The sequence below is a fragment of the Apium graveolens genome, chromosome 7, assembly GCF_009905375.1.
Source record: "Apium graveolens cultivar Ventura chromosome 7, ASM990537v1, whole genome shotgun sequence".
Lineage (NCBI taxonomy): Eukaryota > Viridiplantae > Streptophyta > Magnoliopsida > Apiales > Apiaceae > Apium > Apium graveolens.
In genome coordinates this window covers 2,431,491-2,575,669 of record NC_133653.1, presented here as the reverse complement: position 1 = coordinate 2,575,669, position 144,179 = coordinate 2,431,491, and the positions used below count along the sequence as shown (strand labels likewise).

General features: G+C 33.9%; 9 protein-coding genes and 1 pseudogene across 11 annotated transcripts; 5 read left to right on the top strand and 5 right to left on the bottom strand.

Annotated features, from left to right (window-relative positions):
• Positions 1 to 41,305: 41,305 nt before the first annotated feature.
• LOC141671660 (F-box protein At3g07870-like) lies at positions 41,306 to 42,406 on the top strand. Its single transcript, XM_074477950.1, has one exon. It carries the CDS (start codon positions 41,306 to 41,308, stop codon positions 42,404 to 42,406), a length of 1,101 nt encoding a protein of 366 aa, XP_074334051.1.
• A 1,464-nt stretch (positions 42,407 to 43,870) lies between these two features.
• On the bottom strand, positions 43,871 to 50,407 carry LOC141671844 (BRCA1-associated RING domain protein 1). The gene is made up of 12 exons (XM_074478228.1): positions 50,177 to 50,407; positions 49,875 to 49,928; positions 49,677 to 49,747; positions 48,688 to 48,783; positions 48,055 to 48,578; positions 47,766 to 47,866; positions 47,356 to 47,542; positions 47,139 to 47,248; positions 46,826 to 46,916; positions 45,547 to 45,712; positions 45,171 to 45,289; positions 43,871 to 44,585 (listed from the first exon to the last, which is right to left on the bottom strand). The coding sequence occupies exons 1-12, from the start codon at positions 50,263 to 50,265 to the stop codon at positions 44,250 to 44,252; spliced, it is 1,944 nt and encodes a 647-aa protein (XP_074334329.1). The 5' UTR covers positions 50,266 to 50,407; the 3' UTR covers positions 43,871 to 44,249.
• A 5,900-nt stretch (positions 50,408 to 56,307) lies between these two features.
• On the bottom strand, positions 56,308 to 59,525 carry LOC141671843 (putative disease resistance RPP13-like protein 3). Its single transcript, XM_074478227.1, has one exon. The coding sequence runs from the start codon at positions 59,073 to 59,075 to the stop codon at positions 56,442 to 56,444; it is 2,634 nt and encodes an 877-aa protein (XP_074334328.1). The 5' UTR covers positions 59,076 to 59,525; the 3' UTR covers positions 56,308 to 56,441.
• A 4,116-nt stretch (positions 59,526 to 63,641) lies between these two features.
• LOC141672220 (glutathione S-transferase T1-like) lies at positions 63,642 to 67,539 on the bottom strand. 2 transcript variants are annotated; one of them, XM_074478764.1, is made up of 7 exons: positions 67,381 to 67,539; positions 67,213 to 67,286; positions 66,130 to 66,190; positions 65,774 to 65,827; positions 65,249 to 65,328; positions 64,866 to 65,071; positions 63,642 to 64,098 (listed from the first exon to the last, which is right to left on the bottom strand). In XM_074478764.1, exons 1-7 carry the CDS (start codon positions 67,443 to 67,445, stop codon positions 63,892 to 63,894), a joined length of 747 nt encoding a protein of 248 aa, XP_074334865.1. In that variant the 5' UTR covers positions 67,446 to 67,539; the 3' UTR covers positions 63,642 to 63,891. The 2 variants fall into 2 exon arrangements, with proteins under 2 accessions (XP_074334865.1, XP_074334866.1); XM_074478765.1 differs by lacking the exon at positions 65,774 to 65,827.
• Positions 67,540 to 70,061: 2,522 nt separating this feature from the next.
• On the top strand, positions 70,062 to 72,214 carry LOC141671772 (uncharacterized). Of its 2 annotated transcripts, XR_012555240.1 has the most exons (5): positions 70,062 to 70,221; positions 70,576 to 70,648; positions 71,191 to 71,304; positions 71,479 to 71,569; positions 71,722 to 72,214. XR_012555240.1 is itself a non-coding variant. In XM_074478114.1 (4 exons), the coding sequence occupies exons 1-4, from the start codon at positions 70,102 to 70,104 to the stop codon at positions 71,481 to 71,483; spliced, it is 312 nt and encodes a 103-aa protein (XP_074334215.1). In that variant the 5' UTR covers positions 70,062 to 70,101; the 3' UTR covers positions 71,484 to 72,214. The 2 variants fall into 2 exon arrangements, 1 of the variants encoding a protein (XP_074334215.1); XM_074478114.1 differs by having other exon boundaries at positions 71,479 to 72,214.
• Positions 72,215 to 72,704: 490 nt separating this feature from the next.
• On the top strand, positions 72,705 to 74,914 carry LOC141671771 (senescence/dehydration-associated protein At4g35985, chloroplastic-like). Its single transcript, XM_074478113.1, has 5 exons — positions 72,705 to 73,366; positions 73,647 to 73,777; positions 73,873 to 74,039; positions 74,132 to 74,216; positions 74,552 to 74,914. The coding sequence occupies exons 1-5, from the start codon at positions 72,770 to 72,772 to the stop codon at positions 74,703 to 74,705; spliced, it is 1,134 nt and encodes a 377-aa protein (XP_074334214.1). The 5' UTR covers positions 72,705 to 72,769; the 3' UTR covers positions 74,706 to 74,914.
• Positions 74,915 to 75,851: 937 nt separating this feature from the next.
• Positions 75,852 to 76,706, top strand: LOC141671658 (uncharacterized). The gene has a single exon (XM_074477948.1). It carries the CDS (start codon positions 75,852 to 75,854, stop codon positions 76,704 to 76,706), a length of 855 nt encoding a protein of 284 aa, XP_074334049.1.
• Positions 76,707 to 111,424: 34,718 nt separating this feature from the next.
• On the top strand, positions 111,425 to 113,315 carry LOC141670576 (protein DETOXIFICATION 49-like). The gene has a single exon (XM_074476509.1). The coding sequence runs from the start codon at positions 111,642 to 111,644 to the stop codon at positions 113,178 to 113,180; it is 1,539 nt and encodes a 512-aa protein (XP_074332610.1). The 5' UTR covers positions 111,425 to 111,641; the 3' UTR covers positions 113,181 to 113,315.
• A 17,150-nt stretch (positions 113,316 to 130,465) lies between these two features.
• LOC141671448 (BAG family molecular chaperone regulator 2-like) lies at positions 130,466 to 132,336 on the bottom strand. The gene is made up of 4 exons (XM_074477701.1): positions 131,857 to 132,336; positions 131,515 to 131,771; positions 131,275 to 131,421; positions 130,466 to 131,055 (listed from the first exon to the last, which is right to left on the bottom strand). Exons 1-4 carry the CDS (start codon positions 132,089 to 132,091, stop codon positions 130,738 to 130,740), a joined length of 957 nt encoding a protein of 318 aa, XP_074333802.1. The 5' UTR covers positions 132,092 to 132,336; the 3' UTR covers positions 130,466 to 130,737.
• Positions 132,337 to 136,802: 4,466 nt separating this feature from the next.
• Positions 136,803 to 140,321, bottom strand: LOC141671449 (uncharacterized; annotated as a pseudogene).
• Between the last annotated feature and the right edge of the window lie 3,858 nt (positions 140,322 to 144,179).

Genomic DNA, 144,179 nt, shown 5'->3' with positions numbered 1-144,179 from the left:
CATTCTGTTTTTTCCTCCATTGTTGCTCTGAAATTTAGCTTGGTAGGCACCTTCCACTGATCCTTCTTTCCTCATGAGTCTCCTTTGTTCCTGTGCCTTCAGTGCATTTAACAATTCTGCCAAGGTAATGCTTGACAAATCTTTGGAGTTTTCCAGCGATGAAATCGTAATTTCAAATTTCTCAGGAAGTGTAACAAGTAATTTTTGAACAATTCTAGAATCTGGAAAATCAGTTCCAAGGAGTTTAACTTTGTTAGCAATTCCAAGAAGTCTATCAGAATATACCTTAATTGTTCCGGTTTCTTTCATTCTTTGCATCTCAAATTCTTTGACTAGATTCAGCACCTGCATTCCTTTGATTCTTTCATCTCCTTCGTACTCGCTTTTGAGGAAATTCCAGATTTCAAATGCAGTCTTCATGGTCATAATTCTTGTGAATATATCTGATGAGACAGCGGCAAACATGGTAGCTTTTGCCTTTGCCTTTTTGGTCTTCCTTTCCTTATGATGTCTAATCTGAGCCATGGTTGGATTATTTGGTAAGGCAGGAAGTTCGTAATCCTCTTCAACCGGTTCCCATAGATCATTTGCCTCAAGGTAAGCTTCCATTCTCGCTGCCCAAATATGGAAGTTTTCACCATCGAAAGCAGGAGGTGCGATGCTGGTGAATGTATGATCCGAATCCATTTTGAATCAAAAATTTTTGGTTTTTATGTTTGTGTGTGTCTGTTTGTGTGTTGTGTTTTTGGAGGTGTGTTTGAGTGTTTTTGTGTTTCTGTTTGTATTTTTGTGGTGTGTGTTTGTGTTTAGGATGTGTGTCTGAGGTTTTTCTTACATCTCACAAGTCCCTTAAGACTAGAGCTCTGATACCATTATGTTGGATATGGAATAAAATTACAGGCTAATTTGTAAGAGAAGTAAGATGTAGAAAGCTGGAGATAATAATTTTATTGATAACTAAGGCCTTACTTATACTGCATAGCAGCAACATTATTGCAGCAAATTGTGCTAACAGTCACAATGAAATATGGTAATAACTTGATGCCTACTAATTAGCATAAAGAGATATTCATGTTCCTTAATTATATCAGGAAGAAATCAGCTCCTGATTATCAGCTTCAAGAGTCATTTCAGCTAACAATTACAGACCAGGGCCAAGGGTATAATGTCATGAAACAGATCTTTCTAAAACCTTGATCCTTGTGATTGCAAGAACCTGCGATTCCATTAACGTCAATAATAACATATGATGGTGAACTTTGATTTTCCATTATAATTCATGGGATCACCCAACATTAAAACTTTTTTATTATCAGGGTATGTTAATCAGAGACGCTGCTTATTCAGAATTAATAACAAAAAAATGTAGTCCACAAAATTTAAATGCCCTAATCCAATCTTCACTGACATGTAATTTAAAAGCACCATAATTTTTAAATCACCCGTAATAACCTTTTTTCGTCAAGAACATTTATCACACCATTTTACTATTAGGAGCCAAAGCATTACCAATTGTTTGTCTATCACCATCAAGCTAATAACCTATGTCATCGTCAACTCAAACCTGAGACTACAAGAGCTATAAACTTTTAATCACTCGACATGGCGTTTAAGTTATTTCTAACATATTGCTCATAAGTCAGAGAAAGTACTTAATTCTGGACGTTGCCATATCTCATATATTGACTGAATTTTTATACCAGATAAATATAACATTATTTTTAATATATGAGCTGGATAAATAGAATACAATATTTTTTTTGGTGCTATATATAATAGTTGGGAAAGCTCCTTTATATCCTTATATATAATAAGTGTAAAAGATTTCTTATCCAAAATTTTGAATAGTATAAATAAAGCCTTGACCAATAGTATATCTTATTTTATCTTATTTCAATATCATTATAGGGGCGAACGAATTATTTCTATTTAAGTTTTGAAAAAAATATCATGAATAACATAGATACAGAAGTAATTCCGTGTATTACATTAAACCAAGTACTATATAAACTCAAATACGATTCTGACACTACAACAAATCAGCCATTTACAACGGTTTTTTTGAACTGAAATCGTCGCAATTGAGCCATTTACGACAAAAAAATCGTCATTTTTGGTCGAGTAGTAAGTTCGTTTTTTCGTCACAAGATAAAATTGTGTCGCAAGTTAGAAAGTCGGGCCCACATACTCAATAAAATAATAAATTTACTTACGACGGAATATATCGTCGTAAGATACCAAAATACGACGAAAAATAACTGTTGTAAGTTTTATACTTACGACGGAAAAAACGTCGGATATTACTTTACAGGACCCACTTTTAATAAGATAAAACATAATTTTACGATGGAAAAATGTGTTGTAAGTTAGAAATTTCCGACAGAAAAAACGTCGTATTTTAGAAGGTGGAAAAAATTAAATATGAAAATGGCTACATTACAACAGAATATACGAAGAACAGCCGTCGTAAGTTTATTTTTTAATATTTAAAATAATTACGACGTTTTACTTTTTTCCGTCGTAAGTTGGGCGCACATTTTTTTCCGTCGTAAGTTGGCCATCGTAATTGGCCCATTTTGTTGTAGTGTGACTAATTAACTACCAATTTTTTTAATATTTCGGCGTGAAATGCCTGGAGATTTTTTTTTATTTAGCAAATGTTTTTTAATTTGAAATAGTTAAAAAATCAAATTAAAATTCAAACAAACAAAAAAATTACCGAGTTTCGTTTGATTTTATTTCGACTCTATCTTGAATTTTATAAATCATATTTTAACGATTTTACAGCTCACGCGAAGCCCACAAAAAATGTTTAATTCAGTGATGGCTTAAAAAAATTACAAAAAAATATTATCCAGAATTTGAATGCAAAAAATTATTATGACCATTATTTGTTGCAATATTGCTATAACAAATTATCAAAAACAAAACAATATTGCAACAATATAATAAGTAACAATATATGTGTATATTAAAAAGTTTTAAAAAAAATATTAAAAAATCGTGTATCGCACGACTTATAAGATAGTGTATATAAGTCATCAAGGAAGATGTCAATGATAAGGTAGATAGAAATATACATAATGCAATGAAAATTATGCAATTAACTTTAATTATAAATAGTCAAACTCATGCATTACAAGTTAACTAAATTCGACAAATAAGTAAATTCTAGAGTAATATGACATTTTATACTTAAAAGTTCATACTATGTCAAAATAACTGATGAGTGTTGATTAATAAAAGGTGAAACTAAATTTGTGAAATATGTAATCAAACTTCTTTAAAATTGATCAGGTATGAACATTAATTCTTTTTCTTAAGCCCGTCTCAGCGATACCTGTTTACCGGCCATAATACAAAATTCTGCCTTCGCATATTATTCGAAAACATGCTAATCTTAGAAATATAATTTGTATTTTCTATCGCGGTAATAATGAATTAATGGTGCAAGTAACTTTTTAATAATTTTCTCCTATATTTTATTAATTTATTTTCCTATCAGCCTCATTTCATTTAGTAATACTCAAGAAACTTGTGATGCGATTAATAAAAATGTTCATGTTTAACACACTCAACTATGTTTAAATATAAATTAATCATCTATTATCATCTCGTTTTATAAAGTTACAGTCATGCATAATAAGTTACTTTTTAAAGTGTGACTCCCCTCTGTCATGTGGGAGGTCAGAGGTGAAGGGTTCTGCTTGTGACGTTACAGGTGTCCTCGTGTATTGCTCATGTTCATCTATGTTCGCGGTTGCTTATTATGACTTTTTAGATTGTCATGTTCATTTTTGCTCATGCTACTCGTGTTTAATTAGAAAGTGTGGCGTTTATACGGTGATACTAGTCAGTTGTTGGTCAGTTCAGAAATTATACGGTGATTACATGCACAGTTGTTGTCCATAGTTGGTTATCTGTTAGGAAATTTGCACCGTTAGTGTTTTTATCTGATAGTTAGTATTTGATCCCATTTATTAATATGCTCCTTAAAAAAGAGTTAGGTCTTTAGTTGACGAATGAATGCCTTCTTAATTTTTGCTTCCTGTTCCACAAAATGGTGTAAAGAGGGGCATCAGAGGCAGGGCCGGCCCTGAGAATTGAGGGGCCCTAGATGAATTTAAATTATGGGGCTCTTATAAATTAATAAATCAAGTACAAAAAATATATCGAGAACTCCAAATATACTAATAAGAGGAAAAACAAAACATTATGCAAACTAATCTTATTATATTACTTAAATATAACACGTCGCATTTTTTGATGCAAAAATATCTCAATCAAATTTACATAATCAAGTTTTTCAACTATATATCCTTTTCTATTGATAATATATAACATAACTAAGCCACTTAATCTTTCTTGAGACATAGTTTAACGGAGGTAGGATTTTATCAGCAAATTGTTTTCGACAAATAATTTAAAATAAAAGCAAAATACTTTATCTAAAGCAACTGAATATATTAACCACTTTCTATCATGCTTTTCCCCATTTGGCAAATCTCTAATCTAATGTCTAGAAGAAAAACTCCTATCAGAAATATCCTTAGGAAAAATTACATCTTTAACTCTTTTCGGATCCCTCTCAACCAAAAACTCTATCTTGTTATTTTCAATTCTACTACATGGATCATTAACATCAAAAGAAAAATTATCCCCGACACCCAATTTTTCATTCTCTTCCTCACTTCCACTATCATCCTCAATACCATTAGAATTTTGGTTCTCATTTTCATTCTCATTTTCATCATTCACAAATTGATTTTCAACTACAGTAGCATTATTCACATCACTATTAATACTATGTCCAATATCCATTTCATCAACAACCAATTCTCTACTGTATTTTTTGGAAAATACTTGTCCAGAGAGCCTACCTGAGTATTTTGAAGAGCTTCTCTTCTCCTTTTCTCCTTTATCTTTTTACCTCCACGCTGAATAGCTGAAAATCAACCCCATTTAAATAATATACTATTTATATAAGTTATGCACTAGATAGAAATGTCTCCTGTGTGAAGAAAATTAAAACATCATCCCACTAGCAAATTCAACTACCTATTTGCAAGTATTCAACTTCATGCATAACAAACCTTTAGGCAACATATACATTTTTCAAAAAATACCTTTTTTAACTGTAAAAAACACCTTTTGATATATTTCATTTTGTTTGTTTGTCCAATTTGATCAATCTGATTTTTGAAAAGTTTAATAATATTATAACTAAAGAAATGTAACTGTCACTAGTTACTACTTATACTTATAAGAGATTTCTATAATATTTTTGAATGGTTAGGAGATTTCCCCCAAAACTCTCACACTCTCCCTCCATTTGGTTGGAATAATAGAGCAAATACCGGCTGCTGTCAAAAATCAGTCGGAAATCAATTTTTAACAACCGATTATTACGACCTCATTCAACATTAATTTACTGACTGTTGACATGACCGATTAGGACTTTATTTTGTAATTAGGTGAATAATTATGATCGTGAAATAATACTATGAGATGTTAGGTAGAGTTTTTCTATGATGACGTGGTTTTTCGCAGGTACCTTATTTTACTAGTTTGTGTTTATTGTCTAACCATGAATTCATTTGATAGTTGGAAGTCTGAACTGTTCCCAGAACTTTGATAGTGGTTCAAGAGGCCTAGCCGCAAAATTTCAGATTGTGATGACCCTCTGTTGCCATTTATACGAGTGACTTTAAACTCAACCTTTTTTTTATTGTTTCAAATTTTAGATTCTTAAATGAAAGTTGTGCTAGATATTAATCCTAGCATGAAAAGCAAGTTTTTTGCATTACTAAATGTTTTATGGTGACTGCAGGGGCCTTGAATCAATGAACATTTACAACTTGAAGCAGAGGCAAGAAGATTACTGTTGGATATGGAATAAAATTACAGGCTAATGTGTAAGAGAAGTAAGATGTAGAAAGCTGGAGATAATAATTTTATTGATAACTAAGGCCTTACTTATACTGCATAGCAGCAACATTATTGCAGCAAATTGTGCTAACAGTTACAATGAAATATGGTAATAACTTGATGCCTACTAATTAGCATAAAGAGATATTCATGTTCCTTAATTATATCAGGAAGAAATCAGCTCCTGATTATCAGCTTCAAGAGTCATTTCAGCTAACACTCCTCCTTGGCTCTGGAGCTGCAAACGCCAAGCTTGTGTCTCAATAACTCATATCTATTCTTTGGAAGTGCTTTTGTTGGGATGTCGGCTCTTTGAACTTCTGAACTGCAATGAATTAGTTTCACTTCACCTTCCTTCTGGACTTCTCTAAGAAAATAAAAATTGATCTTGAAATGCTTGGTTTTATCATGAAACACTGGTTTGTCGGCAATTGCAATTGCAGCTTGGTTGTCCACAAATATTGGTGTGCCTTCTTGTTGTTCCATGTGCAGATCCATCATAATCTTTCTCAACCATAAGGCTTGATTTACTGCAGCAGTAGCGGCTACGAATTCTGCCTCAGCCGTGGATTGAGCAGTTATTTCTTGTTTTTTTGAACTCCAAGAGAACATTCCCGAACCAAAGCTAAAACAATAACCTGTGGTGCTTTTCATATCATCTTCACATCCACCTAAATCGCTATCAGCATAACCATGGAGTTTAAAATTCTCAACTTTACTGAACTTTACTCCATAATCAGTTGTACCTTTAACATATCGCAAAATTCTTTTTCCTGCTTGAAAATGAATTTGACTAGCACAATGCATATACCTTGAAAGGATACTTACCGCATTCATGATATCCGTCCTAGTTGTGGTTAGATACATCAAGCATCCAATTAAACTTCTGTAGAGTTCTTCATCAACTTTAGGAGCACCATCTTTTTCGCAAAACTTCTCTTTGTTATTCATTGGGGTTGAAGTAACCTTGCACTCCTCCATGTGAAACTTCATGAGAATTTCTTTGGCATATTTCTTCTGACAAATGAATATCTCATTATTATTTTGCTGCACCTCCATGCCAAGAAAGAAAGTCATTTGTCCAAGATCAGTCATCTCGAACACATTTTTCATTTCATCTTTAAACTTCTCAATCTGGTTCAAGCTACTACCTGTTACAAGTAAATCATCAACGTATAATGACACAATGAGAATTTCACCATCAGCCTTTTTGACATAAAGTGTGGCTTCACTTAGACTTTTTGTAAAGCCTAAGTTTAACATATGAGTATCAATCCTGCTGTACCAGGTCCTTGGCGCTTGTCTACAGCCATACAAAGCTTTTATTAGCCGGTATACCTTATCCTCTTGTCCTTGACAAACAAAACCTTCAGGCTGTTCGACAAAGATTTCCTCCTCCAGAAAACCATTCAAAAATGCTGATTTGACGTCCATTTGATGTAATATCCAGCCATTTTGCGCAACAAGAGCCATCAACATTCTTATAGTTTCCATCCTCGCAACTGGTGCAAAAGTTTCAGAAAAATCTACCCCATATATCTGAGCATACCCTTTGACAACAAGTCTTGCCTTATACTTGTTTACTGTACCATCAGGATTCAACTTGGTTCTATAAATCCACTTGACTCCTATAGCTTTCTTGTGTTTAGGCTTATCTACCAACTCCCATGTCTGATTTTTTTCGATCATTTTGAGCTCCTCCTGCATTGCAACTATCCACTTCTGATCCTTTGCAGCTTCTTCATACCCAGCTGGTTCCAATAAAGCCACATTGCATTTTTCATAAATCTTGGAGAGTGGTCTGGTTCCTCTAACAGGTTCGTCATCCACATCATCATTTTTCTCTTGACTCATATCCTGCTCGTCTTTTTCCCAATTCTATTTTTCAGCCTCAAGGAAATGAACATCTCTGCTAATTATGATTTTGTTGTTTTGTGGTTGGTAGATCCGATAGGCATTTGAGGTGTAGCCTATAAAAATTGCTGATTCTGATTTCTTATCCAATTTGTCTCTCTTAACCTGAGGGATATGAGAGAAACAAATACAACCAAATGTTTTCAAATTATTCAACTTGGGTTTGTATTCATACCACACTTCAAATGGAGTCACCCTTCTTAAAGCTTTTGTTGGCAGTCTGTTCAGTAAGAAGACAGCCGTATTTGCAGCCTCGGCCCAAAATTTCTTTGGCAGCCCTTTGTCATGGAGTAAACACCTCGCCATCTCCATAATTGTCCGATTTTTTCTCTCCACAACACCGTTCTGTTGAGGAGTGTATGGTGCTGTCAACTGATGCTCAATGCCTGCATCTCTACAAAACTTGTTAAATTTTTCAGATGTGTATTCAGTGCCGTTATCAGATTTGATCATCATGATTTTGCACTTGCTTTGATTCTCAACCAAAGTTTTAAAAGCACCAAAAATTTCAGCAACTTCAGATTTCTGTTTCATAAAATAAATCCAGCACATTCTTGAATAATCATCAATAAATGCAAGATAGTACTTACTGCCATTTAATGATAGTGTGCTCATGGGTCCAGCAACATCAGTATGCACCAACTGTAACTTTTCTTTGGCCCTCCAAGCATTATTTTGTTGGAAAGGAAGTCTATTTTTCTTTCCATACCGACAAGCAACACAATTTGGTGGCTCCTTCTCTAACACAGGCAACCCTCTCACCATATCGTTCTTCTCCATAAAAAGTATAGCAGCATGATGGAAGTGCCCTAACCTTTTATGCCATAACATTGTGTCAGCGTCTTCTTTGTTTATAGCAGCTTGCTCTTCTTTCATCAGATCTAAGGCAAAACTTTTGCCTCTCATTTGAACTTTGAAAATATCTTCATCTTTTGAATTTTTAATGACGCAATGGTTATCTTCAAACATCACTTTGTAGCCTTTTTCTATCAACTGAGAAACACTCAAAAGGTTTTGACTGATTTCGGGAACGTACAAGACATTGGAAATAAATTTTGAACCTGTATGAGAGTGGATTTCTACTGTTCCTTTGCCTTTTGCTGCGATATATGCTCCATTTCCAACTCTGACTTTAGAAACAACAGCCTCATCAAGATCTCTAAAGAGTTCACGATCATATGTCATGTGGTTTGTACAACCACTATCTATAAGCCAACTTTCTGCTGAGCTGTTGGTGGAAAAACATGATGCTACAAACAATTGTTCTTCATCTTCGTACTGATTTTCAGCGGCTTTGACTTCTTGCTGAGACTTGCATATTCTTTCCATATGTCCAAGCTGACCACATTTGTGACACTTTACATCTGGTCTCCACCAACACTTGTTTGGAGGATGATTAGTTTTTTTGCAGTAGGAGCAGGGTGGAAAGACTCGAGTGTCATTGTTTTTGTTTCTCTCAAATTCTCCAGGCTTGTTGTTTTTGTTCTGCCACATTCTGTTTTTTCCTCCATTGTTGCTCTGAAATTTAGCTTGGTAGGCACCTTCCACTGATCCTTCTTTCCTCATGAGTCTCCTTTGTTCCTGTGCCTTCAGTGCATTTAACAATTCTGCCAAGGTAATGCTTGACAAATCTTTGGAGTTTTCCAGCGATGAAATCGTAATTTCAAATTTCTCAGGAAGTGTAACAAGTAATTTTTGAACAATTCTAGAATCTGGAAAATCAGTTCCAAGGAGTTTAACTTTGTTAGCAATTCCAAGAAGTCTATCAGAATATACCTTAATTGTTTCGGTTTCTTTCATTCTTTGCATCTCAAATTCTCTGACTAGATTCAGCACCTGCATTCCTTTGATTCTTTCATCTCCTTCGTACTCGCTTTTGAGGAAATTCCAGATTTCAAATGCAGTCTTCATGGTCATAATTCTTGTGAATATATCTGATGAGACAGCGGCAAACAGGGTAGCTTTTGCCTTTGCCTTTTTGGTCTTCCTTTCCTTATGATGTCTAATCTGAGCCATGGTTGGATTATTTGGTAAGGCAGGAAGTTCGTAATCCTCTTCAACCGGTTCCCATAGATCATTTGCCTCAAGGTAAGCTTCCATTCTCGCTGCCCAAATATGGAAGTTTTCACCATCGAAAGCAGGAGGTGCGATGCTGGTGAATGTATGATCCGAATCCATTTTGAATCAAAAATTTTTGGTTTTTGTGTTTGTGTGTGTCTGTTTGTGTGTTGTGTTTTTGGAGGTGTGTTTGAGTGTTTTTGTGTTTCTGTTTGTATTTTTGTGGTGTGTGTTTGTGTTTAGGATGTGTGTCTGAGGTTTTTCTTACATCTCACAAGTCCCTTAAGACTAGAGCTCTGATACCATTATGTTGGATATGGAATAAAATTACAGGCTAATTTGTAAGAGAAGTAAGATGTAGAAAGCTGGAGATAATAATTTTATTGATAACTAAGGCCTTACTTATACTGCATAGCAGCAACATTATTGCAGCAAATTGTGCTAACAGTTACAATGAAATATGGTAATAACTTGATGCCTACTAATTAGCATAAAGAGATATTCATGTTCCTTAATTATATCAGGAAGAAATCAGCTCCTGATTATCAGCTTCAAGAGTCATTTCAGCTAACAATTACAGACCAGGGCCAAGGGTATAATGTCATGAAACAGATCTTTCTAAAACCTTGATCCTTGTGATTGCAAGAACCTGCGATTCCATTAACGTCAATAATAACATATGATGGTGAACTTTGATTTTCCATTATAATTCATGGGATCACCCAACATTAAAACTTTTTTATTATCAGGGTATGTTAATCAGAGACGCTGCTTATTGAGAATTAATAACAAAAAAATGTAGTCCACAAAATTTAAATGCCCTAATCCAATCTTCACTGACATGTAATTTAAAAGCACCATAATTTTTAAATCACCCGTAATAACCTTTTTTCGTCAAGAACATTTATCACACCATTTTACTATTAGGAGCCAAAGCATTACCAATTGTTTGTCTATCACCATCAAGCTAATAACCTATGTCATCGTCAACTCAAACCTGAGACTACAAGATCTATAAACTTTTAATCACTCGACATGGCGTTTAAGTTATTTCTAACATATTGCTCATAAGTCAGAGAAAGTACTTAATTCTGGACGTTGCCATATCTCATATATTGACTGAATTTTTATACAAGATAAATATAACATTATTTTTAATATATGAGCTGGATAAATAGAATACAATATTTTTTTTGGTGCTATATATAATAGTTGGGAAAGCTCCTTTATATCCTTATATATAATAAGTGTAAAAGATTTTTTATCCAAAATTTTGAATAGTATAAATAAAGCCTTGACCAATAGTATATCTTATTTTATCTTATTTCAATATCATTATAGGGGCGAACGAATTATTTCTATTTAAGTTTTGAAAAAAATATCATGAATAACATAGATACAAAAGTAATTCCGTGTATTACATTAAACCAAGTACTATATAAATTCAAATACGATTCTGACACTACAACAAATCAGCCATTTACGACGGTTTTTTTGAACTGAAATCGTCGCAATTGAGCCATTTACGACAAAAAAATCGTCATTTTTGGTCGAGTAGTAAGTTCGTTTTTTCGTCACAAGATAAAATTGTGTCGCAAGTTAGAAAGTCGGGCCCACATACTCAATAAAATAATAAATTTACTTACGACGAAATATATCGTCGTAAGATACCAAAATACGACGAAAAATAACTGTTGTAAGTTTTATACTTACGACGGAAAAAACGTCGGATATTACTTTACAGGACCCACTTTTAATAAGATAAAACATAATTTTACGATGGAAAAATGCGTTGTAAGTTAGAAATTTCCGACAGAAAAAACGTCGTATTTTAGAAGGTGGAAAAAATTAAATATGAAAATGGCTACATTACAACAGAATATACGAAGAACAGCCGTCGTAAGTTTATTTTTTAATATTTAAAATAATTACGACGTTTTACTTTTTTCCGTCGTAAGTTGGGCGCACATTTTTTTCCGTCGTAAGTTGGCCATCGTAATTGGCCCATTTTGTTGTAGTGTGACTAATTAACTACCAATTTTTTTAATATTTCGGCGTGAAATGCATGGAGATTTTTTTTTATTTAGCAAATGTTTTTTAATTTGAAATAGTTAAAAAATCAAATTAAAATTCAAACAAACAAAAAAATTACCGAGTTTCGTTTGATTTTATTTCGACTCTATCTTGAATTTTATAAATCATATTTTAACGATTTTACAGCTCACGCGAAGCCCACAAAAAATGTTTAATTCAGTGATGGCTTAAAAAAATTACAAAAAAATATTATCCAGAATTTGAATGCAAAAAATTATTATGACCATTATTTGTTGCAATATTGCTATAACAAATTATCAAAAACAAAACAATATTGCAACAATATAATAAGTAACAATATATGTGTATATTAAAAAGTTTTAAAAAAAATATTAAAAATTCCGCCTTCTTCGCATATTATTCAAAAACATGCTAATTTTAGAAATATAATTAATATTTTCTATCGCGGTAATAATGAAATAATGGTGCAAATAACTTTTTAATAATTTTCTCCTATATTTTATTAATTTATTTTCCTATCAGCCTCATTTCATTTAGTAATACTCAAGAAACTTGTGATGCGATTAATAAAAATGTTCATGTTTAACATACTCAACTATGTTTAAATATAAATTAATCATCTATTATCATCTCATTTTATAAAGTTACAGTCATGCATAATAAGTTACTTTTTAATCCAATGGGTGTGACTCCCCTCTGTCATGTGGGAGGTCAGAGGTGAAGGGTTCTGCTTGTGACGTTACAGGTGTCCTCGTGTATTGCTCATGTTCATCTATGTTCGCGGTTGCTTATTATGACTTTTTAGATTGTCATGTTCATTTTTGCTCATGCTACTCGTGTTTAATTAGAAAGTGTGGCGTTTATACGGTGATACTAGTCAGTTGTTGGTCAGTTCAGAAATTATACGGTGATTACATGCACAGTTGTTGTCCATAGTTGGTTATCTGTTAGGAAATTTGCACCGTTAGTGTTTTTGTCTGATAGTTAGTATTTGATCCCATTTATTAATATGCTCCTTAAAAAAGAGTTAGGTCTTTAGTTGACGAATGAATGCCTTCTTAATTTTTGCTTCCTGTTCCACAAAATGTTGTAAAGAGGGGCATCAGAGGCAGGCCGGCCCTGAGAATTGAGGGGCCCTAGATGAATTTAAATTATGAGGCCCTTATAAATTAATAAATCAAGTACAAAAAATATATCGAGAGCTCCAAATATACTAATAAGAGGAAAAACAAAACATTATGCAAACTAATCTTATTATATTACTTAAATATAACACGTCGCATTTTTTGATGCAAAAATATCAATTAAATTTACATAATCAAGTTTTTGAACCATATCCTTTTCAATTGATAACATATAACATAACTAAGCCACTTAACCTTTCTTGAGACATAGTTTAACGGAGGTAGGATTTTATCAGCAAATTGTTTTCGGCAAATAATTTAAAATAAAAGCATATACTTTATCTAAAGCAACTGAATATATTAACCACTTTCTATCATGCTTTTCCCCATTTGGCAAATCTCTAATCTAATGTCTAGAAGAAAAACTCCTATCAGAAATATCCTTAGGAAAAATTACATCTTTAACTCTTTTCGGATCCCTCTCAACCAAAAACTCTATCTTGTTATTTTCAATTCTACTACATGGATCATTAACATCAAAAGAAAAATTATCCCCGGCACCCAATTTTTCATTCTCTTCCTCACCTCCACTATCATCCTCAATACCATTAGAATTTTGGTTCTCATTTTCATTCTCATTTTCATCATTCACAAATTGATTTTCAACTACAGTAGCATTATTCACATCACTACTAATACTATGTCCAATATCCATTTCATCAACAACCAATTCTCTACTGTATTTTTTGGAAAATACTTGTCCAGAGAGCCTACCTGAGCCTTTTGAAGAGCTTCTCTTCTTCTTTTCTCCTTTATGTTTTTACCTCCACGCTTGTATTTTCTTATCGGAGCCATTGATCTATTTTCCTGAGATTTGTGAATATGAAATGAGTCAAATACTCCAATATTAATACAATCTGTTGTTATAAACAAGAAACTCAAAGGAAAATTTACATCTTTACTTATCAATCCAGCCTTTAGTCGTAGAAGCTTGATTGAATGAATCTAATAGTATGAATTAAACGTCAATTTTTACATATTTTTTATGAATTATCATATTTGCATTGGCTGAAATTTTGTACATACAGAGATCAATCATTAATAATGATTGAAATGTCAATTAAAAAAATGAAACATAATATATTAGTGTAAACATATTGACATAGGGCAGAAAATTCAAATTATAAATTTGTTTTAAAATCTTTTGAAACACTATTATTGTTAAATATATTTAATTTTTACAAAAAATTAAAAATACAAGTTCATTGAGATCTGCCTCCCAACCGACCGAATAAATGTGATACATCAATTTTTTTTTATCGTAGGTAACCCGCAGCCGCTACCCTTCGAGTGCGCACTGGGTAAACCCTACGGGTTAATGTAATAGCCTGCAAACCACGTGAACCAAGGTAAACCGCATTTAAGCGACAGACTCTGGCTCAGGAGGCATAATCATAAATTCTCCTCCCGTGGGATTCGAACCTGTAGCACTAAGTAACACAAGTGACAAAAAAAAATCGTGATACATCAATTACAAATCACCTAAAGTAAATAGAATAAATTCTTAACGAAATAATGACAAAAAATAACATTTTTTGGTACTAAGTGATAAGAATACCTATTTTCAATATTCTGGCCATTTTTACCAATAAAATACCCATTCTCAGATTGGATATCTCAAAAAAAATCTTATTTTTTTTTTGTAAAAAACATTTTAAAAAAAAAATTAGTTGAAATACCTAGTCTGAGAATGGGTATTCGGGCATATACCCAATCTGAGAAAGCGCGTATTTCAACTTTAAAAAAATAAAAAAAATTGGTTGAAATACCCAATCTGAGAATGGGTAATCGGGCATATACCCAATCTGAGAATGGGTAATCGGGCATATACCCAATATGAAAAAGCGTATTCCAAATACCCAATCAGAGAACGGGTATTCCGTCGGTATTTTTGGCCGCATTTCTCAAATTTGGTATTTTGATCACCAATTTCAAAAAAAATTGGTATTTTTGACCATCATCCATTCTTAACTAAACTCAGTATGTAGATTCTTGTATACTGATTTCATATTATCATAATGAATGTTGATGATAATATATACATATTTTTAATAGTTTCCTCATATATCTGAATTTTCATTTACCAGAAATATATATGTATTTTAGAAAATATTGGCAAATTAATATGCCTTAGCTCTCTTCTCTGTGGCCATGAATCCTTAGAAGTCTCTTCTCTCTTCTCTATTTTAATAGCCACCACATAACTCTTAACCTATTTTTATTAATAAAACATCTACTTTCACATGTTTTCATTCAAATTTTTGTTATTGAAAAATTTCAAATATGAATATTATATAACTTAGTGGCCAAATCTATATATAATGTGACACGAAAATCTATAGAAAGAATGTTGAAAATAACATTTTTTTGGTGCAAAATGCTGAAAATACCCATTTGGTAGTGTTGTGCTGAAAATACCCGTCTGGATACCCACTTACCATTTGGGTATCCTGTTTTGTACTAGATACCTAGTTTTTTTTGAGATACGCATTTGCCAAATGCGTATTCCAATGATAATACCCAAATCAGAAATGCGTATCTTTAGTAATTTTTTTTACATACCCAATTCTCAAATGCGTATTACACTTACCCAATTTCAAATACGTAACCAAAACGGTATTTTCAGCATATTTTTTGAAAATGGGTATTTTGAACAAATTGAACCCCAAAAATGGGTATTTTTAACCATTGTCCAAATCTGTACTTTAATTGCTAATAATCACATTATTTATATTATATTTAGGAGCTAAATAGAAGACTATTGAAAATGCTCTTAGCTTGTCACCGAGAGAAATGAGAATAAGCACTACATTAAGTGCTACATGTCACACTAGCCCGGGATCTATATAAATAAATTATTATGGTCTTTTTAGTATGTGCATATGGGTTTGTTCTAAACACCAACTAGTATACATTTTTTATGAGTTGTCATATTTTTATTGGCAAAAAGTTTTGTACATACAGAGGGTCAATCATTAATAATGATCCAAAATGTCAATTAAAAAAGGACACCTATTACATTAGTGTATGCACATTGGCACACAGAGAATTTGAATTATAAATAAGTTTTAAAATCTTTTGAAACCCCATTATTATTAAATATAATAAATTTTTACAAAAATTTTAAAATACAAGTTCATTGAAATCTGCCTCCAAAATGACTGAAAAAACAGTATTATATCACATAACCTAAAACGATAAAACTTTACCCATAGAGCTATAAAAAGCATAGTGTATTACAAAAATAATTATGGCAAAATTATATGTTAATTTTATATATCCCTTGTTTTATCAACTTTTAAGATTATGAAAACATAGTCAACATTTTCTTGATTTCAAATTCATGTATTTTTATTTATTAATTTTAATTTTTTTATAAATAAATTAAACAAGCCTTGTAATCGTGAAAAAACATGCCTTATATATGATATGGGATGACAACTATGAGATACTAAGTTTTTGGAAAAGTTTTCGAGCATTACAGACGATACTAAGTTTTCCAACGCTCATCGGACAATTACTAAACAAACTGATCATCTACTTGATCGGAACGACCATGTTCTTGATTTGAACAAAATAATTATTATGGATTTCTGGGTTATCAGCCTTCCTAAGTTGAAAGAGCTGGCAAAGGATTCTGCATGAACTCTAATGCTGAATTTCATCATAGTTCACTCCACTATCTTATATCTATGAGTTTTCATATTAAATAAATATGATGCTATTTTCTTATTTTTCAAAATTCTTAGGTGGATAAAGATATTTTATCTTTTATAGTACAGGATAGATATGCAACTTCCCTGAATAGCTCGAAATCAACCCCATTTAAATAATATACTATTCATATATGTCATGCACTAGATAGAAATGTCTCCTGTGTGAAGAAAATTAAAACATCATCCCACTAACAAATTTAATAACTACCTATTTGCAAATAGTAATCAACTTCATGGATAACAAACCTTTAGGCAACATATACATTTTTCAAAAAACACCTTTTTTAACTGTAAAAAACACCTTTTGATATATTTCATTTTGTTTGTTTGTCCAATTTGATCAATTTGATTTTTGAAATGTTTAATAATATTATAACTAAAGAAATGTACCTGTCACTAGTTACTACTTATAGTTATAAGAGACTTCGGTAATATTATCCGCTACAAAATGAGTTGTATTTAATATTGATCAACTCAGTTTTATAGAAAAAATAGCTAAATCCTACTTATGATGTTTTGTTAGCAGCTGATCAAGAAGAAAGGTTCACAGCATTTAGCTGTGATACTTATCTTGATTTTAGGAGCAAGCAGCTAGATTAGAGGAGCAGCATTGGCATGAAATAAATTAAAAAAGATAATTCAAATTAATACCGTTTTTACAGAAAAAAAATAAATGTCGTTTTTCTTTCTAAAATTTGAACGGTTGGGAGTCGTCTCCTCTCTCTCCCTATCCCCCTCCCCCAACACTCTCCCTCCATTTTGGTCGGAATAATAGAGCAAATACTGATCTGCCGTCAAAAATCAGTCAGTATTCAGTCTTTAACAATCGATTATTATGATCGCAGTCAACATTAATTTACTGACTGTTGACATGACCGATTAGGACTTTATTTTGTAATTAGGTGAATAATTACGATCGTGAAATAATATTATGGGATGTTAGGCAGAGTTTTTCTATGATGACGTGGTTTTTCGCAGGTACCTTATTTACTAGTTCGTGTTTATTGTCTAACCATGAATTCATTTGATAGTTGGAAGTCTGAACTGTTCTCAGAACTTTGATAGTGGTTCAAGTGGCCTGGCCGCAAAATTTCAGATTGTGATTACCTTTTTGCCATTTTTGAGTGACCTTTAAACTTAACCATTTTGGATTGTTTCAAATTTTTGTTAAATATATGATCCTTTGGGGCCTTCCTCTAACACCTTAAGGTTTTAGATGAACTTGTTATTCAACATGGTATAACTAAGGTTCGATTCCCAACCACCCCCAACATTCTCACAATTTAATGTGGACACTAAAGGCAATTGATACCCAAAGATGGGTGCCGAGGGGGAGTGTTAAATATATGAAAGTACAAGAATGTAATGAACATCGCGCTCGACATGATACATATTCAAACCACTAGGTTTTGCAATTTAACGAGATATATTTACCCGTTCACATCGTATTTTTGTAACTTGATGGATTCCTAATTTGTTTTTTTTTAAAAAAATAATATTTAACAACAAATGAAAGTTCGTGCTAGATATTAATGCTTGCAAGAAAAGCAAGATAGTTTTAATCTAACTTCATGAAGGGCCTTGAATCAATGAACATGCACAACTTCAAGCAGAGGAAAAAAGATTGAGAAATTATCAAAAATATTAATTTTGTTAAGTTTTTTTTTTGCGATATTACTATTTTTTGATTTTTTTTACAAAATTACGGAATAAACCAAAATCAAACAGATATGCAACTAGTTAGATATGCAACTAGTTGAATGGAATTGCATGTAGTTGCAGAAACTCGTCAAAGGTTACATGGAGTTGATTACAGTTGTCAAAAATCGTATTTTTGCAAAAATATTTTGAAAAATAGTATTTTTTTCAAATTAAAAGATATTATTACAAATTCTCTTAAAAAAATGACCGTATTTTTGCAAAAACATTTATGGAATTGGTTATTTTTCAAAAAAGCACAAAAAGAAATTACGTTACACACTAGGGACCAAGGGCAAATTGTCATGAAATAGATCTCAACAAGGAAACCAAATATATAATAGAAAAGAGGAAAGCAAATGATAGAAACCTAAAATTTTTAAGGAGACTGATGTGTGTATGGAGAACGAAGATTGAAAAGTATTCATATGGAAAATAGGGTTGGCAAATTAAGGGGGTGTATTTATTTCAGATTTTAAAGGATTGTTAATAATCTACGGATTTTAAAAGATTTTCGTTGATTTCAATTCTTTGTGGATTTTGATGGAGTTGATCCAAAATCTTGTAGAGTCTTGCAGATTTTGTGGAGTTTTTTAGAAATCCATCAAAATCTCATGTATTTTGAAGAGATTTCAAGATATTAAAAATGTACTAGCAAATCCATCAAAATCCACAACTTTTTTAAATAAAAGATAATCCATGGACTTTTGAATACCATCAGATTTTGATGGATTTTTTAAAATCCAAATTGAATACCACCAAATTTTGATTGACTTTTTAAAATCTAAATTGAATACACTCAGATTTTAAAAGACTTTTTCCAATCCTTGTTGAATACCTTCAGATTTTAAAGGATTATTTAAAATTCAAATTGAATACCCCATGATTTCTAAAATCCATAAAAATCTTTCAAAATCCCAATTGAATACACCTCCTATTTGGAATCCTATTCTGAATTGAACTCATAATTAGAAACATAAAAAATTATAGTCCACAAAATTTCAAAGTCGTAATCCAAATCTTCATCGGCATGTAGCTTAAAAAAGGATAAGATTTAAATCACGTGTACAAACCATTTTACTACAGACGAGCCACAGACATTAGCAATTGTCTAAACTCGGTTAGGATATTCGGATCATAATTTATTTATTTTTTTAATTTGTGAGATTTGAAAAATATCTTTTTATTAAATATAGTAATTTCAATAAAATGTAATGTACTTTTATAAAAAATATAATTAAATAATTATATTATCATAAACATAAAATTGTTAAGTATCAATTTTGATTAATTCATGTCATATTCGGTTCAGATAATATATTATTCGGTTTGATCTTTTCCAAGTTATAATCGGATTAAGTATTTTAGATCATTTTCTGTTATATTTTCGGTTCGGTTAATTTCAGATCAGTTTTAATTGGTTTTCGGATAATTTCGAATTACATGATTCGGATCGGATCTAGTTTTTATGAATTTTGGTTTGATTTTTCATTTTGTCAAGTCCGCGTGAAAGTCATAAAGGAGATGTGCATGATAAGGTAGATAGAAATATCTATGATGTGAAGAAAATTATGCAATTAACTTTACTTTTCAAATCAATCAATTATTTTTCCCTTCTAATTATAAATAGTCAAAGTCTTGCATAACAAGTTGTTAATTCCATAAATAAGTAAATTTTAGAATAAGATAGACATTTATACTTAAAATTCATACTATTTAAAATGCTAAAATAGCTTTTGATAATTAATAGAAGGTGAAACTAAATTTGCGAAATATGTAATCATCAGATTCTTCGAAAATGATCGGTGACCATTAATTTTCTTCTTTTGCCCTGGTGATACCTATTTACCCACCACAGTTTTTTTAATAGTCAACTAGTAGTTTGACTAGTACTTCCACTACGCCATAGATGGCCTATCGCAATTGTTTGATTATAAGTGCTACAAATTTATGTTACCTTAGCTACGTTAATCTTAGTCTACCGCAACATTGCACAATTGATGTTACCGTAGTCTTTTCAACGTGTTAAGTTTTACACATTTGTAACAGATGGGAACATGTGTTACCTTAGGTTATTTATGAATAAAATATTTTCATTTTACAATAAATAAATAAATATATTTATTTGACTTTAAAATTAAGTAATTTAGAATTAGCCAAAAAAATTAAGTAATTTAGATTATACCATCAATTTGTTATTAAAAAAGTATATTTGTGGTCAAATAAATCAATAATTATATATTTTTTATTTTAAACTAGTTGTTGGTCTTAATATATTAAAATTTTATATTTAATGCAAAAAAGTAAATTATAAATAACTTTATTATATGATGCTAAAATTAATTAATTTTGAAAAATTAAAAACAATATAGTACCTAGTAAGTAATATTATTTTTAAGTATTTTTTTAAAAATTTGGATATAATTTATATTAAATAATTTTTTTATAAAAAGTTGAAATACAAAGGAAACCAAGCAATAGTTTCTAAAATGGCTAGGCGGGCAAATTTTTGGAGAAGCGGCATTCTTTTTGCACAGGCGGGGTGATACAAATTTTTTGCACAGGCGGGGTCAATTACTCTATCACTCTAAATATTTCTTATTTTTCTCCTTCACGACTTTGCTTCTGGGCTTTGCTCTCTCACTCGGCTCATTCTTTCTTTCTCTATCCCTCGTTATTTAAGAAAAATGAGAGTCGATTTCATTCAATTATGAACTAAACTTTCACATATTTGTGAAAATGGGGGATCCTTAATCAATTTGTTCTTCAATCATACCTAGGGTTTCATGTTTGAATTGGGGTTTTTTGTTTTTTAGACTTTTTTTGTTAATTTCTCTTTTTAATTGGTTTTATTTGTTTGTTCTAGGGCTAATTTGGTTTGGTATGGGATCTAATTGAATAGCTCATCTTGCACTTCCACAATAAGGTACTCCCTCTATTCGATTGTTATATATTGATGCATATCTATGTATATATGTTTTATGATTTATGTATCTATGTATTGATGAGACTAATTACTTGACCTTAGTCAAGGGTTTAGTTAGTAATAAATTGAAGATACCATTTATCCAAACAAGACCTTATGCTTATAACAGATTCAGTTAGAGAGAATGCCAGCTGTGATATAGTTTACTTCTTGTATAAATACCTAGAGAACTTCTTTTCACTGTAACAAGATAGATACATTTCTTTTGGTGTAATGTTGCAATATACTCTGTCTTCTTCTATCTTTAGCATACATACATGTTTGCACATATCGATTCAATAGAAGTTAATATGGTATCAGAGCACTTCGATCTCAATAGTACAATCGCTTCCGCAATAACGACGATCTCTGCGTTTCTCAATTGAATCGATAGATTTGGGGATTTTGGCAAAATTAGGTTTTTTTTCTTGAGTTTTATGATGAATTTAGTGATTACTTGCAACAAATCGCTCAGAGTTGTAAGTTTTTGTTTCCTGATTTCATTTCCTGATTGTTTTTTGATCGATATCTGGTGGTTATTCTCGTACTTGTGATCACTATCACTATCAAGTTTTTGCTCTTCAATTGATCGTCTATTCAATTGCGATCAATTATTATGGCTAGAAGTTATGCAGATGTTGCTGCAAGTAGTGGTAGTACAAGTAGAGCAAATAAAGATACTGTTGATGATACTGATGTTGTTGATGATATGAGCACTCATCAGAACATACTTAACAATTCACATCCACTTTACTTACAAAATATTGATCATCCTGGATTAATCTTGATCTCAAAGAAATTAACTGGTAGTGAAAACTATGGTCCATGGAAACGATCGTTATCGATTGCGTTATCAGCAAAAAATAAGTTTGGCATAGTTAATGGTACAGTCACTAGACCTGAAGAGTCATCTAGTCTTAGGTCACAATGGGATCGGGTGAATGATATGGTCATTAGCTGGATATTGAACATTGTTTCTGATGAGATTAGCAATGGCATGGATTTTGTACACACTGCGCAAGAGGTGTGGGATGAATTGAATGATCAGTTTTCGAGTATTAACGGTCATAGAGTCTATCAAGTATTGAAGGATCTTCATGCTTTAGAACAAGGAGATAAATCAGTAGAAATATATTATCACAAGATGAAGAACCTTTGGGATGAATACACTGCTCTGGAACCTGTGATTGGATGTAAAGTTGGTTGTAAGTGTGAATCTCACAAGTTTCAAGAAGAGAGGGAGCAAAGAAAGAAACTTCTGCAGTTTCTAATGGGGTTAAATGAAAGCTTTTCCGCCACAAGGGGACAGATATTGATGATGACTCCACTACCTTCTATAGCTCAAGCATTTTCTCTCATTAAGCAAGAAGAGAGACAGAGACAAGGTCCTACTGTTCTTAATTCCTTCATTGCTAATGTCAAGCATGAGCAATCTTCTGGAAGATCTTATAATAATTTCCAAGGTGAGGGATCTGGAAATGTAACTAGTTTTTCAGGGAAAAAATCTAGTTTGAGATGCAATTATTGTCATAAAGAAGGACATACAAAGGAACAATGCTTCAAATTGATTGGATATCCTCCAAAAGGAAGAGGTAGAGGAAAGTTTTCAGGGAGCAATTCTGTTCCAGGTTCAAAAGTTTATTCTCAAGCTATGCAAGCCACTACTGTTCCTGGAAATAATTCTACTGTATCTACTAGTCCTACCGGTTCTCAAATGCAACTTGATCAGTTACAGCAGCAAGTAGCTCAGATGGCTAATTTCATGAGTCTCATGATGGGTAATAATTCCAACAATAAATCATGCTCAACACCAGAGGATCATATTGGTAATACCATGGCAGGTTTGGCTTGTTCTATGATGTCTTATTCTACTTTGCATCAAAGATTTACATGGGTTGTAGATACAGGTGCATCACATCATATGTGTTATGATAAAACATTGTTTTCACACATGTCTCATCTTATACAACCTATTCATGTTGCTTTACCAAACAGTCACATTGTCAAAGTTGATCAAGTGGGGTCTGTTCATCTTACAACAGATATCACTTTAGACAATGTTCTTTATGTTCCTGATTTCAGTTGTAATCTTTTGTCCATTAGCAAGTTAACACATGATTCTGGTATCATAGTACAATTCTCACAGAATCATTGTATTTTTCAGGACCAGCACCAGGTGATACCCCTGGCAACTGGTGCTGAACAAGGAGGTCTTTACTTCCTTACTCAAACCTCAAAACAAAATAATTTTCCTGTTGTCAATAAAGCTGGTAATTCTGCAGCTATTTCACAGTCTGTAAATATCTGTTGTTCAAATTCAGTATCTGTTTCTTCTTCTTGCTCTAAATTGTGGCATCTTAGGTTAGGACATGCCCCTAATTCTGTTCTAGCACACATTTCTGGTATTCCAGTTCTTGCATCATGTAATAAATATTGCCCTCTTTGTCCACTTTCCAAACAAACAATGCTTAGTTTTTCACACAGTCTTTCTCAAGCTGAAACCTTATTTTCTCTGGTTCATATGGATGTTTGGGGGCCATATCATATCAACACTACTCAGGGATGCAAATATTTCCTGACAATTCTTGATGATTGTAGCAGAACCACCTGGACTTTTCTCATCCCTAGTAAACATCATGTTTTTCAAAAATTTCAGTCGTTTGTAACCTATGTCACAAATCACTTCCATACTTCCATTAAATCTATCCGCACTGATAATGGGAGTGAGTTTGTTAACTCCAACTTCTCTTCTTTTCTTGCCAACCATGGTATTCTACATCAAAAATCCTGCACATATACTCCCCAACAAAATGCAAGGGTGGAACGTAAACACAAACACTTGCTTGAACTTGCAAGGGTTCTTAGATTTCAATCTGCTTTACCACACAAATACTGGGGGGAGTGTCTCCTCACAGCTACTTATCTGATCAATCTTTTGCCTACACCTGTTCTTCATAACAAAAGTCCATTTGAAGTTCTATATAATAAAATTCCAGATTATTCATCATTGAAGGCTTTTGGATGTCTTTGTTATGCTTCTTTACATCCTGATGATAAGTTTGGTCCTCGTGCTGTGCAATGTGTGTTTGTTGGGTATCCGTTCTTACAAAAGGGTTATAAGGTTCTCAGGTTAGATACTCATTCTATTATAGTTAGTAGACATGTCAAGTTCTTGGAACATATTTTTCCCTATCACAGTCATAGTAATTCATCTGTTCCTTTTACCACAACCACTCCTTGCAATTCTTATTCATTTCAAAATTGGTTATCTCATGATTTTTCTGCTACCTCATCTTCTGATGAGACTAATGCTATTTGTTCAAGTTCCCTCCCAGATGGTTCTCCTTCTGACTTATCTACTAGTCCATCTCCGACTAGAGTTTCTTCTTCTCCTGATGTTCATCAACCTACTATCTCATCTTCTATTAATCCTCCTGTTCGACAATCCACCAGATCAAAATCTCGGCCTACTTGGTGGGATGATTATCACGTACCTTTACACTCTAAATCTGTTATGTCTACAGTTCAACATACAAAATTGTTGTCTGATTCCCCTATTAAATTGGTAGTTCCTCCTCTTCCTATTCAAGATCCTTTACCACCTATTTTCACCGATTCTCTGGATCCTCTCTCTATGCATATGGCACATCATTCTTATGATACTACTCATCAAGAAATTCAGGCATACTCTCATAATTCAAAGGTGCTTTTTGAGCCAACTCACTATCATCAAGCAATCAAGGATTCCAGATGGGTTGATGCTATCAATAAGGAATTAGATGCTTTGGAATCTAATCATACTTGGAAGTTAATGCCTTTACCTCCTAACAAGACTTGTATTGGTTGTAAGTGGGTCTTTAAAATCAAATACTTACCAGATGGCCAAGTTGAAAGGTTCAAAGCTCGACTTGTAGCTAAGGGATATACGCAGACGGCTGGCATTGATTATCATGATACCTTTGCTCCGGTTGTTAAGCTGGTCACTGTTCGAAGTCTGTTAGTTGTAGCAGTTGCAAAAGGCTGGTTTATCGAGCAACTTGACATTAATAACGCTTTTCTTCATGGTGACTTAACAGAGGAGGTGTATATGCAGCTTCCTTTGGGGTATCATCCTGCTGGTTTTGACTCTACAGCTAATCTAGTTTGTAAGCTCATAAAATCATTGTATGGCCTTAAGCAGGCTTCTCGAGAATGGTTTACCAAACTTACATCTTGTTTACTGGAAGCTGGGTACAAACAGTCCAAGTTAGATCATTCTCTTTTCACTTTCACTTCTGGAAACAGTTTTATAGCAGTTGTGGTGTATGTTGATGACATACTCCTATCTGGGAATGATTTTTCGTTGATCAAATCTCTCAAAGCTTTGCTTCATGAAAGATTTAGTATTAAAGATTTGGGTGCTGTCAAGTTTTACTTGGGTCTTGAAGTTCTCAGGAATAATCAAGGCTTATTTCTTAGTCAACATAAGTTCATTATTGATCTTCTCAAATCTGCAAATATGGAAGATTGTAAGCCATTATCTGTGCCTTTAGATCCTCACATCAAGTTGTATGACAATGATCTTTCAGGGCCTTTACTGTCTACTCCTACTTTTTATAAGGCCATTGTGGGAAAATTACTTTATTTGACTTCTTCTCGGCCTGATATTTGTTTTTCAGTACAGCTCTTGAGTCAATTCCTTCATGCTCCTAGACAAGCTCACTTGGTTGCTGTTGAGCGTGTTTTACGTTACTTGAAACTCACTTCCCAACATGGTTTATTCTTTTCTGCTAAATCTTCTTTAACCTTCAAGGTTTTAGTGATAGTGATTGGGGAGGGGACCCTGGTGATCGTAGATCTGTTGGGGGATATTGTTTTCTACTTGGTGGTACTGCTATTTCTTGGAGATCCAAAAAGCAATCCTTAACTTCTAAAAGCACCTGTGAAGCTGAATACAGGGCTCTATCTGACGCTTCCTGTGAAGTCATTTGGCTTAAGAGTCTGTTAACTGAATTGGGTGTTCGCATTCCTAAATCTATTGCTTTGTATTGTGATAACAAAGCAGCTCTTGACTTGGCTGCCAATCCAGTATATCATGCAAGAACGAAGCACATTGAACTCGACTGTCATTTTATTCGTGAAAAGATTCTCACTGGTTTGATTGAAGTCTTCCAAGTCACTTCACAAGACAATGCTCCTGACATCCTCACCAAAGGTTTGGGTAAAGTTCCACATTGGTCTTGTGCTTCCAAGATGGGTCTGACATTTCTTTCTCCGTCTTCGCTTTGTGGGGGGCTTACTGCAGTTGCTGCTTATTCTGATGTTTGTAATAGAAGTCAAGATTCTGGTGGTGTTTTGATCAGACCTACTACAGTTAAAGGGGGGGCTGATGAGACTAATGACTTGACCTTAGTCAAGGGTTTAGTTAGTAATAAATTGAAGATACCATTTATCCAAACAAGACCTTATGCTTATAACAGATTCAGTTAGAGAGAATGCCAGCTGTGATATAGTTTACTTCTTGTATAAATACCTAGAGAACTTCTTTTCACTGTAACAAGATAGATACATTTCTTTTGGTGTAATGTTGCAATATACTCTGTCTTCTTCTATCTTTAGCATACATACATGTTTGCACATATCGATTCAATAGAAGTTAATATCCCATTTTTATCTCTTTAACTTCTGCTATGTAGGCCAAGGCCAATCTATTTTTACTTGTATTTTGTGTTCTTTGTCCTCTAAGCTTGTATTAACTAATAGTTAAGACGTGTTACTCTCGTATGAATCGGAATGGGATTCTATGAGAGATAAAGTTAGTGAAAAAACCTGAAGGGGTTCTAATGTATGAGAGCAAGAGGAAGACAAAGATGAATGGGTTCTAATGGGATTCTGTTGTAACATGGACCACAATGATTTCTGGGTATATTCGAATTGGATGTTATGCAGATGCGTCGGATGTTTTCCGGGGGATACAAATGGTTGGTGTTAAACCTGATTGGGTTAGTTTGGTTGCGATCTTAAGAGCTTGTTCACAGTTGGGAGCTCTTGAGGTAGGTAAATGGTTTTTGAATAAGACTTGTATTTGTAATGCCTTGATTGAAATGTATGCTAAATGTGGAAGTATAAATGAAGTTTTGCTGCTGTTTAATCGTATGTGTGAGCGTGATGTGATTTCTTGGAGTACTATTATTATGGGATTATCAAATCCCATAATAATACATAAGTACATTGTGTATCAATGAGAAAATTTATATATGTTTCCCTGGTGTATTGATTTTATAAGTGTGTAGGTAAGGTACTATATGTGTACTAAACTCTACGCTCTTATTGTTAGCAGGAGCTAGGAAATCTACTGCGGAAATCAGGCCAACCAGGAAGGCTCTAAGTATGAATATGATCAACCAAAGTAATGTAAGAGTCGCACCTTACCCTTCTACAGCTACCAAAAGAGGCACCTTGCGAGAGTAACTTCTAAACACTGATATTTGTTTTTTAATTATAATAATGGGTTTGTTTTGTGTTTGGTAGGCAAGTAATATGGTGTTGGTTTCTCCTGCAACCAGCGGGTCTAAGAGATCATCTGAGCCGTCCATGGAGTTATCTAACATTAAAACTGAACTTCCTCCTCCTCGTCCTCCTACATCTGCTGTTGGACCTCCACCGCCCTCCTACATCTGCTGTTGGACCTCCACCGCCCAAAGCTGTCAAGGTTGGACTTGCACTCTTTATATAATTTTAACTAATTGTCGTCGTAGACTAGTACATAATTATATTAAATAATGTAAGAGCATCTTAGTGTTGGTAGAACTTAGATATCATTTTAACCACCTCCCTTGATTATGTATCATTATTAAAGTACATTGATTCTGTCAATAAATTATATGTTTTTTAATTGTCTGGCAGCGTGAAGGAAATAATGGGGGGAGGCCGGAGGGGTCTGGCATCAAGTTCTGAGCAGGACGGACCTAAAACACCAGACCCTAAGGCCGGTGTCTCTCTTCTTAAAATATTATTAACCTTCTCCTTGAAGAAAATATCTTCAGATTCTAATGTATTTGTGCATTATAATAAACAGACATTAAGAAGACTAGCTCAAAATAGGGAGGCCGCTAGGAAAAGCAGGTTGCGGAAAAAGGTGAATGATATGCAGACAAAGATATGCTTTGAGCATCTAATCTATCACATATCTATTTATACCGACCATCATACTAACTCCCTCACATGCGTTCACTCCAACAGGCGTACGTGCAACAGCTAGAGTCAATTAGGATGAAGCTTACTCAACTTGAACAAGATTTACAAAGAGCTAGAGCCCAGGTGCCTACTGCGGAAATTTGCTCCCCAATATACTTCATCAATTTTAATAAGTATCAACAACACAAATAGCTGCTGAACTAATTAAACCAAACCATTTTTAATACTAAATACTATTTTAATCAGGGAGCTTTTATGGGTGGCGGTTCTCTTTTAGGAGCAGAACAAGGACTTCCGCTTGGCATGGGAAACCTTAGCTCAGGTATTTCCGTATTAATTAATCTTAAACTTGATTAGTCAAGCTCATTGACATTGTATATACTGTTATTTATAATATGAAGTAGGGTGCAACAACTACTTACATAACTCTTTAAATATTTCTGAATTTACATTTTCAATCATGTTAAAATAGTAAATGTTTATATTTACAACTTTAGATGCGGTCGTATTTGATATAGGAAATTAAGCAACCAGTAATCAGAATAGATTGTTTTGTAATTGATCTGAATGTATACAAGGCCAGAGACAGTTTTCCCGAGCCTATGCTTGCGCGACATGACCTAAAGGTATGATGCTTTTACCTTGTCTTGTTACCTTATTCGTCTATTAGTGTTAGAAAAGACTTTATTAACTGTTCAATTGTATCCTTAATGTAGAATCCTTTCTGTGTGCCACCAAACTACATGGCAAGTCAACTCCATATCAATGAGAAAATCAGAGGGATTCTCATTGACTGGTTGATTGAGGTTAGTATAAAAGTGAACGTTTACAATGTTGAGTATTATGCAGCAAACATTATTAACACTTTGATGGAATGAGCAGGTTCATTGCAAATTTGATTTGAGGCCTGAGACCCTGTATTTGACTGTCAATCTGATCTATAGGTTCTTAGCTATGCAACCTGTGGTAAGGAAAACACTACAGCTTGTTGGAGTCACGGCCTTGCTTCTTGCAAGCAAATATGAAGAACCCTTGGCACCGTTTGTCAAAGATCTCATCCTGATATCTGACAATGCTTACACCAGAAATGAGGTTCTTTAAATGGTAATATCCAAAACATGTTTTCCTTTTCCATTACATAATTTCTGACGTGATCCAAGTGTAATTACTAATCGGATTTGGATATTCTAACTTCCAACTAGAAGGAAAAAATGATGATCAACAAGTTTCACTACGACTTCTCGGTTCCAACTGTGTACTTTTTTTGTAAATATGGTACTTATTCCTCTGTTATCTTGCAGTTCATTACTACATAAGTACATTGTGTATCTGTGTTGGTTATGTCCTAATCTTTTACTGATGACTTGTGTGAAATAATCAGTGTGTTTCTTGTAAATTACTTAAATCATGTCTGTAATCTATCCAAAAAATTTCATATGTCTGTTAGTGTCTAGTTTGTGTTTAGGTTTCGGATTATGGTGTAACAACTATGTGTATATAATGCAGAATTACTTCAGCTCCTGATTCTGTTGTTGGATGGCCTCCGATTCGATCATTTAGGAATAATGGTTTAGTAGTACGCATCAAAATGTGGTGTAACCAAAAGGTAACAATACCACTCATCATCCTTACCCTTCTTCTTTTCTGTCAAATTTGTGTTGTATAACTAATTTGTGCATTGTTATCTTTGGTGTATCCTGCAGTTAGGGACATGCTGGTAAAGGAGGACACTTAACAAAAAGTGGACCAAACACTTGCGTCTGAAGTCGAGGAGAATGTGAAGAGTTTCTAGTGTTACTATTTTATTAAATTTATCTATTTTTTTCTAATGTTTAGTAAAGAACCTGGACTATTTTGTTTAGTTAAAATAATAGTTTTTGTCATTGTTTTAGACATGTGATGGTTTGAATGTTTGAGTTGTTTTGGATGTAATACATTTTGTGGTATGTAATGATATTTTGGGATTGTTCGATTTTGAATAGCAGAATTTCATGTAGTATTGCTTTTTACGTATGAAAAATATGTTAATGGTATATATGTTTAATTTAGAAACAAATCCGGTCAAATTAATATAATACAAATCATTATAAAAAATGGGGCCCACCTGTGGGCCCTGATATGGGCCCCGCAAGTGGGCCCCATCTTTTTTTTTACAAATTCAAAATGCAAAGATAACGTACATAGTGTGATACTATAGACATACATTGATGTTACATTTGATGTCTATTGTAACATAAAAGTCCATGTTGCACCAGGGCAAAGGAAATGTTACCTTAGGGGCCAAAGATAACTCGAAAAAAATATTACTAAAATTTTATGTTACCTTAGGTCTTTTTGGGTGGCTATGGTAACCTGTTGTAACATTTTTTGGGTGTTGCTGTAGGCCATCTATGGCATAGTGTTCTAACTAGTATTTAATCCTATATTAATGTTTCTATTTTTTTAAAATATTAATGAAAGATACATCCGTACGGATGTCAAGATCTATATATATATTTTAGTGATATGACAAAAATTTTAGAAAAAAATAAATATATTTGATTTATTTTTTTACAGTCAACTAGTAATTTGACAAGTACTTCTAACTAGTGTTTAATCCTATATTGATGTTGCGGTTTTTTTTAAATATTAATGAATGATCCAACCATTCGGATGTCAAGATCTGTATATTTTAGTGATATGACAAAAAATTTAGAAAAAAATTAATATATTTGGTTTGCTTTTTTAATAGTCAACTAGTAGTTTGACCAATACTTCTAATTACTGTTTAATTCCATATTGATGTTTCGATTTTTTTAAAAATATTAATGAATGATCCAACCGTATGGATGTCAAGATCTGTATATTTTGGTGATATGACAAAAATTTTAGAAAAAAATAAATATAGTTGGTTTGCATTTGTAATAGTTAACTAGTAGTTTGACCGGTACTTCTAATTAGTGTTTAATCCCATATTGATGTTTCGATATTTTAAAATTATTAATGAATGATCCAACCGTACGGATGTCAAGATCTATATATTTTAGTGATATGACAAAAAATTTAGAAAAAAGTTAAATATATTTGGTTAACAGTCAACCAGTAGGTTTGACTAGTACTTCTGACTAGTGTTTGGTCCAATATTGATGTTGCGTTTTTTCAAAAATATTAATGAATGATACAACCGTACGGATGTCAGCATCTATATATTTTAGTAACATGATAAAAATCTTAGAAAGAAATAAAATATATTTGTTTGCTTTTTTTAAATATTCTAATTAGTTAATTTTTTCCGTACACCTTTTATTTTTGACAATTTTCAAATCCGTATGGTTGGATTATAACTTAAAATAAATACAAAATATATTGAAACTCAAACTATAATTATTACTTGAACCATAAATAGCTAACTACGATCTCTAATTATTACTCAAAACATATTTCAAAGCACTTTTATAATTTTTCAATTTTTGTTATGCAACGAATAAAAGAAATTTGAAAATGCTCTTACCATAATGATCTTTATTACAAGAACTGAAAGTTAACGTTCATGTAAGTTTTATTCAATTTTTTCCGAAATTTTCCGCCATTTTTAAAAATCGAATTCGACCGAAATCGGTTGAATTTAGTTTTGTCAAAAAAATTTGTTGGCGGGAAAATTCCCCCAATTTTTTTTGGCAAGGCTAAATTCGACTGAGTGCGGTTGAATTTAGAAGCACAGCTAAACTCAGCCGTAGATGGTTGCATATAAATACGGTTGTATTTATTCGGTTGTAATTGTAACTAAATTCGACTGCGTAAATATAATCGTATTTAAATACGACCTCCTGCGATTGCATTTAGCCGTGCCCTTAAATTCAACCGAAAATAGTTGAAATTGACTCCGGTTGTATTTATACAGTTGTATTTAGCCTTATTTTCTTGTAGTGCTAACCTAGTGCGATTTGCCCCTATCCATCAAAACTGGATGTTGTTAAGACCTTTACTATTTGAATGGACATGATTTGCCACTATAAAAGAGTTGTATTTGTATATAATCGCAAGAAAATATAATTATTTATCACTTACTAAAACATTTATGTTAAATAAAATTTCAATTATGCGATATGGAAGAAAATTATTAAAATTATATATCGTTTTATCATCACTATTTCCCGTATTAGCAAATGAAAGTTATTTTGAGGAAGGGCTCTTCCCATACTATAGTTGGTTGGGATTATTTCAGAGCCAACCAACCCTTCTGCAATAAATTATTGCGGACGAGAACTGATAAATCTTATTTTTCGTAGTTGACAGTTTTGATTCGATTAAAATTCAATAATAGGTATATTCGAGACAATTTCGAGCGATTGAGACGATAATGGAAGCAATTTATTGTTTTTCTCCTTCCACAAGTAAATTTACATTATTTTCAATTTTTTAAGATCTTTTAAAGTAATTATATTTGAAAATTTGAATTAAGTAATAGAAAAGAGAAACAAATAAAATAATTTAAAATATTCCAGAAAAAATGTAGGAAAACAAAAATTTTGAAGAAATAAATAATGTAATTTTTTTTACTAAATTTATGTTAATTTTAAATTTTCATGATTTTTTGAAGTAATTTAAATATGAAAATTAGAATTAAGTAATAAAAAAGGAAAAATAAAAAATATTTTTTAGAAAATTCTAGAAAAAATGTAAAAATTAATTCTTTTAGGAAATAAATAGTGTAATTTTTTTACCCAATTTATGTTATTATCAATTTTTTATAATTTTTTTAAATAATTTGTATTTAAAATTTTCGAAAAAGGAGGTTGATGGTGGTGCATTTAATGTTTGCTGAAGGAGGTTGGTGAAAGTGCATTTAATACCTCTTTCACAATGATTCATTACGAAAGGAGTATTAAATTCTCCGACCATCGCGCCAGTAACGCATGAATTATAAAAAATTTCATCTCCTTCCACATTGAATCATTGCGGAAACACTGAATTTTTTTTAAACAATTTTTTTGTGTCATAAAAAAATTGAAATGCATTTTTTTTCTATGAATGAAGTGCTCTTGACCCATTATAAATTTGATACAACTTGTTGATATTATATAAATTTTTGATATCATTTTTTAAAATTTCGTAACGTAAATATTATTTATTTTACCTTCTATTTTGATAAAATAAGTACACCAAAAAATTAAAAAAAAAATAACTTAACAAATATAATATTAGTTTTAGAATAATTTATTTATGACATAAAGTCCGGTTAAAAAAGAATAATACAGAATTATGTAACAAAATATTTTAACACATCACAATCACGAATGAAGTATTTTGAGTATAAATTCTATCATTTTTTTTGAAATGGGGAATTTTATACATTGAAATTTAAAATATATACGTGTATATATATATGTATCACATTTGTAATTTTTAAAAAGTATTTTATAAACTTAGTAAAAGTATATTTCATTAATTATAAAATATTAATATTTTTATTAAATATTACTTGTTTAATTATTACTACAACAACATTATTTCGAGAAACATGTACGAGGGATGATTTTTATTTATAAACTCATGGTATCATGAGTTTACGAATCAAAAAAATTTCCGGATACACGTTTCTCGAAATAATCTAATAGCAATAAATATGAAATAAGTATTATTATATTTAAATTATAATTTTATTATTCAGTGATAAATATTTTTACTAAATTTATAAAATATTTAATTTTATTACAATTGAATTATTTAATATTGACAACATAAAATAAAAATAGCAATCGTTCCTCAAATAATTCCCGAATCATGAGTTGTCATCGTGATATTGGATATTTAATCATAAATGAGGTGGATCCCTAATGTATTAATATAAATCCCTCAAAAAAAAAAATGACTCGTGTCATTTTGGAAAAAAAATTGGAATTTTTTTGGGTACGTAAAATTATTTGAATAAAAAAAATATTAGTGGCATTAAAAAAAACTCAAATTCGGGACAATAGTATATATAGATTCATTGGTAACTATATATGGAAATATAGATTCATCCATTATGAACAGAAAAAAGTGTAAAGTGTAATTTATTATATGAAAAATGCTAATATTCAAAATTCATCCTAAAAAAAATTGTAACCCTAGTTATTTGGTTACATATTACATTCCTAATAAAAATATAAGAGCCGCGTGAGAAGATATTGGACCAGGATTCTACAAACAAGACAAATCTCTATCCTATAAATCTTACGTTTATGAGATTAGTTATTAGTTCTCTGTGTTCATTCTTGTAATTTCGTTTAAGAGAATATGAAAGAAACCAGCATAACTGATCTGTACGAATTTATTCTTCTCAGTATTTTATGTTTTCTACCAGCAAAATTCATTATCAGGTGCAGGTGTGTGTGCAAAGATTGGGCTAATTTAATTTGTCAGCCTTATTTTCCATCGGAATACTTATCAAGAGGAAAAGCTCCTCTTCAGTTGCTGCTCGAAAGAGACAACGATATAGTTCTGGCTCAACTCCATGAATCTTTGCCCCCTGACAATGTGGATCATAAGCGGTGGTACAATTGTGCTTTGGTTTTAGCTCAAAAAACCAATCAATTGAAGTTGTTGATATTTCATCATAGAATAACGTTTTTAGAAGCAGAAATACAAACAATTGGCAGCAACATGTGGAGGAGTATGGGAGAAGTCTATGTATGTGAGGGAATGGCCGTATTATCAAATGGACGGTGTCACTGGCTCAATGACAGGTCTAAGGTGATAATTTCTTTTGACGCGGAAGAGGAAGCGTTTCAGGTGCTTCATATGCCCTTGTGTTTTCAGAACTACAAGCTGTTCAACCTCGGATCATTAGACGGATGTCTATGCGTTATTTTGATTGCTTCTAGCAATGAGTTGGAGTTTTGGGTGATGAATAAGTATGGCGTTCGAGATTCATGGACTAAAAATTGTGTATTCTCTGTTACTGCAAGGCCTGTAATTTATTATTGGAAAGAAAATTCAACCAAGTTTTTGGTGCGCTTAACATGTCTTAAAATCGGAGAACTTCTGATGTTGGTAGGTCGTACTTCGCATATTGATAGGGGTTGGAAGAAATTTTCAAATATGATCAGCTATAATTCGTATTCAGGAAAGTACAGATATGTTGGATTCGCATTGCTCAACGAGTACTTACCAATGATAGGTTATAATGAACTCTCTCTAGTTTTGTGAACTGTTTTTAGCAGTTTTATGCATTGTTTTGATTTTCGTTATATTAATTTAGTTGAGAGCATTGTATGTAAGTTTTTACCTATTTCTTTTGCTAGTTAAAACCTTTTCTTTGACGAGTTCAATCCTTTGACATCTCATAAATATATGAAAGAAAATACCACTACATCAAGGTTCGATCCTTAGACATCTCGTAAATGTCTAGTAGTGTGCAACAACCTAATCAAATCTAGGTAGTAACAACTGAAGCTTCCACATATCTTTAATATTGACATTGACCTAAAATACCATGATAATTACAATTAGGATGTGATGTCTAGGGAAGCTAAAAAGGGGCGATGTCTATTCCTATTTTCTTGTAGTGCTGCAATTGATATAACAGTTAAACATTCTTTCCCATTAAATAACTGCAATCCGTCATCATAAATATTTTCGTTATTCTGAACTCAATGTATAGAAAATGTCTATAAAATCTTTAATTTGTACTTGTTCATAGTTAGTAATTTGCTATCCATTGATAAAGAATGATGAAAGGTACCAGCAACATCACTGATCTGCATGAACATATAATTTTCAAAATTTTACACTTTTTTCCGGCAAAATCCATTATCAGATGCAGTTGCGTGGGCAAAGATTGGGCCAATTTGATTTACCAACCATATTTCCTACAAAAATACTTTTCAAGAGGAAAAGCTCCTCTGCAGGCGGTGCTCGAAAGTAACCACCGGATAGTTCTCAACTTGACAACTAAATAATATTATATATAGATAACTTTCTAATAGTTTTCTCCCATATCTTATTACTAAATTTGCAAATTAGCCTTATATTTCTAGAGTAAATCACTAAAACTAGAAGGTTACATAACCTGCTACTGATCGATTAATTTTCCATTGTTAGAATTATTCTTTTAAAATAGTTAAAATAAAAGCATAACAGGTTTTTAACTCCACGAATTAAATAATTTTAATTAAGGTGACAGTAGAAATTCAGATATCATTAGAAGTGAATATTCAAGATCTAAAGAGAAAACTAGAGCTTAAAGTACGCCTCTTTGCACTTGTTGGCAGCCTACAATACCTCTCAGTTACTAGACCAGACGTTGCCTTTGCTGTTAATCGGCTCTCTCAGTATATGCATACACCAACTGATATTCATTGGGCTGCACTAAACCATGTACTCAGATATCTAAAGGGAACTTCCCCCTATGAATTGATTTTACATCACAATTCTTCGAACAGTCTTCATGCATTATGTGATACTGATTGGGCAGGAGACAGAAACAATTATTTGTCTACTACATGTTACATTGTTTATTTGGGTCGCAATCTCTTGTCATGGAGTTCGAAGAAGCAAACAAGCATTGCTAGATCCTCCACTGAAGCCAAATTTCGAGCTGTATCCTCTACAAGTGCAGAAGTTGTATGGCTCTGTTCTTTACTTCATGAATTGGGTCTGCAAACTTTCACCTAATGTAATTATCGTAATTTTTAGAATTAGATTAATAATAGAATAATAGAATTAAAAGGATTAAAATTTGATAAGGAACAGGATTTAAAATTTAATTAGAGTTTTGGGCCTAAAATTTAATATGGATAACTTGTAGGTTAAGAAATAGGGTTTTGTAATGTTATAAATACACCATATTCGTCTTCCTCGTTTTAATTATTAAAATTCGTAGGCCTTTATTCATAAAATTCAGCAAGTCTTATAAAATTCGTAAAAAATTCATCGTAAGTCGGAATTCAGTGATCCTGGACTTTACGGAATGATATTTTCGTTCTCTACAACTTTCGTGTTTGGTATTTTCAAGATAACATCGTTTAAGGGGTCAAAAAGAGTAATTTCAGTTCTGGTCAGATTTTGAGGTAAGTTTTCGATCGATCTTACTAGCATTTTCAAAATTGTATGTTATGCGTTTATATTTGATTATCAAAATATGGGCTAAGTGATGATATATTTGAAAGTATTATGTGTTAGAGTATATGTATCGTTGTGCATGTGTGGCGTGTCTCGGTCATAATTTAAGATCTTTGATTTATGCCATGGTTTGTGAAAATATCGAATAAGAACTTAGGACCGCAGTCACCGGATTGTAGTGACAGTTTTGTAAAAATTTAGGACCGTTATCACCGGGTTGTAGTGGTCTTGGCATGAATTATTGATTTTGAATTATTATTGTCTATGTGCTATGTGTATTGTAAATATCGAATAAGAATAGGAATGTGTACCGAAAGTGTTTATTTCGTATATCGTATCGTATATATTTCGTATTTTGTTATATGTGTATATGTTATTTGGCCTACTAGTTGGATTGATTGTTTTCTTGCTGGGCTTCGCAGCTCATCCTTTTAATATTTCAAGTTCGACCTAAGAGTTCGAATTGGATAGCATTGAAGTTTTAGGACTTAGGATTTGATTAGATTAACCTTTGGACCGCTTCCGTTAGCTGCGCTTTAGTAATACTCACCATTGTAATAGAATTTTGGATTAATAATTGTATTGGAATTTAATTTTGTATTTAGATTTAATAGTCTGGAAGTGCGGGCTGTTACAGTTGGTATCAGAGCAGGCTGTCCTTCGGAGTGTATTAGGTATGGGACTAGTACATTCCCCAGGTAGGGCTGAGCATTCGGTCGGTTCGGTCGAAAACCGAACCGAACCGAAATAACCGAAAACCGAAAACCGAAATTCTAAATTTTTCTTAATCGAACCGGACCGAAATAGCAATTCGGACCGGTCCAAAACTGAACCGAAATATTCCGGTTTATTCGGTTCGGTTCCTGTAAACCGAATTTTTATAAACCAAAGAAATTTTGTAGAGTATAAAATTTTTAAAAAACCAAAGAAAATTTGCATTACAGATTCGTAAATGAAAAGCAAGCTCTGCAAGTCGCTAATTGGCATATGCCATTTTACAAAATATTAAAAAGTAGCAGTAGCACAGCCACATGTGCTCAGCAACATAGACTCCTAATCAATTATACCGGTTTAGTGTTGGCTGAAGACTTTGTTTCAAAAGGAATCTGAAGAGTAGTTTAATATAGATATGGAAGAAGAATTTAGTCGTTGGTGTTCAAATTGAATCGGACATCGATGGGATGAATGACGATGACGACTGAAGGCTGAAGCTGCTGAAGAGTGAATTAGCAAATTTGGTCATCTAGTCTATTGCTGTCTAATTTTGTTTGATATTTATGTTTTACTAAATTATTATATACTATATAAAATAATATATACATATATATATTTCGGTTATTTCGGTTAAACCGAATTAATAGTCTGAAAAACCGAACCAAACCATTTTAATTTCGGTTTTAACCGAAAAATCAAATTGACCGGAATTTTTTAAAAAAATGAAACCAAACTGAACCGAAATGTCTCGGTTCGGTTCGGTTTTTCGGTTTCGGTTCGGTTTTGCTCAGCCCTATCCCTAGGATTCGATCGTGTGGACCATAGTTTGACCTTTGGTAGATCAAAGGGTAGACGTGTCATGAATTTTAGGATTATTGTGAATTTGGGGACCAAATTCTTTTTAAGGAGGGTAGTATGTAATTACCGTAATTTTTAGAATTAGATTAATAATAGAATAATAGAATTAAAAAGATTAAAATTTGATAAGGAATAGGATTTAAATTTTAATTAGAGTTTTGGGCCTAAAATTTTGATCCAATTCTAATATGGATAACTTGTAGGTTAAGAAATAGGGTTTTGTAATGTTATAAATACACCATATTCGTCTTCCTCGTTTTAATCATTAAAATTCGTAGGCCTTTATTCATAAAATTCAGCAGCCTTGTAAAATTCGTAGAAAATTTATCGTAAGGCGGAATTCAGTGATCCTGGACTTTACGGAAATATATTTTCGTTCTCTACAACTTTCGTGTTTCGTGTTTCAAGATAACATCGTTTAGGGGGCCAAAAAGAGTAATTTCAGTTCTGGTCAGATTTTGAGGTAAGTTTTCGATCGATATTACTAGCATTTTCAAAATTGTATGTTATGCGTTTATATTTGATTATCAAAATATGGGCTAAGTGGTGATATATTTGAAAATATTATGTGTTAGAGTATATGTATCGTTGTGCATGTGTGGCGTGTCTCGATGATAATTTAAGATCTTTGATTTATGCCATGGTTTGTGAAAATATCGAATAAGAACTTAGGATCGCAGTCACCGGATTGTAGTGACAGTTTTGTGAAAATTTAGGACCGCTATCACCGGGTTGTAGTGGTCTTGGCATGAGTTATTGATTTTGAATTATTGTTGTCTATGTGCTGTGTGTATTGTAAATATCGAATAAGAATAAGAATGTGTACCGAAAGTTTTTATTTCGTATATCGTATCGTATATATTTCGTATTTTGTTATATGTGTATATGTTATTTGGCCTACTAGTTGGATTGATTATTTTCTTGTTGGGCTTTGCAGCTCATCCTTTTAATATTTCAGGTTCGGCCTAAGTGTTTGAGTTGGATAGCGTTGAAGTTTGAGAACTTAGGATTTGATTAGATTAACTTTTGAACCGCTTCCGTTAGCTGCGCTTTTGTAATAGTCACCATTGTAATAGAATTTTGGATTAATAATTGTATTGAAATTTAGTTTTGTATTTAGATTTAATAATCCGGAAGTGCGGGTTGTTACACCTAATTTGTAATTTCTTAATTGAATTTAGACTGAATCTGTCCATATATTACCTTAGTTGTATGAGCTTTAATCACTAGCATGTATTTAATCACTAGCATGTAAACCTAATTCAGGCCTATTTAAAGGATCTTGCATTTTTTTAGTGAAATATCAAGTGATCATAATTTTATAAATTAAACATTAACTGAGAAACAATTTTGCTAATTTTGAAAGTTAAATAAGTTGTTCAGAAATTATTTGTCTACTAAAACAAGATATTTAAAAATATTATTTTCACCGCGTAAAATTATATCTCAAATTACTAACAGAAACCAGGTACAAAGCCCTACTCTTTTCCCAATACATGAATTCACAATATATACAACACAATTTAACAAACCAAAAATAATGAATTGTATTATATCATAGTGTTGTCCTAAAAATAGGACACAATTTCTCCAAAAATCTCGAAAATCAAACAATAAATCTAATATTTCTATAATTTTATCTACACAAAACATAAAATTACATGATATCTTTGCACATAGGCTTGTAAGTTACATGATTTTAATTTTTATCTGATGATACATAACATGAATGACCTAAAAGAATAACCAAGTAGGAGATGATATGCCAGAAGTGCTATTTGATCAGAGATGTTCGACTTCTATTTAGAGTAGTACTGTTTGGTATACAATTCCTAGTTAAACCATACTTGGATTTCAAGTTTGACACAAATACTGATAAACTCCAAAAGGTATAAAAGTTAATGTCTCTAAAATCTTTGACTTGTACTTGTTCATACTTGATAATTTGATAAAGAATGATGAAAGGTACCAGCAGCATCACTGATCTGCACGAACATATCATTCTCGAAATTTTATGCTTTCTTCCGGCAAAATCTATTATCAGATGCACTTGCGTGTGCAAAGATTGGGCGAATTTGATTTACCAACCATATTTCCCACATGAATACTTTTCACGAGGAAAAGCTCCTCTGCATATGGTGCTCGAAAGTAACCACAGGATAGTTCTAGTTCAACTTGATGAATCATTGTACACTGCCACTTATCCTTTCAATTTTTCGATACCTTCGAATTCAGTGTTTGATTTAAACATAAGACTAAGGCATCCTCGTGTTCCATCTTCATTCATAGCTGTTTGTGCATGTAATTATACATGTTGGATCGTGGCTCTTGATTTATATCCATATGTTATGTATCATCGCGATAAGAAATATAAAAAATGGCCACAATACCATCTGTACAATCCTGTAACAGGTCAACATATTGTCGTACCAAAACCTAATAAGTGTTATGTAGTGTGGCGTAACTGTGCTTTGATTTTTGTTCGGAAAACCAATCAATTGAAGTTGTTGGAAATTTATGATGATCAACGAGGACGAGCCGGAGCAAATATGCAGACAATTGGGACAAAAACGTGGAGAAAAATTGAAAAAGTTCCTTATCAAGATTACGGGCGTGTGCATCCGGTCTTGCTAAATGGACAGTATCATTGGCTCGACTGCAAGGAGATTCTCATAAATTCTCTTGACGCGGAAGAAGAGGTCTTTCGGGTGATTCACACACCACCATCTTTCAAGAACTGTGAGGTGTCGAATCTTGGAGTATTAGATGGCTGTCTTTGCCTCGCTAAGCTGGAGAACCGAGAGAGCGAGATATGGGTGATGAATGTATATGGCATTCAAGATTCATGGACTAAACTTTTTGTTGTTTCTGTCCCATCTTTAGGGCCCTTTACACGCCTTAAAAACGGAGAATTTCTGATGCTGGGCCAATCGTATGTGTATGGGATTGAATATGCATCCGCTATGGTATGTTATAATCCACGTGCAAGACATTCCAGATATATCACTAGTGACACACCTGACGAAGCATTGAAAAGATTACGAATGTTCAGTTAGGGAACTATTGCAATGTATATTAAGCGCTAAATTCTCAGCATTTAAGTTTACAATTTCAAATAATTTTTAGTATTTTTTCATCTTATAAGCCTCTTGTTTTCGTTTTTAACTTCAGATCACTACAAGAAAAACGTCAATAAACAACGGTTATGCACTGATGTGAAAAATGCAAAAAACCGATGTCTACGTGGGTGTAGTAAAAGGTCCTGTTTTTCATATCGGTTCTGGAACGATGTGAAAGACAGTATAATACATCGTTTCTAAATAATAACCGATGTATTAGATATACTAAGACATTGGTCAATAACTGATGTGTAAAAAAAGAAACGATGTCAATTGTACTTATACAACAACGCTTCTGTACATAGAAACGATGTATTTGACATATTAAGACATCAGCCATTAACTGATATCAGTGTTACATATTTACCCATCATATATGCAGATGCTTATTGTTTATATTGTTCATCATCATTCAGGTAATCATGTTCTATTATCTGGAGCATAAGTGTTTCTTTGATTATCATACCAACCTGTCAACAAGAAAGGAAAATATGATCTTATCTACTCAAAACAAGAAGAGGACTACATGGACAGAGGACCTAAGACATGAGCTTGCGTCCGCCCCTATATGTCCTAAGGCTCCTTCCATGCATTTGACAGAGTAGAGATGCTCTCACACCGGAAAGCTATAAATCAGAGTCCCGGCCCTCCCCTTTTGTCCCCCGAATGTTCTTGAACATGTTTCATCAGCCCATTTTTAGACTAAGACACCATGTTAATATTATGATGATAATAAGTTCTTGAAGGTGGCTAAAGTCATGAATATCTATGACAGCACTGACAGTAAGTTCTGGATACTAGACAATGAAAGTCTCCGATTGTTCTCCACATTCTTTGATTTCAGATTGTCACAGTCTATATAATTTTTGTGTCTGTCCTATGAATCATAGCACAGACACAAAATGCCTTATCTAACAGTTGCAGAAAGCCAGAAAACACTCAACTATATGCACCAACAGGCAACATGAACACTTTGAACTCCGTGCTTCTCAGACAAACAAAATTTGAAGCAAAAGAAACACAAGAATTCAAAATCTTGTCAAATGGAATAAGTTTCTAATAGTTTTATTGCTGCAAAACTTATAATTGGCTATAATACAGTGTCCAGATTAAGGATAATCTAGTCAACATAGTCTCGGAAGTGTGACTATCAATATATCTCCATGCTTTTGATCGTGGATTATAACATATCATCCCTTTCAGTGTGCTCTACAACAATATGTTGACCTGTTATAGGATTGTACATGCAGTAGTATAGGCATGATTTATAATATTGTTGATCTGGGTAGTAGGGAACGCGAGGGTGTAAATAACGAGCCAGTATCCAACTCGTAACAGCACACGTATAAACTGGTGAGTGTAGGGCTCTTGAAATTAGTCCAATGTTCAAATAATAAAAAAGGATAACATTATAATGATAACAAAAGGCAGTAACAGAAGGTTGATGAATTTGTAGAACTGCTATTCTTAAAATGGCTCATATTAAAGATTATCATCATTCATCTGGTCATCAGCAAGACGCCTTTATGCTAGTGAAAAATATAGAACTAAAAAAACACTCTGAAAGTAAATATGATGAATCCGTGAAAATCACATTGTATCTAAATCCACTGTGGAAGAATTTTAAACAGACACACTCAACTTCACTACCCTTGTCGTTCATCTTTCTTTCTTGGCGAAAGACTTGTACTGCTACAAGCCTTTTGGTCTTTCTTGGTGAGATGGAACTTGCCCAGCTGCATGCCTCCGGTGATCCAGAGGTTGTCTAAAGCTTACATTTTTAATAATAGGCCTGCAACTTACATGCTGCAACAGATTCCAAAATCCAAGTATGTTTAAGAACCCGGAAGCCAAATTCAGTTGCCAAATCCTCTGCCGTTCTTAACCTCTGCAACAGGACAGATTCGTTTTTGCCCATGTACTGTAATGGATCAACATTGTATACAACTACAGTTGTCGAAGATCCCTGCACAGGACTACTTAAAGCAGCTAATTGTTCCTTGTTCTTAATTACAAAACCACCAGCTGTTGTAACCAAATTTAAGAGGTCATCCTTGTATGCTGGCAAAAAATCACCACTAAAGTAGAAATTGATGCCACTGAAAAGCGTGGGTGCCTGCATAAAAAACGTCAAACATCAGAACATTATAATGTCACAATGACAATATATCCACTTTGGGAAACAATTTGCCAATTCGCTAATATAATGAATGATGGTAATCAATTCAATCATTCTTACAATCAAAACACTGCATATTTTGAACACAATTTAAAAGAAGCAAAAAATTAAAAACAGAAGCTCAGGGATCTGTTTTCCTGGGATTTGTAAGCTATAGAATTTATATGACACTTCTAATAATATTAGAAGGAAAAAAAATTGTACTCCCTCCGTCCCCCTCAATTCTTTACATTGGGGGACGGGGACTCGGCACGCACTTTAATGCTCTTATTAAATGTATTTGCATAATTATTTTTTAATTTTTTTTCTTCTAAATAAAAATATAATGTACAAACTTTTATACAAAAAAAGAAAATTTTAAAAATAAATTACGGAAGTATACTTTATAGTTGCCTTAAAATGCGTGTCAAACATGTGAAAAAAACTGTAAAGAAATGAGAGGAACGGAGGGAGGATTTAATATATTCACTTACATTTAGTAAGCAACGAAGGAAAGTTTTTATTAAATAAATACTCACTTACATTTTGTGAGCAACGAAGCCTGCCTGATTTGGGACCACCCCAACATCCATGATTGTCTAGGCCAGCCTCATACTTTTCTTCATCTTCTGGTCTGTTCATTTCCTTACAAGCTTTGATCCCTACAAGTAGAGCATAGTTTGTATATATATGATCAATGGATGGTCAAGCACTTGATCTGTATTTTATTATCTCTCTCAAGACAAAAAAAGAAGACATATTCTAACTTTCATGTATATAGAAAACTCCACATGTCATTTTATGTAATGTCATTTCCCACAATTTCTAACAAGGTTAATGTCCACCAAAGTCAATGCCAGTCAATAAATTTCAGTTGCAACTTAAAAAAGTGTGGTAAAATTTTAGGAATATAACTTACAGTCCATTGTAACGACCCATCTTCCATGTAAAATAGCCATGAGAACTTTTAAAGTCCTTGTATAAGCACCATTAGCATCAGTCGAGGCAATCACGTGGGTGACATTTGGATTCCAAGACCTTGAGATAGTGGCACCACAAGTGCTTGCAAACTTTGCTAGATAACACTGCACGTAAAACGTTTATATAGATATTAAGTTCTAGAATAAGTAATAAGCATCCTGCATGAATGATAGTGGGTCATGTATAAGTCGAAACAGAAATATGTTTAGATGTACTAAAGCTTTTTAAGTACTCCCATGTTCTACGTATAATTACTTGGTGTTATTTTCACATGAACGAGACAACGACTAAGTTCATAACTAATTTTCTGCTCATGTGTGTACATCTACATGTTTCAAATCCTAAGAATTGATACGTGTGCTTCATAATAACCAATTTACCATTATTTATAAAAACCTTCCAAACATTCTTATTACAAAAGTTTTCAGTTTCACGCGATTCTATCCAACAAAGGACTACATATTAATTAACAAATCTATACTATACTATTATAAGCAGAACACCCTCTATTTGGTAGTTGTTGGTCAGTTGTTCGGTACAATTGTTTGGTACGGTAAATAACAACCGTCAAATCTAAAGACAAATAGATAGAAACTGTTGGATGTAACAATAAAATAATATTAAACTGCTCTCATAGTTTCACGGTTCGAACAACATCGTATTATATTTGAACTTTTATATTCTTTATTTTTAACAATTTCTACAAGTTCAAGATTCGAGTCCCGTGAACAACATATTATATATTATATTATTTATTTTCAATCAAGTCTCAAATTATCATAAAACATATATTATTATAACTTATTTTATGTTCTTCAATTTATTTATTAACTATTGAAAATCTATATTAATATATTAATAACTTTAAGATAAAATATATTATTAAAATTATTTAAGTGTTAAAAGCAATCCGTACATCGCACGAGTTATAGGCTAGTTAAAGATGACAACTGAAAATACTTATTAAGGTCAAAAGAAGCAGACACGCAGATTTTATTAATTTCATGTGATAATAGTTTTTGTTGAATAGTCATTAGACTTCATACTTGCTATCATTTTTTGAAACTGTAGAATGCTAGGTGAAAAATTTAAAACTAGTCTAAATTTTGGAAGATACTCAGTTCGAACATATAATCACGACTGCTATTCATATTGAAAGAATAATTTATGAGACCTGCCAAAAAAAGGCTATATTATGAGACGAAACAATAACCAACCTTCTCCTCAGTAGACAAAGCAGATCCACAAAGTACCCAATCTTTTGGTCCAGTAAGCGACGATGCCCAGAAATTTACCTGCTTAGGTGCTCTGGATACAAAAGAAACAAAAAACAGACATCAATAGTTGTGTGCAAAAGACTTCTTGTAGAATAGCAATTTATATCAATTATACATTAAAACTGTGAACTGAGATCTGTATTTGCAGTGTCTACCTTCCATAATTGTTTTGACTACCTAAATATACAGCAAAATAAAACAAGTTCTCTAAACAAAAGTAAATAAAAATACAGAAACTAATTTCAAATTGTACATTGGTGCTGCAACGGGTTCGGCTTTATGAATAACTTCCTTTCTAAATTTAGACCTTTCGCTTGGAAACTTGACAGATTTGTGAACTGGACATGTCATTAAAAAGTCATCCTATAAGCACAAAAAACAAAAAAATCAGATAAAGAGGAAATTTTTATGTGATAGTCATTATTGCAGATGACTATATAACAACTATTCAAGTAAATTGAAAGACTTACGAAGTCCCATCTGCAATCTGAGGTTTTTATTGCACAAGGTACATGATAACTTCTCCTGCAGGACTTCATAAAGCAGCCAAGTCCAGCTCCTTTTAACCCACACATACTGCATTTTAGCTTTGAAGCCCTGGCTAATTCTGACTCTAAATTTCTTATATAGTCACCTTCATAGTATACTTGAGGTGTCCTGAAATAGAGATTGATATAGCTAAGACTTGTATAATCATAAGGGAATCACATTTAACTGACACTGCCTTGCTGCCCGGATGACACAACTTTGGACCATATAAATTATATATGATTAACTAAATCAATGAGACGAGCTTAAACAATAAGATACAGCTTTCAGTTGTACTTGAAGTACCATATCAAACTAAGTGAACACAGATTATTTACCAAGGGTAACATACCAATCAATGCACATCTTGTGAACATGAATTCCATTGGAGAAAGGTTTTAAACTCCCAACAACTAATTTCCCATTAGCATAATGTATCATCTCCCCAGTTTCCTAAAGACACCATAAAGGAACTGTTGATCAGTTTAAATGATAGCCAAAGAAATGAATTATAGTTTTCCCACCAAACATATTCCTAAATAACCTATAGAACAGTGTCAGAGTTGAATAGTTACAAACAAGAAAAGCAAAACAGGCAGTAACACTAAAGTGCAATGCAGATCTTAAATCAGAGAGCTTACATCTGTGACCTCTGAAGAATGGCAAAATGCACAAACTCCACCTGTATCTTCAGGATTTGATTTCTTCTGCCTCTTGGCATCCCGGCAGCTCGCTGGATCAGAACTGTTATCATTAATATCACCCAACGAATCTGTGCAAGCAGGTGAAAGTTGTCCCATCTGATTCATGTCTATTTCCTCCACTTTACTCGCTTCATGCTTCACACTTCCATCTTTAACAGGCGACTGAAAATTCGTAACCCTGCCTCCAGCATTAAAGACTGATGCATCAAGACCAGTCAACTCCACGTGTTTGGCTTGAATACCTCCGGAGAGTGCACTTTTGATGGGGTTCTCGTTTAACATTTTCTCCTCTTCAGCAGAACCATTGAGCAAATCATGACTGCACTTCTTAGCTAATAGAGGGAAAAAGGTCCCACTGCTGGAATTCCCATCTGCAGCCACTTGGTTAAGCTCGGTCTTCATGCCATCAACAAAGTTTATCTTGACCGAGCCAGGAGACATATTCAACTTCTTTGCAGCATCTACACAGATACAGTAGTCCAGCATGTATATTATAGAATATTTGACCAAGGAATCACAATTAAATTAAAAATATAGAACAGATTGTGATAGTAGTACAGAACATCTTACCACAAGGAACGGCTTGAAAGAGAGTGTTTACAGAAGTAGCATCCAAGCTTCTGTAGATACTCACTAGACTTTCCATGAAAGGTGCAGACCTCACCTCTGTAAATTTTATCAAATTCATGAATAAGTAAATGTATAGATGTTACATCTTTGGGCTTAATACCTTACAACCATACAAAGTAACTAAATTGACCATCTTTTTCTGTAATACTAATGCATAACAAACATAGACAGTAACTAAACTAAGAATAATCAGTTACATATTGCATCCAGTTTGCAAGTTAAATATCTGAAAACTGAATCTTCTTATTTTTAGTCCTAATAAATTTATAACTGCCATATCGGCAATATTTGTCCAAATTAGTGAAAAAGTAAGTTCATTGATGTTCCATGAATAAAAGGTATTCACTCCCTTAACAACGGTAAAAAAACCTCTCATATAACAATGACAAAAAAGTAAGCAACAGAGATATTGTGTTTATGAAATCTGAGGAACATAATGAAAATCCACATTTTTTAATCACAGACCAGTACATATCAAGTCCATCACAGTCACACCTAAGGTCCCGGAATGAAGCGATGAACAAAGACCATAGCCCTACTTCCATATGTATAGTGCAACTTGTTCACTTTTTTATTCTCTATCCTAATAAATTTATTTTGAGGTAAACAAATCTTGTGATCAAAATGCTTAAACTTTATAAAGTAAACTATTTAACTAACTTCCATAAATAACAATCACAATTTATACAGGTCATGATGCAATTCAATGTCAATCACATACTATTTCTTCATACATCAATCCACATACTTGGATTTACAAAAAGGGCACTCAGATCCAAACTTATAGTAATGTCTTACAATTCTATCTAGAGGTGAACTAATCTACCAATATATAAGTAAACTATTTGATTAACTTCCACAAATCACAATCATCATTTATACAGGTCATGATGCAATTCAACGTCAATCGCATTACTAACTCTTCATACCTTGATCCCCGTATTTGGATTTACATGAAGGGCATTCAGATCCAAACTTAGTAGAAGTCTTAACACAGCAACTGCACATATACATAAACAAACAAAGATCCAGTCTTTTTAGAATCACACCAAACAAGACTATACACAAACAAGTGAATGCACGTAAACCAATTAAAATAACTAAAAAGTTCAGGGGAAGTTACAAACTTGCAAAAGATATGGTCACAGGGTAGCAACACAGGCTGGCTCAGCAACTCAAGGCTGCAAGATTCACAAAATTCAACAATTCAGCATACAAAAGCACATCAACACAAAACAAATATTTACAGCCGAGAGAGAGAGAAGGGAGCGAGAGAGAGAGAGAGAGAAGGGAGAGAGAGAGAGAGAGAGAGAGAGAGAGAAGGGAGGAAGAGAGAGAGAGAGAGAGAGAGAGAGAGAGAGAGAGAGAGAGAGAGAGAGAGAGAGAGAGAGAGAGAGAGAGAGAGAGAGATGGACAAAAGGGGTTATACCAAAGAGGGCATTTGAGCTCAAGAGCGAGTTTCTGAAGGTGAAGGAGCCATGGATTCAGTAGTCTCCAAGATTGACATTCTTCAGCCATTGTTTCTCAAAATAAAGCTCTAAATTTCTTGATTGTTAATAGAGAAAATCACAAAAATGCTAACTTTAATAGTAAATCAGACAATGAGAATAAATGGGGTGTTATAAAGATGAGATTTTTCAGCGGTGAAAGCTTTGAATTTGGCGGGCAGAGAATTTAGGGTTTGTTGAAATCAAGAATTAATTCCCGCCATTCTTGATTGAAATGTTTCAATTGGCGGGTCATGGGCAAACTAATTTAGGGCTTTGGTTTAAAATGGGTATTGATAAATAAGTAAAAATGGCCCACTGGGCTCCTCAGATAGTGTGCTAAAGTCCGAAAATGGGCTTTGATGTGTAAATCAATTACTACTCATTGGGCTCCCCGGCTTTCTTGCAAAATACAATACTGCCTACCCAAAATATTTCTCAAAATAGTTTTTTTTTTTTTTTGAAACAGAAGAATATATTCAATTCAAACGATCAAAAGATAGAGCCTCCAACAAATACGTAGGAGGGGATGTGAAATCAATAGGGAAATGAACTAAACATGGGATTCTAGCTAACTCGTGAGCTACCCTGTTAGCATTTTTCCGGACAAAACTAATTCTAACCTGAGGCAAGCAACTCAGTTTCTATTTGCAATCATCAATAACATCACCAACTTCTAATATATATTCTTTCTCACCTGTGATAGCTGTGACGGCAAGCAACGAATCTGATTCTAACTCAAAATTCGTACTATGAGATTGATACACCTTAATCCAAGACAAAGCCTCACTTATTCCAATGGTTTCTGCTTCAAAAACGGAGTTCACCATGGGCAGACTAACACTCCTTCCTGCAATGAACGAACCAAGATGGTCCCTCAAGACCATTCCAACTATGAAGGTGCTTGCATTCTGAAAGACAGACGCGTCCACATTCACTTTGAGGCCACCTGTATGTGGACAACGCCATCTACTTTCAAATCTCTCAGCATTTCCAGTTGAACGGGGAAGAGATGAAGCCTGAATTTTCTTCGCTTGAATCCACTCTGTATACTTACTAAAACTACTATCCATGGCATACGCAGCAGTTACATGTTTACCATCCCAAACACGTTTATTCCTCCAAAACCACACACCCCATAAGACAATGCAGATCTTTACAATCTCATCAGAAAGAGCAGAGCTAATTTTATCCAAGAGCCAATCATGAGCATTTTCTATAGAACTTCAATCATACCATAGGTTGACATGGCGCCAACAATCTACAGCAAAAGCACAGTCAAAAAAGAGATGGGCCATATGTTCAATATCAGCACAACACATCGGGCAGGTGATAGGGACCCTCACGCCTCTAGAACTTAGTCTCCTTCGAACTGGTATAACATTTCGACAGAAACGCCAAACAAAAATCTTCACTTTAGGAGGTAATCTAAGGTACCACACTTTGTTCCAACCCACAGACTGAGGGATTGATACCTCACCATAATTCAAGTTAAACCAATAATGATAAGCAGATCTAGCACTGTAAACTCCATTTTTTATGCCGTCCAAACAACTCTGTCCCTAGCCTCACGTTGAGGGATATAAAGAGCCAGAATTGCATATGCATCCTCTTTGAGAAAATTATGTCTTACTAATTCTGCATTCCATGTTTTCTCCCCAGGTCGTAACAAACTTGACACTTTCTCCATTCTACCATCATAGATCGAATGTTGCTCAACACAAAAATTGGTTTTTGTCCTGAGCCAAGGATCTTTTGTAGCAATGATGTCATTCCCATTGCCAATAATCCATCTAAAACCTTTAACCAGCTCCTCTTTAGCAGTCCAGATCCCCGACCAAATGAAACTAGCTCCCTGCCCCTTCACAGCTTTAAGAACAGCCGTATGAGAAAAATAGCGAGCTTTAAACAGCCTTGCCACCAAAGTATCAGGCTTTTGCAGAAAATGCCAGATGTGTTTTCCGAGTAAGGCAATATTGAAACCATAAAGATTTCGAAACCCCAAACCCCCTCTACTCTTAGCAAGGCTCATATTGTTCCAAGAGAGCCAATTTATCCCAGTTTGATTGTCAATCATGTTCGACCTCCACCAGTAGTTATTAAAGCACTGTTCTATCTCTCTGCAGAGGGTTTTTGGAATCAAAAAACACAACATACAATACGAGGGAATGGCTTGTGCCACATTCCTGATCAACACCGTCTTACCAGCTTGAGAGACTGGTCTGGATTGCCAAGATCGAATGCGCTTACTTGCTTTCTCTTTCAAATAACTGAAGACTCTCTTTTTTGATCTCCCAACCAACAATGGAAGCCCCAAATACTTGGTATTTGTTAGATCATTATGAACTTCCAGAATGGATGATAACTCCTCCTGCACTTCACGTTTGACATTCGCACTAAAGTATACTCCTAATTTCTGAAAATTCACTATTTGACCTGAGCATCTACCATAATCCATCAATAAATTCTTTATACTCGTGGCCATTTCAATGGTAGCTCTAAAAAATAAGAAGCTGTCATCAGCGAAAAGAAGATGAGAGATTACTGGAGCACCTACACAGACTTGACATCCATTTATTTCTCTATTATTTGAAGCAACATCAATAGCGTTTGAAAGGCCCTCAACACAAAGCAGAAAAAGATAAGGGGAGAAGGGATCCCCTTGTCAAAGTCCCTTCCTAGGGATAATTGGACCAATAATAGAGTCATTAAAACAAAAATTATAAGTCACCGTTTGAACGCACATCATCATCCATTCGATCCAAGTATCACAGAAACCCGTTATTTTCATTCTTTGTCTAAGATAAGACCAACTAACCCTATCATACGCTTTACTAATATCTAGTTTGAGAGCTACCTCTCCCACTGATCCACGTTTTTTCTGGCTCATATGATGAATTAGTTCAAACGCCACCAAAACATTATCTGTTATACTTCTATTCGCCACAAACGCTGATTGATTTTCAGAAATAACCGAAGGCAACACAGACTTTAACCGATTAGCAAGCACCTTAGCCAAGATTTTGTAAAGGACGTTGCATAATGCTATAGATCTGAGATCCTTTAAACTACAAGCATTTTCTTTTTTCGGAATAAGAACAACATTAGTGCAATTCAGCTCACCTGGAAAATTTTTAATACGAAGCCACTCCTTACAGTATTTGAACACCTCCTGCCCCATGATCGACCAAAACTTTTGAAAAAATGCAGGGTTTAGTCCGTCAGGCCCAGACGCCTTATCTGGGTGCATCTGCTTGATGGCCACACTAAATTCCTCAAAAGAGAAGTCCTGCGTTAATGTCTCGTTCTGGGCTGTTGTGACAGTTCTATGGCCATTAAGATTTTGATTACTAGCATTGCTATCAACCTCTGTGAAAAGTGTAGTAAAATATTCCTTAACAACTTCACACATACCGTCCTTATCCTCCACTCGAATTCCTTCATTGTTAATTAAGAAACTGATCTTGTTTGCTTTTTTCCTTGATGTTGCTGCAAAGTGAAACAGTTTGGTGTTCTCATCCCCGTCTTGAAGCCAGTAAAGCTTTGCTCGTTGCTGCCAGTAGGTTGCTTCATCAAGTAGGAGGGCATTCAGTTTTTCTTTTACCTCTAAATACTCTCTCACACTCTGATCATCACTGCATTCCACTAGTCTGTCCAGATTTCTCTTATGTTCTTGAATTTTATCTCTGAATTTGTGGAAAAAAGACCTCCCCCACCGAGCCATGTAAGAGGAAACCTCAAAAAGTTTGGGGAGTAAATGAATAGAAGGTATTGATTTCCAAACCTCCGTGACTTCATTAACAAAATTTGGTTCTCGTAACCATATATTTTCAAAGCGGAACCTGAATGTTTTCCTCGAGATGTCAGCCTTAAAGAACTCAAGTAGCAAAGGTTCATGATCATACACCGGTGTGTGCACAACTTTCAAGTTAAACATAGGAAATTTATTCCACCACCCCACATTCGCAAAGCCTCGATCAAGCTTCTCTCTCACCCAAGAACTGGTTCCTCTACTCTTTTCCCAAGTAAAACGACCCCCAATAAGCAACAACTCAGACAAATGACACTCTTCTATGGTACTACGAAAACCGTCGAGCAGAAATTGAGGATGAGCTGTATTGCCTCGTTTATCTGAAGCTTGTAACATATCGTTGAAGTCACCCCAAATACACCACGACAAGGTAGACAAGTCAGCTAATCTCCGAAGTAGATTCCACGACTCTCTTCTTCTAGTTCGTTCAGGATACCCATAGAAACAAGAAAGCCTCCATGAAGCAGCATTACTTTCTGAGAAAACCACATCAATATGGTGCTGAGAATATCCAAAAATCTCACACTGCAAAGGACATTTCCATAAAACAGCAAGACCCCCGGCACGCCCTACTCTGTCAACTGTAAAACAATGATCAAAACTGAACTGAACTCTAAGTTCTTCAATCTTATTTACAAAAGAAATAGTTTCAATAAGAAATAGAAAACTGGGATTATGATCCTTCAACAGATCATGCAAAACTCGAACTGTGCGAGGGTTCCCAAGCCCTCGACAGTTCCAACTTATACAACTCATTGCAAGTGGCTAGCTTGCTGCGCAAGCGTAGCCAAAAAAGGTTGAGAGGTTTCCACACAATCAGCAGCAGAAAGAGTGGAGTCCTGTTTTATTTTGTCCTGATCTGAAATTGAGTTGAGATTTCATGGGCTTCGCTTCTTTGTCTTTTCCTTTCCTCCAAGTTAAGCCCATAATGCTCTTCTGAATCCAGCCCATCCGTCACATTACTTTTTGAAATTCCCTCCTTGAATTTTAAATTGCCAACTATAGAATTCAGTTTATCCGAATTATTAGTAAAAGTAGTTGTTTTCCCCCTATAATCTCTCCCAGGATAATCTGTAAGCGAGTGATTAGGATTTTTGAATTCCTGATTAACCGCTCTGTGGTTATCCAATCCCGCCTTTTGTCCCCAATCCCCGTCACCATCATCCCTGAGCCACCTACTCCTGGTACCACCTGTCGCCCTACGAGGCTGAGCCCTTAACCATTGTCCCCACTCCTTACTAACCTCATCACTACCAGCTTCAAGTCTCTTCTGGCAAAAACGCTCCGTATGAGAAAGTAAACCACATATAAAGCAGAAATCACCCAGTTTTTCATATTTGCAGCTAACAATGACTTCTGACTTATCCTTTTTACAATTTTTTTTCCTCCTCTTCAAAGGCTTGCGTACATCAACTCTAATCCGCAATCGCATATACTCCCTCCAGATACTCGAGTTGTTTTTTGTATCATAAAGTAAGAATGTGCCAAAGAAGTTCCCCAGTTGTTTACCGACCACTTCAGACATGTAGCCTACCGGTAGGTCATGAATTTGGATCCAAAAATCCAACTCATGAAGTGATACTTTTATAGGATCTTCCCCTGCCTTAATGACATTCAGCACCAGTAGGGCACCGTCAAATGTCCAAGGACCATTTGTATTAACCCAAATCATGTCATCCTTATGATATAATTGAAACAAAAATAGTCATGGTTTCAAATCCTTTATATTGATTCACATCGCAGGCTTCCATAGATCTGCCATCTTTGATTTCATAGCACGAGCGTTGATACTCTTCTCTGTCAAAAACCGCCCCACTAAACATAGTTCAAACCTATTAATCTCCTCCTCAACACCTTCATCGAGAGACAACTCCTCATTCTCTTCATTGGCAATATCGAGTTATGCCACATTCATTTCTATATCCTCCATTGACGGACTAAAGTAAAAAACTCTCACTGTCTATAACAGAAGAAAGGAGAGACAAACTCAACAGCTCTCACATAAGGAGAGAAAGAAAACGTCCAGTATTATTATAACTAAACCAGCTTATACTTATTTTTCTTTTTTCGTAAAGAATATAATTACTATTAAGTTTTATTCTTCAAAATTTATCACTAATTTTGATTTTTTTTAATAGAATATGATGACTATTATTCTTAAAAAATTATGGTGATTAAGAATTATAAATTTTATAAAAAATGAGTAGTTACATTGAATTAAATTTTATCTCCTTTTGTTGAGAACTATAATCTTATCCACTATTAAAAAAACAAAATATCAACAAATCAACCTGAACTGAGGTAAAAGGAAACAAAAGTGAATTTTATAATCCTTACATTATCGTAATTAATCTCATTATAAGTGCTATGAATGAGCTATCCTATACTCCATAGCATCAAATAAAATTAAGATTAAAAGTTAAGTCATCCAATTCAACCCAGGGGCATACACGTTCTGCTAGTTGTACAGGAATGTTCTTCAGTTTTAGACAGCCAACTCTTTGAAATTGTTTGAGAGAAGGGAAAGCTCCGTCCCCAACTTCCAATTCTTCCAATTCTTCCAATTCTTTCAATCTTAAAATTTGAAGACTTGGAAACCCATTCTCACTACATACCATTTTGTTTCCCATGTACACATAAGGACCCAACTCAAGAGCGGTGAGATTCAACAAACTTCCCAGAGTGGGCATTGGATCTTCTGTCAACTCACTGCCGATTAGACTTAAATCCGTTATTGAATCGGGCAGATGACGTAGTTCCGATGGATCCTTTAGAGTGTTCAATAAGGACACGCTCTTGAGACGATTGCAAGACGAGAGTGGTTTCAGTGTTGGAATCTCAACGTTAATCCATAGGGCTAATGTTTGGAGACTTGTTAAATTGGCTACAGACTCCAGCGTGTAACTGTATTCTTCTTCTTCTTCATCATCTTTATCACATATAGAGAGTGTATGGAGGTTGGTAAGATTAACAGTATCAATCTTCATCCATTCTTTATACTCTATACGATCAAGAGTCTGCAACTTTGTTTGGTGGGTACCTATATTCAAACTCCCACTAATTCGAATGTGTAGATGCCTCAACTCATGCAGCTCACAGATCTCTTTCGGAACTGTGTAGTCTGTATTCCTCCGACCGTGCAAGGTTTGTAGCTTTTTAAGCTTGCCTATACTTGCTGGAATTTCTATAGTTATTGGAGAATATAACTCAGGACCCATTAAGCCCAAGTATCTTAAGTGAACTAAATCTCCTATTTCTTCTGGTATTTTCTTTAAGTGTACCCTATCCATATCTAGGATTTTGAGATTTTTGAATTTCGAACACACCAACTTCATTTCTTTTAATTCAAGTTTAGCACCAAAATACCTTACTAGTGTCAATGAACGCAGACGTAAAGCATCAAATCTATGCTCAACTAGTTTCAAGTACTCACCTATTTCATTGTAAATGGCATGACGAGGTTGTCCTTCCAACAAATGAATGAGTTCTGGATGGTGTTTACCTGAGTCCAAAACGACCAACAACTTGTGCTCCTTTGCTTTTTTTATGGCAAGATCACGGACAAGATCATGGACCCGGCAACTCTCAACTTGTCCGCTCCATCGCAATTTATTAACCTGAAGCAAATTACGGTTAATCAGCTCATTCAAACAGTTTTCAGCCATGTCCTCCATGATTACTCCTTCACCTTCTTCGGCTTCTGATATGAATTCCTCTGCAATCCATAGACGCTTCAACTCGTCTGGATCAATCACATGGTCTTCCGGGTACCTTGCAAGGTAGAGAAAACAGTCTTTCATTTGGGGAGACAAGTCATTATAACTCAAACTCAGTATTTCTTCAATCTGGAAAGATCCACCATCCTTCAAGTGTCTCCATATATGCTCCTTCACCTTTGACCAATAATCATAGCTCATATAGTGTAATAACAGGCCGCTCAGTACCACAATTGCAAGTGGCAAACCTCGACATTTACCAACCATCTCCTTTCCTAATTTCTCCATATTTTGGGTTGTTGGTTTTGCTCTCTTACAGAACAATTCCCAGCTCTCATCTTCCGTTAGAAAACGGAGTTGATGGACAAAACTTTTGTCGTCAACCGTCTCTGCAACTGTTTTGTTGCGGGTGGTTATGATGATTCTACTACCGTTTTTCTGGTTTGGAAATGCAATTTTAATCTGGTCCCAAACCTTTATGTCCCATATATCATCAATCAAAACCAAATATCGGCCTCGACTTTGAAGTAACTCTGGCAGGTGCTGCAGCAAATGGTACTCGTCCATGGTTGACAACTTTTGTTCGTACTCAGCTCCCATAAAAGACGTCACTATTCTCTTCAAAACATCTTTTATGTTATATTCGTTGGACACACAAACCTTAGCACGAGTATCAAAATTTCTCAACTCGCTAGAGTTGTACAACTTTGTGGCAAGTGAAGTCTTGCCCAAGCCCCCCATTCCGTGAATTGAAATGACTTTGAGGGAGAGGTCCTCGCTATTAAGCTCCCCCATCAAAGTCTTAAAATCATCCTCGAAACCAACCACTTCCACCTGGTTATTAATGGCGGTTATTCTCAACAATGTTCTCTCTTTCTGCTGCTTGTTTGGTGTGGCTAAGATGTTGTCAATACGGTACTCATTTCGCCTATTCTTGATCACTTCAATCCTTTTCTTGATTGAATCTATCTCCTTGCCGATATCATAAAGTGTAGCTTCTTCTTTGATCAAGCAAAAACAGGCCCGAACACGATCCCAGATACCTTGTTTCGGAGCTGCATATTCTTCTTGGTGAGCACTGAAATCGCTCAGGATTTTTATCGCATCATTGGCGACATCTCTGACGTCCTCCACCCAGTTGCGAATTTGCTCCTCTTCGAGTCTCGATTCTGCAGATCTTACGGAAGAATGGAGGTATCGCAATTCATCTTTGAGCCACCTTAAATTATCTTTCACTTCTAGTAGAATGTTAACTTCTTGTGCAATAAATGCACCAAGCTTTTCAATTGCAAGAGATACGATTGCATCAACCATTCTTCTTTATTAAGCTTTATGATCTGAAGGTAATCGAAGTAACTACAACAAGAACAATACTTATTTATGATTTGTAAGGTCTATTGTGCACAGAATTACAGAAATAAAAGCATGTGTTTGGTGTCCCTACAAAGAGGCTTTAGCAACCTGTCACTTCTCTTTAGCTAAAGATGCCCTCAACACTGAAAGAGTGTCGTGTTTTGTGTGGTAAAATAATATGAGCATGATTAGAAATGCAAAAAAATAGATAACTGAAGAGCAATGTCTAACATATTGTTGTTGAATTTAGGTACACCTGAAAGTGATCGTAATCGAATATTAAGTCCATAAAAAGAAGAGAAATCTCAGAGGGGCCATAAAAGATATAGAATGTAATTATAATTATAATTACAAGTCTTTGTAGCAATATAGAAGAAGAGGGACCATGACAGCAGAGTAACTGGACTGAAGATTGTGTGGTCTATAGTAACTTGAAGCATGTGTATGGTGTCCCTATAAAATAGAGCACTGTCCTTTCACCATAATCGCTACAATGCAATTCTTCTTAAGTGCATAGTAAGTCTCCAGGGAAATCTACCCTATTGAGTTACTATTAGTCAAGCAGATGAAAAGGATGAAATTCAGGTACTTGACAGTAGCGTTTGTTGAAATTAAGGATCCAGAGCCCAACTTCTTCGGGGACACCATTTACTTAAGTGATTATGTCACTAGTCACCCGTCCAAATTTAAAAAAAATGTCATTTTCACTAGACTTTTCGAATTTGATATTTGTGTGCTAAAATTTAGTATTTTAACCATTTAATCTCCAATTTAGATCATATAACTGTAAATAAAACTAAATATAAATAGGGACACTTCACCTCTTTTAGTGAGGGCACTTTATAAAATACACATATTTATATCTTAAAATTTTAATTAAAAAACAGCTAAACTTTGATTCCGTGGGGCACTTGTCCACCCCTACATGAATCTGCCCTTGATTCTCAATCTTGATAAATGAAATTTTTTTCCATTTCCGAGCCTATAAACATTCTGCATATTGGACGCCTAGATACTGCATTTTCCTGATAATGTTCTGTTAGATGAGCTCTTGTCTTAAATTTTTAGCTAAAATAAATAACATAATACTGCATTTTTCTGTAACCAAGAAAGATATGTCTAACATATTAGAAATGTAAAAAACGAATAAACTTAAGGGCAATGTCTAACATATTATTAAGTAGTGCTATTTAAGTTGTAAGGATGAAACACCTGTAATGTGATTTGTGACGCTCTTGAGACGATTGCAACGAGAGTGGTTTGAGTGTTAGTATAAAGAATGGATGAAACTTGCATGTTCCAGTACTTGCTAAAGTGCATTGGTTGATCAGCACTGATCTTATACTGTCTGGAGAATCTGGTCTTGCACCTCCTGCAAAGCTAACGAGGTTGTTTCGGCTTGATTGGATGATCTTGAATTGCCATGAGATGATATCTTCATCGGAGTGAGGATGGAAGTAGGTAGGATGTGGTATTCCAATGTCATTAACATGCCAAGGTTGCCTTTCAATCAGTAGCTTTATTGGGTTTTGCATTTCTTCAAGATTCAAAAATGTACTTCCCCATGGAGAATCATCTCTTCTCCAAAAACTTTACCCAAAACAAAGACATGATCTTTGCCTGAGTTTAAAGCCCATGGTTTCTGCAGTTTAAGCCATTCTACCAGTTCCAACGCCAAGGTGTCCTTAACATAAGATAGTAGATATTTAAGGCACAAAATGAAACATTTTTATCGACAATTGAGTTAAAATTCGAACTACTTCATCTTATATCCTTCATTACATCATATATACATTTTCGGACGGTAATTTATGCTATATACATTATTTAAATTTGCAACGAGATCATTTCGTTGTACATTATCAGCCTATATATGTTCGTAAATCCTAAACTAGAATTATAAAATTTAAACTTTTTTGCAAACTCCCATTGATATCTAAAACAATGAATAAATGAATAATCAGTAAACGAAAAATAGAGAAACTCGTAAAAAAAACCTAAAGAAAAATTTATCAAAGTCCAGAGGCTAATAGGAAACAAGTGAACAAAGAATATCATATCAACAATAATAACAACAAACTCAACATTAGGCTAATAGGAAACAAGTGAACAAAGAATATCATATCAACAATAATAACAACAAACGCAAGATTACATTAATTCGAAATGCACGTAAACACAAACACGAAAATTTAATCCGTAACCAGATAAAACACACGCGCGCGCACAGACTCACACTTATTAAAGCATGCAAACAGAGCAGGGGTGCAGTAAAAGAAAGAACCTTGACAACGAAATCATGAGCAGAATAGGTTTGGCAACTGGCCATCGTATAATCTGATCACAACCCAAACAAACAAAACCACAAATCAGTGAAGGCAGAATAATTAAGGCCTGATTAAGATGAGGAATAATTAAAGCACCTGATCAAGAAAAGGAATGTAAATGGAGCAGTTTAATGTCCAATGACATTTATTGGACAATAATCTTGAGAGAAACAAAATTTGGTAGATGATACATGGCAAAGGATTTTCATCCGTTGCATTTACATTCCTAACGAAAATTGCTTTGTAACAATGTTTCCTATATTTTTTGTTTATGAGCTTAACTTGCATAGTTCCTTGAATTCCAACAAAATGCTTTACCAAAAGAGTAATGCTAGGTTTCTCGAATATTTTTCCCAATTTTTTTTCAAATTTTGATTTGAGATTTATATTTACACACACTTGATCTCATATTATTATTAAAGAAAGTTACCATTTATGCATGACACATCATTATTTAAAAAAAAAATTGGGATCCCGAGCATTTCTCTTACGAAAAAGTTGTTCCCATTCAACTTAAATTTTAATGTCACGTGCTTTTTTTAATAATCGTATATGTCCACTTGAGTTATCTTATTGCCCGTTAGTTTGATTTCCCGTTTATTATTATCGATTTTGTTGGTTGATTCAAATAAAGATAAAAAACTGGGTGAATTTTTTATGAAAAATATGAATCTTATTTATGTAGAAAAAAAATACAAATTTCTACTTTTTTTTAAAAAAATACGAGTTTGCAACTAATTGTAATGCCTATAACCAAATACAAATACAACCTCAATTATTTTCACAAAAACGTAAAAGTAAATTAATTAATTTTGACTACCAACAGCATTTTTACCAATAGTTTTTAAACAAACAGTAAAATTATAAAGAAACTCAATTTTTTGTTAGCATTTTTGATAATTTCTCAAAATAAACCAGACTTAATGAAGGAATCAAATTTAAGTAAATAAAAATTATGCAACGAGAATTAAATACTCCCTTTGTTCCAAAATACAAGTCCATTTGACTTTCTAAGCGTATTTTAAGATGTATAAAAATCATAATTCCACATATTTTTTTCTAATTTTTCTTTTCTTGAATTAAAATTTAATATATATACTTTTATTAGGAAAAAAGAATTTTAAAAATAATTTGTGGAGTTATGCTTTTTATTCACGTTAAAATATGCATAAAACATCAAAAAGATCTGTATCTTATATCTATATAAACGAAAATCTCGGTTGTCTAACTTGGCAATTCCCGTCAATCTTCTACGTATTTTTTTCTTTTTTTCAGCTCCTTTGTTTTTTTATCCCGCAATCCCTCGAATCTCTCTGCTAATAGATTGAACATTTATAGCAAAATACCAAGAGACCATCGTTACATTCAATCATAGTCCTTACACCTCCTGAAACTGATCTCACACACACATACACACAATGCTTTAATTTATAAATTGGTCAATGCTTTAATTTATAAATTGACCAAGTAATGATCAAAACCCAACAACCCATGAAAAATATTCTACCAAGAAACGGAGCAGCCTTCAACATGTTTGCGAAAATGTACCTATGAATCAAGAAAACGGAAATGTGGGCTTTACCGAGAGGTTCATGTTTTAAATTTTTTTAACAAATTGCAAATATGGGTTTTCATGATGCTGGTGGGAATTCACCCTAGGAAAAAAATTGTATCAACTTAGATTTCTTACTCAATTAACCAGATGGAAGATATGAGATTTATTAACATAGAAGATCATAACAAAAAATAGACTGGATCTGGTGTCACAAAAGAGTATATATGATTGCTCTGCTGGGTAATGACCCTTAGTATCACAATTTGAGAAAAAAAGACCCAAAATTTCACAAACGCCCTTTATATCACTCAAAAACGTAATATTTTTTTGTGTTTCTTATCCAGCACAAAAATGCAACTATTTCTTGAGTCCTATGGTGATAATTATCTTTATTATTTTTTGAATTAAATCAAAAAACGCACTTTAATATTGCGTTAATTATGAAACGCATTCTTTTGATGCGTTTGTGCAAAGCCAACGCATTGTTACTTGTGTTAGTATTAATTCAGAAAATTGATTTGCTATCCATGGGAGTTGAACCTCCATCGCTCCGGACACAGAGCTCCAAAATGTACCACCTTACCACTGAGCTAGCTCTAACGTTCTGTATATATTATAAACGCAACTAAATATCACGTTTGTGAGTGATATAAAAGGCCATTTTATAACATCAGTGAGATTTTGGGCCTTTTCTTCCCAAATTGTGAGAATAAGGGCCATAATTCTAATGAATTTGTAAACATCAAACCCCAAGTTTTATTCGGAACAGGAGCATCTGTTCTTGCATACTACTACACTTGACTGTTTATTTCATTCCTTTGCAACAATTGGTAAAACTGAGCTCTAAACAAAGAGATTCACAGACCACATTACAGGTGTTTCAGGTGTTTCGTCCCTACAACTTAGATAGCACTGCATGACTCTGCTTAGTCACTTCGTTTACAACTACTGAGCTGTCTACTGTCAGCACGGCTTTGAGTTCCAAGATAAATGAATGTAATTCGTCGAAATATGGATTAGTTGCATTCCTCGTATCCTCAATCCATTGCAAAATTTTCTTGTATGGACTTAATATTCGGTTACGATCACTTTCAGGTACAAGCTAAATTCAACAACAATATGTTAGACACTGCTCTTCAGTTTTTTAGTATATTGAATTTTGAGTTAATTGCACTTTGCAACCCCCGTCTTTCATTTAAAATCAAAACAGTATACATACTTTGTAAAATACAGTTTGCAACCATTAACTTTCAATATCAACTACAACATGCATCCCTTACAGTTATAAAATTGAAATTGAGATGTTAATATTAATAACTAAAATTTTAAATTAATTAAAATATTTATTTTAATGCATTTTTTACATGAAAAAAATTATAGCTGATTTCTATTAGTAATACTCTAAATTAATCATAATGCTAAATACTTCAAATATATTTATTAAGCAAAATATATATTTATATATATAATCATAAAGTTTCTAAATATATCTATATTTTAAAATTTTAAAAATTATACTAAGTAATAAAATAATTGACATTAATATTATTTTTATAATTTGAAATTCTAAATTTTAGTTTAATTTAAAAAAATTAAAATTATTATTTAAATATTTAGCCGAATTTCAATTTTACCCTTCACAATATAAATATTTTTAACAAAATGGTTAAAGGGATGCATATTGTATTTGATGTCTAAAGTTAGGGGTTGCAAACTGTATTTTTGAAAGTAAGTATATAATTTTGTTATTCAATGAAAGGTAGGGGTTGCAAACTGCAATTAACTCTTGAATTTTTAATAATGCTCCTAAAATTTTAGTCGGGCTTCTCTCGAGAAAGCAATATTAGCAAAGGTTAAAATGAGATTTACCTGTAATTGCATAATTTCACATACTAAGCTGAGATCAGCAATTGATGGTTGGAAGTTTCCCAGCAGAAACTTACCGTCTCCTTTGAGCCAAAAATTTTCAATTTTTGCAAGAGATTTAGACAGAAGCTTTTCATTAACAGCAGCAGCTTCTGGATCCAATTTACCACCAAGTAGAGGTTTAAGTGTCATATTCTGAACATAACCAACTGAAAAAGAAAGTTTGAACCATTAAGTAATAGCCATTATAATTCCGAATGTCATTGATGATCAACAAGTGACGAAGATTAGACTGGATAAGTGTGAATGGGTTTGTACTTGAACAAATGCTGGTTAAGAACAAAAGTAAGATTATTAAAAATGTAGATTAGACTATTATCATTCACCTTCACCCTGTCGTATATTCGAATGATGCCAATCTAACACGGAGTGGATCTTTGCTCTTTTCTGTATATCAGATGGATACCTTGTAGTGAGTTGCAAAGAGTCAGAATTAGGTCAGATAGGAAAGAGTTGAGTTAGACATTTTACCATTCATGTCAATACTCTTCTAAGCAAAATTAGCTAATTCATGCCGAGCCTGTTCAAACTAGGACTTATAGAAGCATAAAACTTCACAGAAGTTATACTTATGACCTAGAAAATGTATAGATCAAGTCTTGATATTACTGATAATTATAACGGCATGCACAAGGAGTCAAGGGGCATAGCCGCATAGGCATGAGGGATACTGCCCCCAGTGGATCTTAATGTATGTAAATGTTTCTAGGGCCTAGGATTTTATCAACATATTATGTAGGTCGTCTCCATGGATTTTCCCCCAATTAATAAAAAAAACTACATTCGCCCCTGATGTGCATCAACCTTACTGAAACTGCAGACAATTAGATAGATTCAATCTCACTACTCACCAGTGATCTGCAACTCCAGGAAATGAACAAGCGAGATAGATAAGAATTGCATGGCTGCACATCATAAACATTCGGGATTTTGTTATGCAAGTTTAATGACTTCTAGATACAACTAACTAGAACCTGGTCAAATAAAAATCTTAACATGTGCAGGCTGAAAAATAAGATTGTCTACTAGTTGGAGGACCAAAAAGTAACAGCTTTTTTCACATTAGGTAGATGAATTTGATACAAGGAAATTAGAAATCTCTTATCTACTAAACAATCAAACACATTAGATGTGAAAAGTTGAGTTAATGATAAACATATGAAAACAAGGTAGAAGTCAATTAGCAACGGCAAGTTACTTGGAGTACCTCTCAAAGAGCTTGTAACTTCCATGAACAATTGCTGGCAATTTTCCCATAGGATTTATTACTGAAAGCAGCATTTTGAAAGATGATAACGTTAACTTTCTAATTACAGTATGTGTTTAAGAGTAATATAGCGCGCGCACACAGGTACCAAAACACACTCTACGAGTCTGCAAGCAATTACATTAAACATAACCTGACTGAAGACTGTGAGTTATATTAGTATTTGTGTTGTAAGATAATGCTAACACTCCAAATACTAGGGGTTCTCTGATCTAGTGATCTACCTAAAAAATGAATATCAAGTCATGTGAACACTTAAATACACCAGTTATGTAATATTATACATGTTAAGTTGCTAACTCTCCCAAAACCTTATAATTTTAGGATAAGAGATTAACATGTATATCCTGCTCAGATGTTAGCAACTTTCCTCATTCAAAGGGCTCATTTAGGACTTGAGGATATCTAGGTGTCGGGGCAATAGTTAGCTTAAGTGTCCAAATATGTCCAAATTAAAATTTTGAGGGATATCAAATTCTCAAGATACGAACACAAGAATCAAGACATGTTGATATTACTGGGTCTGTCATTGGCTCTCAACACAACCCGCAGGTCGGGTATTTTTACCGCAACACCGAATAATGCACAATGACAATCACCTGATGCTAAGCCTTAAAACATGTATCTTGTTTATATTATTGGGCCAACGGTCGTGCAAAAGCTCTTGCCATACAATCCCACATTCTGTCAAATACTAGGAACCAGAAACAATGAAAAATCAATCAATCGTCTTGGTCCATGATATTGTAGCTTAGTGGGCAACGAATCTTCTTTAATTACAATTCCTCAAGAACAAAAATTCTTCCATGTTCAAGCTAACATACTAAAAGTGACTCTTCTTCCCCAATCTCAAAACTATTAGCTCCTCAATACATAGTACTAGACTACTATAGTACATGATAATTAGACGAAACTCTTCAAAATTCATTTCAACACAAGACAATCATTTTAAACAAAATATAAAACCTCCTACACAATACCAAATATAAAGCAAAAAACAATAACAATTCTAAAAAGAAGAACCTTTATATTCAGGAGTAAACTGCTGACCCTGGGCAACAGAAACATTAATCTCCTCAAATTCAATCCCATGAAGCCTAATCAAGAAAATTCAAGAAACAAAGATTAAAAACATAATAGCCCACACACAAACATACATAAAAAGCTATCTAAGAGTGTGTTTATACATACTTGCAGAAGATTATAATAGCACGACAAGGTTGAGAAAGGCGGTTGCTATAGATTTGCAACTTCATCTTCTTCACAATTGTCTTCTTAGACAAATGGGATTACTTTTTTTTATATCTAACTTTCCCAGATTTGTTAGCTTACTCTACACAATCAATTATAACAGTCAACTTTGGCTGGCTAGTATACATATGCATTATGCATGTATAGAATAATAATTCTGTTTTACATTATTTCAGAGTCAAATAATTGGCCTGAATAATCCAGATAAATTAGTGTTTTTTACGAATTACTTTTTGGCTATTTATAATTTCGATTAAGGAATAATCTCGACGGATGTCGTATAATTATTTTCTTGTTTATAAATTGGTAAAATTCTTCGTATCATCAATCCATTACAGAAATTTATTATGTGGACTAAAAATGCTACTAAAATGCAAGTTGTACTTCTTTCTGAAAAGTAATACTCCCTCGGTCCCTTCCAATTGTTTACATTTCTGAGTAAGTGTCCGATACGCATTTTGAGGTGCATAAAAAGTATAGTTATGTAACTTATTTTTACAATTTTCTTTTTCTGAATAAATGTTGAATGTTTTAATTTTTATTCAGAAAAACAAAATTGTAAAAAAATATTACAGAACTATATTTTATATGCACCTTAAAATACGTGTCGGGCACTCTCTAAAAAATGTAAACAATTGAAAGGGACGGAGGGAGTATAAATAAGGGTAAAAACTGGATTTACCTCTAGTTGCATAAGTTTCACATACTAAGCTGAGTTCTGAAATGGTTAGTTGGCAGTTTTTAAGCAAAAACTTATCATCCCCATTGTGCCAAAAAGTTTCGAACTTTGCAAGAGATTTAGACATAACTTTTTCACTTGCAGCGGTAGTTTCAGATTCCAAATGGATAAATTTGTAATAAGCCTTAAATTTCACCCTTAGCATGGTAAGGGTAAAAATTCTTTAATGAGACCAAAATCACTTTCAGGCTGCTGCAAAGACTGCATTAGGTAATGCAAGTGGCACTCTCGAAGATGTTAAGGCGGATTTTTTTATTTCAAAATAAAAAATCTGGATTTTATAATGAATTTTGTTTGATACCAGGAAAACTTTCTCGTATATCACATAAAGGATTGCATATCATAAAATAAATATCCCGACTTAAACAACATTTAATTGAATATTATCAGAATCAGAAATGTGACAGTCAGGACAACCCATCAGTATTTACACTCAGCAAATCCGGATCCGGATCCAGGCACATCAGGATTTATCAGCCTCAACAAATAAGGATCTGTTAGCTTAGAAATTAGTATTTATTTCAGCAAATAAAAGTTAGAAATTCCTGATCAGCAGTTACTGATTTTCATGTTATACAGATTCAATATTCAGATTAAAATAATATAATAAGTCAGTAAATATTTTAATTAAACAAGCAGTAAAATTCCTCGCTCAGGTCGCCTCGCGTACGCGAGATGCCGAGACATTCGCCTAAATCGCACTTCGACCCAACCCGAATCGAGTCTTCTCGTGTCGTGGCGTGGCGTCGCGTCACATCGACATTGACACTCCCACGGAGGTAGAGTCACATTCCACATTCACCCTCCCATTGTAGAGGTTTTACACTTTGTCATCTTTATATCTGTACGGCTCGTATTAATACAAGAGGGATCTGTCTTATTTATAAGTGAGTGAATATCCCATAATATGATGACAACTTATTATTCGGAAATCGTTACTGAGTGATGTTAAGGATAACAAAATTGGTCCAGAATAATTTATAAAATAATATATGATTAATTATGATTTGTGAGTATATATTAATGCACGGTGGGTCCATTATTTATAAAAAATATTTTCACTCAAATCTTAACACTGATCATTTGATATTTATTTTGGGACATTATTTCTCTTGTTTTTATTCGTAAATAAACAAATTGTAATTTATGCATTAAAAAAACTACAGGGAAACTCTGAACTCCAGAATTTATATTAAAAACTAAATTTTGATTGAAATATTTATTACAAATAAATATTTAGAAAGAAAATCTAAAACTTATCTAGAAAATTTTTATAACTTATCTGTGCAATTTATTACTCGCTTAACTGTATATATATACACTTTTTTATCAATTAATTTATTACACTTTAAACTAGTACTCATTACTCAATACAAAATACCAAAAAAAACAAGTTCAAATTTATATCCAAAATTTGTCCTCCAATGACATGACGTGCATAACATTTATCGTATTTTAATATGTGAACGTACTCCCTCTATTTTTTATTATATGATATTTGATTTTCTGACACACATATTTAGGAGGTTTGACCATATAGTTAAAATAATTTTTTATGAAAAATTCTTTTTGTGAATAAAATTTTTGATCTCATATTTTTATTTTAAAAAAAATCTTAAAAATAATAATTCTAGTTATACAGTTAACCCTCCTAAATATATATATGAAAAAGTAAAACGTCATATATTAAAAACAGTGAGTATATTAATACACGCGCGTCTCATTTTATTAGGAGGACAAGATTAGCATATGTGAACAATTTTGAATTTATGCATGGAGTAACATAATTCAATCAGTAAAAAGATAAAATTGTTCAACCCGAAATAGAGTCCCTCAATCTTCTTTATCTTTATATATATAGTACTACACTAACAATCAATTAATCGATCAATAATATTGTTTCTGAACCCTAAAAATCTCCGATGGCCGACAACAATTTTCCGATTGAAAGGCGCGAAGAATCTGCAGGTCCGGTGCAATCTCCGGTAGCATCATCTTGTTCGTCTCGAATGAGAAGGACTTTTGTTAACGATACTGATAATGTGAGTGCAAGTCTGTTTTTTGTACTTAATTTCAAATTTACTAGTGACAATTTCATATGTTCATGTGAACGTGCTAAGAAAGTGTGATCGATGAGTTGTAAAATTTTTATTAGTAGAGATTTTTGTGCATGTAGTAAACTAGAAGAATCTTTCATCCAATGCAGCACCTAACCCTCGTTAGGACGTACTTTTTCTGAAAATAAAATAAGTAACTTATAACGAAACCAATATTATTGATATTCTACGAAATTCACGACTTATTTAGACTTCTTGATATATCTTGTGATCTTGTCTTGTATATTATCTTCCACTTGTTTACATTAACTCTTCTCCTCTGTTTTTTGTCCATTGCAGACTCAGAACGTACGAAAAACTTGGCCAAATAGCGGTTCACTTTTACGATGGATGCTCTATGAGAGAATGAATGGTAAGCACCTTGTTTTTTTTCAGCAGCGATTAATGTGGTGGATATAGTACTGAGTTTCTCTTCATACATACACCGGTTTTAGTAATTAGTTAGCAACGCGAGTAGATGTTAAGGAAATGCAGACATGAATGCTCTGATTAACTCTGATTAGGAAATGCAAACACCGGTTTTAGTTAGCAACGCGAGCAGATGTTAAGGAAATGCAAACACGAATGCTATGATTAACTTGGCCAAATTGCAGACATGAATGCTCTGATTAGGAAATGCAAACACCGGTTTTAGTTAGCAACGCGAGTAGATGTTAAGTCAAATTTCGTTCTAATTATGACACTTGTGCTCCAAGTTCAATTATCAGCCCTATGTTTAGATGACAAGAATTTATATTAACATTTTGGAACTAATTATTTAAATGCACTTCTTTAATCATAGAATATACATTGCATTTTATAGCTTTCCTTCTAATGCAAACTCTAAAACATGGTGTAAATCAATTATGTTGGGAAAATATAGTAATGTTGTTGGTCTTCCATGAATCTGCACAGGTCGTTCGCGAGACCCTGATGCTGCAGCTGAAAAACTATGGAGGAAGCGTGAAAAGCGGCTTATACGAGCTCAGTTGGAGTCTAATAAGAATGCTCCCGCAAACCTTGCTAAGAGTTAGATTTCCAGAACTGCACTTTGCACTATCTGTGAACTTTTTCAATTTGTAATAAACTATTGTCTCTGGGATTTTTTCCATGATTTGAGCTGACATAGTGATTGACATAATTTGAACCTTGAATATATGTTTTGATTAGGTTGATGTTAACAGTTTTAAGTTGATATAACAGTGTAGTTGATGGTTTTGGCTTTGTTGATGACTCATGTCAATGGTTAAACAAATCCTATTCTCGCGGAGGATTGATCTGGTGATTTTGTTATGTATGTGCATACTTTGATTCGCGGTTTCATTGCTGTTTTGAGCTTTCTTGATTTTGATCTTTGTTATTCATGCAGAGAGGTTGTTTGCCTACATTCTGCGACGTTGCATCCTAAACATCTTACATAAATTTCTGGTAATGTGATTATAACAGGTCTCTGAACATGGCAAAAAAGGCTCCACAAGCCTTGCTTATAGACAAAATCTTGATTATTGGAAGATGATTTGTGTGATTAAGTTGATGGAACCGATGGGCGGGCCTCATTTTTTGACAATTCTTGGTATAATGAAAAAGTAATTGAGACCCATTGTGCTCTCAACATATTCTGAAAGAAGCCCAAAAATGAGCTTTGAAATGTAAAGCAATTACAGCCCATTTTGGCATCTTACAAGTTTCCAAATAGTCTAAGAATATTGTTTTTTTATTAGTTGATGTTTACTGAAGTCGAGAGCTATCTGGTTGTGTGTCACCTGAAGCCTCTGCATTAGTCCGATCACCATTATTTTGGATGCTCTTGGTATCGGTTATATCAATCAGAAGAGAAAAGGCGCGCCTCCACTTGTGTGCACACAGTGACTTTGGAGGTCCTAACATAAGTCAAATCCTCCTCTGCAAGAACAGAGTTAAATTTGTCAGTTGTCACCATGCAGGTATGATCATCTTACATTTTCTTCTTTCTGATTGCTCCTAATCTGTTTGGTTAAGAGAAGGTATGTTGAAATGTGGAATTAGCATATCAGAAGGCAGTATGCTATAGAATTTTACAACTAGTATCTTACGACATATATTACCTTAACTTCTATTACTTTACGGTTATAGCTAGTATTTTACAGCATATATAACTTTAACTTCGATTCTTAAAATTGTGATTATTGTCTCCGACATCTTAAGAAAATAGACGAGTATTCATATGCTAATTCGTAAAACATTATCTTGACAATCTTGTACAAGGGTAAGATTCCGGGGAATTTTAGTTTTAGCTATATTCTTTCATTTTTTGCTTGACAATATATTTCCACCGAAAGTTAAAATACCCAAACAAGAACCTATTGATGAAGAATAGCATAAAGGTGCATAAAGGTGGGAATCAATGCTATCAAAACTTCCTGGCATCCATTTCACTTTATGTTGCACTCTATACCTCTTGCAATTCATTGATATTTGATATTAACAATCATAACTTATAACAATAAGCCAGAGAATGAATTGTTTTAAGTCCAAGAAACCTTCCAATTCTTTATCTCCTAGTAAAACATCTTCACCTGCTGTTCTTAATCCATCAATGCAAAACACCCCTGAATTCAAAAATGTTATGCACCAAGTTCTATTGCGTATACCGGGCTGTAAAGTTTACCTTATGGATGAAGGAGAAGCTTTAGAGCTCTCAGAGGGTGACTTCACATTGTTTCGTGTTTCAGATGGTAACTTGTCAATTGCTACTACTATTAAAGTTGGTAATGATGTTCAATGGCCTTTGACTAAAGATGAACCAGTAGTGAAGCTTGATGCTCTCCACTACCTGTTCTCTTTGCCTATGAAAAATAGTAATCCTTTGAGCTATGGAGTCACTTTTTTGGAAGAGAATGGTGGGAATTTAAAATTGTTAGATACGATTTTGACTGAACATTCTTGCTTCTCGATCTCAAAATTATCTTCTAGTCGAAACAAAGACGTTGACTGGAAAGAATTTGCTCCAAGAATAAACGACTACAACAGTGTTTTGGCCAAGGCAATTGCTGGAGGAACTGGTCACATTGTCAGGGGAATATTTACCCTCAGCAATGCTTATACTAACCAGGTTTTTAATCTTTCATTGAAAAAAACGATTACTGAAGTAATTAATCATTTAATATCATGTATAATTTTTCTGATAACTTCTTTTAAGTATTAAAGTTTAGCATATCTATTCGTAACTTCATAGTTCATCCTATACAAATTGAACTGGTGATGCAGAGAACTTATGATATGGAGTGGTGTTTCTTGAAGAGAGACTTAAAACATGTTTGCTTATCTCAATAACAATTTTGTGATGCATTTTCAGTTTAATGGAATTTATATTTTGTTGGACTGATTAACAGGTGCAAAAGGGAGGGGAAATGATCCAAACACGAGCGCTGGAGGGTACAAATGGTGGCACGATCATTGACAGTAAAGGCAACAAAAGTAACGCAGCTACCAAAAAGAGCAATGTTAATAAAAGCATCAAACGGTACTCTCTGACAATTATCTTCGCAGCAGACTCTATTGACAAGTTGGAAAAATTTCTTACTGATCAAAGCTACCTTGTAATTTTTATGTATGTAGTGTAAGAAAATTATCAAAGATGACGGAGAAAATGAGCAAAGCTTTACTAGATGGTGTCGGGCTCGCTACTGGATCTGTAATGGGACCAGTGATGCGGTCTCAAGCAGGGAAGGGATTCTTTAACATGGTTCCCGGAGAAGTCCTCTTGGCTTCCCTTGATGCAGTCAGTAAGTAATCTAATACTGTGTGTTTATGCAAGCAATCATAACATGTTCATATGCAAGATGAGAAATGTATTTTATTTGAATTGTTGATGCAGATAAAGTGTTAGATGCACTTGAAGTTGCTGAAAAACAGACCTTGTCCGCCACTTCTGGTGCTGCAACTAGGATGGTTAGTAACAGGTAAACACCTTCATCAAACCAGTCCAATAATTTTTCCCATAATGGTAGCTTCAAAAACCCATTTAGGGTCGAAGAGTGGATCACGGGCGCCCATCTTTGAGGCACCTCATAAATTGTGAGAAATGTTGGGGGTGGCAGACAGTCACTTCCAAGATCTTATATCATTCAAACAGTAGCTTTAGCTTAATTTTCTTTCTTTAACAGTGTCACATATGTAAATGTGATGGACCTTTTTGCATCTAATTGTACGTGCTCATTGACATAGCTTTCGTATAATGATAAATACATTGGTTTTTTATATCGCATTCCTGCTAAATAGTCGGAAACTTGCACAGGTTTGGAGAAAGTGCAGGGGAGGCTACAGAAGATGTGCTGGCTACAGCCGGACATTGTGCAGGCACAGCTTGGAACATATTCAAGATAAGAAAGTCCATTAATCCTGCTTCCTCAGTCAGCTCTGGAATTCTCAAAAATGCACGCAGAAAGTAGAAGTGCACACAGCCAAGAAAATTTGCAGTTATGTTTTTTTTAACAATTTCCTTTATGAAATTCTTGCAACTCTTTCCTCGAATGACTGGATGAGGATGGCGAGTGTTTCAGTAACAAAGCTCTATGTATAATTTTACTAGCTTATGTGTGATCCTGCGGTTTTTTTAAAGATTTTCTCTTTCGTTGAGGTACTGAACCTCAAGCCAATAGCTCTGGCAGAATATTATCATCTGATTTGGTGCGTTAGACATCTGTATTTAGACATCTGTTAGATAAACTTGCGATTTAAAAACTAGAATTGTTAAGTTACCATGATCATATCTCATATTTTAATATACCCTCACACGAAAACCCGTTTATTCGGGTGTTGATATATCTGATAGTAACAGTCATGTCAGCACACACATCAGCACCTTATGCCACATCATATGATTTAGGTAACAGATTTTCCCGCTCAGTTAGTTAGATTAGTGTCCTGTATATAAAGCTTTGTAAACAACACATTGTAACTACTTCTTCTTCAATACAATATAGAACTTGATATTCACGGAAACTTACATGGTATCAGAGCTGCTTTAATGGCGCCTTTTCGATCCTGATTAAGTTCGTCCTGCTTAAGATCATCACTGTTTTCATCTTTTTTACTCAAGTATAGGTTCATTTCTATCTGTATATACATATCGAATCGTCAAATCTTGATCGTAATCGTTATCTTCACAATGTTCATCTGAAATATGTGTTGAAATTCTTCGAATTCCTCATTAAAAACAGAAACAAAACAAAAATCCAAGCGAATTAGTATAGATCTTTGTATTGTTTCTCTTTTTTTCACATTGTTGCTTGAGATTTCACATTGTTGCTTGATTCTCGACAGTATTGATACTGTTTCTTCGTTGAATCTTCTGAAATTTGATATTATACTGTGAAACAATCTTTCACATTTTTTCTTTGCCTTGTAAAACTCTTGCGCACACAAACTGTTTGATCAAAGTTCTGAATCACATGTCGCAACAAAACAATCAAGATCTGCCTCAAAATAATCATGATCCCTCTAGTATATACTATATTCATCCATCTGACTCTTTTACCACACGACTTGTTTCTGTCAAATTTAATGGAGCCGGTTTTCACAATTAAAAAGGCTCAATGATGCTTACACTCTCGACAAATAACAAGTTAGGTTTCATAGATGGTTTTATACATGTTCCTGCACCTAATGCAGTTGAGTACAAATTCTGGGAGCGATGTAATGATCTAGTCATCTCTTGGTTGCTGCTTAATCTGGAGGAAAGCATAGTCAAAAGTGTGTTGTTTATGAGAACGGCTAGAGAGATATGGCTTGATCTTGAAGAAAGATTCGGATATGCTTCAATTGCTCAGGTTTATTCATTGGAACAACAATTAGCTGAGATAACTCAGGGTCAAGATTCTGTTTCTGAATTTTTCACAAAGATTAAAACACTATGGGATGGAGTCAATGATGTTAGTCATTTGTCTCATTGTACTTGCAATGCGTGTACATATAATCTGACTCAGAGGCTTCAACAGAAACAACAGGAGCACGGGGTTCTTCAATTCATGATGAAGCTTTCTGATACTTTTGCTGCTGTTAGAGGAAATGTCCTCATGATGCAACATCTTCCCAACATTGCTCAGACTTATAGACTATTTGCACAGGAAGAAAGGCACAAAGAATTGTCTAATATTACTTCTCAAACTGAAGCAATGGCCTTTGTTGCAGACAGAAGAAGGTTTCCTAATCAGAGTCAAGATCAGAGGAACTATTTTAAATCAAATGTCAGTGCTACACAAAATAGGTTCAATAATTCTGGTGTCAATGCTAAGAGGGGGACCAAGCCTAACTACTTCTGCACTCATTGCAAAATCAGTGGTCATAGTGTAGAAAGATGCTTCAAAATCCACGGATATCCTCCAGGTTTTCAAGCAAGACAGGACAAGAAGTTTGCTGCCCTTTCACAAAGTTCTCAGAATGATTTTTAACATGGTCAAAATTCTGCTCTACTTGAACAAAATATTGTGGTCAATCCAACTATTACTTTGGAGCAATATAATCAGTTGATGGATTTGCTTAATCAGAATAAGGGGTCCGCTACTGAGTCTAAACATGCACTTCTGGCAGGTAAATTCCGTCTATTTTCCAATCTTAATAGTAATTGGTTAATAGACAGTGGTGCTACACATCATATTTGTCCATATATAGAAATTTTTTATCACTATGACATCTCTAAAGATCAAGATAATGTCATTACAATACCTGATGGAAGAAAAGTGAAAGTCCTGCATATAGGCACTGTGAAACTGAGTAGTGGAATCACACTTCAAGGAGTTCTCCATGTTCCTGAATTTCGGTTTAAATTGATATCTGTCACACATTTATGTGCTGATCTGAAATGTAAAGTTAACTTTACTGATGATTAATGTTACATCCAGGGCCATATTCTGAACAAATCTCAGATGATGCATCTTGGTAAATTGGTGAATGGCCTTTACAGTACTAATGATTTGCAGAGTTCTCAATCTGATGTTTCTTATAAAGCTGCTAATACTGTCAATCACAAAACTATGGAGGATTCAAAACTATGGCATATTAGACTTGGTCACCTTCCTTTCATCAAAATGAAGCTGTTATTTCCTAATCTTCCACTTCAAGAGTGTGCTGCTGCTACCACTTGTCAAGTATGTCATAATGCCAAACAAACAAGATAATCTTTCTCTTCTAGTTATATCAAGTCTGTAAGTCCTTCCCAGTTACTTCATATTGATATATGGGGTCCATATAAACTTAATTACTTTCTGGTTGTTCTCAGTTCATTACTATAGTAGATGACTTTTCAAGGTTTACATTAGTTCATTTGCTTAAGTACAAGTCTGAAGTACCTGATATTTTGGCATATTTTATTCAGTTTGTAGAGACACAATACAAATCTACTATTCTTTTTGTAAGAAGTGATAATGCTATGGAATTGTGTCAAGGGAATTCAAAAAGGTTGTTTGAATTAAAGGGTAGTTTGCATCAAACCAGTTGTGCTTACACTCCACAACCAAAAGGTGTTGTGGAGAGGAAGCACAGACATCTGCTAGAAATAGCCAGGACTCTGTTTTTGCAATCAAAAGTACCTGACCAGTTTTGGGGTGATTGTGTTTTATGTGCTACATATCTGATCAATAGAATGCCTTTGAAATCAATTTCTGATCAAACACCATACTTTAGGTTACACAAAACTGCCCCTTCATTAGATCATTTGAAGATCTTTGGTTGCTTGTGTTTTGTTTCCACTATTAAAACAAACAGATCAAAACTTGATCCCAGAGCAATTGCTCATGTTTTTCTTGGATATTCTAATACTCAAAAAGGTTATAGGGTTTATGATCTTAAACATAATACTGTCACCGTATCTAGAGATGTAGTGTTCTATGAACATTTTTTTCCTTTTCATCTCACATCTGATCATTCGGTTTCTAAATCCCAATTTCTCAAAGAGATTTTCATTCCAACTATAACTCACCCTGCTTTTTCTGATGATAATATTGTATTTCCAGTGTCAAGAGATTTTAATCATACACATGAACATATTGGTCATGATCAGACCACATTGTCTGATTCTCAATCTAATAATACCGTGTCTGATTCCTCTGTGCATGATTTAAGTAGCTCTAGGGATTTTAGTAACTCTTAATCTAGTAGTTACAATCATGATATTCCTTCCATCAGACAGTCTACTAGAATTAAACATCCTCCTTCATACTTGACAGATTATCAATGTCTGTTATCTCAAACTCAAAAACCTTATGTAACTTCTAACTGGTGTAATATTGTGCCTTCTGATTCACTTCCAAAGACTTGTTTTAGTCTTTTAGCTTCTAATTCTGTCATCACTGAACCTTTTTGTTATCAAGAAGCAGCATCTAATCCTATTTGGAAAGATGCTATGTCCAAAGAACTAAGTGCATTAGAAGCTAACCAAACTTGGGATTTGGTAGATCTTCCGCCTGGAAAGAAGCCAATAGGGTGCAGATGGGTGTACAAAGTCAAACTACATTCTGATGGAACACTAGAAAGGTGTAAAGCTCGCTTAGTTGCAAAAGGGTTCAATCAGAAATTTAGTATAGATTACTTAGAAACTTTTTCACCTGTTGTGAAAATGAGTACAGTGAGATGTATTATAGCATTGGCTGCTACTAGAAAATGGATTCTTCATCAATTGGACGTTAATAACGTTTTTTTACACGGGGATCTTTATGAAGAAGTCTATATGGTTCCCCCCGAAGGATATCCTAACCCATTCAATAAGGTATGTCGATTAAGGAAGTCTCTCTATGGCTTAAAGCAAGCCTCGAGACAATGGTCTGCTAAATTGGCGACAGAGCTGGTTGCACAAGGTTTCACTCAATCGAAACATGATTACAGCTTGTTTATATACAAGAGTGGTGTTGATATAACTATTATGGGAGTTTATGTCAATGACATAATAATCACAGGTAGTAGTTCTATTCACATTTAGCAGATGAAAGATTATTTGAACACTGTTTTTAGTATCAAAGATCTTGGTGCTTTGCATTATTTTCTGGGTATAAAGATTACATATATTCCCAAAGGAATTATACTGAGTCAGAAGAAATTTACTAAAGACTTGCTTAATTTTTGTACCGATGACATATCTTATAGGGCTGTTACTCCATTATCTCTACATCTTAAGCTTACTTCAAGTGAAGGAACCTTGTTGCCAAATCCAGAAAAAGTATAGATCCTTGATTGGAAAGCTTAATTTTCTTACCAATACAAGGCCAGATTTATGTTATTCTGTTTAAGCTTTAAGCCAATTTTTGCATTCTCCTACTACTTTTCATTATGATGCTTTACTTCATACATTGAGGTATGTCAGACATACTGAGGGGCAAGGAATTTTGCTACGAGAATCAGACAATCTGAAGTTACAGACCTATTCAGACTCTGGCTGGGCTTCTTGTCCTGTATCTAGAAGATCAGTACCAGGTTACATCTTGATGTTTGGGAACTCTCCAATTATATGGAAATCCAAGAAACAATCTACTATTTCGCGTTCTTGCTCAGAAGCTGAATACCGTGCAATGGCTTCAGCTGCTTCAGAGGTTACCTGGGTTGTCAATCTTTTACAAGAATTGGGTGTTTCTAATATCAGTTTGGTTACTCTGCACTGTGATAATCAGTCTGCAATTCACATAGCAAAGAATCTGGTGTTTCATGAGCGTACAAAACACATAGAAGTTGATTGTCATTTTACACGAGATAAAGTTCTTGAAGGACTGATTCAGTTAACATATCTTCCCACAAAACATCAAATAGCTGATATATTGACAAAAACAATTCAATCACCACAGTTGCAGTTGCTTTCGTCCAAGTTGGGTTTGGTTCATTCTTCATCCCCTTCCAACTTGAGGGAGGCTATTGATATATTTGATAGGAACAGACATGTCAGCACACATCAACACCTTATGCCACATCATTCACCATGACAGCTGTATAATTTAATTAACAGATTTTCCCGCTCAGTTAGTTAGATTAGTATCCTGTATATAAAGCTTTGTAAACAACACATTATAAGTACTTCTTCTTCTTCAATACAATATAGAACTTGATATTCACAGAAACTTACGGGTTTAAAAAGTGAATCACTACGTGTCACTAGATGTTTCCTCCCTTCTTAGGCCTAGCATTCGGTCAATTATTAGGTGGATATCTCGTCCAATTTTTGGGCCAACTCTAGTACATATTTTTCAATTATTCGGTGAGAATCTCGTCCCATTTTTGGGTCCCCTAAAGTACAATATCAATATTTTTAATAATTAATGAGAATATTAGGGGTAGCTGGAAGTCGAACTTGAATCCTGTACCAGCCTGAACTCTGATATCATGTTAAGTTACTGTTATGGGTAAAAAACTATGGTGTATTTAATATTGTATTTAATGCTAGGGTTTGCGAGCTCAAGACTCTATTTGACTGCTCTCGTACTTCGTGACTCAATCTGCTTTCACAAGATACCTACTTACTTTGCTTTATGCCAAGGATCAAGTCAAAAAATGTATTTCTGAATGATGGGGTATGACCCTTATATAGATGTTGGATGTACACGAATTGGACTAGGGTTAGGAGACTTGGTTAGCAAGTCTCCGTCTTTAAATGGACATCAGAGTCCTAAAATGTAGGAAGTAGATTCCTTGTTGGTTTAGGTGCTTTGGAGGCTACTTTTCACATAATTATATCTTTTATTGGACACATTTAATGAGCTGTTAATTCACCCGATTTATTATTTCATAATTAATAAATAACTAGGATTTTGGGCCTCATTAATTGGGTTTTGCCATTGAACCATATTATGTCTAATTAATACAACATTAATTATGACTTTAGGCTTATTTTCAGCCTATATCAGTTACCAGTTCTTCTAAATACTCAAGGTGTTATTTGGATTACCATGATCATATCTAATATGTTAAGAAATATAGAAATTGTCTTAAGTAAAATTGATGTGTACCTTAACAAGTATAGACATTGTCTTCAGTAAAATTTCAAGTTCACAAGATCAAAGGGGATGGTCGGGCAATGGAATCATCGGCAATCAGGAAAATATATATTATTATAATGCCGCACAAATATATAAAATGTAAGTGTATATATTGTTAGAAATATGTTGTGTACTTGATGATAAGCTAAACAAAACATCCTAGTAGATTTAACTTAGTGACTTTTGTAGCACCCGACGAATAATCAATTATAGTCCTGACGGATGATTCAATATAGTCCCGACGAATGACTAATTGATATCCACCGGGTAAGTAGTTTATGTAACAATAAGTAATGTAGCACATTTCTGCAAACAACTTTGTATAGATTCTGTAGTAGCTTATGAATCATGTAGACTGCTAGTAGATGTGCAGAATAGGTTGATTAAATATAAATATAAGATGCCTTGTAATTCCGCACAAATGAAATGGAGTCAAGTGATAAATGGCTACCCGACGGATGATTAACAAAGCTACCCTACGGATGATCAACAAGGCTACCCGACGGATAACAAGCATGTACCCGACGGATGATCAATTCAAATATCTGTTGACAGTGACAACACAGTAACATGCGTCGAGTGTTTGCAAAAGGAATGTGGCAGCCTATTTAGCTGGGTTTTTGAGAACAAAGAAGCATTACCATTTCCATGCTATTATGAATATATTCAAATATGCCGGAATAGAGTAGTGAAGCAGCATGGTATTAGACTTGATAGATTTTATTTTTTAATCTTGTGTTATTACCATGTAATCTTGGTGATATATAAACCAAGAGTAGCAAGTAGAACAACAACAAGACTAAGCAAATACATTCTCAGAGAAACAATTGTAAGCTGAATCATGTAGCATTTCTCTGTAAGTTTAGTTGTTCATATTTGTAAGCAGCTGTGAGCTATTCAAGATTCACAGGGTTCTCTTGATATATATATATATATATATATATACGGTGGATACATTTAAATCCACCAGAAAGTTTTAAAGACTTGTATTTTTATTACTTGTGTTTTGATTTATCTAATTCTTCATTCCGCACTTTGCAAATCAAACACTTATATATTATTAAGATAGAACCATTTTTTATTAATCTTAAAAAGTAGCCAGAATTACATTCAATCCCCCCTTCTGTAATTCATGCTGTATTGTTAGGGATTAACATATATCTTATCCACGACTTGTTGTCTATGGTCTTTTCTCTTTTGTCCACCATATAAACCTTGTTTGATCAGGAAAAGACCATCTGAATAGGGTAAAAGATCTTGGGATCGTCGAGGTATGAGGACTACCAGTGTTCATGAAGACTTCTGAAAAATCTTGAACTTTTGGAATCAAAGCTTAACTTTACAATTCGAGGCGGAGAGGGAGAGAGAGGGAGAGAGAGGGGGGTTTTCGAGTAATCGTTTTCAGCGACCGAGTAATTGCTTAAATCTGAATCACTTCACCTCCGATTTTCGAGTACTCTCCCAAATTGACTGATTTTTAGAACACTGGATACAGATACAATGAATATTGCTCCAATTTTAATTTGTCATTGATTTTTAAATAAATTTAAATTGTTAATTTGAATTTGAATTCTAAATAAAAGATTTATCAATAAAATGGAGAAGGTAATATATTTCAGCTCAATACCAAATTTGATAAGTTGAATTAAATTTATTCTAGAAACCAAAAAGAATATGAATTTGTAAAAAATGTCTCCGATGAAAGAAAGTTGCTCGATTTACCTATATCTGTGTCCAAAATTATCGAATATAAATATAAAAAAAAATCAATTTATGTTGGGTGGTGTCAACCCAAGCACTGAATCGAGAAGATAAGAGATGATTTTCTTGTATATAAAGCCACCAGTTAACTCTATTAGTATGAGGTCTTTTAGGATATGCCCAAAAACAAATTTATGCGAGTCTGACCCAAAATGGACAATATCATACTAATGTGAAGTTTATTTGAGAAATCTGAAAAAGAAGGGATTTGGAAAGTTCCTCGATCTTGTCTATATATAAAGTACTACACTAACAATCGAACCACACTCCCTAAAATCGAACCAAAATCGATATTTTTTATAAATATTGCAAGAAACATGATTAAATAACATATTTGACATACAAGTAATATGATCGGTAGCTTCCAAATCTAAGATCCAACCAGTTGATTTATGACAACTAGCTTGGCAAATAGTAGTCTTAGAAGAACATTTGGAATGGATGCTACCTGATTGAGATATTTCCACTATATGAGAAATGAAAGCAAATTGATTGAAAAAAGTGATCAACTGCTTATATTGATCAGTTGTCAAGATGGAGGTGAAGCAGATTTGTCAGAAGAACCATTTCTAGAGATACTATTTGATTCTGCACCAGTTTGAATTTGAGCCACCACTTTATGGACTTAAATCTCAAAGTAGTAAGTGAAATGAAGGTCATATATCAAAAAAAACTCACTCTAATTATCGGGGACTCAGTCGCACCACTCTAATTGATGATAATGACAGCCCCGTTAGTCAGCTTTTTTGACTTGACGGAAAAATGACAGATTTTAACGGAAGTAACAACCGGAAAGATGTACTACTCGTGTGAAGTTCAATCACCGTTTTCAAACTTTTAAAATTAAATCAAGTGTATTTATTTATATATCAAAATCTTCCAATTTAATTTTAAAAATATATATTACATGATAAGATTTTTAAAAATTCTCAATTTAAATTTATAAATTAGTCGCAGAATTTTTCTAAAAATAATTATGACAAAAAGCCTTCTTCTTATATTTTTAAAAGATTCAAATTTCACATCAAATGAAAAACTTTACTTTTAAATCTTAATCTTATTTAAAATTTATAAAAAACTGAAATTTATTTTAAAATCAATCAGGATATAAATTTAAAATTGACACATTTTCTTTTAATGTTAAAAAAAGTGCATTTAAATTTAGAATATTTTAAATTTTTAATATAATTTATGGACTAGTGAAGTTTTAAAATTTAAGTAAAAATTAAATAAAAATTAACATATAAAAACACTAGTAATTCGACGGCGTTCTTACAAGAATAGGCATTGTTCTTTTAAAATTAAACATTCATTTTTTAATTTTAAATCTCAAGTGTTTTCTTTTAACTTACAAAAAAATCAAAAAAAAAAGTTAAAACTTTATAAAACAAACAAAAAAATTATGTACAAATTTTTAAATTTGACAATTTCAGGACTAACAATAATTAATATCTAACTTTTGTGATTATGTAACTGGAGATCAATAATTTTTTTTAAAAAAAGTAAATTACATAGAATCTTAAAAAATAAAGAATCACATATCATGAATATTATATACTACTCATGCAACAATACAAAATATGATATCCCGTGTTTTCAGAATTATTATTAGTAATATTTGAATATGTTTATGTGATTTTCTGATTTAGAAAGAATAAAATGGTGGATATTTTATTCATATTTGACGAGTTTGTGCTATTAAATGGTATTGTGCTAATTGTTGAGTGTTATATCGATCCTTGTTAATATCTGAAAATATTTCCTTAAATGTATTATTTTCAAAAGTTTATTTGAAAACTGATCATTTTATTGATATCGATAAATTGAGTTCATTTAGTAATATTAGGGATTGGATGGATATTATGTCTGTTATGTGTTGTATGTAATATTAACTGTGTGGGACTCAGTTATGATTGAGGATTATCCAATTCTGGTATTTAATTGTATCGTTTTTACAGTTACTTAGCGGCTAAGTAATCTATTTTCGGATCCAATGTGTAAATGTGATTCTGGTTTATTAAATAAAATATGTGTATGGGTTCTATCAGCTAGATATTTTTTTTAATATTTTAATTAATTATGTGTGATCGTTGGTGTTCGTGTATTAATTGTGAAATTCGTTGTGAAACTGTGCTGTGTCACTTTTGTATTTAAAGGTGATTTTATTCAGGATTTATTTCCATAAATACGTGGGTTATCCCTAAAATTATTTTTATTGTTTTATAATTTTATTAATTATTTTTAGGAGTTTATATAATTTAGGAATTAACATTTTATTGATTATTTGTTGTTAAATGATTTTGTGATTTTATTTAATTATAAAATCAGTAATTAATTCTAGAATTCTTCAAAAAAAAAATCCGAAATTTATATTTTATTAAGTTTGAAATATTCCGAGAATTTTAAAATTATTTTGATAATTTTGTAATAAATTTCACATGCGCGTTATTTCGGTTATTTGTTAAAAACATAAATAAATTGTGTTTCAAAAATTATTTTAGAATTTAGAAAATCATATTTTATTAACTTTTAATTATTTGTGATATGTTATAAAATATTTTATTAAGGTTCGAGTTTTAATTATCCGTGAATTGTTCGTTAAATAATTAATGTGCGGGTTAGATAATATTTTGTTGCTGGGTTATAAACGAAAAAAAAACAACAACAAGGGGGTGGTTGTTTTAATCGGGTATGACCCGTCTCCTCCCTGTTCTCCCTCTCTTTCGATCCCTACTCTCTCTCTCTCGATTTTTCTCTCTCGATGAATCCTCTCTGTTCAATAAAATGTTTTAAGATTGGATGGTTACTGGTTGCGTAAGAGGCCAAGGCACCGGTCCAGCATGAGCTATTATACAGAAGTGTAATACGGAAGTGTAATATCTTACAAGGCTTGTTATGCCTTTTCTGGCGCCCTATAGGTACGTATGGCTGCGGAATACGGGTAGTACCTATATTTACGGTATGGCTGCGGGATACCGGTGATGTTTCGTGACTAATCATCAGGAACAACATAGTGCATAATTGGTTCCAATCTAAATAGATATCTAAAATTCTTTATTGTTTTGATAATCATAGCATAAATGATTTATCAACTGATTCTGTTTTGGATTAAAAGTAAATTGTGGTTTTGATTCAGTTTCTTATTTTGAGAATACTTAGTTTGTTGTTAAATATCAAAGGCGGTATTAGTACAGATGATTGGTGTTGACTTCAGTATGGGATGTTGTGAGCATCAAAGTTCGTAGTGATATCTAACTTGATATGATAACAAAATAAGTATTAATTTCAGGAGTTCGGTTTGAGTAAAGGTTATGATTCATTCCATGATCGTTGTTTCATGTTATTGTGGTTTACGATATTTCCGTAAACACTGTTTTACGAGTTTTATTCTCGTCAAGATTCAAAGTATTGCTGAAGCATTTCGCTCAAAAATATCAAAATGGTTTTGAATACAATTAAGGAATCAATTCTGGGGCTCCTCAACTAAAATTTTATGATTCAATAATTATGATTTTAAATGTTCAGCTCTAATGCAGATGTTGGTTTTATATCAAAACGACCTTGTATATGTCATAATGAACTTGCTGAGCATTTTTTCGCTCATACTTGCCTGTTTTTAAATTTAACCTCCAGTGAGGATTAGCGTGCACTGTTTAGCTGCGTAATTTGAGGAAGTAAAGAAGAAGCTCTCGGAAGGTGGTTGGTCCAGGGTTTGCGGACTAGTGTAAGTTTTATTGTATAAAGTTGTTTATATTATATTATATTATAATTGTGTATTTTATAGTTGGGCCTAGTATACTTCTTTTCGAAGTTATACTAGCGGGTTATATTTTGAGATTGAGAATTGTTGTAAAGAAATGTAAAAGAAAGTGAAAAATTTATTGATGGAATTTGGAATTCTTGTTTCTAGAACTGTAACCTTAAAAGATCTTGGATTAGTTTGGGGTCATTTATGATAATTATCTTCCGCTGGCATTTATTTATTGATTTAACAGGTTAATTTGGATTGAAGTTTTATAGTGACGACCAAATCCCCTGACCCCGGATTTGGGGGCGTTACACAAAACACCATAGACATATTTGCAACTCATAATTGATAATTACATGTACAACACCTATCACTATCATATCTTAATGTTTCAAACACAAGATTCATCAATCAAATTCACACTATCATCTTCTTTGAGTATTCAAAACTTGAACTTGTGATTTTGTAATTGTTGAATTAGTAGAAGACGTTTAATTTGATTCCGTTTTGTGTTCTTCATTTTAGGGTTTATAATTTTAAAAATTGGGGAAAGTTTAATTTATAAATACGTATGTGTGTATATGTATATATAATGGTGCGTCAGTTGAGTTACTTATATATTTTAGGCAGGCTTAGTGGATTCACGTAGCATTTCACGTCTTGCCAGGTTGTTCATTTTTTAACATCAAAACCTTTTTCGTCAAGTCAAAGGTTTTAATTAACGGCAGTGTCATTACTGTCAAATAAAGTGGTGCAACTGAATCCACGATAATTAGAATGAGTTTTTTGATATATGCCCCTTACTTAGTAAATTACTTTGAGATTTAAGCCCCACTTTATGTCGTGAAACTCATGAATTCTTGGAAAACTTGTTATTAGGAGGCTTAGTTCTTGTTAGAAAACCAATAAAATGATAACACATTTCCTTAGTATGATTAGTCTTATGGCAGTGAGTACAATCAAGTGTGTGTTTTTTTATTGAAACATGGTATCTGTACTTTCATTAGAGGAAACATTTCTCTTGAATTCAAGTTTGGAAAACCTATAAATCTGATTGTCGAACATATTTTTGCCCATGAGAGCGGCAGATTCAGGAATTACATTATTAAGATAAAAGTAGTTCCCATGTCTCTCATTTTGCTGAAGGAAACTCAGAACTTGAGTAAGTTTTTAAATATGACTCATCATAAATAATTGACCTCTGATATTGGTGAAATTTTCGGTCAACCCATAAAAAACTGTGTAACCTTCATAGCTTTTTGAACTGTGCATTAGGTATTGTAGAGACACTTGGCAGATAACCATATAGTTTCTTGTTCTTAGTTCAATATGCAGAATTTTATAAATTATATTGCACAAATTCATATAACTCTATCATTAACTCAAAGAGACTTGGACCGTGATTCTGAGTGAATCTCACATTTAGATCATGTCATTGCATCTTTGCCACATATCAAAGTGCAAGATAAAGTGACGGCTAATTACGTTAAAATTATCACCATTCAATAACACCAAAACTTGTCATGAATTATTTAAAGGATTCAGATACACATAATTACTTGATTTCAGAATAATTTGATAAATAAGCACAAGAGGGGGATTTGGAAAGTCCCTCAATCTTATCTATATATGTAAAGTAATACACTATCGAACCAGGCTACCCAAAATTGATCACTTGGCAAAAAGAGGGAAAAAAACCCAAATCGATCAATTGATAATATTAATATTTGTATCTGAAACCTCAAAGTTCTCCGATGGGCGACTATAAATGTTAGGAATATATGTGCATTAGTTTGATGATATGTTTAACAAAACACTTAAGTAGAAGTTTAGTGTTTGTAGCCTCAACGGATAAGACCACTTTGGCTATCCGTTGATGGTGCAGCTTTACTTAGAAATAAGTCTAGTGTTGTAGCACATTTCAGTCTCTGTATTTAAGATATAATTCTTAGAAGTTGAGAGAAAATATAAGTCATGTTGACTACTAGAAGATATGCAAATAGGAAGGCCAATTGTAAATATTTCATGCCTTGTAATTTTGTAAAAATTAAGTGGTATCAACGGATGTCTTAAAGACCTTCAATGGATGAGAAACAAAGCTTCAACGGATGTCTCTAAAGCTTCAACGGATGTCTCTAAAGCTTCAACGGATAGAGTTTCAACTGCTAACACATCAACGGATAAAGCCATCAACGGATGAAGGCTTCAACGGATGTTCTGTTAAATAGCAGTTGATAAGTGGTAGTTGTAACAGCAGACAGAGGCACATGGGTTGACAGAGATAACTGAAATGTGGAAGCCTAATTTCAGGAACATCAGAAAAAGCAACCGTTCTACTCTAGTACAAAGAGGCAATAGTCAACAAAGTACTTGAGTGATATGGAGAAGAAACAAGTGGAGAACTCATTTTATTATTGTATTTTTATCTTTGTCTTCACTTGTACACTTGGTGATATATAAACCAAGTAGCAGCTAGTAATTACAAAAGAATTTTTTCCAGTGCTGTTTAGAAAAAACTTGAGAGAAAAATTATCTAGTTTGTACTAGGACGCAGCTGTGATCAACATCTTGAATCACAGATTTTCTGAAATACCATCTCTGGTGGAACAACAATCCACCAGAAAAGTTTTTAAGGTCTGTTGTGTTCTTTACATTAGTGCTTGAATATATATCTGTCTGTATTAGCTTAAAGCAATTCACACACTTGTTTATCTTGAACACAAAGCCTTTAAAACTGCTCAAAACTTGAAAAAGTTTTGAGATTTACATTCAACCCCCCCTTCTGTAAATCTCATTGTTAGTCCACTAGGAATAACAATTGGTATCAGAGCAAGCTCTTGACACACAAAGAGTTTAAAGATCTTGGAAACTAACAAAGATGAGTAAGAAGGATATTGGAGTAAAAATCCCAGTTCTTGACAAAGACAGTTATCACCATTGGAAGGTGAAAATGCACCTTCATCTACTCTCCCAAGATGAAGGTTATGTAAACTGCATTGAGAATGGTCCTCACATTCCCCACAAAGTAGCCACAGTTGCTACGGCCACAATTGCTGTTGGTCAATCCATTCCAAAACCTAGAGCAGAATGGACAATGGAAGACACAGAAGAAGTCCACAAGGATAAGAAGGCTATGAACATTTTGTTTAATGGTCTTGACAAGGATATGTTTGATAATGTGATAAATTGCACAACTGCCAAAGAGGTTTGGGACACAGTTCAGCTACTGTGTGAAGGTACAGAACAAGTAAAAGAAAACAAAATGCAGCTTCTCATTCAACAGTATGAGTATTTTCATTTTGAATAAAATGAATCTTTAAATGACACATTCAATAGATTCCAAAAGATGTTGAATGGACTGAAGCTGTATGGTAGAGTGTACCAGGTGAAGGATTCAAATCTTAAATTTTTAAGATCCTTGCCAAAGGAATGGAAACCCATGACTGTCTCCTTGAGAAACTCTCAAGATTATAAGGACTTTACTCTTGAAAGATTATATGGAATCTTGAAGACTTATGAACTAGAGCTGGAACAGGATGAGGTATTGGAGAAGGGAAGAAAGAAAGGAGGTTCAGTTGCCTTGGTAGCTGAAAATGAGAAAGAATGCAGACAAGAAACTGTGAGATCTACATCAAACTCCAAAGATGGCACAAGCAAATCAGAATCAAGCAAGGGTAAGGAGCAAGTTGCTGAGAATGAAGACAACTCCAGCCAAGATGACTCTGATGGTATTGATGAGCATCTTGCATTTCTGTCCAGGAGATTTGCAAAGATGAAATTTAGGAAAAACACTAGAGTCACTAAACCTCATAAGAACATGGTGGACAAATCCAAGTTCAAGTGTTTCAATTGTGGTATAAGTGGACACTTTGCAAGTGAGTGCAGAAAGCCAACTTCTGAAAAGATGAAATTTGACCAAGTAGATTACAAAAAGAAATATTTTGATCTGCTCAAGCAAAAGGAGAGGGCTTTCATTACTCAAGAAAAAGACTGGGCAGCTAATGGAGAAGAAGAGGATGAAGATGTGGAATATGTCAACTTGGCTCTCATGGCTGATTCTGAGGAAAATGAAGTTAGTTCATCAAGCAACCAGGTAATCACTACTGATTTAACACAGCTTACTAAAGAAGAGTGCAATGATGCTTTTAATGACATGTCTACTGAATTGTATCATTTGCGTGTGTCTCTTAAATCTCTTGCTAAAGAAAATAGTAGGATTAAAGAGAACAATCTGTTTTTAAGTAATAGAAATGCTGTGTTAGAAGATAAGTTGATTGACCTAGAGAAAACTAAGCTACATTGTATATCTGTTGAAAATGAACTAGCTGAATCTGTTAAGAAAGTAGAAATACTTTCCAATCAATTAGAGAGAGAGCAAGAGGTGATTAAAGCCTGGAAGACATCTAGGGATGTTAGTGCTCAAATTTCCAAGGTCCAAGGAATTGAATCATTCTGTGAGACTGCCTGGGATAAAAACAAAAAGAAACTGGAATTAATTGATGGGCTGTCAACGGATGTGGAATCAACGAATGATGAAAGTTATCCATTGAAGGAAGAAAAGGAGCATCCGTTGAAGGTTCCTCAATTAAAACAGGCAGATGTTTCTAAAAGTGAAAATCTAAAGAAACTCAACAAAAAGTTTGGTTCAACTTCCAAGAACTTTGTCAAAGGAGAAGCAAGCACATCCAAAGATTTCAGTAAGGTGAATATAGGACACATGACCTTAGAACAGTTAAAGAATAGGCTCAAAGTGGTTGAGGATAAAAAGGAAACTAAAAGGAAATCTAATAGAAATGGGAAGGTAGGGGTTAACAAACATAACAATTACACACCTGATAAGTATGCTCCTAGAAAAAGCTGTGTACATTGTAGTAGTGTTAATCATCTATCTGCTAATTGCAAATCTATTAAGAAAACTCCCATACCTGTGCCCTCTTACATGCCTAATATGTCTGCATCACCTCTGCATGCTATGCCTGTTATGTCTCAACAGAATCCTTATGCACATTTTGCAAACATGCCATATTTTAACAATCCTTATCTTGCTGCATTTAGTATGCCTCAAATGCCATACAATATGCCAATATGGAATAACATGCTTGCACAATCCATGCCTTATCAAATTCCAAATGTGCTAAATGATTCTGTGACTAACCCTACACCTCAACCAACTACATCTAAGATCAAGGTTGACTCAAAGTTACCTAAGTCTAAAGATGCAGGAGGAATGAAGTCTAGGAGAAAGGCTAACAAGAATGGACCCAAGGAAACTTGGGTACCAAAATCAACTTGATTGATTTTATGGTGTGCAGGAAAAAAGAAGAAATCTATGGTACTTGGACAATGGCTGTTCAAGACTCATGACAGGAGATTTCTCCCTGCTCACTGAGTTTAAGGAGAGAGCTGGCCCTAGCATAACCTTTGGAGATGACAGCAAAGGGTTTACTATGGGATATGGCTTGATTTCAACAGGGAATGTCATCATTGATGAAGTTGCATTAGTTGATGGTCTCAAGCACAACTTACTGAGCATCAGTCAACTATGTGATAGAGGGAATACAATTTCCTTCAATTCAGAAGTCTGTGTTGTCACCAGTAAGAAAGACAACAAAGTGATTCTAACTGGAGTTAGAAAAGGAAATGTGTACCTAGCTGACTTCAACTCTACAGATGCAGAATCTATTACTTGTCTCTTCAGCAAAGCAAGTCCAGTTGAAAGTTGGCTATGGCACAAGAAGCTATCCCATTTGAATTTTAAGACAATGAATGATCTAGTCAAAAAGGACTTAGTCAGAGGAATTCCTCTTGTTGAATTCTCAAGAGATGGTTTGTGTGATGCTTGTCAGAAAGGCAAACAAAGGAAAACATCATTCAAAAAGAAGCTTGAAACAACAATTGATGAACCATTACAGCTGCTACATATGGATTTGTTTGGACCAGTCAATGTATTGTCAATTGCAAGAAAAAGATATTGCTTAGTGATTGTAGATGATTTCTCAAAGTTTTCATGGGTCTATTTTCTTGGATCAAAGGATGAAGCAAGTGAAATCATTATCAATCACATCAGGCAAGTCAATAATCATCCTGACTTGAAGGTTAGGAATATCAGGAGTGACAATGGAACTGAGTTCAAGAATTTGTCAATAAGGCTGTTCTGTGAAGAAAATGGAATCATGCATGAGTTCTCAGCTCCAAGAACACCTCAGCAAAATGGGGTAGTTGAAAGAAAGAACAGATCTTTGATTGAGGCTGCCAGAACAATGCTTGAAGAATCAAAGTTACCAACATATTTCTGGGCTAAAGCTGTTAATTGTGCCTGCTACACTCAGAATATTTCTTTGATCAATCAAACTAAAGGCATGACTCCTTATCAGTTGTTCAAGAGAAGAAAACCAACTCTAAACTTTCTTCATGTCTTTGGATGTAAATGCTTTATACTGAGAAATCAATCTGACCATAAAGGGAAGTTTGATGCAAAGGCTGATGAAGGGATATTTGTTGGTTACTCAGCTGGAAAATCTTATAGGGTCTACAATCTAAGAACCAACATTGTTATGGAATCTGTGCATGTTGTGTTTGATGATAAAAAGATTGATGGACTAACAGATGAGGGACACAATGAGAGACTCAAATTTGACAACATTGAGATATATTGTGATGATAGTGAAGAGGAGATTGATGGAGATGACACTTCAAAAGGGATTCAAAATATGCCCTTGGATAATGCACAAAATTCTGCATCTGTTGATAGAGGCAATGCAGTACCCGTTGAAAGACATAGTGCATCATCTGTTGAAGTACAAAATGAAGCATCCGTTGATCATAGCTCATCAACGGATAATCGATTTACATCATCAGTTGATAGAACTCCAAATTCCCTGCAAAGAACCAACAACTCAGGGGGAGTTTCAACTAATCAACACTCTGTCTCACATCATGACAATACTGAGGCCACCTCATCTAGAGCAAATCTTCCACCTCAAAGGAAATGGACCAAGAATCATCCCTTTGAACTGATCATTGGTGATGCATCATCTAAAGTGCAAACAAGAAAAGCTACTCAAGATGAATGTCTGTATAGTAGTTTTCTATCTCAGGAGGAACCTAAGAAAGTGGAAGAAGCTTTATTGGATCCAGATTGGATATTAGCTATGCAGGAAGAGCTGAACCAATTTGAGAGAAATAAAGTTTGGAAGCTGGTACCCAAACCAAAGAACAAGAGTCCTATTGACACAAAATGGGTATTCAGAAACAAGATGGATGAAAATGGCATTGTCATAAGGAATAAAGCCAGATTGGTTGCTAAAGGCTATTCTCAACAAGAGGGAATAGATTTTGATGAAACATATGCTCCTGTTGCAAGACTTGAAGCCATCAGAATTTTTCTAGCCTATGCAGCCCATGCCAATTTCAAAGTCTATCAAATGGATGTCAAGAGTGCATTTCTAAATGGGAAATTGGAGGAAGAAGTCTATGTAAGTCAACCTCCAGGGTTTGAAGATCCAAATTTTCCAGACTATGTGTATTATCTGTTGAAAGCACTCTATGGACTGAAGCAAGCACCTAGAGCCTGGTATGAAACCCTATCAAAATTCCTTTTGGAGAATCACTTCACTAGAGGTACTGTTGATAAAACTCTCTTCTTTAGGAATATTAATGGCTCTAGTATACTTGTTCAAATTGATGTAGATGACATAATATTTGGTTCTAAAGATAATAAACTTTACAAAAAGTTTGCTAAGCTAATGCAAAGTAAGTATGAAATGAGCCTGATGGGAGAACTAACCTATTTTCTTGGTTTACAAGTTAAACAAGTTAGTGATGGAATTTTCATTAGTCAAACTAAATATATTCATGATCTTCTAAAAAGGTTTGACTTAATGGAATGTTTATCTGCAAGAACTCCCATGGCCACTGCCACCAAACTTGAATTGAATAAGATTGAAAGGTCTGTGGACATTACAAGTTATAGAGGCATGGTTGGTTCACTTTTATATTTAACTGCCAGTAGACCAGATATAATGTTTGCTACATGTCTGTGTGCTAGATTTCAAGCTGATCCTAGGGAGTCTCACTTAATTGCTATCAAGAGGATTTTCAGATATCTCAAGGGTATACCAAATTTAGGTATTTGGTATCCTAGAGAATCTGGCTTTGATCTAATTGGTTATTCAGACGCAGACTATGCAGGTTGCAAAATAGACAGGAAAAGTACAACAGGCTCCTGCCAATTCCTGGGAAACAAGCTTGTATCATGGTTTAGCAAAAAGCAAAATTCAGTCTCTACTTCTACAGCTGAGGCTGAATACATTGCTGCTGGAAGTTGCTGCTCTCAAGTGTTATGGATGAGGAATCAACTCCTTGATTATGGACTTCATGTTGATAGAATTCCTATCTTTTGTGACAACACAAGTGCCATAGCCATAACAGAGAATCCTGTGCAACACTCAAGGACCAAGCACATTGATATCAAGTACCACTTCATCAGAGAGCATGTCATGAATGGTACAGTGGAACTACATTTTGTTCTAGTGAACAACAAATTGCAGACATATTTACCAAGCCACTTGATGAGTCAACATTCACAAGTTTGGTAAGTGAGCTAGGTATGCTTAATTACTCATAAAATTTATGTCCTAATTGCAATTTGATTTGAAGCCTGAAATGTATTAGTTGCTAGAACAAATTTGACTTTTTAACACAGATTATTCCATCAACGGGTATTTCCTATCCGTTGAAAGTCAAAATTGTTCCATCAACGGATGTTCATTATCCGTTGAAAGACATATACATTTCTGGAATTTTTATCCGCCAACGGATAAAACTGTAGTACTTTTCAACGGATGACAATTTACTTTATCCGTTGAAATGTCACATCAGTCGATTCAGGTGTCTTACAGCCGTTGATTCAATTTTCTTAACCGTTGATACTCATACATACAGCTGTATGTATTTGTTTTAAAGGTAGTTTTTAGAATACTTACAGTTTAATCTTAAACGGCTGAAACTCACTTACATATATTTATTGTTTAATCTTTTATTTATGCTTTTTAATTTGAGAAAGTATATAAGCCCTTTTGATTTTTCATTTTTACTTTACGCTTTCTTGAAACTTCAAAGCTTTTACCATTTACTCTCTGCAAAACCTTCAAGTTATTCTCTGCAATTTCTACTTACAACAATGGCACCAGTAGTAAAAATTATGTCTCAATCTGGGTTCATCTATGAGAAGAACAATTTTATAGCTTTGGTAGCAAAGAATGAAGCCCACTCAGATTATCACAAAATGATGGACTTCATCAAAAACTGTAAACTTAGTTATGCAATGCTGGAAGCCCCAACGATTTACTGTGAAGTAGTTGAGGAGATTTGGACAACTGCTGAGTTCAACTCCATAGATATGACCATCTCTTTCACTCTCAAAGGTAAAAATCACTGTGTTAACTGTGATGATTTACTAGCATGTTTTAAATTACCTGAGAACAATGCCATGACACCACACACTGATAATGATGTATCCAGCATGTTAGATTCCATAGGTTATTCTCTTAACTCTGCTAGTTTAGGGAGTATTAAAAGAAAAGGCCTTAGGAAAGAATGGAGTTTTCTTGGGGATGCCTTTATCAAGGTTTTCTCTGGGAAAATTAGTAATTTTGATGCCATAACTTCATCTCTTGTTAATATGCTCTATATGCTTGTTTCTGATAGGTATTTTAACTTTAGCAATTATGTTATGCTAGAATTGGGTACTAGATTAGGTAACAAAGCTAATAGACCTAATAACATCTATTATGCTAGATTATTTATGTTATTGGCTAACCATGTTGCTGAAGGTTTGGTCATAACCAATGAGAATAATAAACTCAAGTGTTGGGCACAAGAGAAAAGAGTTCTTGCAGATTTATTGAGAATGGATCTCAACAGCAGTGTACCATTGGTATATTTACCAATCATGGATGCACCTCAGGTAAGTGAGATAATTGTTTCTACAACTCCTACTTCTTCCAACCCCTCTATTTCTTTATCTTCTAGTGTGCCCATGGAATCTGTGACAATGCCCCAACAGATTCCTACCAAGGTCACCAAAACTAAACTTTCAAAATCAAAGACAAAGAAAACCACCTCTGTTGTTTCTCAAAAGACAACAGTTGTAACACCTACCCTTAACCCTGAGGGGAGTGAACAGGGTGTGAGTGGTGAGGGGAGGGGTGAACATCAAAGAAACCCCCAGGATAAGGAAGGAGAGATAAGTGTTTCCCAAGCTAGCCAAGCCACAGTTTCTCAAAAAGCTGTGGTGGTTGAAAAGGTTACTAGCACATCTCTAGCTGCATTCTCCCAAAAGGATGTAACTATTGAAAATAGTTCCCAACCAGGAACACAGAACAAACGAGGGAGGGACACAGAAGCCAAACACTCACCAACAAAAGCTTTTATTAGAAGAAAGAGGGCTAGAACCCAATCTTCAACACAGGGTGCACACAATGCACATATACATCCATCTGTATCTATGCCTTCTCAAACTCAGTTTGATGTGGCTCCAACAAATGTGGAGTCACAGCCCCATTCTCTCACAATTAACACACATCAATCACCACACACTTCATCACCATCTCTGGATGTGGATATGTTATTCCCATCAATTCCTGATTCTTCCTCTTTACAACTCAGGGAGGAGCCCCACTCAAATACAGGTGATCATCATCTTTTAGATGATTTGTTGGATCACCCGCAAATTCTTTCAGATGTAATTGAAGGATCTGTGTCACCAAAACTCAAATTAATCCACACAGATTCAACAGTTATATCACTTTCAATTTCTACTTCTTTTCCTTCTTCAACGGATATCACTCATCCGTTGACAAGTGGTTGTTCTTCAACGGATAAGCTTAACAGCAGTTATCCGTTGATACCATCAGTGTCACCTTCAACGGCTATTCCATATCCGTTGATAGTCTCTACACACACAACTGAAACAATTCCAAGTGTAGAAGACATGATTACTGTACAATCACTTTTAGGACTGAGGGAAGGGAGTGACAATTTGAGTGAGAGGCTGGGTTGCACCCAGGCAAAAGGAGAGATTGAGAGCTCAAATATGCATGCTATTTCTTCCAGCATGGCAAAAGTAAGTGAGAGGAGTACCACCTTAGTAGGTGAAGGTGAGGAAGTGAGGAGTGTGAGCCAGGGGGAGCCCCTGATGAAAGAATATAGAGAAAAAGAGAGAAAGGCAGGTACAGCAGATATAAGGGTGGATCCAGCCATTGCTAGTGAGTCAATGATTGTGGATGATGCTGAAAAGGAAAGACAATTTCAGCAACATTACAAAGCTGTAATTGATAATATTTCCTTGGATGCTGACACTTTTACTCATCCTGTGTCAGCCTATCAGTTGTTGGCTGCTCAGGGCAATGAGGAGGCAGAAAAGACACTACATCTAGTACATACAATAGAATCTCTTCAAAGGGATAAAGCTGCTATTAACAAGATGCCTTATATAGCTGGTGAGTCATCTGAGGAATTTGGAGTAAATTCTGATGATGATGACTCTGTTTCTTTTGATGGAAGCATGAACTTAGGGGGAGATGAAAGCCCTAGTTCTATTCCAAATTTACCTGAATGGGCCTTGACAAAGGAGTCTACACCAAGGCAATTCAATGTCTCCTTAGTTAAACAAATCAGTACTATCCAACAGGCCATTCAGAAAACTTCACATGTTGGTACCAAGGCAATCCTTACAGCTCACCTGGACTCACTGCATCTCATGAAGTTGCAGCAAGTAAGACAGAATCTGAGTGTGGATGAACTCAAGAAGGATATTGCTGACTTGAAATCCTACAATTTTGAAAAATTGGATTCAGTCATGCCCTATGGTACAATGAAGGACTTATTGTTGAGATTGAAAAAGGATTCAAATACTGAAAAGAGGCTGGCTAAGTTAGAAGACAGAGTCCAAGTAATTGAAAATTCTGTGGCCAGCATTCTTCACAACCAACAATCTCAAATAAGTCTACTTATGCAGGTGGCAAAGGCACAAGGCTTGACCCCTCTCCTTGATGATAACAAAAAGGGGGAGAGAAAAAGGGAAGGGGAAGGAGAGCCATCTATAAAAATCCAGATATCTAAAGTGCTAGTTCCTGCCATCACTACTTCTCCAATTATACAAATCAAAGGAAAGCCTGATGGAATTGACCTAATCCAGCTAGCAGCAGCTGAAATTCAAGTGAAAGAGCAAAGGAGGAGAATTGATGAAAGGGTGCAACAAGTGTTTGGCTCAACACAAGATAAATCAATATCTGTGAAACATAGCACAAAGGTTGAACCAATCATTATGGAGCACAAGCCAGAAAGGAGGAATAAGGTTGGAGAGACTTCTTTCAAGAATCTAAAACCTATAGTTCTCAAGCCCAACACTAGATCCAGCAAGGACTCCACAAAGAACCCCCTAGACTTTGCTCAGATGAAAGAAATGGACTTTCCTCTTCCAAAGCCTGATGAAGACAAAGTTTTGGGTGCTAACATCAAAAAGCACAAGGAGACCAAGGACATAGTTGAAAGAATGAACATGGCCATTATCTTTAGAGAGGGAAAGAGTATCTGTGTGATGCAAGGACATCCCAAATTTCCAAAGGCCAAGAGGGAAGAAACCAAAAGATTGAAGAAAGAAGCTGAAAAACTCAAGGCTGACAAAAGAGCACAAGCAAAGCTTGAACAACAGCTAAAGTCAAGTCAAGTTGAAGGAGAGAAAGGAATTGAAGTCAGGGGTGAAGATAAGATTGTATACCTAGATGAGGTTTTTGGGAGTATATTTGGTGAGAGTATGGAGGAAAGAGAGGAATGGCATAAGGGAAACAGAAGAAAGGCCAAGGCACATAGAAGGAGTGAAGATAACACTGAAGAAACTAAATCAATATCTAAACCACTACCTTCCATACCTGAACCCTTTGTTGCTGATCCCACTATAAACATCCATGGTGAACTAATCATCCCAAAAGAGGAACCTATTAATTGGGACACCATCAAATTGCCTACCTTTTTAACCACTCTTCCACTACCAAAGAAACAGAAAAGAAAATCCAAATCTACACCTCCCCTAACCTCTAAGAAATTCACTCAAAAACAAAAACCTAAGCCTAAGCCACCCATTTCTAAAGATGATTATGTTCACATCTGTGACATAAAAGAAATTTCAGACATTGAACTCTATCTGGATGAGCTGGAGGATGTAAGGGGAATAGCTGCCTACAGACAGCTACCAGAGAGATTGGTGTTCAGATACAAAGGAGCTGGGGAAAGAACATGGCCTCTCCACAGGATTCTGAATGAAGGCTACTCTACCTTGATCAGAGTCTTTTCAGCCATACAAAAGGATTCTGGCTTTACCAGGACTGCCAAGACTGAAATTCTCAACAAGATTGCCAACATAAGGAAAACTTGGAGGGAGCCCAATGCTTTGCCCAGAACTTTACTCATTCAAGAAAGGGGATTTACAATCCACAAATCACCTCATTGGTTGATGGAATTTAGAGATGATAAAGGAATCAGAAGATTTTTCAGACTTGAAGACCAACTCAAGATTGCCAGCAATGAAACTCTCAAGGAAATGCAATCTAAGTTGGATATCAGTGATGAAGATGAAGCTGAATTCTACAGACAACTCCAACTCCAAATTGAGGAAAATGACAGAGGGCTAGGAAAGAAAACAAGGGAACAAAGAAGAAAAAGATGATTTGCTCAGACTAGAGGAGCACCCTTGGAAATTCTGTAAATCTTCAATTACCTCCTAGTACATACACTTTTGCAGCACTTTTAAATTTCTACTTAGTTTCAATTCATATATTTGTTAAGTGTTTTGTTATCATCAAGTTAACCCTGAATTTATGTCTATAATTCTTATAGACATAAATAGGGGGAGATTGTTAGGAATATATGTGCATTAGTTTGATGATATGTTTAACAAAACACTTAAGTAGAAGTTTAGTGTTTGTAGCCTCAACGGATAAGACCACTTTGGCTATCCGTTGATGGTGCAGCTTTACTTAGAAATAAGTCTAGTGTTGTAGCACATTTCAGTCTCTGTATTTAAGATATAATTCTTAGAAGTTGAGAGAAAATATAAGTCATGTTGACTACTAGAAGATATGCAAATAGGAAGGCCAATTGTAAATATTTCATGCCTTGTAATTTTGTATAAATGAAGTGGTATTAACGGATGTCTTAAAGACCTTCAACGGATGAGAAACAAAGCTTCAACGGATGTCTCTAAAGCTTCAACGGATGTCTCTAAAGCTTCAACGGATAGAGCTTCAACTGCTAACACATCAACGGATAAAGCCATCAACGGATGAAGGCTTCAACGGATGTTCTGTTAAATAGCAGTTGATAAGTGGTAGTTGTAACAGCAGACAGAGGCACATGGGTTGACAGAGATAACTGAAATGTGGAAGCCTAATTTCAGGAACATCAGAAAAAGCAGCCGTTCTACTCTAGTACAAAGAGGCAATAGTCAACAAAGTACTTGAGTGATATGGAGAAGAAACAAGTGGAGAACTTATTTTATTATTGTATTTTTATCTTTGTCTTCACTTGTACACTTGGTGATATATTAACCAAGTAGCAGCTAGTAATTACAAAAGAATTTTTTCCAGTGCTGTTTAGAAAAATCTTGAGAGAAAAATTATCTAGTTTGTACTAGGACACAGCTGTGATCAACATCTTGAATCACAGATTTTCTGAAATACAATCTCTGGTGGAACAACAATCCACCAGAAAAGTTTTTAAGGTCTGTTGTGTTCTTTACATTAGTGCTTGAATATATATCTGTCTGTATTAGCTTAAAGCAATTCACACACTTGTTTATCTTGAACACAAAGCCTTTAAAACTGCTCAAAACTTGAAAAAGTTTTGAGATTTACATTCAACCCCCCCTTCTGTAAATCTCATTGTTAGTCCACTAGGAATAACAATAAGGCGTGAAGAAGCCTCTGCTTCTGCTTCTTTGGTGCAATCTCCGGTGACATCGTCTTGTTTATCTCGGATGAGAAATATTTATTTCGACGATACTGGTAATATTAATGAGAGTTTATTTTTATTCCTTAATTTTATTTTTATAATATCTTTGTAATTCCAATTTCAGCTCAGTTTGTTTTATTATATTTTTTAATCCCTAATGAGAAGGAGTTGTGTCAGAACATAAATATTTTCAATCCCAAATGAGAAGGGGTTGTGTCAGAACGTAAATATTTTCATGAAAGATTCACGGCTTAGCAGTGAACAATAAATGAGATTCTCGATTTTACAGTTGACCATTAGATATAATGCAAAACTTTTTGCAACCAAGTAAAATCTATTTTATTTTTCTTCATTATAAGGGAAAATAACCCTATTGGTCTCAAAATATCTTATGTGACGACTCCATAAATTTTTGTTAGAAAGTAATGAAAAGCTTGATCAAATTTGGTTAAGCTTATAAAGCTTATAAAGCTAGTACCCCTGACTGATGTAAATGGTTCGTGTATTGAAGTTCTAGAAAGCTATGTCAATCAGATAGGCATGGGAAAAGGGACGATCATAACATGCTCAGGATCATCAAAATCTGGTTCCTTTCGCATGTTGCATTATGGATTTGGGATTAACAAGCTGGTATGCCTTTTCATACTCAATCTTGTACGCTTAACATAATTTTTGTATATCATTCAATCATCTGAGACATGCGATATTAAACACACATCTCTAGGCATCACAAAAGCTTGAAAGAATCATGGTCATTTCAATTAACTAAATCTGATTTTTATTTGTTTTTAGCTTTGTTCAAATGACTATGATTTACAAATGAATAATGAAAGTAAACTGGAAGAGAACAAGAAAAAAAGGTTTTATTCATAATTCTTTATACTTTATTTTATCTTGAAACGTTATATGATCAACTAATTCAGGTGTGTACTTCTTCATTGGGTGTTTAAGTGCTTCTACTATATTGTTTATAGAAACCATTTTAGAAGTCTATAAAAAAAATTACATCATTGTGCCAATATATGTGTTTCAGGTTACCTTAAGACCTGTGAGGCTGGTCAGTTTGAGTTCTAGAGAGCTGCTAGATGAATGGAAAACTCCAGAAAAATTAATTTATGTTGTTACTGCAAATATGAAGTATGCGACTCCATATTTTCTTTTCATTTTTTTACTAAAACTTCTAATGGATATGTTGGATATGTTGGATCCTAAATGTATCTACTGATAATCTGAGTTTCTGCATAGTGTCAACTATCTAGAACATATGATGAAGTCTATGTCTAGTAGCATGCAACACATCTGCTCAGACCTCCCTCACATTCTTCCTTAAGAATGTTAAGTGAATTTTATAAATTTGTAAGCTATCTTACAGGTTTAATTTTCTGATATTGGCTATCTAGTGTACCTTGAAATAGGTTGTGCATTCTGGATTTAAATGAAATATGAAACAACTTTTATATGCAGAAGATTACTCTGTTCTGATAACATATTAAAATTTATAAAACATAATTAAAGTTTTTCCATTGGCTTCATTATGTAAGTGTAGCTAGTATTACCGTTTTAAATAAAAAATTCTTACCGTTGCACTCAATTAGTAAAACATTTAAAACTATTGTTACTTATGATTTCTCTAGATTTTAAAGCAATAAAAAACATTTATATTTTTTATTTCCCAAAAAAGAACGACATTGGAGGTACAAATCGTATCATTTATGACTATTTCCAATGTGTCAAGTGTTAAGAATTTCTAAGTCTGCAACATATATATTTTTAGAAGATAATATATTATATATATATTAGGGTATTTTCGGTATATAGCTTATATTGATTTTCTATATAAGTTCAAACATGTATTTAAAATTCTAAGTTGATTGTAATAAAGTTTTGCGTTCGTATTATATCTCTAAAGTTAACATTGTATCAGATCAAAGTTTCGAGTGATCGTGAAAGTTTAGTTGAATCATTAAATAGATAGAGTTACGTTACAATAATAAAAGTTTCTTGAAAATTCGCAGAAAATTTTCTGCCCATATCAGCTAACTTGGTATTACGATTCCCGGAGTTTCAACCGTTGGAACATCCTGAAATTTTAACCACGCATTCTTTACATCAGTATCTAAATTTTAAATGGCGGAGATCGTATTTGGAGCTTCAGAAAATGATTTTTTTATGGTTCCAACATGTTACTGTTTACTTTTAGTTCATTCTTTTCATCGTTGTTGATCTTGTAATCTGGGTTATTTCATTGATTAGATTTTGTAATACTCGATTATTGGGATGTTACAATTGTAGTAATTGATTTATCTGCTTGAGATTTGATATTAGTTTTGGATTTGCAGTCGGAATTCAAATTGGTTTTCGATCTACTTTCGGATTTGATTTTGAATTGGAATTGGTTATTTGAGTTTGAATTTGATTTCGGGTTTGGTTTCTTCATTGAATTTGGATACAGTTTAAATTTGGTGTTGAATTTGAATTCAACTTTGTTTTTGACTTGGTTTGAGTTTAGTTTCATCAATATCTCGACATGTATGTCTCATCATCATGTCTTTTGTCAACTGGTACTTTAAGTTTATTTTCTTCTCTATGGATTCTGAATTCAGGTGCATCTCATCACATGTCTCCTTATTGATCGTCTTTCGTTTCATTTTTTGAAGATTCATCTTTATCTATCATGATTGCTGATGGCACTCCTATGCCGTTACGAGGTGTTGGTTCCGTAGTTACCCCAACGGTGCCTCTCTTTGATGTTTATTATATTCCGGATCTCAAGTTAAATCTTGTTTCGGTTAGTCAATTATGTGAATCTGGTTACTTGGTTTCTTTTTCTTCTACTACTTGTTGTGTTATGGATCCGAGATCTCAAAAGGTAATTGGGAAAGGTCGTAAGCAGGGAGGACTTTATGTTTTAGATGAACTCAATATATCTGCTGTGAAACTCCTAGTGTTGATTTATCATCTTTTCGTTTGAGTGATTTTTCTTCTAACTTCTACATATGGCATTCTCGTTTAGGTCATATTTCTCAATCTTGTTTACAACTTTTAGTTTCATCTGGAGCATTGGGACAACTAAAAGCTCATGATATTTCTGACTGTAGCGGTTGTAAATTAGCGAAATTTGCTATTTTACCTTTTCATAAGAGTGTTACGTATTCTCTTGCTCCGTTTGATATTATGCATTATGATGTGTGGGGACTTGCTCCTATGACAACAAAAGGATGATCTAGATATTATATTTCATTTATTGATGATTTCACTGGTTATGTGTGGATTTATCGTATGTCTGATTTTTTGGATATTTTTTAAAAAATTTAGAGCTCATATAAAAACTCAACATAAAACTGCCATTAAATGTTTTCATTGTGATTTGAGAGATGAGAACATCTCTAACATTTTTTGTCGCTTAATTGCTTCTGATGGGACTAAACGTCAAACCTCATGTACTGACACTCCTCAACAAAACGGTGTTGCTGAAAGAAAACATCGTCATTTTGTTGAAACAACTCGTTCATTTTTGTTGTCGGCTGATGTTCCAAGTGTTGTTTGGGGTGAAGCACTTATTACTGTTGTTTATGTGATTAACCGAATTCCAACTGCTCAAAATTCTGGTTTGTCACCTTTTGAGAAATTACATAATAAAATGTCTGATTATGCTTCGTTGCGTGTCTTTGGTTGTACATGTTTTGTTCTTAAACCTCAGGTTGAGCGTAGTAAATTGTCTGTTAAGTTTGCTTTATGTGTGTTTTTGGGTTATGGTGTTACCCAAAAAGGATATCGTTATTTTGACCGGGTCAGTGAAAATTGTATATTTCTCGGCATGTTTACGTTTTGGAGCATATTCCATTTTTCTCTATTCCTGCTAGTTCACATCATGATACAAGAAGAGTTTATTCGTATTGATCTTTTTGACACAAACATTGAGGATGTTTCAACCACAAATTCTAATACTTCAGTTCTGAAGGCATCCATATCTCAAACTCCCACATCTCCACCAACTTCTGCATCTACATCTCAGACTCCGACGCCTCCACCTGCTTCTACATGCAGTCAATCGTCACCAGAGATTTTAGATTCACTAAAGATGTTAAAGTAAACTTTTAATTATACGTTTTCACTGTGAATTCGAATTTTCATTTTCTATAAATTTTGAATATCTTCTTTAATTCGAAAATATAATTAATTTGATTCTTTACTTACTAAAAATTAGAACATGTAAAAAGAAAATTTGATTTTTAATATATGAAGTTGAGGAACTCTGGAAAATAAAAAAGAAATTCTTTACTTAAATTGAGTAAAATGCACTTTCAGTACTTATCGTCATGTCGGACCATTTGAAATACTAACATTTAACATCTTACACTTGCAATATTATGGTTCGAAATTTTGATAGAAGGAAATTCTTTAACCTTGAATTAGGATCTTCAGGAAAGAACAGGCCGTTCCAGCTCGATAGCGTCAATGCGTGAGTCTGTCAAATGAGACTAATGTCACGAGGGTATTGTTGAAAATACATTAATGTTACAATTTGTTTAACTCTCTCTCACCCTAATTCATATATAAATCTAATCTTAAGACTAATCATATCAAGAACCACTCTTGTTCCAGCAATGAAGTTTTCAATTTTCCACTTTATATATGATTAAGTATATATGATTAAGACAAGCCCATTGGAGCACGTTTGGATAACTCAATGGGTTAAAAATTTATCCTCTGTCGTTCCAGGTACTGGGTTCGATCCTCGCTCATCCCGAGAATTTATGATAACAGATACTCAGGCTATAAGTCATATTTGTCAAAAAAAAAGACAAGCCTATTGTATCCACATACATGTGTCTATATTTATTTTTTAAAATTGCGTGTACAATATATTTTTATCGGATAATTTAAGTATATAATAAATTTTTAACAAAAAAAATCTTAATGATTATAATCAAGATCCAGAGTAAAGAATAAAAAAGCAATTTTTATTCAAATTGAATAACTTAATCTTGTGTAGAAATGTGTAAGATACCCAAGTTTTAAATTTTCAAAATTTTTATTGAACTTTAACAATGGCGGAAAATGATTTTGAGGAAAATGAAGATGACAAAAGACTTGCATACGCTCGACCTGAAATTTAACGGAATCACACATTCAGTGAAAATTTCTGAGTCATGATATTACAAGAAAAAAATATTGAAATACAGTATTTCGAGTGATATGACACCCTAAATGAAAATACAGCTGTACTCCAGAGTTTAAAAATAAAGAGAAAAGAAGAGAAAAAATAATTTTAAAATTTTCCTTTCTAGGCGTGCTCCCGAGTTTTTTGGCGAGAGAAGAGAAGTGATCAGTAGAGAAAATTTCTAATAATTTCCCCACAAAACTTTCTTCCCAAAAATGGGAAGATTTGTAAAGATCCTCTCACATTATCTCCTTTTTCATGGTCACTTTCTCTCATTTTTACAAAAACTCTGGAACACAGGACTGATTTATTTTCTTCTACTATTTCTCTTCTTTTCTCCTCCCGTATCTTCTCTTCTCTTCTTTCCTTCCTAAGAAATCTAGGGAGCATAGCGTGAATGCATTTTACTCGTACTTAAATAGTTGCTAATTTTGTAGATCGTGGCATCGATAACATTCTTAACAAGCCCAATTGAAATTATCTATCTTTTGCAAATGGGCCTATTCATCGGTCCAAGTACACGGCCCTTTTGTTTTCCATCGGACACAGAGCTTTTCTACAAAAGAACATTAAAAAAATTAAATTAAATATAGTCATAAGATTGTTTTCTCAATTTTGATAATTCTAAGTTAAATTATTCTTAAAGTTAGTTCAATATTTTTTCGAGGGAAAGTTAGTTCAATATTAGTTAAATTTTACTTTATTAAAGAACCTCTAAAAACTTAAAATTTAATTCAAATTTATAACATAAGTTTACCATAAATAACATGAATCATATTAGAGAGCGTTTGGAAACGTGCATTTCATTTCAAACGATGGATTTCAAATGACAGAATTTGAGTTGTCATTTCAAATTCTCGTATTTATACTAATATTTGAATGTTCTGGATTTCAAATTAAATCCAAATCTAAATTTTCAAACAACTTATTTGATTAAATTCAGAATTTCAAGTAAATCCAGTTTCCCAAACAGGCCATATAATGATTTTTAAAATTTCAAATGCAAAGTTTCTATGATTTAAGATGGGTCAAATATGTATGTTGATCTTTTAAAAATCTAAAAATAAATATTTTATTGAGTCAAGTTAAAATTGAAAAATTTATACAAACAGAATACTAAGTACTTGTTCGACTGGCATTAGGAAGTTATTTAGCAAGTTACATTTCTTTCAAAATTATAATAGTTGGGAAATAGAAAATATTGCTTGGTTGTCATGTAGGTAATCATTTAATATACCGGGAAGTATAAGTTACGAAGGGGAGGTGAGTGAGTAACTTTTTATAGGGTGAGGACAAATTTAGCCTATTTTTACACAAAATTGACAAAAATAACCAATTTCTGAAAAGTTGACCAATTTTGACCGATGGGATACCCAACTGTCAGTGGAGTATCCACTTTATATAAGATACCGAACTGGCAGTGGAGTATCTCGTATATGAAATACCCAATTGCCAGTGGAATATCTTATACAAATTGGGATACCCAACTGACAGTGGAGTATTTAATCGGCCAAAATTGGCCACTTTTTTCATAATGACTATTTTTGTTAAATTTTTTCAAAAATCAGCTATTTTTGTCATTTTTTCCTTTTTATATGGGTTAAATATCAAAGTGGTCAATCAACTGAAGGTCATATATCAGTTTAATCATCAAACTTAACGGGGTATCATTTGGATCACTAAAGTAATAATAAATATCAAACAGATACCTCAAAATATGTGCTCGATAATTAAAATTTATTTTATGGAGTTCTAAACTTTATTTTAAAATTTTATTACAACCAAATGAAAAGTTATGAATACATAGTATTTTAGATGATTTTTTGAGATTTTTAAAAAATTATCTACTAATTATTTTTATTTAACTAAAGCAAATGACTACAAAATTAAAAATAAATAGTAGATAAATTTTAAAAAATCGTATTATATTATAGAAAATACTAGAATTCATACATTTTCATTTGGTTATAATAGGATTCAAGAAAAAATATATAGAACTCCATAAAATAAATTTTAATTCTCGAGCACATATTTTGAGGTATATATATGATATTTATTATGACTTTAGTGATTCAAATGATACCCGTTAACTTTGATGATTAAACCGATATATGACGTTCAGTTGAGTGACCACTTTGATATTTAACTCGTTCTCAGAATTCAAACTTCCAAAAAAGTTTTATCTTCCTTATTTTTATTAACCAAAACAACTCCATCACATAATAGTTCTTAGATAATTAAAGTTTCTAACTATTTAAATGTCAACCAAACGACCTCTAAATATGAATAATGAAATATGTAATTTTTTATAATATACAAATTACTCAAATTCAAAAATCGAAATGATCAAATTATTCCGAGTTTTTTTTTTCCGACAAAAAGAAAAAATAGGAGATTTTTCTAAAATGATACTATTTTCAAAAATGTACAGAACAAGTGACTTTCTAATTTTGTATGAGGCCGTGTCTTCAGGTTTCTCAACAAGTCCAATTGAAGCTAAGTATGTTCTGTATGGGCCCTCCTATAAAAGTCCAAACACCACCCTCCTTTTATTTTCTGTCGGCCAGTTGAGTAGTTGACAGAGATTGTAGATTTTTTACAAAAGAAATTTCCCCTTCAAAATAATTATATTAAATTAATTATAAGGCCAATTGATATTTTTTTAATCGTAGGGAACCCACAGCCGCTACTCTTCGGTACGTACCGGGTAAACTCCATGTGCTCACGTAATAGTCTGCAAATCACAGGTCAATTAAATATGTCGGATTCATTGTTATCTAAATTGACCGTTTTTTTAAAAATCGCCGATAAATCGTCAAAAATCGGTCAAAAATATTTGTCTGATTTGACTGGCTGAACTTTAATAAGTATTTAGAAAAGTTCGAATGTAATAAGTTTTCGTTAAGTTCGGTTGAGTTGGACTCGAGTTCGACTTGGTTAATTGTGAAATTTTTTTATAATGTTGAATATTAATATAATCATATATAAAATGACATATGTAAAATAAATAAAAATTTAAAAATCATACAAACTCGATTAGGCTCGCGAGACTCACGAATCCGGTAATATGAAGCTCGAGCTTGGCTCGGTAAATTATTTGAATAGTTCGAACTCGATCTCGGTCAATTATTGTCGAACGAAATTCAAATATTTTACGAGTCAAGTTCGAGCAACTCACGAACTGTTTAGCTCATGTTAAATCAATGAGAGGAAATTCTTCATGTCCCCTGATTAAATTTCTTAACCAAAAAATAGTCATAAAATTAAATCTGGCTAATCAAGTTGAAACCTTTAATTACTAAACAAAAACCAATTCCTCAAATTCACTGAACCTTGAAAGTTAGATCCACGGGAGTTCAGGTTCTTGATCGGACTTGTGTTGACCATGTATGTGCACACTGCACACACACTCGCCCACATAAATTTAAGTGTAATCACATTATTGTTAAATCATTAATCAAGATTAATTTGACGAGCCGAACTTATAACGATTGATTGTGTAATCGAAGATTAATTAATCAGATATATTTTTAAGAAATATATTAAACTTTAATTTTTAAGTCTGATTTATTAATTTTATAATAATCTTATATTAATCGAATTGTAAAAGTCAAATTGTCATACTACATAATAACAATAATATCTCAATTGCTTTATAAGAAATTACATAATAATAACGAATATCTTAATTGATCTTCTAAGAGATCGATGCGATGTTGTAACAATAATTTATCAAAAATTCAAGTCATTGACGACTCAATGAGTTACCATGTCTATATATGGTATATATGCACCTTGAATATATCAACTATTTATAACAATAAACAATAAATATCTTAATTGATCTTCTTGTAACAATAAATTTCTTAATTGATCTCCTAAAAGATTGATACGATATTGTTACAATAATTTATCAAAAATTCAAGTCATTGACTACTCAATGACAAGATTATAAATTTGGAAATCGAATCTACTCGATTACATTTTTAAAATTCGAGTAATCGATTGATTTTTTAAATACTCATTTTTAGTATCTGGATATTCAGCTAAGTACTTGTTTAAATGCGATTTATCTAGGTTCACGTGATTTGCAGACTATTGCGTGAGTCCGTAGAGTTTACCCAGTACGCACCCGAGTAGCGGCTGCGGGTTACCTACGATAAAAAAAATCTAAATTATTCATTTTGAAATTCATTTGAATATCCATCCGAGTTAACCGATTTTTAGAATATTGCTAGATAGCATGTCTATGTATGGTAGAAGGTATATGCAACTTGAAGAGAAGTTCTTGTAGAAGCAAAGACCTTCTATGAAGAGCGTGTACGAGTATGTATATCACTCCCGCACGCGTACATCCCATGAATACATAACATACATATGCAGCTATGCACCATTTCCAGCAGGCCAAATAGTGACATATACTTGGTCGGTCATAAAAGAACGCTTGAAAACCAGACCATTGCCACTAATGTTTCAACACTTGTGATTTACTAGAGTTTAGTGGTTTCCAAACTCTATACTAGTCAACCACAACCAAATCTTCTTCATTTTACCAAGTATTCAATTATTTGACCTCAATTTCCACCACTATATAAGCCCTTCACAAGAATCCCATAACAACCATTTCAACTTCCTCTAAAACCCTACCAGAAAACCCTATTTACTTGCAAGAAAAGTGAGGATCATCAAGATGTTGACAAGCCCTTTGGTGGTTAATGAAGAAGGCACAAATCTTACAATACTAAAACAAGATTTGATCAAGAAAAGTACTACTACTAGTCATGCTTCTTTGGCACTCAAAGAGATGAAATGCATAGCCAACATTTCGGTTCCTATGATGCTAACAGGCCTTATACTTTACTCGAGATCGATGATCTCGATGATTTTCCTCGGGCGCCTAGGTGAGCTTTCTTTAGCCGGTGGTGCTTTAGCTATCGGATTCGCTAACATCACCGGCTACTCGATTCTGTCAGGGCTTGCTATGGGGATGGAACCTATTTGTGGTCAGGCTTTTGGAGCCAGAAGATTTAAACTTCTTGGTCTTGTCATGCAAAGAACAATTCTTTTACTTCTTTTAATCTCGATTCCTGTTGGTTTTCTTTGGTGTAACATGAAGAGAATCTTGGTTTTTTGTGGCCAAGAAGATGATATTGCAACACAAGCTCAATTATACATTCTTTTCTCACTTCCTGATTTGTTTGCTCAGTCTCTTCTGCATCCTTTACGTATATATCTCCGGTCACAGTCGATAACATTACCGTTAACCTTCTGTGCAACATTATCGATCATTCTTCACATACCGATCAATTACTTTCTTGTTGTAGTCCTTGATCTTGGCATAAAAGGCGTTGCCCTTAGCGGTGTCTGGACAAATTTCAACCTCGTTGTATCTTTGATTGTGTACATAATAGTCTCCGGTGTGTACAAGAAAACATGGGGAGGCGTTTCTACAGAATGCATTAGGGGCTGGAAATCTTTGCTAAACTTGGCCATTCCTAGCTGCATTTCGGTGTGTCTCGAATGGTGGTGGTACGAGATCATGATTTTATTGTGCGGATTGTTAATAAATCCGCGAGCAACAGTAGCTTCAATGGGAATTTTGATTCAGACCACTTCTCTAATCTACATTTTCCCATCTTCATTAAGCTTTGGTGTATCGACAAGAGTAGGAAACGAACTCGGAGCAAACCAGCCTAACAAGGCCAAGCTTGCGACAATAATAGGCCTTGCCTCAAGCTTCACATTAGGATTCTCAGCATTGTTTTTTGCAATTATGGTGAGAAATGTATGGGCCAAAATGTTCACTCTCGACGCTGATATTATTGCCCTAACATCGATGGTTCTACCAATTATCGGACTTTGTGAGCTAGGAAACTGTCCACAGACAACAGGATGCGGAGTTTTAAGAGGTACAGCTAGGCCGAAACTAGGTGCAAATATCAATTTAGGCTGCTTTTATCTGGTGGGAATGCCAGTGGCATTGTGGCTAGGTTTCTACGCAGGGCTGGATTTCAGAGGATTGTGGCTCGGGCTTTTGGCAGCTCAGGGCTCGTGTGTCGTGACCATGTTTATCGTCATTAGTCGAACTAACTGGGAGCATCAAGCCCTGAGAGCCCAAGAGCTGACAGGATCAACAAATGTTGCTGATGTTGCAGAGGATGAACAGGTTGTTGATGACCAAACTAAACAAAAATTGAAACATAATGACAATGTAAACATTGATGTTTGATTTACTTTAATTCTTTATTTTAGCCCCATTTGTTCAGATGTAAAGATTGGTGTTAGCTGAATGTAGGAAGATAACTGTTAGATTATCATGCTTGTCTTGACAAATTTGGAAAAGTAGAAATTTTTAGACTTGTAATGCTCTGTTCTGTTTTAGGACAATTAACAATCACTTTCCATTCAATTTTTTAGTTAAGGTTGTGATTATAAGACTTTTGGATGAGTATAATCCCCGCACGAATGATAATGATCTGGTCTCATGTTTCAACAAATCCATGGATTACTTATACCACGTGTAACCAGTGACGGAACCAGAATTACAAAACAGTCCACTCTAAACGGAATGATAACTTGTTTTATAGTCTAGTCAGGGTTTAGTTAAAATTTGGTCCGACTTTTATCTAAAAAATTTAGTTTCATTAAACACCTTTTGCAAATAATATTAAAAATTTCGTCCGATTTTGCTAATATCTAAATTATCCGTAAGCGAATGTGATTATAGGGTCGCGCTTTTATGAGATTTTTTTTAAAATGAGATTCGTGAGAACCGATGAAATCTGTAGTTGAAACCGGTAAAGTTGAAATTTCAAATTTGGTAAAATGGTAATTATGCGCAATCCAAAGTTTTAAATTCTGTAAAATCACCAATTTTAATTACAAAAATCATCAATTCTTACCATTCTTATTTTAAAAGTTCCTATTTAAACAAGTGTCTATAATAAATACCTCATATGTAAATTGTCTGTTTTGAACCGAGCCGAGCCGAGCCGATAACCGAGAGGAGACGTATATAATTGCTCGAAACATAAAAGACTTTTATTAAAAGTCAATAATTGATCACGAGTAACTTGTTACTGTATGAATTACAGTTGTAGAAGAAAGAAACAAAGAAAAGAAGATGATAAACATGCCACAAGTGGAAGAAGTGTGTACACATAAGCAAGTGACGTAAATCCTCGTTTTATGTAATTTTGTCAAAGTATAATAGGCACAACATATTCCAACACGATAAATACACGATTCTATTTTTTTTCTAAATTTTAGTATTTCGGCAATTATCACATGGTTTTATGTAATTTAGCTGCCGGCTGCAAAACCAGCTAATTGGACAGTGACAAAGACTAATAACTTTTTTTTTGAAAAAAGTTGGCACCAACGTCGGCTAAATTTTATATATTATATCAATTATTATTATGATATATCTATTGTTTTTCTTATCGTAATTAACCCGCAGCCGCTACCCTTCGAGTACGTACTGGGTAAATCCTACTGGCTCACACAATAGTCTATAAATCACGTGAACCTAGTTAAATCGCATTTAAACGACAGACTCCGGCTCAAGGGACATAATCATAAATTCTCCTCTAATGTGATTCGAACCCGTAATCAAGAGAATAATTTTCCAATATTTAACCAACTGAACCAATTTTAATTATTATTATTATGATGTATTATATTATATAAATTTGAGAGTAATTCTTGTCAATTAAAAATTTGTCCCAGATATTCGATTGTCGTTAATTATTTATCGATTATAAATGATATAATTGATGCATTTGCAAAAAAAATCGACATTATTATTTATTCGCAACATTATATTATTTGAACGATTATAAAAATTTTCACGTCAAATTTATCAGCAACAAATTATATCAAATGAATAACTACAGTAATCATATGTGAGAATGGTTGAAGAGTATAAGATACTTTGGGACCTTACTGTACTATCTTAATATTTTAAACGGACTAATTACTTAATATGGTATCAGATTTCGGTTCAGGGAGAGACTCGGATTCGAGTCCTCCCATCCCAAATTATATTTGATGTTTTTATATACTAGTCGGCATTTTCTTTTAATTTAATTTATATTATCTTCCATGTCATAATATTCTATTGATCATCAATATCACCCCATGGATATGCATACAAGTGTCAACGCAAAGTACACGTGTCAAAATGTAGAAGTATGAGTAAAAACAAACGCACGTATTAACTAAAGAAGATTAAGCTTATTGTCAGTCACTAATCTAAGTTATCCTGTTCGCAGCTCCTAATTAATTAATACATCGCAACTCTCTTTCAACCCCCTTTAATTTTTATTGGTGATGTATTTTTCAACGCTTTTGGTTAGTTGCATTTTGATTGAATTAAAAAGGTCAACTAAAATTTTAATTAGAATAATAAGCTAATTCCTCCTAAGTATCGATTAATTTATAAATAATCTATTTTAACCGTCGGTCAAAATTATAAAAATTGATTAAGTTCGGATAAAAAGAAGTCGTTTTCGATTACAAAAGATTACTCGGACCCTAATCAAATTCGGATTACGAAATCCTATATACATATATGCTAAATATTTGTTAATTTATTTGTACAAAATTTAAAAATTTTGCGACTTTTAAATTTGAAGTCTAACACACTATTCCCTCTGTTCCACAAAACTTTTCTCACTTTGACTTTTCTCACTGTTCACGTTAAGCGATTGACTATTAATTTACGGTTAATCTATAAGATCAAACATAGCCATGAGTAATCTTGTTGTATTCGTATTTACGAGTACTTTAATACAGTAAAGTTTTTATATTTAATATTAATACGAAATTAAAGATATTAATAATCAAAAACGTGTATTGGCAAACGTGTCCGACACAAATGGGAAAAATATTTAGGGAGAGAGGGAGTAATATTGTTCGACTATAATGTCACCCTTCCCGATTATTGACAATTATTTTATACGACCACAAATGAAAATTTTCTTTTTTATTGTATTTTAAAATCGGCTAACCAATATTTAGGTAAGTATTCGTAAATAAAAAATACACCTAAATTTAAATTAATACTCGGATGGTGAAATAAATACTTGAAAAATTAATCGATCATCCTAATTGTAAATACGTAAGGGAGGAGAAATGATTTCAACTTCTATAACATCCCTGAGTAAAACTAATTAAGCAAGGCATGCCTAGTTAACACTAAACACTACTCGCTCCATCTCATAATATTCTTCCGGTTTTGACTTTCGTATTGTTCATGATAAGTGATTGACTACTAATTTATGTCTAATCTGTAAGATCAAATATAGTCATAAGTGATTTTGTTGGATTCGTATTTATAAATATTTTAATATAATGAAGTTTTTATATTTAATAATGATACGAAATAAAAAATATTAATAATCAAAAGTGTGCATTGACAAACATGTCCAACACAAATACGAAACGTTTTTAGAGACAGACAGATATAAACAAAAGAATGAGACAGAGATGATGTATAAATAGTTAAATAGTCATAACAATGATTACAGTATTTCTACTTTCGGCCCAGCCGACGGCACCACCCGGCCCCCGGTGGTTGGTCCGGCAACATTGCATGCATGCATGTATGCATCAGCATTTCAGCATGTTTCATATCAGATTCAGACCTTATCCTCCATCTTTATTCTTTCGGTTTGTTATTTTCTGCTGGTTGCTTTCACCAACTTCTGCATGCACATCAGGCGACATTTAAACTAATATATATATATATGATAATATATGTGATCTGCTCGTGGTTGTGGACTTGTGGCGATTTATTTAATCTCCGGCCTTGTTTTGGTATAGCGTATCAAACATGTCAAACTTTTAAACTAGTCGCTCCGTTACTAAAAATGTTTCTTATTTATGTTGTACACGTTTGTCAATGCATATTTTTGATTATTAATATCTTTAATTTCGTATTAGTATTAAATATAAAAATTTCATTATATTAAAATACTCATAGATACGAATCCAACAAAATCGCTAATGACTATGTTTGACTTTATATATTAGACGTAAATTAGTAGTCAATTCCTTAACATGACCGATACAAAAAGTCAAAATGGGAGAAACATTTTGAGACGGAGGGAGTAGTAAGCAAGGCCGACAGGCTGTTGGCATTTTTTTTTTCATTTTTTACCAAAAAATGGCACCCTTGGTTGAAAAAATCAGTTTAATGTAAAAAATACGTTGTTAAAGAACATACCGATCCCTGACAAACGATTATTGACTAAATATTCTTTCCTCAATATTTAAACAAATTATGCGAAAAGAAATTACTACTAACTTAATTCTATAAGTTCACGTCAATTTTCGATATTAAACTTTTATCATAAATATTTTTACGCATAAATAGTTGTATTTTGAGTACTTTTATCTAAATAGTAATTTTTTAGAAGTCTCATTCCTTCGAGACACATTTAACAAAAATTAACTTTTACAATATATACCGCTATGATGAACGAGCTAGAAAGTTTTTTATAAAATATAATTGCCTATTTTTTATATTTTTTTCTAAATAAAAAGATATTGTTCAAATTGTTATATAGGAAAAAATATTGAAAAATAATTTAAAAAACTCTAATTTAGAATAGATTTAAAATACGTGTTCAGTATAAAAAATTATAAAAAATGAGGGGACGGATAAAAAGATGAAACACACTACATCCATGTAGAGTTGGATGGAAGCATATCCAAAATACAAAGACTTGTAGATAGATGAAGAAGCATAAAGCATATTAAAAATGTGTTGTTTGTATAGTATTTACACCTACCTGTAGACTATACTCCCTCCGTCCCTAAAAACGTTTCCTCTTTGTGTTGGACACGTTTGCCAATGCACACTTTTGATCGTTAATATTTTTAAATTCGTATTAGTATTAAATATAAAAATTTCACTGTATTAAAGTACTGATAAATACGAATCCAACGAGATCACTCATGACTATGTTTGATATTATATATGTTTGATATTATAAATTAGACGTAAATTAGTAGTCAATCGCTTACCGTGAACAGTACCGAAAGTCAATATAGGAACATCATTTTGGGACGGAGTGAGTACTTGATTGATTTGATGGAAATAGAAAGAATATGTAATTCTACCTTGCATATTTTAATATTGTCAAAATAAATAGATTTGAAACAACCTAATCCAATGGGTGCACGAACGCACCGCCACCGCAATTCAAAAACATTGGATTTGGTCACCTCACTTCACCTCTCCTCTTATTAAAAAATTTGCCACCGCTTCTTTTGTATCTATCATGTATCATTGTTTATCACATAAGAATAGAATAAACATATACGGTCAATACATAATTTTATACAATATTTTTAAATGATTTTTCAGATATTTGTATTGTGTCTTGTGATTATAATGTGCTCTTCAAATGATTGATCGGTTGTTTCAAAAATTATATTTAATTGCTAAATTTAATATCGGTTTTTATGTGGTGTGCCCATGAGCACGCACTAAGCACAAATTCTATAATTTTAACTTGTTTTGATTGACCAATACTTCTTAATAATGGCGGACCCCCTACATTTACAACAAATACACCAATTGAAACACTCCAAATTTTATAAATTTTAGTGCTTAGCATGTGCCCATGGGCACATGCTAGACAAACCCATTTAATATTACAAACTTTGGAATGTATACAAGAAATAAATTTAATAAGAGTAAAGTGCAATTTGTGTACGTGCACTATGTGTGTCAGACCACTTTAGGTATCATACTTTAAAAACTCTCATTTTGTTTACATGAACTCTGCCCATTTTTGTGGTTAGTGTATCTCCGTCAAATAGAGCTAACACCGTTACTTTTGCTAGGGGCAGTTTTGTCAATAAACATATACAGTTAAAACCCTCAAATTACTTTACCCTTTTCATTTCATCACTTCGTCTTTGTCTTCCCTCCTGCCAAATTGTTCTTGCCTCTGCTCAGTCGACCAAGAATAGGGTGGTTTCGGAGAAAAGCTAGTGACAAAGACATCTACAAGTCAGACGAAGGTCCTGATTATGATGGTAAGAACTTACACTCGGTTATGTGTACTCAGGGTTTGTTTTTAATTAATTTTTTACTTTGAGTTGGTATGATCTGTTCCTAGAATTTGTTAAATAGGGTTTTATCCATATATGAGTGTTAAGTGCATTTGTTAAATTCAATATGTTGTTGTCGATCCATGTGCATGTTGTCATCGATTTGTTATAACATTCGAAATATGTTGAAATGTGTTGAAATATCGATCCCTGTAAATGTGTTGTTTTTTTGAAGTGTGTAATTGCTATAATGGAGTGCTTTGTAGTGTGAATTTGTTGTTTAATAAAGCATGGGTAAAGTTGTTTTACAAGGTAAATTTGCTTGTTGAGGCTTATGAAGACATATTCACTATTAAAATGCATTATGGGGGAAAGTTTAGTGAGACAGATTTAGGCATTCAATATGTTTGGGGGTCCTATGACTATTTCGATTTGTGTGAGTCAGATACAATGAGTTTACTTGAGTTGATAAGTGTGTTAAAAGAGTGTGGGGAAATAGGAGTATACGCCTTATTTTATAAGTGGCCAAAGACTGATATGACAAGAGGTTTGCATACCTTGGACAGAGATTGTGATACTTTAGAAATATGTGAGTTGCTTCCACCATCAAAGGTTATATATGTGTATGCCATCACAATTGATCTTATTGATGTGGTTGATGCTGATGGGGTGCCCACTCAGGAGTTTGCCCCCTCACAAGTTGAAAATATGAAGTATGTTGATCATACCACAGAGCAGGTGGGAGCAAACATTGCTGATATGATGGAAGATCATGAAGGAGATATTAGTGACAATGTAAGGGGGTGGGGTTCAGTGATGGTGAATATGATGAGGACTATAACCCAGTGGAGGATAGAGATGTTATGAGTGATTGTAGCTTTTACTCTGATGGTTCAAATATGGATTCAACTAATGATGAGGTTTATAATCACAAGATTTTGAGGGATAAGAAAAAGAAAGAGAAGGTCCAAGGGAAAGGGAAAAAGAAACCAAATGATAGAGCAAACATTGTTGAGAAGCCTGCAGAAAAGTGAAAGAGATATGTCCTAAGTCCAATCATGTATGAGGATTTAGGAATAACTTTTATGTAATCTGTTTTGATTTCATTGATATTAATAAAAGACTTGTTTTATTTTTATTACGGGCTCTATCTATTTAAGTGTTTAAATAAGATATACCATAGTTTAGAGTAAAACTTTTTATGGATTATGATGAGATCATAATAGTGAGACCTAAAAGATGATAACTCTAAACTTAAATAGTTCCTGGTCATAGGATTACTAACTGGTAATTAATAATCCGCAAAGATTGGTACATACTATGCTTGCTCCCTTCAGGAGGATGTTTGTTCTCATAGGCATTTGTGTGATGACACTATAGCTAGTATGTAGGTGCTTATTAGGGAATAAGTTCACTGGACATGACTCGATAAGTTGAACAACTAATGGAGATTACTCACATGTCAATAGTTATTCACTGAGTGATAGTTGTACAAGTATCCTTAGACTTGAGATCGTTAAAGGTATCTTATATATAATGAACTGTGCTTTGGTTTAGTCCTTAGTCTCAAGGACATCCATTAGGTCTATTCTGGGCATAGGGATTTGTGTATACTGATAGTTAACGTCAATAGAGGATCTACCCCTTCCAGTATAGGAAGAGAATATCCTATGTTATTCTTAGTATGCGAGTTCTGGAATCTCTGGCCAGAGTGTATGGAATTAGAAAGGAGTTTCTAATTTGCATTAATATGAACTTTGCATTATGAATAAGAAATCATATGATTAAATTTGATAGGCTTGACACGAGATCCATGTCTTGTATTTATTCGGGATATTATAAGGGTATAAGGAATTCATTGTACGGTAACTAGTCACTGACAGGTTCTTGATATTCTAAGCAGTGAATTCATATTATCCGGATAGTCGCGATATGTTGAGAATCATCACTCACGATGTAGAATAAATATAATTAATCAGTTAATTATATTTAGTGAATTTTAGTATTCAAGTAAATAATTAATAAAAGTTTATTATTATTTATTTCTACTACCGGCATAATATTGAACCTACAGGGTCACACCATAAAAGAATATTTTCTTTGATGAAATAATGAGAGAGAGAATTATTTTCTAAATAGTTAAGAAAAAGAAATAATGATTAAAATAGTTTTAATTATTATTAAAGTATTTTATGAAGATAAAATGTGGGGGTTAATATATATATATAAAGATATATTATAAAACCCTAGGAGAGTCCTATAAATAGAATGAGATGGATGGCTCATTCAATTGACACACAATTTTGGTTTTGTGAAAACCCTAGCCTCCATCTTCTTCCTCTCTCTCTCTCCCAAAAACTCCATTTTATAAAAGCCTGGTTTTATAAAAGGTTCATCGAAGAGGATCGTTCTTGGTGGATACTGGTAGAGTGCTTCACACACTGAGGAGCAACTGCTAGCACTCCAATTTTATAAAGCTTCGATTCACGAGGTATGATTTCGATTCCTCAGTTTTTCCCTTTTATACGTTTTTCTATATGTGCGGTATATGGTTTTTACGGAATAAATGTTATTTCACGCTTCCGCTCATCCGTAAATTCCATCAAAAAGGACACAGCTGAGAATGAAAAATTGGAAGATGACAAAAGTTGTAGTGAAGATGAAGGAGGAAATGTCAGTGATGCCTCTACTAACTATGCATCCAGTGATGAAGAGAGGATGGCATGCAATTCAACTGATGAAGAGGAAGTCACATTTTCAGTCTTCAATCCCATAACTGACATGAAGGACCCAGAGTTCCAGCTTAGTATGTTGTTTCCAAATGCTAAAATCTTCAGAGCTGCAATGAGAAAACAATCAATTATGCACAGAAGACCTATTAAGATATACAAGAACTATGGTATCAGGGTGAGGTTTATTTGTGAGAAGTCATGTGAAAGGAAGATTTATGCTTCAAAGATGAACTCAACCAATACCTATCAGATCAAGGTATACAACCCTAAACATACCTACACAACTAATTTTTATCAGAAACAAATTAATCCAAGGTGGATTGATGAGCATTATGAAGATGAAATCAGGTGGAATCTAATATGGCCACTAGCTGTTTTTTTGAAAAAGGTTGTTAATGACTTGTATTGTCATGTTAGTGTCTATGCAATTGAAAGGGCAAAGAAGAAAGATTTGGACAACATAAATGGTAAACATGTGGATCAGTATGGGAGAGTATGGGAGTATAGGGATCAGATTTTGAAGGCGATGTCTCAGTCAACGTTCAAATTATGACAGAAGATCAAGAACTAACATGTGGAAGGAAAAGATTTAAAAGAATGTACATATGCCTTGGTCCACTGAAAATGGGATTCAGAAATGGTTGTAGGACATTGCTTGGACTGGATGGATGTCATTTGAAGGGCTCATATGGTGGCCAGTTGCTTGCAGCTGTGGCAACAGATGCAAGTGATGGAATGTATCCCCTTGCATGGGCAGTTGTTGAAGCTGAGAATAATGACAGTTGGAACTGGTTTCTAGAGAGCCTCAAGTCTGACATAAGGATAGAGAATGATGGTGCATTCACTTTTATAAGTGACAGACAAAAGGTAAAAGATTTGTATTCCCTCAATTGTTGAATAATAATACTTATATATATAATAGTAGTTAATGATAGGTTGGTGCTTTGGCAGGACCTGATAAATGCTTTGGAAGCTGTATTCCCTAATGTTGAACACATGTTCTGTGTCATGCATCTATATAGGACCATGTGGAAGGAGCATAAGGCATTGGTGTGAGGATGTATTTGTGGTTGGCTGCTAGGGCCACCACTGAGTATACATTTAACAAACATATGGAAGAGATGAAAAAGGTTTGTCAAATTTTATGTTTTTCATATAAAATGTAATTATATTTCACATTAATATACCCCGATATTTACATTTCTGTCCAACAGTTGTCAAGGAAGTGCTTTGAATGGCTTAGTGAAAAACCTAGAAGTCAGTGGTCCAGGATTGCATTTAGGAATCTTTGCAAGATTGACATGTTTGTTAATAACCATTGTGAGGTTGTTAACAGCACAATCAGGAAATACAGGGATCTACCTATTATATATATGCTAAAGGCCATTCATAATGATGTTATGGTGAGAATTTAGAAGAGAAGAGACAAAATATTGAACAGTTATGCCCTCAATACAGTGTGTTCTAATGCTATGAGGAGGCTGAACAAGTAAGTCAAAAAACTTTCTTTAGGTACCTTTGGCTTCATACCTGAGATGTTGATAACTATGATTTTTGTTCTTACTTGTAGGACAATAGATCAGAGTAAAGGTTTGTCATGTGACTTGGAGTGGAGGTGCTAGGTATTTGGTGACAATGTCTGCTGGTAATTATAAGATGGTAGTAGATTTGGAGGCTCATAATTATGCCTGTAAAAAGTGGGGCCTGTCTGGTATTCCTTGTTACGATGCTTGTGCATGCATAGCATGGAGCAAGAAACCACATGAGCCTTTTATTCACATGTCATACAACAAAGACATGTTTTTAGAATGTTATTCAAACATTGTTGAGCCAATAGTAGGAGAGACTTAATGGACTGAAACACCTTATCCAAGGCCCTTGCCCCCAGAAAAAAAAGGTTCAACCTGTGAGGCCAAAGAAGAAGAGGAGCAAGGTGAATGATATAGCTGATGCATCTGGAACAAAGCTTAAAAGACACAATATCAAAATAAAGTGTACCTACTGTACTGAGGCCAATCATAATATAAGGACTTGTCCTGCTAGGATAAGCCTATTTATGTTCAATATTGTTGTTGATTATGTTGTTAAGACATTAATACTAGGAACAATGCACTTACACATGCACATGATAGAGCAAATGGATGTGAGAAGGTGGTCAAGGTTAGGACTAAAACCCTTAAGAAGCCACAAATGACTGTTGAAGGCCAGGATGCTTCCACTCAAACTGGTGAAGGTGGAGGTGGGACAACAAGTGCTGCAGGTAATGTAAGTGGTGGGACAACAAATGGAGCAGTTTTTGGGGTGAGTAAAAGGACCATTGCTGAAGGCACTCAGGGCGGGATATTACAAAATAAGAGTAGAAGGGCAAAGGTTCAAAAACTCCACTTCATATTGAGGCACAACAGACAAATGTTCTAGGTCAGGGAACCACAACTACTAGGGCACATATTGATACAAAGAGGAGGCAAATGGAGGCTAATTTAAGCAAGCACCCTGTTTGAAAAATTTGAGTATTATCATAGTCTATTTGAACTTGGTATTAGGATGGTTTGTATACCCTATTGTCCACCTGATGTATGTTGCTTCATGTAGTTTGTTGGTGGAATATTTTGGAGGTCGATAACATTAGAATGTTAAACTTTTGGTACGACGCTTGCAATGTATTGTCACAATTTGCTTAATGCTTAATATCATATGATTTTTTGCTTATATTGTATATGTCGCTCATTAATATCATACAATATGTTGCTTATATTATTTTTATCGGATATTAATCATATAATCGTTTAGTACACTGGTTACAATGTGCATTATCGATCGATCTATAAGTGCTTCAAACTTAACGTAACAAAAATAATTACCAAACATTTTTTTTAATCAAAGTCTAATATTACATCAACAAAAGCACCCTTACATTGTTCAAATAAACCACCTACTGAATTGTACCTAAACAAGAACATCAACAAAATACAACTAAATTGGTGTCACTAAATTGTGCATACTTGGCACAACTACATCTGCAAACCAAAACCATCTGCAAACAACAACAATTCAGTGCTTTAATCAGATTCAGAAGAGTAACCTTCATCCTCAACCACGACTTCCTGTCCAACTGCACCAAGAACCATGTTCATCATTAGCGAAAATAACACAAACATCGCAATGACTGTGAACTCTTGTTTCTTCTTGACATTATTTATCTCAGCTTGATGCTTTTCCAAAAGCCTATCCATCTTGCGCCAGACCTGTGCGCCTGTTCAACAAAACGTTCTAGGAGCTCCTCTATCACTACTATAGCTCGAGTTCCAAGTGGTAGGTCTACCCACAAGTGGTAGCCACATTCTTCTTCGGGGCATTCTCTGAACCTCCTTCCAGCGTTTTCACTGTACCAACGGGTCTTCACCACACTCATTCTGTTGCAATCACATGCTAGATCAAGAATGTCATCGTAGTTATCCATGTTTTCTGCCATTACTGTAGAGGTTGAGGGTGGATGCAATTAGGGTTTAGATATCAAACAATTGGGGTTGGGGGTAAATACAGTGGGGAATGGACTTAAATAGAGCCGTTGTATATTTTATTGATAGAACTGCCCCAACAAAAGTAACGGTTATGTACTCTATTTGACGGAAATACACTAACCGCAAAAACATATGGCACAATTCAATGAAGGCGAAGAAGATCTAGTTTATTCTTGTGAATCTTTGTTCTAAGTTGTAATCTTGGATGCTCGTTTCTTGTTTTGTTGAACCTAATACTCTGGATTACGTACTTTGTTTATTATTTGTTTTATAAAGACTACGTTTATTATACCATGCTTTCATCGGAACCCACGTTGATGATGAGTCCGATTATGGGCTAATCGTTATTGTGGGGTTCTAGCGGATTTATTTATGGATTTCTTTAGTTAATTTGTTTCATGTAGTTTGTTGGTGGAATATTTTGGAGGTCGATAACATTAGAATGTTAAACTTTTGGTACGACGCTTGCAATGTATTGTCACAATTTGCTTAATGCTTAATATCATATGATTTTTTGCTTATATTGTATATGTCGCTCATTAATATCATACAATATGTTGCTTATATTATTTTTATCGGATATTAATCATATAGTCGTTTAGTACACTGGTTACAATGTGCATTGTCGATCGATCTATAAGTGCTTCAAACTTAACGTAACAAAAATAATTACCAAACATTTTTTCTAATCAAAGTCTAATATTACATCAACAAAAGCACCCTTACATTGTTCAAATAAACTACCTACTGAATTGTACCTAAACAAGAACATCAACAAAATACAACTAAATTGGTGTCACTAAATTGTGCATACTTGGCACAACTACATTTGCAAACCAAAACCATCTGCAAACAACAACAATTCAGTGCTTTAATCATATTCAGAAGAGTAACCTTCATCCTCAACCACGGCTTCCTGTCCAACTGCACCAAGAACCATGTTCATCATTAGCGAAAATAACACAAACATCGCAATGACTGTGAACTCTTGTTTCTTCTTGACATTATTTATCTCATCTTGATGCTTTTCCAAAAGCCTATCCATCTTGCGCCAGACCTGTGCGCCTGTTCAACAAAACGTTCTAGGAGCTCCTCTATCACTACTATAGCTCGAGTTCCAAGTGGTGGGTCTACCCACAAGTGGTAGCCACATTCTTCTTCGGGGCATTCTCTGAACCTCCTTCCAGCGTTTTCACTGTACCAACGGGTCTTCACCACACTCATTCTGTTGCAATCACATGCTAGATCAAGAATGTCATCGTAGTTATCCATGTTTTCTTCCATTACTGTAGAGGTTGAGGGTGGATGCAATTAGGGTTTAGATATCAAACAATTGGGGTTGGGGGTAAATACAGTGGGGAATGGACTTAAATAGAGCCGTTGTATATTTTATTGATAGAACTGCCCCAACAAAAGTAACGGTTATGTACTCTATTTGACGGAAATACACTAACCGCAAAAACGGGTAGAGTTCATGTACACAAAATGAGAGTTTTTAAAGTATGATATATAAAGTGGTGTGACACACGTAGTGCACATACACAAAGTTTATTTAATAATGAACATTCTTTCATTCAAGTGTCGGCTCAAGCAGATTCCATCCATAACAAAGCATATAAAATATCATTACTAATACCATTATCGATGAATATTTAAATTAAACAAACAACATCCTAAATAAATTAGGAACTAAAAAAGTATCTAAAATTTTAAGGTAACAATCTCAACATAATTTTATATTTATTCTGTCTCATTTATTTTTATACATTTTTTTTAAATTATCCTATTTTATTTTTTACATTTCAAAATTTACCAAAAATAATAAAAATTTTATAATATAAAAATTAACTATTCATCCTTTATTCATTACTTTATTCCACTACATTATTACTCCCTCCGTCCCTAAAAACATTTTCTCTTTGTGTTGGACACGTTTGCCAATGCACACTTTTGATCGTTAATATCTTTAATTTCGTATGAATATTAAATAAAAAAAATTCACCGTATTAAAGTACTCATAAATACGAATCCAACAAAATCAACAAAATCACTCATGACTATATTTAGACTTACAAATTAGACGTAAATTAATAGTTTCTCTCATGTTACGAACAATATCGACATATCATTTAGGAAATGTTTAAAGGGACGGAGGGAGTATTACTTTATATTTTTTTAAACTTTGAAGTGGAACAGAAGCGGTGTGAACCGCTTAGATGGGCATTCATTGGTTGTTTTGAGGTATTTTATTAAACTAACTAGAGGCCCAACTTCAAAGTTTCATGATGATTTTCGTCATAGTGGGAGAAGCGTTAAATTCAGAGCAATTTTTTAAAATACAGACTTAAAAAATGTGAAAAGTTTAAATTATCTTCACATTAATTTTTACGAGGATTGTTGATATACATCCCCAAAGGGTATTTTAGTCTTTTCACCTCTTTTCTGATATACATTTTTAAAAACTGTTCTAAATTTAACATTTTTCTAGATTTATTTTGAACTTGTAAGAACTAAAAAACCATCCAAATTTAATAAGAAAACTTGACCTGACTTACTTTATTTCTTTTATCTTTTTCTGTTGAAATATCACTTTATTGACCCATACATAACATTTTTTGGTAATCTTCTTACAAAGTCTCTGTTTGGGATTGGGATTGGTGTTAAAAAATGCTGTGCTGTTAGAAAAAGTGCTGCTGAAAAAAGTACTGTTATAAAACTCAGATGACTGTTTGGTAATTTTTTTGATACGTATATGTGTTGATGCAAAAAATTAAAAATAATGATATTTTTGATAAGATTTGATGGTGAAATCAGCATCTGCTTCCCGCAACAGCTGAAAAGCAGTTTTTTCTAAAAGCACGGGGGACTTACTTTCTTCAACAACAGCTTTTAGTCCAAAAGCACTTTTCCGAAAAGCAGCTTTTAAATTTTACCATATAGTTTTTTAACTGTTTTTCAGCGAAAAGCTGCTGTTACTGTATGCAACAGCAATACCAACCACACCCAAAATAAGCAAGAAGTTCATCATATTTGACCTAAAAAGAAAAAGAAGTTCAATTTCTAACAACCATATTTTAAAAATCTAAAAGCTTTGATCAATGGGTAATGTGGGCCTTTGGGTGTCTTTTAGCCCTTTGAGGCCCCATGATAAAGTCTAGTTTTGAGGATCCGAAAAAGCCCAGTCTGTAACGTGTGTACGCAAATTTACATGCAAAACAAAGTCGCAAGATTTTTGTCACAATTCGATTTTACATTTTACATTTTTATGTCCAGAATCACAGAGATCATGGCATAAAATGCATAATTATCAAAAAAAATTCTTAACTTTTTGGACGGATATATTTTTTTTCAATATTTTATTTTACGAACTTATTCGGATCTTGCGCTAAGAAATTTTTCCAAGAAAAAAAGAGATAAAATATTACGAAATGCGAAATATCAAGTGATTCGTATATTTTTTTTTGTTTTTTCTTATTATCAAATTCATACTTCTATAAAATTAAAGGTAATTGATAAATAAGCTGCTCTTTTTACTATTTAAGTTCCATATTTTAAATTTTAGACATATCATTATATATTTGTCCATAATTTTTAATAGTGAAATTTTATTAAATTTTTTTTTTATCATGAATTTTTAGTAGAAATTTTTTCCAAAATACACCACTTTTCAGCTACTAGTGCCCAAAATGGCTGTGTGCGCGAGTTCCGTCCTAAATACCCACGGATTACGCATTCTTAACATGCGTATTCAGACTTTTTAAAATTTGTAAAGAACACACATGTTAAGAATGCATGTTTTTTTTGAAAATCCAAACAATACGCATCTTTATGATGCGTATTTGCTAAAAGTCAAAAATCTTATACGCATGTTGTAAATACGTGTTCTTTATAAATTTTTAAAGAAAGGATTTCGCATGTGAGGAATGCGTATTCTGTAGGTATTTAGAGCGGAACACCCCTCCAATCAGCATTTTCGGCAAATTTTCTCAAATAATGGGTATTTTGGGGTTTCACCCTTTTTATTATGTATATTTTTGTCATTTACAAGAAAATTGAAACTTAAATAATAATTTTTAAAATTTATTTATCAATTCTCATATTAAATTATAAAAGTTGAAATTAGTCCTTTTCTTAACATGAAGAAGTGCATGTGATTTGTTGTTACTTTCTTCACTTCAAAGCCATGAATAAAGAACAAATTTCAGTTGGTTGAAAAATTCACTTTATTTTTGGCTCATATATCACATGCAAGCATCTATATCCTTCTCTAGCTTGCTAGAGTCACAGAAAATAAGTAATCACATACTTAGCTATACTAAATCACTTAATCTCTAGCCTAATCCATCTTACTTCACTAATCCAACTCCATTAAATCTATGTGCCTGTAGACATAGATCTGTACATGCAGAACAGATAGGCAGAAGATGCTCCATTATTAATGATGAAGATTCTTTCCCAACCTCTTCATTTCTAATTTTACATCATGCCATGCTCATTTATTATATTGTTTTCGAAATCTTGAATTTCTCCGATCCTCGAATCTGAGTGCTTAGATATCGGAGGTCAACCGATTCGGATTTAAACGATAACCCGACATATTACTTGGATACTGAAAACAAGTACTTATAAGATCAGCCAAGTACTCGGATTTCGAGTTGTTAGTAAGTAGAACTGATTTCCGAGTTTTATAACCATGCCAAAATTAGAATCTTGTTTTGTTTGTTCATTCAAAGCTTGTTATTATTAATGTACAGTAGCAAACTTTAAACACCTCCATCAACCACATCACTGTCTCAATGAACTGGATTCTTCTTGTACTAATAATAACACCTTTTAGCAATTTCCAGCCTGTGAATTTGCTTATTTTTTGTTAATTATTGCTGCTCAGTGCTCATTACTCATGGCTCCTATTGTTTTCATATAATTCACTCTTACAATCACATCTTAATGATTAATCCCATTGTGTTTTTTGTCCTTGTTTCAGACAATTTACCTTGTCTGTGAATCCAAAACTGAAGCACAAATTACAGTAGTCAGTATCTTATTTCTTATTGGGCCGCTGGTCTACGGACGTATGTTATAGCATATCATACAGCGGTATCAATGCCACTCTGCATAATATTTGTTTGTTCTAAATAATGCCTTGAAAGTTAATCAACCATCCAAAACTGCTTATGTAGTGAAACGAGACAGGATTAAATGTAATACTACTTCTCATTAGCAAGTTTACTAATCAGATCTCAAATAGTTACACACATTAGATAATTGCATCAGAGCTCTGATCATTCCTTCAGATACTATATAGCTCAGATTTTGATCGCTTGTGCGATAATTTTGAACAATTTACGTATTACTAATTTGAAATGAAAGATTCCAAATAAGTAAAACGAAGTAATAGTGACCTAGTGAAGAAACAGAAAATGCGATTTACTTTTATCTGTAAATCGCGTGAATTACAGATAAAGTTTTACACAAAATATTCCCACCTAGGCCTAGAACTTGCATTATTAGTTCCATAATTAACTGTAGATGCAGAGTTCTGATACGACATTTTTGTCGACATGCCAGCATCAAATGTTTCCCAGTTTGTAGTTACCACAACTGGCTTCACCATTGCCAATCTGTGCTTTCTGTGCTGTTCTTGTTGCCTTTGATTTGGATTTATTTGCAGTTTTTGCCCTGCTGTAATCTTCTGCTGGTGCTGCTGCAGTGGGGCATTCTCAATCATTGAGTTTCTTATCTTGAGCACATCTAGAGTTTCTATGTATTTTTGGACTCTCTTCACCTACAAAAAAATGCACCATTTAAATCATCATTCTTGGTTGTAGTTCTAATCTTTTGAACAGAACAAGAATCTGCAGAATTGCAGCATAAAGGATCCATTTTTTTTATCTTGGAGGTAGGAGATAATTTGCAAAATGTCGACTAAGATTTGAACCCTCGACATCTTGTCTTGTAACCCAGAACAAATGATATCCGCTAGGCCAAAAAATTTATTTCTCACCTGTAATCTCCTTTTCAGTTTGACATCTCCATCACCTGCAACTTCATCAAGTTTTATCAACTGTGTCATCAACTGCTCAACTAGATTCAACAAGGTTTTCTCCACAACTCTCTTGCCAGCACAAATTTGTGTTTCCAAATTTATTACCTGCAATTTCAATAATTTTAAACATTTGAACAAAACACTCTAGTTACAAAATATTTAACTTTTAAAGAAAATGTTGAAGGATAGAAGCATTACCTGTTTAGCAAACTTATCAACTTCCAAACTAATCTCTGCTATATCCTTTAAGGCCTTCTCAATCTTAGCGTTTTTTCGCGCTTCAATATACCTTCTCTCTTTTGCATCAACATCCTCAACTAACACAATTCTGGAACCATTGCTAACACCAGCAACATCAAGAAATGTTCTTGATTCTCTTTCCTTATCTTTAAAAATCAACTTCTGTTCCTCATGGTGCAAACCAGTTGGCCCTGCCACCATTTTCTTCAAATCACCTGCATAAAAACAAAGAATTGTCAACAACTAAATAAAAGCATACAAAAAATCAAAAACCAACAAGACAAATGATAATTTTTTTACCAAAGCTTGCTTGAGAACTAATGTTAAACTCAAGATACGAAGAACCATGTTTTACTTTCACTTTAATATTTGGAACCACAACTGAACTATGATCAGCATCAGAGTTTCTTTTCTGAACCAACATTCCCCCTGGCCTCATTTCCCAAGGAGCATATCCCTCCAGACCAACGCCTCCAACCGCGGTAATTCCTCGTGCTGGAGTGAATACTCCAGTAGGCTTGCTCTTCATGTTCATCGTCTCGAAAGTCTATTTATAGAACTAGATAACTTAAGAAATGATGGTTCAAGAACTTAAGGTGGAAGCTAGAGAAGGAAACCCAAGAATAAAGAAAGAACCAAACTTGTGACCCACATAGTCAGAACCTCAACAGCAACACACACATGTTTGCATTTGATTACAAGCTAGCACACCAAACTAGCTATAGGCTACTTTAGAAGAGAATGAAATGCCTCACAATTGTCTGATGATGAGGAATGGACAGAGAGGAATATTGTTTAGAATGTGTACTTGAACCATCTATATATAATGAGAATACTTGCATTTTTTTAAATTTTCTCTCTTTTTCTTGCTTTTTTGGTGTTGAAAGTATATAGATGCCTATTGGTATATTAAATACATTAAGAAATGTGCATGAATTAATTTGTCGTATACTCTTTAGACAACAACTGAATCTTGATGTTGCCTTTAGATTCAAGTTCATTTCCTTTTAACAAGTAAAGTGAAATGGCAGAAAAAAAAGTGAAAGTAGATGTTAAAATAATCATACTGTAAGTTTTTGCAACACAGAGAAGACAACAGTGATGCAAAACACACCTTCTGATCTTTTCTTGTGCATATGTGACTTACCAACACGGTGGGCTGAAGTCTTGACTGAATGAAAAAAATAGTTACGGATATCTTCTGAAATTAAGTGTATTTTAGTCCCGACTGTATTAAGATCCTGGTTCCGCTGTTGCTATAAACATTACATGCTACATAAAAATGGATTTCATATCGAGTAAAAATAGTGTACATTTCAAACAACCTTTGTTCTGTAGAGTGACATGCCATGGAGAAGAACATGTATAACACTGCAGCCCTAATCTTTGAGTTGCATAACATCCAAAAGACTGTATATTATTCATCAACAAGTGGGGTTAAGTCCAGTTCATAACTTGAGTGTTGCAAGGAAACTAATCACTCTCTAACAATAATTGTGAGTAGCATTATGCAAGAGAAGAACAAGGCTTAGCAGGAAACATTTGTCTTTTTCCTCCCAGAAGTGAGATGATGCCTGATTGGGAGAGCAAGTATACAATTTTTCCAAAATGCCGCCCATATAAATTTTCGCCATACACATGCCTTACCTCGAATACTATCCGACTTTGAAAATTAGTTACTTTCTAGACCTGAAAACTCCTAAAGAGATGTTGTGACATACACATTCTTTACCTCAAATACTATTCGACTTTGAAAATTAGTTACTTTCTAGACATGAAAACTACCAAATTTCGATCAAAATCTATGAAATTTGTTACACAATTGTTTCCTTAGGCATTTTCTTTTCTCCACAGTAGAAACTTTAAAGAGAGTTGTGGTCCAGAGAGCATGGCACTATCTAACATTTCATCTTCAACAGGGGCGGCAAAAAGTCAGCAATCCAGCTGCCTCATTCAAGACATAATATTGGACTAGAAACCACAGAATGGAGCTTCAAGGTCCCTACATCTCCAGCTCACTCTTCTTTAACCTTCGATTATGTCGACCTTAATGCAGCACAGGCATGTAATTGCACATTGATTACAGAACCTCATATGCCGACAAAGTCCCACAAATACACAATGTGCTGGTCTTCAATGTATATGCCCTTTCTCTTGGGATACATATAAATAGACTTTTCATCAATACACCAAAGCAAAGAAAAAAAGAGGGTCTTTTTCAGTTCTCCTCTGGATGGCTTAGTAGTGTGTTCAACATCATTATCCGAATAAATTAACCCTATCAGGACTTGTCTTTACGGACATTTTATCGGGTTACTGAGAAAAAATAACTCAGATTAAAATACAATTCCTGAAGTTGCTCATTTTGATCTGAATAAGTATACAGATCTACAAAATTTGCTATTGGCCTTGTTCATTGAAATGAGACCATGCTTATAAAGACGGACAAGCCAAAGAATGTTAGCCATAGAATGTTAGCAATATGACTTGGAGAAGAGCACTATAATTTGCAAATCTCAATTCAATGACATTAGGATGCAAAATCATATTTCTACCTAATTCTTCTTTCTGAGCTTTTGTTCTAGCAGGTTTTTCCGGTTGATAATCTTACCAAGATTGACCAATGTTACGGGAATAATGGTTGATAATATTTTTTTGGTCTCACATATTGTGCCAATATATGAATGACTTACTATGAAACTGACGCATGAGCAGTTAAGAACAATAAGTGTATACAAGAAGTTCATGAACACAAACATCTTCTTAGCGTTAGCCATTTTTGGAGGAACAGATTGCTGCCACCCGTAAATGACTGCGAAAAACATAAACATTAGTAACCTAATAGAAAAATGCCTAATTTTCTTATCATAATATGGACTATGGATGCCTGCTTGCTACATCTTGAACCAGCAATCATCAAAGCTGTCTGAACGAAGAATATAAAGTACCCAGGATAGAGACCCTGTTACATGGAAATGAACAACTCAATCAGTCAGATTAATTTAGTAAAATTTGACAATTAAGTACGTAGGATAAACACGTTCAATGAACAAGCTGTATAGAGCAAATAGTACAACATAAACTTTTTCTTTAGAGGAAGAAGAGCCTACATTCAGGCTATACGGATACATTTAGGATGATCGAGAAAGTGATGATGTCTTTTAGGAAGCACCATGCTACCAATCTTCCCCTTCTTGGTTTATTGTCATATCAGATAAAAGATTTATGTGGGAACAACTTACATGCCGTAGAGCACTGATAGTCTGTGTAGCCAGCAACTGGAAGAAACCAGGTTTCCTCCCCTTCTGAACGAGTCTTTCATAAACATCTAGAGAAAACACACATATATTACTAAAGATTAAGTTTATTCATGCTTGAATGTAATCCTCCTGCATAAGTGAGGAGTTGCTTGACCAGTTCGCTGACTTACTTATGCGGGCTCTGGAAACAATGGAATCTTTGCCAACTCAATGAATCTACATTTTTTGTACGGTCCCATTTGGGTTTGGGTGGTGAAGAGTCTGTCCATCCACTGAAACCCAGACCAGAAATAATGATAGAAGATTCCAATATGGACCAAATGAAATAATATTTTCAACGTGTACTAAAGCCAACCATGTATTGGTAATAAATTCGTTTCCAGAAGCCCCATTCTTGATACACAGGTTCAGCAAAACGAGTCAGTGGGAACCGTAGTACAAGGTATAAGTACGAAACCATGCATATGGCAGCTTGGAGAATTGCTCTGAGTGCTGGTGAATATGGATATGAGGATTGCCTCCCATCTGAAGGCGTCCAAATCTAATTGTGAAGAATAAATAAAACGGGCTTATAAAAACATAAATACAGTACGGTATCTTCGATAAACTGAAAAAACCTGAATTACATGGGATGACGGTTGGTATGTCATACACATTGAAACAAATCTTTATTTATCTCCATTTAATCTCCATCCTCCATTTAATCTCCAGCAAACCATTTTGGTTTTCTAGCTAGCACCATCAAGTATCCAGCAATAAATGCAGGCACCACTCCACAGCCGTATCCAATCACAGATCAAGGATTGCACGACAGATCAAGGATTCTCAGCCTAGGAAACGGGTGTTCTATCTTAGAACGGATGTTCATAAGACCATGAAACTTATTAAATTTCAGAACAAGAACTTGTAGATTTGGAAGAGCTTCCAAACACTGCGGGAATGTATCATTTATTTGATTAGACTGTAACAGAAACACATCTAGAGCGGTAGAAGAACAGGGGGGGGGAGACTATAGACACCCACTCTAAAGTTGTACATATTGGCGATGACCAAGACTCGGAGTTAACCAAGTCAGGTCTGGCACACATTGACTGGTTGTGCATGTAGATTAGGTATGATAATATGCTGGGTGCCCAACTAAGCAGGATTCTATCACAATTTTACAGAAACTGGGCGTCTTGTCTGCCACAGAGGCCAATGTTATCAAAAGTTGTTGCACTCTCCGGATCACTAATAGAGTGTCTAGCATAAGGACTCAACCGTGCAGAAGTGAGACATTATTAATCCTAACAACCATGGAACATAATTAAGATATACTCGTGACAACGATAGCATATATTAATATATTACGCACACATATATTGATAGGCCTACACCAAAAATCTAGATTTCTTGAAGGCCTATGAAATTTATAATCTGTATGATTTAGCAGGAATTTGTCAATTGGACAACATCCATCAGGCCATTTACAGTTCATTAATAAGGCCATGTATTAATTTTTAATATTTAGTAGAAATGAACTCCTTAGAATTGGTAAGGCTGATGACCCGGTGTAAGATTAGAAACATGCGCTTGGATATCATGTGCTCGATTGATATTTGGAACAAAGTAGTCAAAAGGTCAATATAAATTGCAATCACTTTGCTCAAAATAATTTGAAGCTTTGCTTCATCAGGAATTCAACTCATAAACCATTTAATCCGATTTTCTTCATGAGTTTACCAAACAAAAGATTAAAGATAACATGTAGTAAGTACCTCCAAATTACATAGTAAAATCACGATGTTAATAAAAGTAGGGGTACATGCCTGTAATACCACGTCTGACCACCCGACTGACATCAACGAATTCAAAAAGATGCTGCAAACCCAGTCACGCATAATTATATTGCGCTTGTTCCAACAATCGAAATATAGTTCACCAAAATACTGAGCTGCAAAAGGAAGTTAATGCCCATTGGCTAATAGAATCATCAGACACAGAGAAGAAACAAATGGAAATATTATTTCAGAATTATAGACTACATGATATGACAGTTAACATGATATAAAAATTACAGAAAATCTTTAGTATCGCCATTTAATCTCCATCCTCCTGATCTTGAGGCCCAATTCCCTTCCAATTATACCAGCAAACCATTTCGGTCTTCCTGCTACCAACATGAAGTATCCGATAATAAATGCAGGTACCACTCCACACCCATATCCAATCACCACAGCTTCCCAAGTAAATCCACCAAAAAAGTAATCATCATCTTCTTCTTCTTGAGCCGCATTATCACACCCATCCCCTTTCTTCGTCTTAAAATCATGTTCACACAGTTTGGACAAGGGACGTCCGCACAGCCCCAAGTTACCAACATAGCTATCATTTTCAAACGTATTCAATTGTGGCCCTACTGGAATAGGGCCTCTGAGTTGGTTGAAAGACAGATTTAGACGTGCAAGTGTATTCAGACTAGAGAGCTGATCAGGAATTTCTCCTTCAAGTCGGTTGTATGACAGGTCTAGTGACTCTAACATTAACAATTTCCCGGTTGAGGATGGTATGTGGCCAGTGAGATTATTGTGAGATAAATTGAGATATCGAAGGGACACTAGATTTCCAATGAATTCATCAATCTCCCCTTCAAAATTGTTCCCCGACAGGTCAATAGTTGTAAATACAGTCAAGATTCTTACAAACTCAGTCTCTACTCCCTTGATTACTAGACTCATTGAATCACTGTAATAGGTGTCGTCCCCCATGTACTTGCGCTCTGTTTTATCCACGTCACCATTCATCATAGCCTTGAAGTTTTTGAAGTATATTGACGGCAGTGGACCCGAAAACTCATTGTACGACAGATCAATGATTCTTAAGCTATGAAATGGGCGTTCCACCTTAAAAATCGTGATAATAATACCATGAAACTTATTTGATTTCAGCACAAGAACTTGGAGATTAGGAAGAACTTCCAAAAATTGTGGGAATGTATCACTAATTTGATTATTTCCAAGATCAAGAACTCGTAAACTATCAAATTCAAGAAAAGAAGAAGGAACTCTTCCTTCTAATTTATTTCCGTTCAAATTTATAGTTTCCAGAGAACGGAAATTTGTGAAGTTTGCTGGAAGGCTCCCCTGAATGTTATTCATCCGTAGATCAAACACTAAGAGACTCGTCAATCGCGTTCGACAACTGGGGAGTACACCACTCAACTTGTTATGAGACAAATTGAGTACCTCAAGATAGCTTGAATTACAGATTAACTCGGGCAATGATCCGTTAAGCTTATTGGACTGGAGATCAAGGTACTGAATGCTATTCCAAGGTAGTTGCTCAAGACCACCGATTAGCTTGTTGTGAGAAACATCCAGATACCAACTCACTGACCCAATCCAATCAGGAATTTCCCCTTCAATATCATTGTTTGATAGGTCTACATAATCCAATGAGATCTCTGCATCTTTTGAAAAGTGTGGGAACTCTTTCATGTTGCAAGATGACAATCCCAATGTGGAAAGTGTAGGAGGGAGTGGGCTCATAGATGTGCTTCTCACTGAGAGAAAATGGTTATGAGAAAGACCAAGATATTCGAGGGATTCAAGGGGTGAAAACATACTCATGTTCAAAACACCAGTGAAATTGTTTGATGAAAAATTAAGGCGAGTGAGGTTCACAAGTTGAGAAATTGATTGTGGAATGGATCCACTAAAATTGTTAGAATTGAGGTATAAATATCTTATATTTGCTATATGTGTTAAAATTGGGCCATTGAGAAGTGTTAAAATTGGGCCATTGAGATTATTGCGGCCCAAGTCCAAGTAAGTAAGTTGAATCAGGTATACCTCCGTGATTGAAGTTTATCCCATAAAGAGAAAGGTATTGGAGAGTAGCACTACTTCCCCACTTAACTTTGGGTAATACTCCTTTTAGATCTCTATTATCACCGAGGTGTAGAAACTCTAAGTTGGGAAGGTGGAAAACCTCTTGGGGTAATACTCCGTGTAAACCAGTATTCATAAGGTTAAGAACCCTTAAGGAAGTAGATAAATTAAAGGGTAAAACAGAGGAGATGTTAACTCCTTCAAGATTAAGCACTCTCAGTTGAGTTAAATTCTGTAGGAGTGATTTGAACACTTCATCTTCGAGTTTAACATCATTGTTGTAACTGAGATCAAGTGAGACCAGTTTATGCAAGTGAGAGATTCTTGAGGGAACTCCATATAAACCAGTATACCCAAGGTTAATAACTTCTAGGGAAGAAGACAAATTCATGGGTAAAACAGAGGAGATGTTAACTTCATACAGATTAAGCACTCTCAGTTGAGTTAAATTCTGTAATAGTGATTTAAACACTTCCTCTTCAAGTTTAGCATTATAGTTGCGGCCGAGATCAAGTGATGCCAGTTTATACAAATGAGAGATTCTAGAAGGAACTCTACCTGGAAACAGAGTACGAGAGAGGTTGAGATGTGTCAAACCTTTTGCAAAGAAACCGAATTCCTGTGGGAACTGATTGGAGATTGAAAAGTCGTTATGAGAAAGGTTGAGGAACTGGAGATAAGAGAGCTGGAAGAGAGTGCTGTTAGGAAGAATGGCTCCTTCCAGCCCACTGCAACTTAAATCCAGTCCGATCACGTCCCCTGTCTTGTGGTCGCAGGTAACTCCGTCCCAGATGCAGTAATCAGAACTCATGCTCCAGTTCATCGTCTTTGGATGCGAATGAATACTATATTCACTGTCGTCGTAAGAATAATAGATGCAATCTGCAGGAGCACTAATAGTCAAGCTTTTCTTGAACTGGAACAATGCTGTTTTTTGCTGTATAGGACTTAAAGGAGCAACAAGGTGGTGTTGCAAGAAGATGATCATCACAATGATTGCGAAATAACTGGTGATGAAATTACTCATTATCATTTTGGCTTTAAAAATTTTGGTGGAGAGATAGTTTGTAAAATGTTGTACTAGCTGATAGTTCTTCTTTAATACTGCAATGGAAGCACTTCAAGAATCGAAAGATGATGGAAATGACTCTTTGGGAGCTACTTTGAAGATGGACTGCAATTTCAGTAAAATGAAAGAATAATGAAACTTCTAGGAAATTTCTCAAACTTTGTTTCTTCAATTAAACCAATTCGATCAATATCTACCCGGTAGAAAATGGGCTAGAACTTCATAATGTGTTTATCAAACTTAAACAAATAATTTTTTTTGTTAAAAATCATAATCTAAATTTTCTGAGATACAAAATCAATAGGCCAGCTGATAGAAACATCCTTGAGATTTCAATTCTTTTCTCTAATGCATTTGCTTATAGTTAGGTCGGACAATCATAAGTTATAGGGCTGCAATAGAAGCACTCTTAGGGTAGTAGAAGACGAAGATAAGGATTTTGAGAACTGAAAGATGACGATTAATGCGAATGAGTCTTTGAGAGTGAATTTTGGGGCTGGAATGTTCAAGAACAGGAAAGAGATAAAGCAGTTCTCTGAACTTTCTTAAACTTTTGTGTGTTGATGTTTGGGCCAGTCAAGTTGGTTATATAAGAAATTGCTTGTATACAACTGGGGCATGAAGTACTTTCTAACCCCATGTGTTAGACTTAGTCAAGTTGGTTCTCTTGAAAGCGAAAAATCCAACTTAATACTCAGTTGGACTTAGTCTTCACTTCCAAATTGACAAACTAGCTGCTAATTATGTATGCCATGTCCCATGTGTGTATGATTTCCTTCTTTCAAAACAGTCCATGCAGCGGGGTCATTTTTAGATACTAGCTCACAGACCACAGTCTTTTCTTTCAATCGCATGCAGCAGAGGACGAAGACCTAGACTTTTGAAGCTGGAATTTTCTGAATTTTCTGAACTTTCTTAGACCTTCGTCTCTTCTGGTACAAAAAGCAATTCAATATCTACTGTGCAAAATGGGCTAAAAATGAGTTTCAGTGACCTTCATAATGTTTTATGAAAATAGAAAATTCTTAATTTATAAATTCGTACATACTCCTTTTTGAAATTTAAAGTAAAGACAATTTGTTACTCGTGTTGGAAGAAATAATTTGAAATAGTCTAATAAGTACTGAGTTTGACAAAAAATGGACATGAAGTATTAAAGACTTGTTTAGTATTAAAAAATGGATTGAGTTGTTTGTTCCAGTTGAGTTTATGCAGAGAGGTCATTTATCCTGGGGTCGATCCGACCCTTCTTGTCCAAAAGAGTACATGAAGAGGGGTCAGTGTAGATGAATTGTAGTCCATTTACTAATATGCTGAAATGGAATGCAGAGGGGTCAGTGTAGATGAATTGTAGTCCATTTACTAATATGCTGAAATGGAATGCAGAGGGGGTCAGTGTAGATGAATTGTAGTCCATCTACTAATCTACTAATAACCCAAGAAATTTAATTCAGAAACAAATTTTTACTTGTTAAAGCCAGTAAGATGGCTAATTTTTTACTAATGTCTATGTGGGAGGGGCACCTTTATTGTGTTGTGGGAGGCGAAAACGAAGAACAAGACTTTGAGAAACAAAGTGTTTCTGAAATCCACTTTGGAGCTGGAATGCATCTCTCTCAACCGTTTTTAACATTCTTTCTTCGAGTAATACCAGTACAATATCTATTGTACAAAAAGGGCCTGAATTGAAAAATTAATTTTTTTGCACAAGCAACGAAGCACTTCACAAAAATTGCAAACTATTATTTAAAGTGTCTAACAGTCACCTTGCTATTGACAAGATATGAAATCTCGACTTTAGGGAAATGGAGCAAGAGATTTCATTACATAAAGAGGTCTTTTAATAGTTAAAACCATTTCCCCTGTTAAATATGAAATGATATACTCTCACCGTGTACGTTATGGCCATATACTTTAAACTACCTCATATTCTTTTGTCTGATGCATTTGTATAGTTTTTAGGTGCACACATATTTGAGCACTTTTAAAGAGCAATAGTAGATAGAAGACCAAGACTTTAAGCTTAATTGTCACATTTAAAGCGGTAGAGCACCGGGGCAAGGCGGGGCAACTATTGACACCGGCTCTAAAGTTGGATGTATTGACAAAGACCAAGACTTGGAGTAAACCAAGTCAAGTCAGCTATAAAGTTGTGATAATTTGTAGGGTACTAAAGTGACACCTTTTCCACAATAGTCCATGCAGAGGGGGTCATATCAAACTGCCGAGAGTCTTCCGTCCAAAGCCTGAAATGTGCATGACATTGATGAGGACGAAGACTTTGAGAAGTCTTTGACAGCTACTTACAAAATCTCAATGCAGCTTCCAAGAAAGCAAAGAAATCTTTTACAATAAATTTATATGTATATTAACTATAAGAAGAATAAGTTGGAAAAAGGATTATGTTCTCAGATGAACTATGACATGTTTAATACAAGTAAAAATATGAAGATGCAGAAAACTTGATCTTCATGCTCTGCCTAGATAATAACCAATATGGGTTTGTAATTTGAGAAGTAAATGTTGATGCGAATGAGCCAGTGGGAGCTACTTTTGGAGCTAAGAAAGTTACACTGAGTTCTCTACATCTTAAATGCAAGAACTACCGGCTAACAGACAGTTGAGAGTCTATTTCTTCATATTAATGATATAGCTCAACCAAATATTTATGAACATCCATGAGATTAGTCTATCTACTAATTATGGGAGTGTTTAGGTAAAATAGGTGGTCTGCAATATAATCACTTTTAGATAATCTAAATAACCTCTTCAGTTGAGATCGTAATTGTATAAGGGAAATTATCAGTGTAACATATTAATTCATAGTATATTATGTTGGAGTTGCTTGTTCCACTTGAGTTGATGCAGAGAGGTCATTTGTATTAGCTGATAGTTTTTCTACATCTACATATTCATACACAGACCACAGTACATAATTAGGTATGAGTTGCCTTTTTCAATAGAGTTGTCCATAAGAGTCCATGTAAGGGGATCATTTTAGATAAATTGTAGTCTGTATACTAATATGTGGACTGCGATAGAAGCTGTACAGTAGAAGACAAAGACTTAGAAGGTTGGAATGCAATTTCAAGAAAAAGGACAGAAAATAATGAAATATGAAATTTCACGTACAAAGTGGGCTAGAATGGATGAAAAACATCCCCTATGAAGTAAACTCTGTCATTTCCGTCAAATCTTAATTAAATTAGCAAGTGTCTCTAGTCTGCAAAAATCAAACAGATTAATCTCCTTTTATGTATATATTGACAATTAAGAGAAGATTTAAAGATGATTAATGTATAAGAAACATTAAAAAATTGACAAACAAGAATCTTTAAGATGTTATACGAGATAGACATAGTGAAGATAGTTTTACATGATCTATATGTTAAATGTTTTACAAGTATGTGAAGATAAATTATAGTCTTTCTACTAGTATGTGAGCACTACAATACAAAGACAAAAACATGAGAACTGAAACATGATGTAGACCTAATTTGCTATTCCTAATTTCTGTTTAGGAGGTACCAAAAAATGAGAATTGAAACATGATGGGAATGAGTCTGTGAGAGCTACTTTGAAGATGGAACACATACTACACTACAAAACTGGCTAGAAATGCGTAACTATTAGTGCTGTATTTACTATTCCCAATTACTGTTTAGGAGGTACTTTGATATTATACATTTTTATTAATGCATGGTACATTAGGTACGAGTTGCTTGTTTCAATAGGGTTGATCATGCAAAGAGGTCAGCTTAAGTTGCTGATAGTTTTTCTCTGATGCATGTATAGTCAGGTCTGACCCTGATTGTTCAACAAAATCAATGCAGAGGGGTCATTTTAGATGAACTGTAGTCTGTGTACTAATATGTGGGCTTCAATAGAAGACGAAGATAAAGACTTTAGGAACGGAAAGATGATGAGAATTAGTGTTTTGCTACATTGAAGCTGGATGGAAATTACAACAAGAAGAAGAAGAAGAAATCAACCAAATTGTCTACACTTTCTTAAGAGCTTTGTTTCTTCAAGTAATTAAAACCCCAACATATATGGCACAAAATGAACTAGAAATGTGTTTCGTCCTTAAAATAGCTTTCAATGATGTCGGATAAATTGATAACCATTTTATTAAAAACCTTATTATAAGCTCTGTTAGAATTCAAACCCTTTTTTAAAATAATAATTTTATTTTGAATTGTGGATTGTCACCATGCAAAGTCAGATGTGTAATAATTATAATTACTTTAATCCAAAATAATCTTATGCAGTTTGTTTTTTATTAAACCATACAATGCATAATGAATTAGCTAGGAGATGCATGTTTAGAGTCCATGCAGGGGTTATTTTTTAAAAAATTGGAGTCAATCTCCTGATCGGTGGGTTCTAAGAAGATCTAGTAAGGGGCTGGATCCGCGGACTGCA

Coding starts and splice junctions, on each gene's coding strand:
- LOC141671660 (XM_074477950.1), top strand. CDS start 41,306: ATGATGAAAGGTACCAGCAGCATCACTGATCTGCACGAACATATCATT.
- LOC141671843 (XM_074478227.1), bottom strand. CDS start 59,075: ATGGTTGATGCAATCGTATCTCTTGCAATTGAAAAGCTTGGTGCATTT.
- LOC141670576 (XM_074476509.1), top strand. CDS start 111,642: ATGTTGACAAGCCCTTTGGTGGTTAATGAAGAAGGCACAAATCTTACA.
- LOC141671658 (XM_074477948.1), top strand. CDS start 75,852: ATGATGCTTACACTCTCGACAAATAACAAGTTAGGTTTCATAGATGGT.
- LOC141671772 (XM_074478114.1), top strand. CDS start 70,102: ATGGCCGACAACAATTTTCCGATTGAAAGGCGCGAAGAATCTGCAGGT. Junction 70,222..70,575: donor TTGTTAACGATACTGATAAT/GTGAGTGCAAGT, acceptor TGTCCATTGCAG/ACTCAGAACGTACGAAAAAC. Junction 70,649..71,190: donor GCTCTATGAGAGAATGAATG/GTAAGCACCTTG, acceptor GAATCTGCACAG/GTCGTTCGCGAGACCCTGAT.
- LOC141672220 (XM_074478764.1), bottom strand. CDS start 67,445: ATGAAGTTGCAAATCTATAGCAACCGCCTTTCTCAACCTTGTCGTGCT. Junction 66,191..67,212: donor GTTTACTCCTGAATATAAAG/GTTCTTCTTTTT, acceptor TGCTGCTTTCAG/TAATAAATCCTATGGGAAAA. Junction 65,329..65,773: donor CCTGGAGTTGCAGATCACTG/GTGAGTAGTGAG, acceptor ACTCACTACAAG/GTATCCATCTGATATACAGA.
- LOC141671448 (XM_074477701.1), bottom strand. CDS start 132,091: ATGAACATGAAGAGCAAGCCTACTGGAGTATTCACTCCAGCACGAGGA. Junction 131,772..131,856: donor TAGTTCTCAAGCAAGCTTTG/GTAAAAAAATTA, acceptor GTTTTTATGCAG/GTGATTTGAAGAAAATGGTG. Junction 131,056..131,274: donor AACTGAAAAGGAGATTACAG/GTGAGAAATAAA, acceptor ATTTTTTTGTAG/GTGAAGAGAGTCCAAAAATA.
- LOC141671844 (XM_074478228.1), bottom strand. CDS start 50,265: ATGGCTGAAGAATGTCAATCTTGGAGACTACTGAATCCATGGCTCCTT. Junction 48,579..48,687: donor CTTTCAAGCCGTTCCTTGTG/GTAAGATGTTCT, acceptor GTATCTGTGTAG/ATGCTGCAAAGAAGTTGAAT. Junction 47,867..48,054: donor ATTCTTCAGAGGTCACAGAT/GTAAGCTCTCTG, acceptor TGGTGTCTTTAG/GAAACTGGGGAGATGATACA.
- LOC141671771 (XM_074478113.1), top strand. CDS start 72,770: ATGAATTGTTTTAAGTCCAAGAAACCTTCCAATTCTTTATCTCCTAGT. Junction 73,367..73,646: donor GCAATGCTTATACTAACCAG/GTTTTTAATCTT, acceptor ACTGATTAACAG/GTGCAAAAGGGAGGGGAAAT. Junction 74,040..74,131: donor GGCTTCCCTTGATGCAGTCA/GTAAGTAATCTA, acceptor TTGTTGATGCAG/ATAAAGTGTTAGATGCACTT.